General features: G+C 47.4%; 2 protein-coding genes and 2 long non-coding RNA genes across 12 annotated transcripts; 2 read left to right on the plus strand and 2 right to left on the minus strand.

Annotated features, from left to right (window-relative positions):
- Positions 1 to 21,401: 21,401 nt before the first annotated feature.
- TRIM62 (tripartite motif containing 62) lies at positions 21,402 to 59,248 on the plus strand. 3 transcript variants are annotated; one of them, XM_005202933.5, is made up of 6 exons: positions 21,402 to 21,462; positions 21,893 to 22,418; positions 37,000 to 37,095; positions 42,118 to 42,374; positions 43,486 to 43,601; positions 56,738 to 59,248. In XM_005202933.5, the coding sequence occupies exons 2-6, from the start codon at positions 22,011 to 22,013 to the stop codon at positions 57,286 to 57,288; spliced, it is 1,428 nt and encodes a 475-aa protein (XP_005202990.1). In that variant the 5' UTR covers positions 21,402 to 21,462; positions 21,893 to 22,010; the 3' UTR covers positions 57,289 to 59,248. The 3 variants fall into 3 exon arrangements, with proteins under 3 accessions (XP_005202990.1, NP_001192764.1, XP_024857305.1); NM_001205835.1 differs by lacking the exon at positions 21,402 to 21,462 and having other exon boundaries at positions 22,011 to 22,418; positions 56,738 to 57,288; XM_025001537.2 differs by lacking the exons at positions 21,402 to 21,462; positions 21,893 to 22,418 and adding an exon at positions 22,478 to 27,482.
- LOC112443186 (uncharacterized) lies at positions 58,612 to 69,199 on the minus strand. Its single transcript, XR_003031507.2, has 3 exons — positions 68,410 to 69,199; positions 59,484 to 59,533; positions 58,612 to 58,699 (listed from the first exon to the last, which is right to left on the minus strand). It is a non-coding gene; the product is annotated as an uncharacterized lncRNA (long non-coding RNA).
- A 2,519-nt stretch (positions 69,200 to 71,718) lies between these two features.
- On the minus strand, positions 71,719 to 121,376 carry AZIN2 (antizyme inhibitor 2). Of its 7 annotated transcripts, NM_001038510.3 has the most exon segments (13): positions 78,835 to 79,322; positions 82,472 to 82,686; positions 96,687 to 96,799; positions 98,250 to 98,412; positions 100,994 to 101,159; positions 101,939 to 102,073; positions 103,063 to 103,235; positions 115,481 to 115,654; positions 117,498 to 117,675; positions 117,801 to 117,891; positions 118,283 to 118,400; positions 119,405 to 119,582; positions 121,283 to 121,376. In NM_001038510.3, coding segments are annotated over 9 exon segments (1,383 nt in total). In that variant the 5' UTR covers positions 117,603 to 117,675; positions 117,801 to 117,891; positions 118,283 to 118,400; positions 119,405 to 119,582; positions 121,283 to 121,376; the 3' UTR covers positions 78,835 to 79,183.
- On the plus strand, positions 118,695 to 119,479 carry LOC112443187 (uncharacterized). Its single transcript, XR_003031508.2, has 2 exons — positions 118,695 to 119,009; positions 119,102 to 119,479. It is a non-coding gene; the product is annotated as an uncharacterized lncRNA (long non-coding RNA).
- Positions 121,377 to 143,119: the final 21,743 nt, after the last annotated feature.

Consider the following 143,119-nt stretch of genomic DNA (forward strand, 5'->3'; position numbering starts at 1 on the left):
TTTTTAGATTAGATTATAACATAATTACAACATAGTTAAAATACTATAATTTTATCACATCAAGTTGTGTGTGTGGATGTTTGAAGTGTATGTGTGCAGGTGTACATATGTGTGTGTGTGTGTGTGTGTGTGAACAGAGTGAATAGTCTAGAAGACTGTGGTCAAAATCTTAATAGTGACTACCTTTGCATATTAGGATTGCACTTGAATTTTATGTTCTCCCTTATACTTCTCTTATGGCTTAAACTTTTAACAATTAACTCATGAAAACAGTAATGCTATTTTCATTTTAGGAAAGGAAGAAATCAGAGAGTCTTGCTTCTCCAAGAGATGAAGCCCAGTGGTGGGGTTGGGACATGCTAATCCCCATGGATTGGGGCATGCTTGGGTTGCCCCCAATGCAACATGGTTGGGGCATGCTCACCCAGTGGGTTGGGATATTAAGGAGAGACAGAACTGGAGTCAGATCTGCAGGCTGATTGTGAAGGTCAAAGATGGGAAGGCTTGTCCAACACCCTCACTTTAAGGAGGGAGTTGACTGATTAGGTGGTGCTCAGAGAGGGCAAGGGACTTGGTGGAGGTTACACAGTGAGCCAGTGCTGACTCAGACACCAGAACCCAGACCTTCAGACCCAAGGCCAGGGCTCTTTGCTGGCTGCTCTCATGTCACAAGGCAGATCTGGAGGTCAGAAGTTAGGTCACTTTTAAATAGCATATTTCCACAGTTATGGTGCTGCCAGCGATTTGATGGGGAAACAATTCTCTCCAACTTAGTCTCATAAGATGCCTGGGGACATCTTCATAGCAAAAGGCCTGTCATTGATGGTGAGCAGGAAACTGAGTTGTAGGAGAATGAAAAATGGTTTCTTCCCTCTGTCTCCACAACCTCCCCTCCCTCTCACCACCTTCCCTGCCTCCAGTGTTGCCGCAATAATTCATTTTCTATACCACCCTCCAGGGAAGTGAAAGTCACTCAGTTGTGTCCGACTCTTTGTGACCCCATGGTCTGTAGTCTGCCAGACTCCTCTGTCGTTGGAACTCTCCAGGCCAGAAAACTGGAGTGGGTAGCCATTCCCTTCTGCAGATCACCCTCCAGGTATGTGTCAAAAACACCCTCCAACCACAACACCTCAGATTAGAAAATCTTTCTGGTGTTCCCCCTCTGTCATCACTTAGGGCCTTTAGTGAGAGGTCCCTCAGTTTGCAGCCTCCGGCCCCTCCCCAGGGGTCACATCCTATGTGCTGACTCTAGCATGTCTTTTTTTTTTTTTTTTTTGGCTACACTGTGTGGCATGACGGATCTTAGTTCTCTGACCAGGGATCAAACTGTGCCCCTTGCACCGCAAGCATGGAGTCTTAACCACTGGACTGACAAAGAAGTCCATCTAGCTTGCCTCTTTATCTCCCCGTGCATTTGCTAATGCAACCCCCTCTATGTATTATATTTCTGCTCATCCTTTAAAACCATCTTAAATAAATGTCCCCTTTTCCAGGAAGCCTTCCTAGTCTCCCACAAACATTTTTAAGGCGGTGCATTAAGCTATTCCTACCTCCTTTCCTGTGACTTGAGCTACTTCCTGCTTTTTCTTTACTTCCTTTTTCTTATTTCACATTTTTTAATTGATTTAAAAAAAATCCCCTTTCTTTGTTCTCTCAGGTACCATGGAAGTGAAGCATGCATAATACCCAGTTAAAATAGAGAGTTGAATAAAAACCCCTTGCCTGATTTCTACCATCCAATACAAAATCAGATGTTTTCAATCCGTTTTATAATTCTTATCATTATGGCTTATTTAGATTCACCAACACATTTGCCAGGTTCTTTGTTCATCATTACCTCTCGCCTCCCACACTTTTCTTCTGGGATTGTTTTTTAACAGTTTTATTGAAGTCTAATTGACATATGATAAATAGTGCAGAAAAATTGCACGTATTTTAAGTGAGCAATTTTGATAAGTTTTGACATATATACCACCTGTGAAATCATCACCACTGTCAAGATAATGAACATCGCCCCAAAAGTTTCCTGGTGCCTCTTTGTAATTTCTCCCTCCTTCCCTCCACTCCCTGCCCCACCCCATCCTCAGGCAACCACTGATCTGCTTTCTGTCACTATAGATTACTTTCATTTTCTAGAATTTTGTTTGAATGGAGTTATATAGTAAGTGGGCTTCCCTGATGGCTCAGTGGTAAAGAATCTGCTTGCCAATGCAGGAGATGTGAGTTCAATCGTTGGGTTGGGAAGATGCCCTGGAGAAGGAAATGGCAACCCACTCCAGTATTCTTGCCTGGGAAATCTCATAGACAGAGGAGCCTGGCAGGCTACAGTCAGTGGAGTTGTAAAAGAGTTGCACAGGACTTAGTGACTACACAAAACTCTTTTCTATCTTTTCACTCAGCACAATTATTTTGAGATTCAGCTGTGTTGCTACATATATAAACAATGTGTTCTTTGTATTGCTCAGTAGCATTCCATTTTATGGGTAGACCACAGTTTGTGTATCCATTTACTTGTTGATTTGAGACTTTTATTTCCAATTTGTTGTTGTTGTTTAGTTGCTAAGTCACGTCTGACTCTTGCTACTCCAAGGACTGTAACCCCCTAGGCTCCTGTCCATGGGATTTCCCAGGCTAGAATATTGGGTTGCTATTTCCTTCTCCAGGGGATCCTCCCAACCAAAGGGTTGAACCCACATCTCCTGCATTGGCAGGCAGTTTCTTTACCATTTGAGCCACCAAGGAAGCCCTACTTCCAATTTGGGCTATTATAAATAAAGCAGCAATGAACATTTGTGTACAAATCGTCATGCAACAATGGTTTTATTTCTCTTAAACACCTTGGAGTAGAATGGCTGAGTTATGTGGTTGGTGTATTTTTAACTTTTTAAGAAACTGCTTAACTGTTTTCCAAATTAGTTGTACATTGAACAGTTTCTCCAGCAATTTAAGAAAGATTTTGTTATTCCACACCCTCACCAGCACTTTGTATGGCCTTAGGTGTTACAGTAAGTGCATTGTAGTATCTCATTGTGGTTTTAATTTGCATTTTAATAATGACTAATGATGTCAAACACCCTTTTATATGCTTATTGGTCATCCACACATATTCTTCGGTGAAGCATTTGTACAAATCTTTTACCCATTTTGGGGGAAGCTGTGTGTTTTCTTTTTATTGAGTTTTTATAGTTCTTTATATTCTGCATAAAAGTCCTTTTTTAGATATGTGATTTGCAGTTATTTTCTCCCAGTCTGTGGCTTATCTTTTCATTATTGTAACAGTGTCTTTCAAAGAATAGATTTTTCTTAATTTTGATGAAGTCCAGTTTATCAATTTTTCCTTACGTGCTGTAACCAATGTTTTAAAATTTCAGTACTATATACAGGAAACCATTGCCTAACTCAAGACCAACAAAGAATTTCTTTTGTTTTCTTCCAGAAGTTTTATAGTTTTATGGCATACATTTAAGTCCATGATTCAAGTCTTATTTTTGTTTTCATTTTTTGCCTATGGATGTTTAGTTGTTCCAATACTATTTTTTGAAAAGATTATCCTTTCTCAATTGAATTGCCTTCACGTATTTTCAAAAATCACTTGACTAAGTGTGGCTCTCTTTCTGGAATCTCTATTTTGTCCTATAGATCTAAGTGTCTATCTTGAAGCCAATACCACACTGTCTTGCTTACTGTAGCTTTATAATAAGTCCTTCAACATTCACATTCTTTTTCAAAACTGTTTTTACTATTTTACATCCTCTGTATTTTTATATAAATTTTGGAGTTAGCTTGTCAGTTTGTACACACACACACACACAAAGTCTACTAGGGTTTTCATTAAGATTGTGTTGAATCTATAGATGAATTTTGGGAGAATTGATTTAATATTGAGTCCACTAATCTAAGACCATTGTATAGCATCCCATTTGTTTAGGTCTTCTTTAATTTTTCTTAGCAAAGCGCTGTTATTGTGTACAGGTCTTACACGTTGTTGTCAGAGTCATCCCCAAGTATTTAATATATTTTACTATAAATAATGTTTTAAAATTTAATTTCTGATTATTTGTTTCTAAGAAATAGAAATAAAATGGATTTTTTCATATTAATCTTGTGTCAAACCTAACTCACTCACTTATTTGTTCCAGTAGCACTGGCAAGAATCTCTAGTATAATGTGCAATAAAATGATGAGTGCTGACATCTTTACTTTGATTCTGATACTAGGGGAAAGCATTCAATCTTTTACCATGAAATATGATAGAAATTTAAGTTTTTCATAAATGTCCTTTATCAAGTTGAGGAACTTCCCTATTATTTCTAGAGCATTGAGGGTTTTAATCAAGAATGGACTTGACTTTTGTGAAATGTTTTTTCTGCTTATTAAGATGATCACATGGCTTTTCTTTCTCAGTCTGTTAATATGATGGATTATATTGACTATATTCCTGGGGCATATTATCCTTTTGACCATGATATGTTGATAGTATCCTGTTTATATATTGTTGAATTCAATTTGCTGGCCTCATAAAATAAATCAGGTAGTATTCCCTCCTCTTCGATTTTATGGAGATTTTCATAAAATTAGTATTATTTCTTCCTTATACATTTGGAAGAATTCCTCAGTGAAGCCATCTGGAGTTGGAGTTTTCTTTGTGGAAAGATTTCAACTATAAATTCAATTTATTTGTGTGTGTATATGTGCTCAGTTGGAGAGTCGTGTCCAACTCTTTGCGAGCCCATGGACTATAGCCCACCAGGCTCCTCTGTCCAAGCAGGAATACTGGAGTGGGTTGCCAATTCCTTCTCAAGGGGATCTTCCCAACCCAAGGAATCAAGGAAACCTCACCGCCTGCACTGGCAGGCAGATTCTTTACCACTGAGCCACCTAAGAAGCCCCAATTTATTTAATACTTATAAAATTATTCAGGTTATCTCTTTCTTCTTGAGTGAGCTTTGGTCATTTGTATTTTTCAAGGAATTTATCGTTTTTATCTAAATTATCAAACTTAGGTTGGCAGAGTACCTTCAGTATCTTTGAAGATCTGCCATCTTCTAGCTTGCATTGTTTCCAAATACAAAATCCGCTGTCATCACTCTTTGTTTTTCTGCATGTAGTGTGTCTTTTTTTAAAAAATATTTTATTTATTTATTATTTTTGGTTGTGCTGGGTCTTCGTTGCTGCACACAGGCTTTCTCTAGTCAGAGCAAATGGGGCTACTCTCTAGATGTCGTTCAGGGGCCTCTCATTGCAGGGGCTTCTTTTGTTGCTGGAGTACAGGCTCTTGGCAATCTTCCCAGGTAACACTAGTGATAAGAATCTGCCTGCCAAGGCAGGAGATGCAGCTCTGATTCCTGGGTCAGGAAGATCTCCTGGAGGAGGGCATGGCAACCCACTCCAGTATTCTTATCTGGAGAATTCCATGGACAGAGGAGCCTGGCGGGCTACTTCCAGTTCAGGTCCATCGCTCGTGAAGAGTCGAACACCACTGAAGCGACTTAGCATGCACACCTGTGCAGGCTCTAGGCACTCTGGCTTCAGTGGCTGCAGCTGGCAGGGTTTGTTGCCCCAAAGTCCTTCCGGAGCAAGGATCAAACCCGTGTCCCCTGCATTGGCAGGTGGAGTCTCAACCATCAGACCACCACGGAAGTCCCGGCAGTGTGTCTTCTTACTCTGACTGCCATGAAGATTTTCACTTTATCACTTGTCTTATGCAATTTGATATGCTGTGTCTTGTAATTTTCTTTATGTTTCTTGTGTTTGTGGTCTATTGAATTTCTTGGATCTGTGAATTTATAGTTTTCATCAGATTGGAAAATTTTCAGACATTTCTTCAAATTGCTTTTGGTCCCTCCCCTTCTCCTCTCCCTCCAAATACACATATGTTAGGCTGCTTTACAGTTATCCCACAGCTTGTTTATGCTCATTTCATTTGTTACATCTTTTTTTTTCTTTGTATGTTTTATTTTGGATAGTTTCTATAGCTATGTCTTTAGATTAACAAATCTTTTCTGCAGTATCAAAACTGTCATTAATTCCATTCAGTGTATTTTTCATTTTAAACATTGTAATTTTCATCTCTAGAAATTTGATTTGGGTCTTTTTTATATTTTCCATGACTCTACTTAACATACTTAATCTTTCTTCTAGCTTCTTGAACATATGGAATTCAGTTATAAATACGTGTTTTAATGTCTTGTCTCCTAATTCTATCATGTGTCACTTCTGGGTAGTTCTGATTGATTTTTCTCTTCCTGATAAGTTGTATTTTCCTCCTTCTTTGCATGCCTGGTGCTTTGTTTTTGGATGCCAGACATTGTGAGTTTTACCTTGTGGGTGCTGGATCATTTTTGTATTCTTATAAATATTCTTTAGCTTTGTTCTGGATATGGGTAGGCTCAGTTCAGTTCAGTTCAGTCACTCAGTCGTGTCCGACTCTTTGCGACCCCATGCACTGCAGCACGCCAGGCCTCCCTGTCCATCACCAACTCCCAGAGTTTACTCAAACTCATTTCCATTGAGTCGGTGATGCCATCCAACCATCTCATCCTCTATCATCCCCTTCTCCTCCTGCCTTCAATCTCTTCCAGGATCAGGGTCTTTTCCAATGAGTCAGTTCTTCACATCAGGTGGCCATAAGTATTGGAGTTTCAGCTTCAGCATCAGTCCTTCCAATGAACACCCAGGACTGATCTCCTTTAGGATGGAATGGTTGGATCTCCTTGCAGTCCAAGGGACTCTCAAGAGTCTTCTCCAACACCACAGTTCAAAAGCATCAATTCTTCGGCACTCAGCTTTCTTTATAGTTCAACTCTCACATCCATACATGACTACTGGAAAAACCATAGCCTTGACTAGACAGACCTTTGTTGGCAAAGTAGTGTCTCTGCTTTTTAATATGCTGGCTAGGTTGGTCATAACTTTTCTTCCAAGGAGCAAGCATCTTTTAATTTCACGGCTGCAGTCACCATCTGCAGTGATTTTGGAACCCCAAAAATAAAGTCCATCACAGTTTCCACTGTTTCCCCATCTATTTGACATGAAGTGATGGGACCAGATGCCATGATCTTAGTTTTCTGAATGTTGAGTTTTAAGCCAACTTTTTCACTCTCCTCTTTTACTTTCATTCAAGAGGCTTTTCAGTTCTTCTTTGCTTTCTGCCATAAGTGTGGTGTCATCTGCGTATCTGAGGTTATTGATATTTCTCCTGCCAATCTTGATTCCAGCTTGTGCTTCTTCCAGCCTAGCATTTCTTATGATGTACTCTGTGTAGAAGTTAAATAAGCAAGGTGACAATATACAGCCTTGACATACTCCTTTTCCTATTTGGAACCAGTCTGTTCTTCCATGTCCAGTTCTAACTGTTGCTTCTTGACCTGAATACAGATTTCTCAGGAGGCAGGTCAGGTAGTCTAATATTCCCATCTCTTTCAGAATTTTCCACAGTTTGTTTCTCTGTGATCCACACAGTCAAAGGCTTTGCGGTAGTCAATAAAGCAAAAGTAGATGTTTTTCTGGAATGCTCTTGCTTTTTTGATGATCTAGCAGATGTTAGCAATTTGATCTCTGGTTCCTCTGCCTTTTCTAAATCCAGCTTGAACATCTGGTTAGGCTACTTGGAAATAATTTGACCCTTTCAAAAGTCTTGCTTCTAAACTTTTTGGACAGGATCAGAGTAGTATTTAGCCGAGAGATAATTCTCCCCATTACTGAGGTAAAATTCTTTTGATTTCTCTACTCAGATTCCCAAGAACTATGATATTTTCCTCTCTAGTTGGTGGAAATGGCCTTTTTACTAGCTATATGTGAACTCTGAGAATTTTTTCCTCAAATCCTTCTGGGAGGTCCTTTCCCCTACCTTGGGTCCTGTCCTCATATGCGTACATTGATCAATACTCAGTATTGGGCTAGTACCCTAGCTGGTACTTTGTCCTGTAAACTCTAGCTTCCTTGGCCTCCCTGGACTCCCTGATCTCAGGGATCTGTCTCCTAATCTCAGGAAGACATCTGGAGTCTGTCTGAGGTCCCTCTCCCTACACTGTGGCCTGGAAACTTTGTCTAGGCAGTAAGCTGGGGCAACTACAGGGCTCAGTTTGTTAGTTTCCCGTCTCTCAGAGATCACTGGCCCTTAGAGCCTCATGTCTGACGCCTTGAGAACCACCACTTCATACATCTTTTCTAGCTTTTCTTAGTTGTTTCAAGCAGGAAGGTAAGTCTAGTTCTTGTTATTCTATCTTGACTGGAAGAGAAGTCTTTTCCACTGCATTTAATTTTCTTCTTTCTGAAGTTCATCCTTCATAAATTCTTGGAGCAACGTCTAAGATATGATTCTCTTATCTCCCAGTCTGTAAATCTCTGAAAATTTCTTTATTTTACACTCACATTTCAATGCTAGTTAGCTGAATGTAGGATCCTAATTGTTTTTCTGTTTACTCTGAAGTTTTATTCCATTGGCATCTATTGCTGCTGATGAGAAAATGGCTTCAGGCAGAAATCATTCATTTATAGATAACCTTCCTCTCTAGCGGTTTTTCAGATTTCTTTATCTTTATTATTTTCCAATTTCTTTACAACATCTCTAGGAATGACATTTTAAAAACTACTCAGAACTCAGTGTTTTCATTTTAGGGGCTCATTTTTCTTCATGTATAGAAAATTCTCATCATCATTTCTTGAAATGTTGCTTCTTTCCTATTGTCTCCATCTGGGACTGATTAGATAAGTGTTGGAACTTCTTGCTTTCTCCACCATGACTTTTAATTTATCTTTCATATTTTCCTTTTCTCTATTATACTAGATAATGTTTACTGAATACTTACTATGTGCTATAAGAACTATAACTCAGTGATAAGAACCATAAATTCAATTAATCCTAATGGCTCAGCAGTAAAGAATCTGCCTGCAGTGCAGGAGACCTGGGTTCAATGCCTGGGTCGGGAAGATCCCCTGGAGGAGGAAATGGCAACCCACTCCAGTATGCTTGCCTGGAGAATCCTGTGGACAGAGGAACCTGGTGGGCTACAGTCCATAGGGTCACAAAGAGTGACACGACTGAGTGCATACACAACAAACAGGTATAGTATATCTTCATTTTGCCTTTGAGAAAACTGAGACACAAGGAGGCTTAAAAATATGCCTAAGGCCTTACAACTGGGCTTCCCAGGTGGCTCTAGCGGTAAAGAACCCACCTGCAAATGCAGGAGGCATAAGAGACAAAGGTTCGGCCCCTAGGTTGGAAGAGGGCATGGCAACCCACTCTCGTCTTCTTGCTTGGAGAATCCCTTGGACAGAGGAGCCTGGCAGGCTATAGTCCACAGGGTCACACAGAGTCGGACACGACTGAAGCGACTTAGCACGCAAGGCCTCATAACTAGTAACAGAGTTGAAATTTAATCCCAGGTGTGTGGCTTCAGAGCCCCTGCACTCGGTTGATATTCTTTGCTAGCAGTCATAATTTCATTTCTTTGTGCTTCTTTGTGCTACAGCCTGGGTGATGTCTTCAGGCCAATCAAGTTTACTAATTCTCTCTCCAGCCTAATGTCTAGTCTACTTCTCAAAATACGAATGAGTTTTCAATAGTTCATTTCTATTATCTCTATTTGGTTCTTTCTTTATTTTAAAAAAGCTGTATGCCTTCTATTCCTAATTTTATCTCTTTAAACATACTTCTATTCTCATCTTTCGGACTCTTCTGTTTTGGGCATGTGCACCATTCAGATCTCCTGTCATTAAAAAGAAAAATTCACCCCATTCAACAAGGGGTGCAGTTAGCTGACAGCCTGGGACTATTAGTACCTTTACGACCTGCCTGGGCTTTTGAGTTGAGACCATGCTCTTCCTTGACAGTCTCCAAGCAATGACTGATTAGAAATAGGGAACTAGTGTCTCACCGTTTTTGTTCAACATGGGACTCCTCCAATGTGCAATATTTGCTCTGTAATTCCCCTTTGGGTTAGCAGCCAAGGCTTTGTCAAGTCTGCATCACATCCAAGGCTCTCACTGCCCAGTCTTGCTTCCTCCCCTCTTATCCTTCATAGGCAACACCCCAACTCCTAACTCTATCCCTGCCTTTATTTTCTGGAGGACACAACTAACACAGCATGCGAATTATCCAAGTTGTCTCATCTTCTAACTTTTATCTCCTAGAAGTCTTTCTCTTCTTATACTTTGTAATGGTTTCCTAGTGGGAGTTGATTCTAAAGAAATCCTATGTGCCCTGCATTGCAGAGGAGTACTTTGGGTAGTTTCACAAGAAACTTCATTCGCTTAACCTGCTCCGTGACAAATTTTCTTTCAATTTCTGGGTTTTCCCCTACCACCGACACCACCACCATTGTATTGTTAATACAAACTTAACCCTCTCCTGTGCTGCTGCTAAGTCGCTTCAGTCGTGTCCAACTCTGTGCGACCCCATAGACAGCAGCCCACCAGGCTTCCCCGTTCCTGGGATTCTCCTGGCAAAAACACTGGAGTGGGTTGCCATTTCCTTCTCCAATGCATGAAAGTGGAAAGTGAAAGTGAAGTCGCTCAGTCGTATCTGACTCCTAGCGACCCCATGGACTTCAGCCTACCAGGCTCCTCTGTCCATGGGATTTTCCAGGCAAGAGTACAAGAGTGGGGTGCCATTGCCTTCTCCGAACTTAACCCTCACACCCGCACTATAAGCAAGCTGTGATTGCGATTATTCCCAGGTGACTCTTTTCTGCCTACAGTTTTTTATCTCATTTTTAAATGTACATTTTTAAATACATTTTAAATGTATTTAAAAATACATTTATTATATTTTATCAATCATTTCTATTTATTTACAGTAGGAGGTGAAAGGGACTTCTTCACTGGAGTACCCCATACTTACTGAAATCCAACCCCAAAACACACAGTAAGTATATGTATTCAGTTAATTGCATGCAACTGGTTTCGCTGGTCATCTTGTTTTTTTAACTTTTAATTTTGAAATAATTATAGAGTCTCAGGAAGTTGTAGAGAAGTCTTACATGCTCTTCAGAGTTTCCCCCAATCAGGAATCTGCATTTTAACCAAATAATCAGATATGTAGATGCTGTCAGTTCCACATGTGTATCCCTTGGAGCTTTCCTATCAACTGCTAGCATCTGCCCATAACCAGTGATGCTCAGAGTTGGTACATAAAACACCTCGTGGGGCTTCCCTGGTGGTTCAGTGGCTAAGTCTCTGTGCTCCAAGTGCAGGGGGCCTGGGTTCCATCTCTCATCAGGAAACTAGATCCCACATGCCAGCTAAAGGTCCCACATGCTACTACTAAGACCTGGCAGAGTCAAATAAATAAATATATATTTTTTAACCCATCTGCTTTACCCCTCACATGGGTTATTTCTGAAGAACATGTCTTTTACCATTTCCCAGAGTTTCCCTGCTAGGTGAAGCTTTGATTACCAACTGTGGTAACTGGTTGTCTTCCTTTCCTTCATCACCTCCCACTTTTCTCCCAATGCAACCGACACTTCCCAAACAAGTGAACTGAACTCAAATCCTTGTCAAATCTGGACAGTCTGTACCAGAAGTGGTATTAGGAATCAGATCCTTAGGATGGAATTCTAGAGTTGGGTCACCTGCCAGTCAGCAGCGACAGGACCCCGTAGTTGGAAGTCCTTGACGAGCCTTGAAGTTGGTCACCTTCACTATAACAGGTGACCAACTGCTGTTATAAACACTCTTATCTGTGGTGAATGGGGGGCTCGGATACAAGTGTAAGGGGGTGTGATGGTTTCTATAGCCTCTCTAACATTTGAGAGATATGGAGGCAATGGTAATTAAAAGAAGTTGTGGAATTTGCTGGTTGTTGTTAAGAACCATTGATGTGATGAAAGAAGAAAATGATAGGCTGTAACTAACTAGCCAACTAACCATCTAGGGCACAGCTCGAGAACCAGAAGACTTCTATGACAGCATGTAATGATCTCCTAATCTCCTTCGCTGGAGGGAAAACCAGAACCAGGACCCAATTATTAGAGCGGCAGAAGTGTCCCACTCCCCTTTGTTGGAGGGTAAGAGGCTCCCCCTTCTTGCCTAGAGACCAGGAAGAGGCCTCACCTAAGGCAGGTATGTTGCAAGAAGGATACTTGCCCTCTCGGAGGCCTGCTACTACTCCCTCTTGTCACTTCTGGGCTAGTCACTAAGGTCAAGTCCTAGCATAGCACCACTGAGGAAGTATTACCTCTGCTTGGAGACTTTTACCAAAAACAAACAAACAAAAAATGCTAATAAGTAATTAGCATTGTAATCTGACTAATAAGTAGCAACAGCAATCTGGGAATGGATTTTGAGGGTGTTGAGTCGGGAGCAGAATGGAACGTGGAGTTGGATTACAGAAGTTTGTTGAGATGGAAGTACTTTCCTGGGTCTCTGGATCTGTCATCCTGGCAAAGGCACCTGGAGCTGGGATGGCTCCTTGAAACTTGAAAAAAATAATGATCTGGGTTCAATCAGGAGACAGAAACCCCAACTCTATTTTAATAAAATCTAGTATGGACAGAGGAACCTGGCAGGCCACAGCCCATAGGGTCACAGTCAGACACAACTGAAGTGACTTAGCATATTGGATACACATAAAGTATTAAGTAGGCAAGAAGGGGGAGCCTCTTACCCTCCAACAAAGGGGAGTGGGACACTTCTGCCCCTCTAATCATTGGGTCCTGGTTCTGGTTTTCCCTCCAGCGAAGGAGATTAGGAGATCATTAAATGCTGACATTAACTAGACAACTGGATAGGTAAAAAGAGCGATTGCTAAGTTATCACAAAGGCAGCAATTACAAGAGTAGATGCCATGTCCAAGGCTCATGAAATAAGGTAAGAGGGTGGAATTACAAAAATTGAAAAGCTTGGAGGAGGGATTCCAAGAAACTAAAACTGACCTCCAAGGAGAGGAACCAAAGTGTTGGAAACTGTTGCTACAGAGTGCTGGAAAAACTGCAAACTAGATTCAGTGGCGGCAAAGGCATTGCTGTGCTAGAAGGAAGAAGTAAGCATCTCCTTCATGCTTTAGCCTTGTCAACACCCTGCTGCACTCCTTATTGGCAGGGCATAATGGGGAGCAACTGGAGATGCTGACATGATTTTCTGAATCCTGGCTCCAGTACTAAACAACAGGGTATAGTATTTATGGTGTAGTGGTAAAGAATCTGCCTGCTAATGCAGGGGACGAAGGAGACGCAGGTTCAATCCCCGGGTCGGGAAGATCCCCTGGAGGAGGAAATGGCAAACCGCTCCAGTATTCTTGCCTGGAAAATTTCATGGACAGAGGAGCCTGGCGGGTTGCAGTCCATGGCGGGGTGCAAAGAGTCAGAGATGACTGAGCAATTATGCAAGCAAGCAGGTACATGTAGCATTTAGGCAATAGTTTAACAACTGACAGAAAGAATAGCTACAATCAGCGATAAAGCAACACATGAACTGCCAGGACTGGAGGAAGCAGTCAAAAGGTCGAGAGAAGTGGGCTCCCTGGAAGAACAGCATTACCTAAAATAAGAGGACCCCCTAGCTGAAATGTTCTCAGTAAGCTGCTTTCACTGATGCTCCCGGGAAATGAGCTTATGAAGGGGACACTGGCCCCGTGGAGCAGCTCAGTGGTGGCTGTCCTTTCTTAGCTGAGGACTGTAGGGGAGGATGCTATGCGCCTGGACTCTGTAGTGTTTATATTAATGGTGTGACAGTGGGATTCCAGAACTGCAGAGGCCAGGTGGCAGCACTTGAGCATCAGAGGTCAAAGTGGATAGAAGGTCTACCAAGGGGCCCTGACCCACAGGGATCTGAGGGATCACTGATAGACCTTGGAGTTCTAAGCTTGGTTCAAAAGGGGAGGTGGCCTGCACATAAAGGTCACTCCTGGGCAGTGGTGATGGCTTGGTTGGTTAATCAGGAACCTGCAAAGGGCAAGACTGAAAACTTGGAGTTACGGAAATCTGGAGAAGAAGCTTGTGGATTAAGCTCGGAGAGAAGTTACAGAATGTATGGATCTCAGGCTCCTTTCAGTGTCTACTGGACAGTGCCCATTGTAGAGGAGGCATGGAATAGGCAGGTAGAGAGCACAGTTCATCCCATAGAAATGAGCCATCCTCTAACCTCAAAGCATGCACAATCGGCCAGTGAACCAAGTAGCCATGGCAGCAAGGATGGAAGCCCTGCTTGGCCCAAAGGCATGGGCTCCCTCTCGCAAAGCCGATCTAGGTACTACCACTACTCAGTGCTCAGTCTGTCAGAGCAAAGACTGATCTACTTGATAGGGTACCACCCCTGAAGGAGGGCACAGGGTGCCAGGCTGATTACAAAGAACCCAACCATCCCAGAGGGGCCATGATTCATCCACGACTTCTTGGGATTGATGCAGGCTTGTCTTCTCAGTTCATAATCTCTTGGCTAGCATTACTATCTGAAGGCTCCCGGAGTGTCTAATTTATCATGATGGGATCCCCCAATAACATGACCATGGAGGAAGTGGGCATGACCATATTAACCACTGGTCCTACTATATACCATATCAACCAGAAGCTGCCATCTTGAGAAAATATTGGGATAATCACTTGAAAGAGTAACTAAGGCATCAGCTAGAAGATAGGGTCAAGATGCTGTCCTTAAGATATATACCTTCAGCCAGTAGCCATTACATAAATACATGCTATATTCCTGATCAGTAGACTATACAGCTCTGGGAACCATGGAAGTGGCCCTCCTCACCTTTATTCCTGGTGTCCCATTTGGTAAATTTATGCTTCCTATCCCCAAACCTTTAGGCTCTGCTAGACTAGAGATCCTATTTCCTAGAGGATAAGAGAACACTCCTACCAGAAGCCACCATAATGGTTTTTACTAAATCTAAAATTATGTATGCCTCCTGGCAACTCTGAGCTTCTCATGTCAGGAGAAGTGCAGGCAAAGAAAGGAGTTACTGAACTGGCAGGAGTAAGGGACCCCAGCTGACTCAGGTGAGAGGCATCTAGAGTGGGTGGTAGAGGGACTTCCCTGGAGGTCAGTGGTTAAGCATCCTTCTTGCAATGCAGGGGATGCAGGTTCAATCCCTGGTGGAGGAACTAAGATCCCACAAGCTATAAGATCCCACATGCCGTGGAGCAACTGAGCCCATGTGCCACACGAGAGAGTCTGTATGCCACAATGAAGATCCTGTGTACTACAGCTAAGACCTGATACAGCCAAATACAGTTTTTTTTTTAAAGGGTGGTAGAGAAGGAAGCTGACGAGCATCGCTTCATCTCAGGACCAACGACAGCAGTGGCATTTTGGCTTGTTCCACTGATCCTCCTGTTGTCTTCTTTTTTTTAAAAAAATGACTGGTTACCACCTTGAAGAAGCAGGGGCAGGACATGAAACTTGAAGTGGGGTGCTAGTTGATCTGAGGGTGTGTAAGGAGGGCCGTCACAGATACTATTGTGCCCTGTCCTTATCCTTCAGCCCCCTCAGTGGGCCAGCATGTGTACCATGGCTGTGGCTGAGGGATCTTCTCCCCAGAACTGCAGGAAGCTGACTACATACATCACAGGTCACAAGTACTGGGGAGCAGCCTCAACACTCTGAGATGGTGTATAAATGCCCACCTTCCTCATCCTTGGGGTGGGATCACTGTGAGGCATGTTTTTTCCCACTCCTAGAGGCTTCCCTGCAGGAGAAATTGTCACTTGCCCTCTGTGCTAGCTGGCTTGATAGTACAGCCATAGGGGGCTGCCTCCTGTTCCCTGTATCACTCTCCCACTTCTCTGTAGTGTTACTTAAAAACATCTCCCAAATAAACTATTTTCTCAAGGTCAGCTCCTGGAAGGCCCTATGCTAAAGACACATGTGGCTCAAGAAAAGAAATGATTTAGAGAGTGAACTCATTTCTATTTTTAAAAAACCTCTCTCTTAAGAATTACCTTAATTTTTAAAAATATCCCTCTCTCCCCCTCCCTCTTCCCTTCTTCCTCGTGTGTGCATGCATGTGTGTATGTGTGTGTGTGTGTGTGTGCGCGCGCATGATAAACGCCTATGAGGATATAAGCCAAGTATTAACAATAGGTCTTTCTGGGTGGTGTAATCATGAATATTTCAAAGTTTCTCTTAATTTGTCTCTGTGTTTTGTTTCTCTGCAGCAGCAGCTATGTATTAGCAGCTATCTTTAATTGGCAATTAGGAGGTTATTAGTGAGTTTGGTGGAATGGTGGGGAGCAGGGCCAGGCTGCCATGGCTGATGAATGGCAGAGGAGGGTGGGCAGACAATTCTTCCAAGAGGCTGGGCTAGAGAAAGGCAAGAAGAAATGAGATGGTCGCTCAAGACAGGGGAAGTGGAGAGAGGGCTGTTTTAAGAGAAACTCGAGCCTGTTTATCGGCTGAGTGTAAGTAGTCAATGCCAAGGCAAGAAATGAAAATACAGGGTGGAGAGGGAGAAAACTGAAGGAGTCAGATCCCAGAGGAGGCCTGAGAGGATCCAACTCGGGCCTAGGTGGAAGAATTAAGGCAACTTCATCCTCAGACTAGAGGAAAGGAGCTGAGGATGAATCAAGTTATAAATGCACTGCCTTCATTCCATTTGTTTATTTTACACTCAGCTTCACTGCACAAAGGATGGATCTAGGCTGAAGGGGAGTGGGTGCTAAGAAAGCCCCCTGGAGGGACATTTTTCCTACTATGGGATGCTTGGTCCCCCACTGAGAAAGAAGCAGGAGGTGTCTATGGAACTTGAGCAAACAGGCAAAGGTTTGGTGTGGTGGAGAAGGGAAGAGAAAGGGAGGCTAGCTGGATAGCTTATAAAGACCATCGGATAGAGCTATGGGCCCAGGTATGACCCAGCTCCAAGATGCACAACTGTGGAATTTTCTCTCCAGTATCTGGGGGTGAAAAAGTCTGTGCCTTTTACTTGCTCTGGTTTGAGGCAAGTCACGTCTCCCCTTTGAGCTGCAGTTTTCTCATCTGCAAAGGGGGAGAAAAAGGACAAGTCTGGAGGGCTGTTGCGAGGATTAAATAAAAGTCATGGACACCAAGCACCTAGTGCAGGGCCTGACACACAGAAGTGGCTCAACCCACGGTCATTCTCTTCCGCTCCCCCTTTGACAGACCTGAGCCAATGTTGCTTTGTATGCTACACATTCTCTGTGCCCCGGAGCTCAGTCATGTCCGACCCCGTGGACTACAGCCCACCAGGCTCCTCTGTCCCTGGGACTTTTCCAGCAAGAATACTGGAGTGTGTTGCCATTTCCTCCTCCAGAAGATCTTCTCAACCCAGGGATCAAACCTTCATCTGCCGCTTTGCAGGTGGATTCTTTACCGCTGAGCCACTGGGAAAGTCCTCAAGCCAATGTTACCTGGAGGGAAAGGGGCATGGGGTTTGGTACCTCCTACTGATGCGTGCTGCGATTCGTGGGGTCGCAAATAGTCAGACACGACTGAGCGACTGAACTGAACTGAACTGAACTGCTGTTAGACACAACGTTAAGTACAAGTGACTCTTGACATTCACACAGTTATGTTCCACTAAGTCGCTGCAGAGACTGAAATAGGGAATATTAAACCATTGCCCCTTGAGGAAATACAGAGGCAGGTTCCTGGGAGCCTCTGGCCGCATTTTTGTCAACCAATCAATACATAACCTTGTTTTAAGTGTGTTTCTGTTTAAAAACGCCTTATTTAATATATGTTGTTGATTCACTAACGTTGAACTCATGGCCAACAGCACTATAACTTATGCCTGAATGAAGTTTATCAAACACACTCCCCCAGCCGCCTCCAACCCCCAAGCCCGTCACAGCCCTGGTGCACTTGGGAACACAAGGCAGCACGTTAGTGCCCGGCTTCGGAGTAATTTTAAAACAGCAAAATCACCAACAAAAAGCCCCAAAAGTGAGGGAAAAAAGTGGTACTGAAAAGATCATGAAAAGTTGGTCGTAAGAGAGCTGAAACAAGAAGACTGGTTCCGCCTCTGTTGTGTATCAGACAGTCTAAATGTTTGCTACCCTGGACCTCTGTGTGTCCACAAATGACAGTGAAAACCCCTCAAGTGTTGATTGGGGGGCGGGGGTTACAAGTAAATGAGGGGTAGGCGAATTTGCAAACAAAAGCTATGAAGATGAGAATCAACTGTGTCTTTTTTTTTTTTTGAAGTATAGTTGATTTACAATGTTGTGCTGATCTTTATTGCAAATCTTTTTTGGGATTATAAAAGTAAACAATAAGCAAATAGAGCTATACAGTGTCATAAGTAAAGTCCCCCCACCCTAGCCTACATGTAAACACAGCTAGGATTGCTATAGTGGTCTACAGATTTTTGCTATACAAATAATACCTGTGAGCATGCATAGGACTGCATGTGCCCATGTCCATGTATCTGTGTGTATGGGGTCTCCTTCTCCCTTTTTTTTTAATCACTCAACAACATCTCTTGGATGCATAAAAAAAATTTTAACTCCTGATATTATTCTTTAGAGTATGAATAGATGTGGGTAGCATACCCTGCAGTCAGGATCACAAAGTCTTGGTTGACCTCTCAGCCACATCAGGTTGGAGAAACAGATCCAGAAGGAGCAATGACTTGCCAAACAAATATAACTAACAGTTTGCAGGAGTGTGGTGCTCAGTATCTTAGTGGAAATGGGGGTAAATTCAGAAGAACAACAACTCGAAGGGCAAAAAGATTGAAAGCTGGAAAGAATTGTCATGGGTCTAAGAGACTGCAACTTTCAGCCAGAGAAAACCATGTTCTATACTCTTTAGAAGAGATTGGTGCTAGATTAAGAGGAACTTAGCTATTGAAAAGATTTGGACAGTAGCATAAAATAGTACCAAAGCCTCTTCTAAAAACAGCTATGAGTAGCATGGGGTAGACTAAGCTGCTACAACAGAGTCCCACATACAAAGGCTTCTAGAAAGAGGAAGTTTATTTCTCACTCTCTACTCCACATTGGTGGGTGATCCACTCCATGCAGTCATTCAGGAACCCAGGTTCCTTCCTCATCTTTGCTCTGTCAGCTTCACTGAAGCATTACTGAAGCTGGGTTCCTTACACATCTGTGTTTCAACATGAAAAGTCAAAGTGTTAGTTGCTCAGTCATGTCTGACTGTTTGCAACCCCTGGAGCCCACCAGTCTCCTCTCTCCATGGGGTTCTCCAGACAAGAATACTGGAGTGGGTTGCCATTTCCTTCTCTGGGGGATCTTGCTGACCCAGGGATCAAACCCAGGTATCCTGCATTGCAGGCAGATTCTTTACCATCTGAGACACCATGAGGGAAGAGGAAATGGAACACAGAAGAGCACATACCTTAGGCCTATTTCTATTACATTTTATTACAAAGGATTTAGTCACAAAACCACACTCAGCTGCAAGAGCAGCTGGAAAATGTGGCACCTAGCAACTCATCCTTTCTCTAGCTACTATATTGCTATAGAAGAGGAGGATGGATTACATATTGAATAAATGAAGCCCACTGCTTCATCCATCATCAAGCCTTTTTTCATTTCAAGTGCTTCAATAATTTAGACTCTGCCCTCTTTGTAAAAAAAATGAAGGTGCATATCAGTGTATCATTTGGGATTCTTTTGTTTGCCAAGAGAAAGCACAGTGCTATTAAACCTGCTTAAGCAGTAAGACAGACCATCTCATATATCCAAAAGCCTAGACTCTCCGTCAGTGCACCAGTTCCTCTTCCCCAGGATTCTCCTTGCCTCTGTCATGTATTGGCTGCATCCTCAGACTGGGAGCAATTCCAAGTATCACCACCAAACACATACAAGTATATCCAGCAAAAAGGGCAGACTGGTTTTGATAGGGAAGAGACCCTTTGCAGAAGCTGTCTCCTTGCCACAAGATTCCCCTCTGGTATTTAAGGCCAGACCTGCATCATATGTCCAAACCTAAGCCATCACTGGTGAGAGGAATGTAACCATCATGATGGATTTGGACTGAACAGGACTTATTCCTAGAGCTGGACTGGGGTCAGCCAACCCTTGGTCACTTGGGGAAGGCGGGGGGCGCCACCTGAACAAAATCAGGGCCCTGACTGCAAGGAAAAATCCATGAATAGTTGTTACACGGGCTACCAACTTATTTTTGGCAATGATGGAGACAAGAAACCAGGTAACGATGTGATGGAAGACACATAAATAGCAGAGGGGTAAACGTCAAGCTTTTTCTTAAATTGTGCTTTGATAAAGTTTAACTCCAGTGAAGACGTTGCTGGAGGAGCCAGAAACTGGGGGGAGCCACCTTCATGCCTCCTTCTTTCTCACTCCATAGTCCATCCATTACAAAATTTCAGAGTGTCTATACTTTGAGTATCCTGTCTTTCTCTCCTTACCCACTGTCATGGTGCCAGCTCAGGTCTCATCATCTGCAGGCACTATGACAACATGAATCTACTGCTGCCTGGTCTCTCTTCTTGAAACCCACATCTTTGCTTCTGTTATTAAGCTACACACCTTCACTGTCCACAGAGCACTGCACATATGCGGACAAATCAGAAAGTCTGCTTTCATCTTGCCAATGGGCTAATAAGCATCACCTTGACTTCCTGAAACCCACATCAGACCAGGTCAGTCCCCTGCTTGAAAGCTCAATGCTTTCAGGAAATCTTTCAGCAAGACCCTCAACGCCCTCCACCCCACTCTAGCCCCTTTTCCACCCCAACCCCAACAATAGAGAACTGCTCACACTTCCCCAAAATTTTCCTCCCCTTTCACACCTCCATGCTCCTGCACATGCTGCCCCCTCTGCCTAGAAATCCCTTATCCCCTCTCCATCTGGCATGCAGACCAGGTCTCCTATTACTCTTTCACCCTCTCCATAATACAGCACTCATACTATAGCACTCCAGAAATGCTTGCTAAGTGGAGACAACTCCTCAGGTTAGATATAAGTCAGGGCCAGGACTTTCCAACTTCCGCCATTAGCACTGCTTAAGAAAGTGAAGAGGAAATGGGACCCCAGGGCTTAGAAGTGTGAGGCTCTTGAACTTGCTCTAAGCAAGCAGGGTATTTCTCGAGTTTTATCTTTACATTTTATGCAAAAGTTGTATTCTACGCAGATTAAACAACATACCTGTGTTTGTTTTAATACAAAATATTATTTTTCACCAATCTTCACATTGATGATCCAAAAAGATCCTGTACTCCTTACCCTCTCAAAATAGAGGCCCACTTCTCCCGCCTCCCCTCCCCCGCCCACCTCCGCTGCAGGGACGCCAAGCGAGACCTGGATGTTGTTCCAAGTACAGACCCTGAAGGAACAGCTGGCTTTCGCACCCCTGGGAGCTGGGGAATGGTGGGGGCGGGGAGGGGTTTCGCAGGCTTGAGTCCCGGCCCTGCCCCTCCTCTCCCCCGCCCGCCGCGGGGGCGGAGTCACTGGGTCCCCGCCCGCGGAGGCGGGGAGGGAGCCGAGGCCGCCGGCAGCTTTGGCTCGGCTGGTTCCGGGTTGAGAGGCTGCGCTGGGACCGAAGCTGTGGCCTCTGAGCCGGCGAGGGTAAGAGGCCGCGCGGGGACGGGTCTTGGGGCCGGGATCGAACAGCTGAGCTTGCTCACACCCCTCCTCTCCTCTGCCGGGAACAGCCGAGGGGTGGCTCTTCCCCCTCCCCGAGAATTCCCCATCCCCAGCTTCTCCCCCTCCCCCCACCGCACCCATCCTGGTATTACAGCCCCCCAAGGCCTCCGCCCCCCTCCCTGATCCTCTTCTCTCAGCACCCATACCTCGGGACTGCCCCTTTCCCTAGACTCTTCTTGCTGGGAGCACCCTCCCCCAGACACCCACGGCCCCCTCCCTCCAGCACCCATCGCTCCGGGTCACCCACTACCTCGAGACCACCTTCCTGGGCTCACTTCTCGGATAGTCTCTACCCCGGACCTCTTACTCGCATTACCCCGCTCCCGGACAACACCTCTTCCTTCTCTTGTAGCTCCTGCTTCTCCGGGCCTGCTCCTGGCACCCATTCCCAGGAGCTGCCCCCGACAGCGCCGCGCTCTCCCCGCCGCCCCCTGCATCTCGGGGGACCCTCTCCCACCGCCCCTGGCGCCATGGCATGCAGTCTCAAGGACGAGCTGCTTTGCTCCATCTGTCTGAGCATCTACCAGGACCCGGTGAGCCTGGGCTGCGAGCACTACTTCTGCCGCCGCTGCATCACCGAGCACTGGGTGAGGCAGGAAGCGCAGGGCGCCCGCGACTGCCCCGAGTGCCGGCGCACGTTTGCAGAGCCCGCGCTCGCGCCCAGCCTCAAGCTGGCCAACATCGTGGAGCGCTACAGCGCCTTCCCCCTGGACGCCATCCTCAACGCGCGCCGGGCCGCGCGACCGTGCCAGGCACACGACAAGGTCAAGCTCTTCTGCCTCACGGACCGCGCACTGCTCTGCTTCTTTTGCGATGAACCCGCACTACACGAGCAGCACCAGGTCACCGGCATCGATGATGCCTTCGAGGAGTTGCAGGTGAGCTGTTTGCTCGGCCTGGGGCGGGGGGCGGGGCGGGGCCGGGGGCGGGGTCAGGGCTGGACCGCGCGGGCAGGGCCCAGTCAGAATTGCCATAGGGCGGGGCCGCCGGCAGGGTCAGGGGCCTATCAGAATTAGGACGGGGCGGGGCCGCGGCGAGGAGGCGGTGTTGAGGGTGGGGCCTTGAGCCGAGTTCTCCAGGCTGGGTCTCAGAACTGAAGCCGGGGGTGGGTCCATGGCTGGGGAGAGAGCCCCAGTGGAGTGCGACGGCGGGGACAAATAGGATCAGAGCTGTACTGGCTGGGGCAAGGTTAGGGACGCGGCCGAATCTGAGCTGGGCAAGGGCAGGGCCACTGTGGGAGGTCCTAGAGTGGGACCTGGAGACAGGGCCCACATAAGAATGGTTCAGGATTGAGTTGGGGACAAAGACACAGGTGGGGAATGGGAACAAAGTCAGGACTGGACAGGGGTTGGGGCCGCCGTCCGAGGATGAGTCTGGACTAGACATTGTAGCTGAGCTGCAGGTTTTGGGGCATGATGTCCTTGGGGGTTCGATCAGGTGTGCATCAGGACCTGGGGATCAGTACCTGGGCTAGATCACTCTGAGCAGGTCAGGGTTAAATCTAAGAGAGGGTCTAAATGAGGGTCAGCAAACTGCTGAGAGAGTGGATTTGGGTGCCAGGGGCTAGGGCAAGGTGTGTGAGGGTCTAGGCTGGGATCAAGTTCAGATACTGTAAAAATCATTCTGAATTGAAATCACAGTAGAGGCTAATTGAGAGTGAGATAGGACCTATAGGCTCAAGATCTGGGTAATAAGACCCTGAGGTGAGGTGATTCAAGAAAAGAGAAAGAGTGGACCTCTAGGAGTTTCCAGGGACTTTTAGTGACCTCTTTAGCTCTGTCGCCCACATCAGGACCTTGAGGACTATGTGAAACAGTACATGCAGGGTAGCCTGATCATAGTCAGCCTAGGACTGTAATTGATCTCCCTGCAGCCTTCCCATCCTCACTGACCGACTCCTGTTCAACTCTCAAAGCCCTGCTCAAATGCCCTCTCTGTATAAGCCTTCTCTAAACTCCAAAACAATAGCATTAGCACTGCAGTCTTTGTTAATAAGTATAATATTTAAAAAAAAAATAGTGTTCCAGGAACTTCTCTGATGATCCAGTGGCTAAGCCTCCACACTTCCAAGGCAGGGGGCTGGGGTTGATCCCTGGTCTGCAACCAAGAGTTTGCATTGCTGCAACTAAAGATCCCGCATCCCATAACTAAGACCCGGCATAACCAAATAAATAAATAAAAATAAATATTAAAATAGTGTTCCAAGATTAGCTATAATTAGGAAATAAAGTACATTCTCTATACCCTCCTTGGAGAATTCTCAGTGTACATTTGCATATTAAAGGCTTAGAGAAATCTTGTAGCAAAGAAACCCATCTTGCTGTGTTTAATAAAATGATTCCCAAGCTTTTTGTGAGCCTGGAATCTCTTTCTCAAGCTAAACCATTTAAATCTAGCAAACCTTGTGTCTTTGGCCTCAGGATACCAGACTAGCACACAGTCACCAAGAGAAGGGACAGTCTCTTAGTCGTCATATCTGTGGACCTAAAGCCTGGCACAAGGCCTGGCCCGCAGCGCACATCAGTAAAGGTTGAATGAATGACCATCCCTGACCTAAGTTGGCCCAGACTGTAGAGCCTTTGGAAGCAGAAGGTTTTTGACTCCTTAAGCAGGAGCTAAATGACTATTTTCCCTGTTGTAGGGGGTCACCCCCCTTATACATAAGTCTCCGTGAGCCCGCCTGCATCAGCAGATACCCTGGCCCTAGGAGAAATGACCCTGTGTTCACCTCATCTGCTCCTTGTTCCTTTAATCCCCAAAACACCGCTGACTCCCTTTCAGTTTGGCTGTGTGGGGATGGAGAGCAAGAGCTGGGGGCTCTGGGAGCTGGCACAAGGATGGCATTGGCCCTCTACTCCCAGAGCCCCTTGTGCCAGGCTCTGGTGCTTCCATCTCCCCGTCTATGAAGTCACTTAAACAGGGAGAAGGAGAGAAGCTTGGACAGGACTCAGCACAGGTAGTAAGAGACTGGAGGGACTCTGAAACCATCTGTCCATCCTCTTCATTATGTAGACTCGGAGACAGGTCCAGAGAGGTGATGCAACATACCCAAAGTCACACTGCCAGATAGTGAGAGAGCCGGCCTAGAAAGCTCAGCCTGACCCCAGCCAGATCCCGTCCCTGCCACTCAGCCCCTCGTCTCTCTGTCTGACTTTCTAGCTAGGGAGAACTCTGCTTTCCAACATTTGAATCCCCTGTCTGCAAACCAGCAAATCCAAATCATGGTGTTGCGGGGTTTTGTCGTCTGTTCCATGACCTGGGGCAGGCAGGAGAAAATGAATATATATTTTCTCCAAATGTTTATTGAAACACTGTCATTCTTGGGTGAAAAGAAAAATAAGACTGCTACTCACTCATCCTCTAGTGTACTGTCCTGGGGTCAGTTACATTTAGGTTCCAAACCTTCCTTCAGCCCTGTCTGTCTAATCGGCACATTTCTTCATGGAAGCCTCCAGGCTCTCGCCTGTAAACTGGCATCAGAATGATTCTTTCCTACCAGGATTTTCACGAGGCTGACCTGAAATGAATCTGCTATTGAGATGCCTGGCACAGGTTAGGGGCTGGGTCAGCACGCTCTCCCATCCTTTCTCCTTCTACGTATGAGACCTCAAGTGCCCAGCTGGGCAATTGCCCAGACCTGCCTCTCACCTGAGAAGGAGGCCTTGTTTTGGTACCTCCTTTGGGCTTGGCAAGAAAGTGGCAGAGAAACATCCTCTCCTGTGGAGAAGTAAGCTGCTGGGTGAGGCTCAAGCCACTCCCCACCCCCATGACTCCCTCTCTGTTCATGGGGAAGTGGGGCTCATTAGCTATTTATGCACTGGAAATGAGACTGGGCTTGCCTGTCACACCCCCTCCTCTCCCAGCAGCTGGTGGCTTGTCCCCAGGGCTCCTGAGGCCTGGGCTGGGCCCCTCTCCTGGAAAATAACAGACTCCGAGCCAGCAGGGCCTTGGAGATCATCTGGTACAAACTTCCTTTGACAGATGGGGAAATGGCAGAGCAGGGAGGAGAGGATCCTCCCCTTTCCCAAGGCCCTGAGGCCAGAAGAGGCTACTCCTGGCTCATCAGGAGTCTCCTCACAGCTCCCCCCTCCCCCCACCTCTCCTAACAGTTAGCCTGGAGCTGTTTTCATTTATTATAAATCCTAGACGCAGCAGAGGAGAGAGGTAGACTCTGGCTTTGTACTCAAGCAACTCCAAGTCTGCAGTACCATTTCTGGCTCTGTGACCTTAGGAAAGCTCCTTATCATCTCTGAGCCTCAGGAACCTCCTTCACAGCATGGGAATAACGGGGTTGAATTCAATAAGATGACATTGGCCAGAAGTTGGTGCTGCACTTGATACATAGTAAGCACTCAATACATGACAGTTCTGGTTTGTTACATCGTACTTGGCACTATTAACATTTGGGGCCAGATAAGTCTATGTTATGCAGTGCTTCCCAGGTGGCACAGTGGTAAAGAATCCGCCTGCCGATGTAGGATGATGCAGGAGATGCAAGTTGGATTCCTGGGTCGGGAAGATCCCCTGAAGAAGGAAATGGCAACCCACCCCAGTATTCTTGCTGGGAGATCCCATGGACAGAGGAGCCTGGCAGACTACAGTCCATGGTATTGCAAAGAGCTGGACACAGCTGAGTGACTGAGCACGCACACACACAAGTCTATGTTATGCAAGGCAATCCTGTGCACTGTGGCCTGTTTAGTAGCATCCCTGGCCTCCACCCACTGGATGCTAGTAGCGTGACCCACCCCAAGCTCTGACAGTCAAAAATGCCTTCAGGCTTCATCAAATGTCCCCTACGGTAAAAATCACAACAGGCTGAGAACCCAGGCCTGGAGAAGTCCTACTCAGCTTTCCAGGCTCAGCTCAAATAGCCCCTCCTTCATGAAGCTTTCCCTGACCTGCAAGTAGAATGGCTTTGTACCCTAGATTCCAATACTGGGGTCAGATCCTGGCATCCTCACCGATAAGCTGTGTGTCCTTGATCCAATCACTTCATTCTCTAAGCCTCCACCTGCTAACATGGGGATAATACGACCATCATGGCAAGGATGTCGTAAGAGGGAGGTTGTATCAAATGTGCCTGACACTGTGCTTGGCATACAGTTAGTGGTAGCAATTTTTAAATATCTTTATTTTTTCTGAGTATAAAATTAACATAAGAAACAGAGCTATATAATGTAAAAGTTAAAACCGCCCCCATAGTCCCACCCCATGAAAAATAGGATTTTTTTCTTAAAGATTTGTTTACAGTTCTACAGAAATTTTGTCATGTAAACAGTGTGTGTGTGTGTGTGTGTATGCCTTCCCTTTTTTTCCACTGCTGAGCACTGGCCCACAGAGCAAAGTGGAGGGAAGGAACCACCATCTCAGAAGGGTTTGGGGCTTCTCAGTTAATATTACTGAGTCCTAAGTGCTAAGCACTTTTCGTGTACTGACTCATTTAATTTTTTTTTCATCTAATGTTTTTCATAACACCCTGTCAAATGGGTACTGTAATTTACTCTTTTTACAGATAAGGAAACAGAGGCTCAGAGGAATTCAGTGACTTGTTTGGTCACCCAGCTGGTAAACAGCAGGGACAGGATTTGAAGCCTGGCTGAGTGGACCATGCATAGCCTCTGAGCTACCTCTCAGGGCCGGGTGGCTGTCTCCCCCGCACCCTGCCTGTCTTTGTAGTTCAAGTGTACAGGGTCAGGCTCCGGACATCGTCTGCCTGTGCCAGCTGATGCTCCAAGGGCAGGTGCTGAATGTCATCTTACTTGGGCACAGCATCCGGCTCTCTGGCCATCTCAGCTTCCTAACCTCCAGGCAAGGGGTTGGATGCAGTCCCAGCCACCCCCTCCAGGTCTCATGTGACCGCTGGAGCCTTTCCCAAGGCCTCCTTCATGCCAAGGGAGACAGCAGTGGATCAGCCTTGGATGGGAGCCCTGAGGAGTTGGGCATGGGGCTCCAGAGACCCCCGAGACAGCCACACAGGGAAAGAACAGAGCTGAGGGACTGGATTCAAATCCTGACACTGGCTTCTTCCAGCTGAGCAGAAGGTGCTGCCTTCTCTGCACCCTCTCCCAACCTGGGAAGTGGAAATCAGAACAAAACATAAAGAAGGAGAGCGAGTTGCTGCCTATCCAGAGACAGCTGGTGTGAAGGTGCTTTATTTGCTACTGTGGACAGCTGGGCTGTCTGTGTCTGGGGGAAGTGGCCTCTGCTGTTACTTTTGCAGGAGAGGGCAGGACTTGTGTGCACAAAGCAGGCTCCACTGGGGCAAGGCTGCCAGTGAGTCAGACCCACGGCCGCAGTTGGCATCTCTACTTCCCTCTTCACAGGTGTGTGTGGGCAACCAGGAAAAGCCCAGTTCATCCAGAACACCTTGGCTGAGCACAGGTCATGGGGCTGAAACTCAGAATGGAAGCTGGGGACCCCAGGATGTTTATTTTCTAGAGAGGAAAGGATCGGGTAGGAAGTGACAACAGAAACAATAACAACCCCATAAAACGAGCCAGAGTGTATTGGACCATTGTTATGTGCCAGGTGCTGTTACGGGCCTCGAATCCTTACAGAAGCCCTTTTTCTTTTCCCCGCTCCCCGAGTGGGACTAGGATCAGCCCCATTTCACAGATGAAGATGATGAGGCTGAGAGGCTCAGTAACTTGCCCAAGATCACGCTGCAAGTAGGAGGCAAAGCTGGGTCAGACTCTGGTCTGACTCAGAATTCTTCCCCCCTCACCAACACCACCCTAACTGCCTCAGGGAACATCCAAATGAGACCTCAGAAATCCGCTTCCACCCTCTCCCCACTGTGCAAATGGGGAAACTGACTTGCCCAAGTTTGATCCAGAGCCCAGCTCCCTGGAATCTCAGTCCAGTGCTGTTTTTACAGCATCATTTACTTTCTGGACCTTGAATTCTGTTTGAACACAGAAGTGGTTGTCAAGGATGTGGAGATGGTGTCCTTCTTGGATTCAGAGATTTAGTCAGTAATTTACTCGGTTGACACTCCTCTGCTGGCTCACTGAGGGCCAAGGTCCTGGGCCCAGGAGAGAACAAGACAAGCTTGGCCCTGCTGTGGTTCTTGGGAGACAGGCCTATAAGCTGCCGCGTCATGTCCTAGGCTCCTGTGGGCACAACTGAGGGTTGGCCAGGTTCCCCAGCTGACAACTGGGTCTTGAGAGCAGAGAGAGGAGACGTTACACAGGGAGAAACAACACCCACGGTCCCATGTGCAGGGTGCCGGGGCAGATACCCGTTCTCGTTTCACCCTCACAGCCGCCCTAGGAGACAGGTCTCATTGCCCCATTTTTCACATGAGGAAACTGAGGCTCAGAAGTTGTGCCTAAGGCCACACAACCAGTACATGTTGCTGAAGCCAGAACTTGGACTCAGATGATGATCTGAGTCAGCCAGGGACAGGCATGAAGGTGAGCCGGCGGTTCATCGTGACTGGAGGGCGAAGGGTGGGAAAGGGGCTTGAATGCACCAGTCCTGCCCAAGGAGCTGGACACCAGTCCTGCCCAAGGAGCGTGGACTTGACTCTGGAGATGCGGGGGAACTAGAAACAGGCTGGAGCAGGCAAGGCTGGCCTGGTCAGTGTGCCTTAAGGGGCGGTGTGTGGGTGGGCCTGGTGGGCAGCCTGGAAGAGGGGGCACAATCACGCGGTGCTGCCCTGCCAGAGACCCTGAGGCTCAAAGTGGGCAGGGCAGGCTCAGAGGCCGAGAAGATGCATCAGGGTTCAGATCTGACAGAAGAAACAGAAACAGGAGCATCAGGGGTCTGCAAATAGAAGAGAGACCTGGGGGAAGGGAGAGAGGAGGCAAGTTCAGTGTGCCCTGTGAAGATCTGGGGCAGCTCTGGGCCAGAGGAGGGAAGAGAAGGCAGTACTGGGTGTGGAGGAGGGGAGGAGTCTTGAGCACCAAAGGGTCTTGAGTACCTATCGTGAGCCACGCCATGCTGGGCCCTTTCAAGGGTCTCGTCTCATTTTATCCTCATCACATCCCCTGCCAAGTGGCTCTGGTCCTCGTTTTATAGATAAGGCTCTGAGAGGGGAAGATGTGATCTACCCAGGGGCATGCAGCCAGGATTTGAAACCAGGTTTTTCTACACCCAAGTTCATGCTGTTACCACGGGGCAGAAGCGTGACACGGGTGTGAGGGTCCCTGAAGCTGGTGGAGATGGCTTCTGGCAGCACCTTTATCCTCTGGGCTGGAGGAGGAATGGCCTTGCAGGAAGGGAGGTCTGGCCTTGGGGGCCTGTGAGCCCTGGCTCTCTGTCCTCCCCCACAGCTGCTGCCCCAGGCCTGGCCTCTCTGTGCATGCGGGAGCCTCAGAGTCTCTCAACTGACATATTTGCATAATTGTGTGCTTAGGTCTGCACCAGCCCTAACTCTGCCCCCTCTCCAGCGGCTCTGCCCTCAGGAGGGCGTCCCCCCACCCCCCACCCCCATTCCTGTTCTGCCCCAGCATTGATGGGCCTGCAGAGTCCAGCTCCCCCAGGCTGACCTCCAAGGCCAACTCCACCCCACGCCCTGCTGTCCTCATCCCAGCCAGCCCCACTGGCCTTTCCAGCTTGAGACTCCACCCACATACCTGACTCCAGCCACCCCCAACTGCCCCTCACTTCCTGCACACACCTGTGCCCCTACCTGACCAGTTCTCTCCACCTGGAATGCTCTGGCCCCACCCTGGAGACTAGAAGGGACCCTGCCCAGCCATCCATCCATCTTCCCAGATCTTTCCGTCAGAAATAAACTCTCTCTAAGAAACTTCCTATTTCACATACAATTATAATTATTGTGATGATAATGACAACTACGAGTGGCTGAGCACTTCCTGGGCCTCCGGACAGGTCCTGTATTAAGTCACCTAATCCTCACAACAACCACAGAGCCGGTGGTGTCATTAGCTGTACTTTATAGATTTGGCAACTGAGGTGGGAGGGAGTCACAAACACAGCCGGGCTCCTGGGTGTTCCCTCCACGTTTATCCTGTTCTCCCTTTGCAGTCTACCTGTTTCTATTTCTGCCTCTCCTACTCACTGCAAACTCTCAAGGGCAAAGGCTGTCTGCAGCCCCCCAGCCCCCTGGAGTGACTGGCCTAGAGCCTGACTGTGGGTGCCCAGACGTGATTGCTGTATTGCTGACAGAAGGACCGAGTGGTTTCCAGCATGGATTTTGGAGTCACTCAGATCCCCACTCCTGATTCTTACAAGCTCTGTCCCCTTTGGCACACTGCCTGACCTCTCTGAGACTCTCTTTTCCCCTCTGAGAGACCGAGTGACAAAGGCACCAATCTCATGAGGTTGTTGTGCGAATTAAGTGACACGCTGACTGTGAAATTCAAACCTAGGCCACACTGCCTCCAGACCCGGTTCTGAGCCTCCAGGAGGGTCAGTGTCCCTCCGCACAGTTAGCTCTATCACTTAGGAGTTCGTCAACAGCTTCGTTTCCTGTCTGACATCTGCTGGGAGATTTCCCAGTTGGTTCTCTGTCAAGCCGTGTGGCCATGGGCCACTCAGTCCCTTTTTATTGGACCTCAGTCCCTGTTCTAGAAATCCAGATGGCTGGACTAGATGGTCCCTGGGGCCCCTTCCTATTCCGGCCGTCTGAGGAGGAAAGGAGGGGCCTGACACAGCAAACCATAGGGACGTGGAGAAGTGACCCAGGAACCTCACACGGGACATGGTGGCCCCCCGTCTCCCAAGCACCCAGTGTATGCCAGGCTCTCCACTGTAAGGCTAAACAACACTTCTTACCGTTATCTCATTTCACCCTCCAACCCTAGGAGATATTGTTATCCCCATTTCTCAGATGAGGGACTGGGGCCCAGAGAGGTTAGGTTACCTGCCCAAGATGACAAAGCCAGTCTCCTAACCCAGGGGGTCAGGTCTGATCCCAGGCCTGGAAGGAGGGAAGGCAGGGTGAGTAACAAAGCCCAGGCTGCTTCCTAGTCCTGCTCTGTGGGTTCTACGTTTTGTTTTTCCTAACTTAGCTGTTCCCTCAGGATCTGTAGCTCACCTGAGGAGAGCTGCCTGCCTGGGGACTCTGCCCACCCTTTCAGAGGTGAGCCCTGACCCAGCCTAGCCTCTCCCCAGGGCAGATTCATGATATAAACTCTGTGCCTGGCCCTCTCCTAGGTACTGAGGGTGTGAAAATCTCTCAGACACAGTCCCTGGCCTAAAAGCCTATACCTCAGAGGGAAGACTGACAGGTAACCTTGCTGTTAAGATGCAGCATGTGCCTGATAGTGTGAGGGAAGGCTCTGCACACAGGGATTGTCTGATGACAGAATGGAGTTGAGATATGGATTCTCAGTGGAGGTGATGTCTGTTCTAGGTCTTCCAAGATAAGCACTCACCCCACTCCAGCACTCTTGCCTGGAAAATCCCATGGACGGAGGAGCCTGGTGGGCTGCAGTCCATGGGGTGGCTAAGAGTCAGACACAACTGAAGCGAGTTAGCAGCAGCAGCAGCAACAAGTAGAGAAAACCATGTAGCTGAGCCTTCCAGACAGAGGGAACAGCATGTGTAAAGGCCTGGTGGAGGTCACTGCAAGTTGCTTCATGCATCTAGAGCAGCACTGTCCAGTAGAACTTTCTGGAATAATGGAAGTGTCCTGCATCTGCACCATCTGATACCATAGCCACCAGTCACCTGTGGCTGTTGAGCACTTGAAATGTTTACTCTAGTATAGCTGTTGTTTTTCTAGCTCTAGTATAACTGTTGCTCAGTTGTGTCCAACTCTTTGCAACCTCATGGACTGCAGCACACTAGGCTTCCCTGTCCTCCACCAACTCCCGGAGCTTGCTCAAACTCATGTGCATTGAGTTAGTGATGCCATCCAACCATCTCATCTTCTCCTGCCTTCTCCTCCTGCCTTCAATCTTGTCAAGCATCGGGGTCTTTTCCAATGAATTGGCACTTCACATCAGGTGGCCAAAGGATTGGAGCGTCAGCATCAGTCTTTCCAATGAATATTCAAGGTTGATTTCCTTTAGGATTTACTGATTTGATCTCCTTACTGTCCAAGGGACTCTCAAGAGTCTTCTCCAGAACCACAGTTCAAAAGCATCAATTCTTTGGCATTCAGCCTTATTTATGGTCCAACTCAGTACAGCTTAGGAACTGAATTTCAATTTTATTTTATTTCATTTGAATTTAAATAACCATGTGTGACTAGCAGCTACTGCATTGAATGTTAGGTCTGGATGAAGAGAAAAGGCTGGAAAAGAAATCTTGGGTCAATACTGAAGGGCCTTGAATGCCTCACTCAGGCTTGGTGCCCTTTTCCCCAGAGTACGTGTGTGCTCAGTCACTCAGCCGTGTCCAGCTCTTTACAACTCCATGGACTATAGCCAGGTTCCTCTGTCCATGGAATTTTGCAAGCAAGAATACTGGAGTGGGTTGCCATTTCCTACTCCAGGAGATCTTCCTGACCCAGGGATTGAACCAGTGTTTCCTATAGCTCCTGCACTGGCAGATGGATTCTTTACCACTGAGCCAACTGGGATGCCCTCTTCTCCCCAGACAATGTGGAAATCCTACAGAGGGCCCTGGGGAGGAGATGCAGGAACACATCCATTCTGGAGAACCATCATCCCAGCTGCTCTGTGGGGCAGGGAGGAGCCTGGAGCCATGGCCCAGAAAAGAAGTGATAAAAACTGAACCGGGGTGGTGGGTATAGAGAGGAGAGGACAGATTCCAGGGCAAGCCCGATGACCGATTGGATTGGTGACTGGGCCATGTCAAGGGTGACTCCTAGATTTCTGGCTTGGGTAGCAGCAGGGGTAGGGGGTGTGCCCTGCACAGAGATGGGGAACATGAGAGGAAGGGCAGTTTGGGGTGCCATATCACTATTCCAGCTTTCACTGTGATGTAAATGTCTCTGTCCCTGTCTCCCACCCTCCCACCCAGCCCATCTACACACCTCCTGAGGCTTCATAGATTGGGACTCGCCCCCATCCTTCTCCCTGTCACTGACACAGCAGCATGTGGGGCCCAAGGAGGCCTCATTCAGCACATGTTTGTGGATGGATGAAAGAGTGTTCCATTGCTCCTGGGATCCTGTTGTTCCCTGACCCTGAAAGCAGGGAGGAATTTGGCCATGTCCCTGGGGTGCCCTGAGCAATGTGAAGAACGTGGCCTCCAGGGCAGTTTTCTCAGACAATCTGAAGAAATGCCTGAGTGGTTGGGTCTATGAGGGCCACCAACCGAGAGAGTTGTAGCATTTGGTTCATCTCCTCAAACTCTGCATCTCAAGCAGACTGTCCCAAGCTGGACAGACCCAAGGCCATCAGGGAGGAGCAGTCATTTTGTATTCGTAGGTGAACGTGATCTGTCTATTCCAGTGGCTCAGATGCATGAGAATCTATTAGGAATAACTCCCAACTGTTAGTAATAGAGAGCTGCCCAAAGTAACTGAAATTAGGTGAGGGTGTATTTCTCTTCCACGTAAAACAGGTCTATAGGAAAATAGCCCAGGCAATGGTCTGCCAGGGCCAACTTGCCCCAGTTCCTGAGAACTAAATGTGCAAATCTTGTCTCAGCTCTGCGTCTGATGACCTCACTTGGAGAGCTTGAAATTGGCTTTGAGGGAGCCTTTACACCATGGAAATTGGCCAGCGCTATAAACTGAAGCTGTTTATCTTTTTTACAGAGGGCAAGCTTCCTAGCACATCCCTGAGTGCAGTGATGGTGTGGCTAACCCATCAGAGACCCAGGCTGCTTCTTCCTTCTGTTTCACTAGTTTCGGCCTGTCATATCCGCCTTTCTGGTTGCCTTATGGCCTGAGATGGTACTAGAGTTCCAGTCGTTAATGTCTGTGCAAGCTCTCTACTCCCATAAAACTAGCTATTCCGAGTTTTCTATCTAACTTGTATTTTCAAGGCTGGGTCTTCATCCTTCACCTGTCATCTGAGGTGTGCCCTCCATAGAGAAGCCTTCTCTGACACCCTACTAAATTCATCACCCATCCTACGCGGCTTTATTTTCACTAGAGCATAGACCATGTGTGCATGCTGTGCTGCTTCAGTTGTGTCTGACTCTTTGTGACCCTATGGACCATAGCCTGCCAGGCTCCTCTGTCCATGGCATAGACTATAATGGATAACTATCTGAAGGCTTCCCTGGTGGCTCAGTGGTAAAGAATCTGCCTACCAATGCAGGAGATGCAGGTTCAATTCCTGGGTCGGGAAGATCCCCTGGAGAAGAAAATGGCAACCCACTCCAGCATTCCTGCCTGGGAAAACCTATGGACAGAGGAGCTTGGAGAGCTACAGTCCATGGGGGTCACAAAAGAGTCAGACATGACTTAGTAACTAAACAACAATATTATCTGTCTTCCCCACTAGACTGGAAGATCCCTATCAGTAGGGACTATGTCTGTCTGGTTCTCTGCTCTGTTCCCAATGCCTCACACTGCCTGGTACATCATAATTGCTCAATAACTATTTGTTGAGTGAATAAGGGATAGTAAGCACAGATCATTTTGTTTTCTACATGCTTCCCTTAGCGTGTCATTGTGACCATTTTCTCACGTTGCTATCTAGCCTGTAAAATTAGTTGGATTAGATGTTTTCAAGGGCTCTCCCTGCTCTGACGAGACAAGTGATAAGGAGGTGGGGTGAACAGGTAAGTCAGCTCCCTGGCACCACTCACACCCCAGGCTGACTAGAGAGCCCAGGCCAGAAGCTATTTCCATGGAGATTCACTCCCAAAGAAAACTTCTTGGAGCCTGATTTCAATGCCAGGCCATTGATGGGTGCAGGGGAGATAGAAAATGGTAGGGTAAGCCCGCCCTGCATGGGGATGGATGAAGGACAGCCAGAACGACCAGCTGTGATAGCATGGACTAAATGTCCAGAAGTACTGGGAGCCAGGGCCTCCCAGGTGGTGCTAGTGGTAAAGAACCCACCTGCCAATGCAGGTAGACATAAGAGACACAAGTTTGATCCTTGGGTCGGGAAGATCCCCTGGAGGAGGGCGTGGCAACCCACTTCAGTATTCTTGCCTGGAGAATCCCATGGACAGAGGAGCCTGACAGGCTGCAGTCCATAGGGTCGCACAAGAGTAGGACATGACTGAAGCGACTTAGCATGCACACACTCACTGGGAACCATCCATCTCTATGCCCCATTCATTCATTTGACAAATAATTATTGAGGCCCTACTGTACGCTGGGCACTATCCTAAGTGCTGGGGATAGAACAGTGAACATGTCAGTCAAGACTCTTGCCCTCCTAAAACTCACATTCCAGTGGAGGAGAGGAACAGTAAACACACTGTCAGATAAATAAGCAAGATCGTGGAGACCATGGAACAGGATGCGATGGAGGGTGGAAGGGATGCCACTGTGCGGGGCTGGTGAGGCAAGACCTCTCAGAGGAGGCAGCATCTGAGTTGTTACGTTAATGCTATAGAGGAATGGGCGGGGAGGGGGCGGGTGGCTGTGGGGTTGTGGATCTGAGAGTGAAGTGCACCAGGCAAAGGAAGCAGCAAGTGCAGTCACAGGGCTGAAACAGCCCAGAGTGAGGAACAGGAAGATCGCTTTGGCTGGCTGGGATTGATGGGGGAAGGATGGTGGAGACAGCGGTGGGACGAGCATGAGGTCACTGAGACACTTGCTTCAGGCACAAAGCTGAAGCAAATGCCCCAAAACTCAGTAATCAAGATGAATAATTTTTAATGAAATTTTTAAAAATCACAATTAATGCCCAAAAAACTGCATGATGAACAAAATATCAGATTTGTAAATAGAAACAAGATGACTAGCCATGTCTTACTGAGCCATATTGGAACCAGAGGCAAAGGAAAAATTAGTCATAATGATCCTGTCCTTTAAAATTTTGACATGTTGTCTATCATGGATTTTTGTTGTTGTTCATTACTGAAGAAAATTCGTCACCTGGTGTCATGATCATGGTCTCCAGAACTAGACTTCCTGAGTTCCAATTCTGGCACTACCTTTCCGTGCTTAGCTGTAAGTTTGGGGTTATTGGGAGGATTAGATGACCCCATACAAGCTAAGGTCTGAGGACAGTGCCTAGCCCAGTGGAAGTGCTCAGAGGATGTGGGGAGTTTGTCACAGCCCTGGACAGTGGTACGGCCTTGGTTCCTGCCAGAGGATTCTAAGCAAGGAGTCTTGACCAGCACATCAGGGGGTCTGAAAGTATGTGGAGGTGGATTGGAGACTGGGGGGCCAGAAGCTCCTAGAATGGCCCTAGTGGAGGCTGTTACAAAACTCCGGATGAAAGATGGGCACAGACTCAGGAGATACTTGGGAGACAGACTCTACAGGACTTCGTGGTTGTTGAACTGTGACGGGAGGAGGGTGCTGGGGCAGGGGAGGCACGGGGTCAGGACAGCTTCCAGCGCCTGCAGCAGTTAGCCCTGGTCTCTGCATCACCGTCACCAGGAAATACCGGGCTGGCTCTGGCCTGCTCTGCCATTCCTGTCTTGTCTGTGTTCCAGAGGGAGCTGAAGGAGCAGCTTCAGGCCCTTCAGGACAGTGAGCGGGAGCACACAGAAGCGCTGCAGCTGCTCAAGCGACAGCTGGCAGAGACCAAGGTGAGCCTGGCCTGGAGGTGGGGGCGGGGCTGCCAGAGGTGGGGGTGGAGCTTCGTGGAGGCGGGGCCAGTTGGGCACTTGAAGGGCGGGGAATCGAGCCTGCTGCGGGGGAGGGGCTTCGAGGGTCCGAGCTCCAGGTGAGAAGGGTAGGGCATGCGAAACGTGGAGGCTGGGGCTTCTGCGAAGGTAAAGGGGCAGGGACCTTCTCCCAGATGACAGAAGGAAAGGATATGGGCTGGTGCCCGGGGTTAAGGATAGGATCCTCGCTCCCTGCTTTGGGTGAAATTTGAGGTGGGATCAGGGACCCTCTAGGAAAACCCTGACGTCCTACCGGACTGGAAGAAGGTACCTAGTCTCTTTTTCCTCTCCTGTTATTAAACACACCCATTTTCAGAGTTAGCAATCCCTCCAATCTCTTGGAGACAATGTTCCCTCCAAGCCCTCCTGATGATTTGTGGCTCAGCCCTGGTATAATCTCCTCTCCGAAACTCTGATGAAGATATAAACAGTAGGGGCAAACCCTGCAGGCTTTGGATACGATGGTCTCAAAAGAAAAGTCTTTTTCCTTGAGCCGAGAGGAAGGCTATGGGGTCTGATCCAGGCACTCCTTGCTGTGTGACTTTGGGTAAACTGCATACTTTTCTGCACTCTTAATCTTGCCATCTGTGCAGCAGGGACTCTGCCAGGCTCTGTCCAGCCATGCTGTTCTGGACCTTAGCACACTTCCAAGGGGCTCCTTCCAAGTCCTCCACAGATATCTCTCTAACTGAGCAAGGCTTGCTTTACTCTCTGCTGTCCTTCTGGGACCACGCACCAGGGACCTAGACCTGGCTGCTAAGCTCTTGGGTGATTTTATTGACCTGGTAGCTCAGTGGTAAAGAACCTGCCTGCCAGTGCAGGAGACAAAAGAGAAGTGGGTTCAATCCCAGTGGGTCGGGAAGATCCCCTGGAGGAGGGCGAGGCAACTCCCAGTGTCCTTGCCTGGAGAACCCCATGGACAGAGGAGTCTGGCAGGCTACAGTCCATGGAGTCGCACAGAGTCGGACACGACTGAAGTGACTTAGCACACACAGCACAGTGCTCCATTTGCAGAGATGCCGCTGCCAGCAGCAGCTGGAGGCGAGCCTTAGGAATGTTCTGGGCCTCCAGAGGTCACTGGAGAGGCCATTGGAGATTCAGACTTGTGCCCCAGCTTGGCTGCCAACCCACTGTGGGGTCTCAGGGAGGTCATGACAGACATTTCTTCAGAGAACATTCTGGAGTGCCTCCAGGCAGGCCCCTCAGTGGGCAACAGATGAGAAACAGACCCAGAACTCCGGCATCTTTGCTTCTCACAGCCTCAGTTTCCCACCTGCAGGGGAATCCGGTACCTCTCAGGTGAAGAGAAGCAAATGGAAGCCTCTGTCTGGGTGAGAGGGGAATATTATGGTCTGTTTTTCTCCCCAGCATTCTGTTCTTCTCTCCAACCACCCCCCCTCCATTGTTTTTCTCCACTGACCTCTTCTTCCCCTGCCTTCCTGTCCATCTGTCTACCTCTGGGGGGTCCTGTGGGGCCACCTTCCCCTCCAGTTCCCCCAGCCCTGCTTCCTGTCTGGACTGGGGTGTTTATACAAGAAATGCCTATGGATGCTTTGGAGGTCATATTTCACCTGGTGCCTGACTCGGCTCAGCTTTCTTGCGGCGCCTGCCCCTCCAGTGGCCCGGCTTGAGGGCCCGTCTGATCTCCCTCCCCGGGCCCAATGTTTTCCTTGGTCGGCCCTGACCGAGTGACGCATTCTTGGCAGGGTATTTTTCTGAAACGGCCCCAGCTCCTCCGAGCCCCAGTGTGTTCCCAGGGATATGGTGGGCTGAGGTGGGGGCTGCTTTCCCAGTCGAGGCACTGAAGGGATTGGGGGTGGGGCAGGCCTGGCTCTGTCCTAGAAAAAACTAGAGTAAATGGGGCACACCAGTTTAGCTGAATCTTTCTCTGTGCTGGGAATTGTGTTCCCCATCCATTGTCCTGCTGAACTGCACAGAACGCCACCTCCATGAGCACAGGATTCCCCAGAACCGATACACTGTCCGGCACACAGTAAATCAGTTCAGTTCAGTCACTCAGTCATGTCCGACTCTGCGACTCCATAGACTGCGACACACCAGGCTTCCCTGTCCATCACCAACTCCCAGAGCTTGCTCAAACTCATGTCCATTGAGTCAGTGATGCCATCCGATCATCTCATCCTCCGTCGTCCCCTTCTCCTGCCTTCAGTCGCCTCCTGCCACAATTGTGCCTTCAATTGTGCCTGCTGCCACAATGATAAATAGTTGTGGAACAAACGAGTGAGGAAAAAACACACCTTTTGAAGTAGGAATTGTTGTCTCCATTTTATTAGCAAGGAGACTGAGGCATAGAGAGATTGTGGGACATGCCTGAGGCCCCATGGCTAGTAAGTAGCTAATTGAGAGCTAGTTCTGTCAGATCATAGGACATATTCCAGCCTCACGCTGGGTTGTCCTCAGCAAGATCTCTGGCTCTGTGGTCTGCAAGCCGGGGAGGCCTAGAGAACCCATTAGGGACATACTTAGGGCTCCTAGGGTGGCTGTCACTCTGATGTTTCACTTCTGAGCTGCCCTCTCCCAGCTTCTTTCTCTCCTCTTGTGTTGGAGACACTGGGCCCCCACCAAGAAAGATGATGGAGTCTGCACCCACCTCTGCATATCAGTCTTGGGCGAGACCCTTCCCTCCTTCACCATTCAAGCAGGTTCTGACTATCAACCTTGTGCCAGGCCCTGGGATGGGCACAAGGAGTGCAGGGTTAAGAAAGATGTCATTCCCACCCAGGAGGGGTTCATTCATTAGCTGGGGAGCCACATAAAACGTGGGGCAGCATATTAAGAATATTTACAAAATATTGGGAACATTTAGCCTGTTTAACTGGCTTCAAAAGTTAGGGAAGGTATCACAGAGAAGGGAGCTTTTGGTCTGGGTCTCACAGGATGAGTAAGAGTTTGCCAGTTGAATAAAGCATTTGCTGGGGGAGGGGTCCACTCTAGGTGGGTAGACTTACAGTGCAATGGCACTAGAGTGGTAAGCTGGGATTAGAGTAAGGACTTTGAATTCCGGACTAAGGAATTTATCGCTGTACTAGTCATTAAGGCGCCAAGAGATGTTCCTGAACACAAGACTGACTGTGGCCCAGTTTGCACTTTAGAAGGATCACTCTGGTAGCAAGTTTGTTGGCAAAGATTAGGTGTAGTTGACACATTAAACCAGTGAGTTGGTGGAACCCAGGGGCATATGTGGAGGAGGCAGGTGGAAAGATGACTGTAGCGCTCAGGAGACATGTAAGGCCTTCAAGATGGATGGATCTGGAAAGCAGCCTCAGAGCAGCAGGAGTTGAAGACGAGGGAGGACATGTCATGTATGAACAAAAGGAGCAAGGACTGGATGAGTCCTCAGGAACAGGGATGGCAGGGAGGCAAACCAGAATTCTCGATTGGTAGAGGCTGGCTGTTGGGCCAAATGCTGCTGCAGACTGGCTGAGGAGGAGCCAGAAGGGCTGGCCATGAGATTTAGGGTTCTTTGGAGGCAGCAGCAGGTGGTCCAGGGCGGGCAGGCCCCATCTTCCCCACCATGACCTGCCGCTGCAGGAACCTCACCTTCCCTGGGTGAGGGGGCTCCAAGAGGCCACAGGCAGCCTGGCCCCTCATCCCCAGCCTCTCCCTTCATCACCCCCTTTGTCTGCCTGGCGAGCTGGGTGGGCATGCGCAAGGAGGCTGGCCCACTGCCAGCAGCTCTTCCTGCCGGCCCACAGCCACGACCAGGAGGGAACAGGCCCTAATTGAGCCTTTGTGGAGCTTCCCACAGAGCCCTGGGCACTGAACATAGCGGGGTCTCTGACTCTGTGAACTCCCAGTCAGAATCCCACAAAGTCAAATTGCAGAGGCAGGCCCCACATGCTGCTGCTGCTGAGCAGCGCTTTTGTGTCCTGTGTCATCCTGCCTCTTGCTGTCCCCTCAGCCCGCCCCCCCCTCCACCCCCAACTGACATCCTGCTCACCCTTCAGGCCCCAGCTCAGCAGCCATCTCTCCACGAAGACTTTACTCTCCACGAACAGGGATGTGCCTGTTCCAGTGTTTAAATAACCAGGCTCTGGGGCTGTACCTCAAACAACGTCATGTACGTTGTGAACCTCCCCTCACTTATCGTAGCCCTGCAATGTCATTGTGTTACCCTCTTCCCAGATAAGAAAACCAAGGTTTAGAGATACCAGGCGACTAAAGTTGCCACAGCGGGAGACCCAGTGCCCTTGGGCACTGAAGCTATCTATGCCTTTTACCACTCAACCCCCCCTTGGGCCTGGCAGTGCCCTTGGAGACAAAGAGAATCAATCAAGTCCATGCTTATCTTTCTGTGACAATGGCTTTAACCCCCAACTCTTGTTCCCTGGCAAGAGGGTCTGGGGGTAGTGGGACAGGTTGCGTGACCCCCAGACTTGCCCAGTGTGTTGCCATTTATAAAGCTCTCTGACATCTGTGACCTCCTTGGCATCTTTGCTTAGGCTGCATGAGTGATGTTTTTTAAAAAATAAAAATTTCCCTGTCTCCTAGACTGAGCTCAGCATCTGCTCCCTGCCCATCCCCCCATATCTCTGGCCCACTTCCTCATCCCTCCCGTCCCCAAGCCAGAAATCCAGATATCATCCTCACACCTGTCTCTCCTTTACCCTTACAGCCAGTCAGTTGGTCACCAGGGCCACCGAGGCTCCCCCTACAGATGTCTTTCAAGCCATGTCCGTCTGCTGCTCCTCTAGCTCAAGCCTCATTGTCTTGCCTGGACCACTTCATTTGTTTCCTAACGGAGACTTTGTTGTCCCTGATCAGGCCAGTTCTCTTCTGCCGCCATGCTTTTTGCCATTTCCTCACTGAACGTACCTTTCCCGCCCTTTTCTCTCTGCGTGCCAAGACCCTCAGTTTCCTCCTCTCACACAGGGATCACCCCGTCCGTTCTCCCTGACTAACCCCTGATGACCGTGTTCACAGTCTTCCACCAAAAGCCTGCGGACCACCATCGGGGAGGCGTTCGAGCGGCTGCACCGGCTGCTGCGGGAGCGGCAGAAGGCCATGCTGGAGGAGCTGGAGGCAGACACGGCTCGCACGCTGACCGACATCGAGCAGAAAGTCCAGCGCTACAGCCAGCAGCTGCGCAAGGTGCAGGAGGGGGCGCAGATCCTGCAAGAGCGGCTGGCCGAGACCGACCGGCACACCTTCCTGGCCGGCATGGCCTCGCTCTCCGAGCGGTGAGTGCCTGCCTGACCCAGAGTCTTCTCCACATGGGGCACCCCTCCCCGGCCCCTGTAGGATGCAGGGAATGGAGGCGGATGGGGGTGGTTAGTGGAGAAATCATTCATTCAGATCTCCATCAAACACACAGGACATCTGCTCTGTGCCATAGCCTGGGGTGAAGGCTTTGTGTACGCACGCTATTTTATACATCATATTTATAATCCTATAAGATAGTACTTGTTTTGCGTGATTTGTATTATAAATATACATTTTATAGTATTTATCATAACATCTTTACCCTACTAGCCCCTTGGAGGTCGTCACCGCTGTCATCCCTATTTCACACATGTAGAAACTGAGGCACAGAGGAACTGGAGCAACTGGCAAAAGCCCTTCATCTAGTACGTGGGGGAGCCAGGATTCAAGCCCAGGTCTCTGGTTCCATGGCTACCTTTAATAATAAAACTTGGGACTTCCCTTGTGGCCCAGTGGTGAAAACTCCTTGTGCCCACTGCAGGGGGCAGAGATTCCATCCCTGGCTGGGGAACTAAGATCCCGCATGCTGCATAGTGTGGCCCCCCCAAAACAACAAATAAATAAAACTTTAAAATAATAATAACACTTAATTATTGGTTTTCCCTTGTGGCTCAGCTGGTAAAGAATCTGCCTGTAATGTGAGAGACCTGGGTTCGATCCCTGGGTTGGGAAGATCCCCTACAGAAGGAAAAGGCTACCCACTGGAGAATTCCATGGACCATATAGTCTGTGGGGTTGCAAAGAGTCGGACATGACTGAATGACCTTGACTTTTACTTTCAATGACCAGTACTGATAGCTGATGTCATGTATTGTGTTGACCATGAGGCACACACTGTGCCAAGCGTTTTACATGCATTAAGCCTCACAGTGTTCACAAGCCTAGGAGGCAGGTGTTATCATAGTACCCATTTTAAAGATGAAGAAACTGAGGGTGATAGCTAGAGAGTTAGGAAGTGGTAGAAGCAAGCAGTTGAGTCTGGGTATGGCAGACTTCCCACGCATGGCCTCTCCCTATGCCAGCGACCCTGAAGGTGCTGGGACGGGAATCCAGCCCCCAATGTGGTCTTCTCTCTTGCTCTCTTTCCAGGCTCAAAGGGAAAATCCACGAGACCAACCTAACCTATGAAGACTTCCCAACCTCCAAGTACACAGGCCCCCTGCAGTACACCATCTGGAAGTCCCTGTTCCAAGACATCCACCCAGGTAAGGCCCTTCCTGCCACTCACCAGAGGGCCCAGGAAGAGGCAAGGATCATCACAGGTTGGAGCTGGATGGGCCACTGCCCAGTCCAGCCCCCTGCTCTACACACAGCATGGGGGCAGGGAAGAGGGATGGGAAGGGTGCCTTAATAAGCGCCTACTATGTTTCGGGGCCTGTGCTGGGCACCTGCAGTAGCTCAACCCAGGGAATCTTTATAATGATACAACTCCAGGAGGTTGGTTCTACTAGTGAGCCCATTCTCTAGATGAAGAGACTGAGGCTCTGGGCTGTTCACTCATTCACTCTATGAGTACAGAAGAGATCAAGCACCTGCCTCATACCAGGCACTATTCTAGGTACTGAAGATAAAGCAGTGAACGAAACAGGCAAAACTTCCTACCCTCGTGCATCTCAGTTACATCCTAGGGTGTGAGAGAGAAAGAAAACAAAATTAAATAAGATACATAGTTTATTAGATAGTGATAAAAGATGAGGAAGGAGGCTAACAGATGTTGAGGTAGGATAAAATGTTTAGTAGTGGATTCAGTCAGAAGACCTCCCGGAGAAGGAGGGAGTAAAGGCCTGAAGGAAGAAGGAGAAGAGTGAGCCACGTAGATACCCTGGCAAGAGTGCTCCTGGCAGTGGGAATGGCAAGTGCAAAGGCTCTGAGGCAGGAGCAGCTGGGCATGTTCAGGGAAGAGGAAGGAGACCAGTGTGGCTGGAGTGCAGTGAGTGAGAAGGAGAGTGGAGGTAGCAGTAGCCAGATCATGAGGGCCTGTGGGCCCAGGTGAAAACTTTCAATTTTGTGCTGAGTGAGATGGGAGCCAGTGGAGGGTCTGCGACAGTAACGTCAAGTAATGTGAGTTTTTAAGTTCTTGAAGTATTCCTCTGGCTGCTGAGTTGAGAATAGATGCGAGGAGTAAAGGGTAGAGATCAGGAGCCTCTTGCAGTAATCCAGGTGGGAGGTGGTGCTGGCCTGAAGCAGGGTGATACCAGTGCACATGGTGAGACGTGATTGGATTTAGGATCCATACTGAACAGAAAGCCAACAGGAGTTTCTAATGCACTGGATCTCAGATGTGAGAAAGAGGGAAAAAAAAAAAAGGAAGACTACAATGATTTTGGCTGAGGTGACCGGGAAGATGGAGTTGTAAGCATGCAAGGTTCGTGATGCCAATTAGATGTCTCAGTGCAGATGTGGAGAAGGCAGTGGAAATGACACGTATGCAGTTCAGGAGGAGGGTCTGGGCCAGTGGTGTCCGCATGTGGACGGTACCGAATGAGCCAGGAGGAGATCACCTAGGAGGTGAGTTGAGGGTAGAGAGAAAAGAGAGAGGACCATGCTAACAATTGGAGCCCTGGGGTCCTCCTAGAAGTCAAGGACAGGAAGGGGACCCAGTCAAGGAAACTGAGAAGGAACAGCCAGAGAATAGGAGGGAGACCTGGTCCATCCTGGAAGCCAAGTGGAGAAAGTGTTTCGAGGAGGGGAAGTGGCTGGTGGTGGCCAGGCTGCAACGCCAAGTGTGGGAGGATCAGCACTGACTGTTCTCTTGGTCCTGATGGCCTTGACAGGAGCCGCTCTGGTGGAGCAATGGAGGCAAATCCTGATTAGAGGCCATCCTAGAGAGAATGGGAGAGGAAGTGGGGACAGTGCTTTCAAAGAGTTTTATTTATGGGAAGGAGAGAGTGTGGTGGGAGCCATTTAAGATAGAAGAAATGATAGCATATTTGGGGGGAGGGGGGCTTTCCTGGTGGCTCAGCTGCTAAATAATCCACCTGCAAAGCAGCAGACCCTGGTTCGATTCCTAGGTTGGGAAGATCCCCTGGAGGAGAGCATGGCAACCCATTCCAGTATTCTTACCTGGAGAATCCCCATAGACAGAGGATCCTGGCAGACTACAGTCCATGGGGTCGAAAAGAGTCGGACATGACTGAGCAACTCAGCACAGCACGTGGGGGAAGTGGGGCACAGAAAAGATGCAATAGAAAAAGGTAGAATTGAGGATGAATGAGAGAGCATTGCTGGAGTGCTGTCAGGTGTGGGGTCCACCCCAGCCTCTGCTGGGAGCCCGCAGAAGGTAGAATACATGGGCACCGAAGCAGAGGGGCAGGTGGTGGGAGCTCGTGGGAATTGTGTTCTGATAGCTTTGCCTTTCGCAGTAAGGTAGGAAGCAAGATCATCCGGTGGGATGAAAATGGGAGGTTGGCTGAGAGGGGAGAAAGTCTGAAATGGATTTCTAGTAGAATCAGTAGACCCTGGGACTCTGAGATCAACACCTTCCCAACATTACACAACCCACCAGGGATCAGTCTAACCTACTGGCAGCAGGGAACCTTCTGTGTTGAGTCAGGCGCAATGTCCAATAGAGAGGAGACAAGGATGCAGAGGAGACTAGTCCCTAAGAGATAGACACTATTATTATTTTTTAGATGAGGAAACTGAGGCACAGAACTGTTAAGAATTGGTCATGGTCATAACCTGGTAAATGGTACAACCACGATTTGAACCAGATCCATCAGACCCAAAGGGTGTCCCCTTCCTTACTAAGCCTACCAGGCATTCTCTGGCCTCATACCACCAACCCAGGAAGGCTGCTGGGGAGGCTGAGGCTCAGAGAGGCTCACCGATTTTCCCAGGTCACACAGCAATCAGAGCTCTTTGCACCTGTCTGGATTCATTCTTTCAATCTACAAACATTGGAAGTCCTTTGAGGCACGTTCAGGAGAGACAGATGAGACAACAGACCCTGACAGTCCATGGGAAAAGGGCCATCATGAGGGACTTATACAGGGCCATGGGAGCCCAAGAGGCAACAGGAAGCTCTGGGTGGGTCAGGGAAGGAGCCAGGGGAACACTGAGCAGATGGTGTTTGCACTGAGCACTGAAAACTGAAGGTTTTCCCACTCAGGGAGGATTCGGCCTAGAGGTATCCCCAGACAGTCCCTGGCATTGAGAACAATATACGCAGAGAAGCATCCCAGGATGCTCACGATTGGCCTCCAGGTACAGATGGAGAAGGACTGAGGATGATCACTGAGGGTGTGTGTCGGACAGGGATGGGGCTCCCCTCTAGGTGATTGAAGGCCGCCTCTGATGCATCATGACCAATTTCACAAAGAGGAAGGGATACCTCCTAGTACCCTTTAGTCTGGATCTGTGCCCTCGTTGACAAAGGGGGCAGTAGTTGGGGGAAGGGCCCATTTTCCAGCCAACTGGGTAGGGCTCTGGACTATCCTCCTGGGGTGGGGGTGGGGGGGTCTCTGTGTGCTCCCAGCCTTGGAGGGACCTTCACAGTGGGACCCAGCAGGATGAGGGCCACGCATGGGTGAAGCGGCATAATTCAAAGAAGCAAGAAGCCCAGCCAAGGGTCCTGACCCCTCCCCTGACCCAGGGAAGCCCCTCAGGCAGATGGTCTCAGGAGCTGATTTATCTCAGCTGCCACCTGCCCCACCCCCGTCACAGCTCAGCAAGGCAATCCAGGCAGTTAAACCTTATATATCAAGGCACTGTGAGATTTGGGCCCTGCCAGTCTCTCCTTCTCCTTCTACATCACACCCAGACACACCGAGCCATCTTCATGTCTTACATGAGCCATATTCCCTCTCCTGCACACTTTTCTCACTTTTGCACAAGCAGTTCCCTTAACCTAAACCCTTGACACAAACCTCAGTCTTTGAGAACTAACTCCTACTCTCTTTCACATCGTAGTTTATAAACACCTCCTCTGAAACGCCTTCCTGGATTTCTCCAAGTAGCCCTGGGCTTTCCTGGTCTTGCTGTCTTATTAATGTCTGCATGGCTGTCTCTCTCACTAAGCTGTGAGCTCTAAGAGGTCAGGGGCTGAGTCTGATTCATCACTCTACATCCCCAGCAGCCAGCGCAGTAAATGTTTGTGGATGATTGAATAAAGAAATGAATGAGTCCTGGTCTCAGTTCTGTTACTAGAATAGCCTGGTATTAAGTAGGTGCTCAGTGATTATTTGTTAAATGAAGGAACTTGCTGCACATCCTTGGATAAGTCCCTTCCTCCCTCCAAGCCTCTGTTTCCTCCTCTATTATAGGGATACTAGTGTTCCCTGGATAAGGCGATGGCACCCCACTCCAGCACTCTTGCCTGGAAAATCCCATGGACGGAGGAGCCTGGCAGGCTGCAGTCCATGGGGTCGCTAGGAGTCGGACACAACTGAGTGACTTCACTTTCACTTTTCACTTTCATGCATTGGAGAAGGAAATGGTGACCCACTCCAGTGTTCTTGCCTGGAGAATCCCAGGGATGGGGGAGCCTGGTGGGCTGCCGTCTATGGGGTCGCACAGGGTCGGACATGACTGAAGCGACTTAGCAGCAGCAGCAGCAGTGTTCCCTTCTTGACTCCCCCACAAGAGAGCAAACGGATGTGGGAATTTGCATTGCCCCAGGGCAGGCTTTCTCAGCCTCAGAACTATTGACATTTGGGGCTGGATAATTCCTTGTCTTGGGAGCTGTCCTGTCCATGGTAGGATGTTTAACAGCATCCCTGGTCTCTACCCAACTAGATGCTACACACACATACACACCCAGATGTGACAACCAAATATATCTCATTCATTGTCCAATGTCCCCTATGAGGCAGATCCACCCCAGTTAAGAATGACTTCCCCAGAGAAAGCAGCCTGTAGCAGAGGGGCTGAGAGAGCCCCAGTGTGTGCTCTGAACATCCTGCCAAGGATAGCAGCCCCTGGGGGTTCAGAGAACAGTGGCCTGGTTAGCCGGGCCTCTTCCTTTGTCTGTAGGGCCTGTGAAGCCACTCTGGCTCTTCTGCCAAAACCAAGGCCCTTTATGTCTAGATGGGAGGGGCAGGCGCCCCCAGGGACCTAGCCCTGGATTCTAGCAGCTTCCTGCCTACCTGCCTTCCAGTTCAGGCTTCCTACTGAGTCACCAGAGAATTTTATCTAGCACCTGTTACTCCCCTGCTCTGGAACCTCGACTCTCTACCTCCCACCCACACCCCTGCCCCACCCCTCAGCTGACACTGGAAATCCTCCTCCAACTGCCTGGCCTGACTGCCCCATCTCCTGGGCACCAACTTCCTCCCCACCCAGGACAAGTGGCCATTGTCCAGAGGACACCAGACACTGCTTCCTTTGCTCCTGCCACCTCCCTCTCTGGGCTGCTTTCTCCTCCCCCTGCTTATCTGAATCCAATCATTTTGGGTTCCAGCATATTCACTGTCAAGCTGTGTGACCCAGGGCAGATCTCCACCCTGTCTGAGCTTGTTTCCTCATCTGTGAAACAGATGGTGGAAGGTGTGATTTATGCCCACGGTAGGTAGGAGAATTAAATAAGATTATTTATTTGTGATAATAATCCTGGAACTTAGTAAACGAATGATACCTATTTCTTATGATTATCATGAATCATCAGATGTTCCCTCAGTCTTGCTGAACAGGCTTTCTGGGGCCTAAAGGAAAGAACATGAGTGAAAAGATCTTAGCTCGAGTTCTGGTTCCACATCCACCCCAAGTGGCAAATTGAGCAAGCCACTTAATTCAGAGAAATCTCCTTGGAACCTCAGTTTCCTCTTCTCAAAAACGGGTACAATAATTTGTGCTGCTGGGGCTGCTGTGTTGGTCTTATGAACTAGAGGATGTGAAAGTGGTTTTTTTTTAATGCCCTACTGGGTCCAGCTGAGGGCCTGAGTAGGCAGGAGGAATCAGACTTTTTAAAGGCCTGACCAGAGGAAAGAACTGATGGTATTTCTTGCTCTGTCAGGCTTCAAAGTTGTCCTTGAGAACAAGGAGGCACAAATGACTTGCTGCCCAGTCGTTGGAGCTGCTGGACTTTGGAGTTTCTCTGTTGCTTGGGTCGCTGCAGTATGTGGTTGATGGTGACCAGGAGACAGATCCGGGCCCCCTGCAGTCCACGCTCCTTCCTGAATGCCTTTTGACCTTGAGGTCTCAGTTCACTCCCTCAGTCTTTGCAACCCCATGGACTGCAGCATGCCAGGCTTCCCTGTCCATCACCAGCTCCCAGAGCTTGCTCAGACTTCTGTCCATAGAGTCAGTGATGCCATCCAACCATCTCATCCTCTGTCATCCCCTTCTCCTCCTGCCTTCAATCTTTCCCAGAATCAGTGTCTTTTCAAATGAGTCAGTTCTTCGGATCAGGTAGCCAAAGTATTGGAGTTTCAGCTTTAGCATCAGTCCTTCCAATGAATATTCAGGACTGATTTCCTTTAGGAAGGGTTGGTTTGATCTCCTTGCAGTCCAAGGGACTCTCAACAGTCTTCTCCAACACCACAATTCAAAAGCATCAATTCTTCTGCACTCAGCTTTCTTTATAGTCCAACTCTCACATCCATACATGACTACTGGAAAAACCATATCCTTGACTAGATGGACCTTTGTTGGCAAAGTAATGTCTCTGCTTTTTAATATGCTGTCTAGGCTGGTCATAGCTTTTCTTCCAAGGAGTAAGCATCTTTTAATTTCATGACTGCAGTCACCATCTGCAGTGATCTTGGAGCCCAAGAAAATAAAGTCTGTCACTGTTTCCATTGTTTCCCCATTTATTTGCCATGAAGTGATGGGACTGGATGCCATGATCTTAGTTTTTTGAATGTTGAGTTTTAAGCCAACTTTTTCACTTTCATCAGGAGGCTCTTTAGTTCTTAGTTATTCTTCATTTTCTGCCATAAGGGTGGTGTTATCTGCATATCTGAGGTTATTGATATTTCTCCTGGCAATCTTGATTCCAGCTTGTGCTTCATCCAGCCTAGCGTTTCTCATGATGTACTCTGCATAGAAGTTAAATAAGCAGGATGACAATATACAGTCTTGACGAACTCCTTAACCAATTAGGAACCCGTCTGTTGTTTCTTGTCCAGTTCTAACTGTTGCTTCTTGACCTGAATACAGATTTCTCAGGAGGCAGATAAAGTGGTCTGGTATTCCCGTCTCTTGAAGAATTTTCCACAGTTTGTTAAGATCCACACAGTCAAAGGCGTTCACATAGTCAATAAAGCAGAAGTAGATGTTCTTCTGGCACTCTCTTGCTTTTTCGATGATCCAGCGGATGTTTGCAATTTGATCTCTGGTTCCTCTGCCTTTTCTAAATGAAGCTTGAACATCTGGAAGTTCTCGGTTCACGTACTATTGAAGCCTGGCTTGGAGAATTTTGAGCATTACTTTGCTAGTGTGTGAGATGAGTGCAATTGTGTGGTAGTTTGAACATTCTTTAGCATTGCTTTTCTCTGGGATTAGAATGAAAACTGACCTTTTCCAGTCCTGTGGCCACTGCTGAGTTTTCCAAATTTGCTGGCACGTTCAGTGCAGCACTTTAATAGCATCATCTTTTAGAATTTGAAACAGCTCAACTGGAATTCCATCACCTCCACTAGCTTTGTTCATAGTGATACTTCCTAAGACCCATTTGACTTTGCACTCCAGGATGTCTGGCTCTAGGGCAGTGATTACTGTGGTTATCTAGGTCATGAAGATCTTTTTTGTATAGTTCTTCTATGTGTTCTTGCCACCTCTTCTTAATACCTTCTGCTTCTGCTAGGTCCATACAGTTTCTGCCCTTTAGTATGCCCATCTTTGCCTGAAATATTCCCTTGGTATTTCTAATTTCCTTGAAGAGATCTCTAGTCTTTCCTATCCTATTGTTTTCTTCTATTTCTTTGCATTGATCACTTAGGAAGGCTTTCTTATCTCTCCCTGCTATTCTTTAGAACTCTGCATTGAGATGGGTATATCTTTCCTTTTCTCCTTTGCTTTTCATGTCTCTTCTTTTCTCAGCTATTTTAAGGCCTTGTCAGACATCCACTTTGCCTTTTTGCATTTCTTTTTCTTGGAGACGTTCTTGATCACTGCCTCCTGTACAGTGTCACAAACCTCGTCCATAGTTCTTCAGGCAGTCTGTCTATCAGATCTAATACCTTGAATCTATTTGTCACTTCCACTGTATAATAGTAAGGGATCTGATTTAGGTCATACCTGAATGGTGTAGTGGTTTTCCCTACTTTCTTCAATTTAAGTCTGAATTTTGCAGTAAGAAGTTCATGATCTGAGCCACAGTCAGTTCCGGGTCTTGTTTTTGCTGCCTGTGTAGAGTTCCTCCATCTTCAGCTGCAAATATAATCAGTCTGATTTTGGTATTGATCATCTGTGATATCCATGTATAGAGTCTTCTGTTGTGTTGCTGAAAGAGTGTGTTTGCTATGACTATCGCATTCTCTTGGCAAAACTCTGTTAGCCTTTGCCCTGCTTCATTTTGTACTCCAAGGCCAAACTTGCCTGTTACTCCAGGTATCTCTTGACTTCCTACTTTTGCATTCCAGTCCCCTATGATGAAAAGGACATCTTTTTGGGTGTTAGTTCTAGAAGGTCTTGTAGGTGCTCATAGAACCATTCAATTTCAGCTTCTTCAGCATTAGTGGTTGGGGCATAGACTGGGATTACTGTGATATTGAATGGTTTGCCTTGGAAACTAACAGAGATCATTCTCTCATTTTTGAGACTACATCCAAGTACTGCATTTCTGACTCTTTTGTTGACTATGAGGGCTACTCCTTTCTTCTAAGGGATTCTTGCCCACAGTAGTAGGTATAATGGTCATCTGAATCAAATTTGCCCATTCCAGTCCATTTTAGTTCATTGATTCCTAGGAAGTTGATGTTCACTCTTGCTGTCTCCTGTTTGACCACTTCCAATTTACCTTGATTCATGGATCTAACATTCCAGGTTCCTATGCAGCGTTCTTTACAACATCGGACTTTACTTCCATCACCAGTCACATCCACAACTTGGCATTGTTTTCACTTTGACTCCATCTCTTTATTCTCTCTGGAGTTATTTCTCCTCTCTTATCCAGTAGCATATTGGGCATCTACTGACCTGGGGAGTTCATCTTTCAGAGTCCTATCCTTTTGCCTTTTCATACTGTTCATGGGTTCTCAAGGCAAGAATACTGAAGTGGTTTGCCACTCCCTTCTCCAGTGGACCACATTTTGTCAGAACTCTCCACCATGACGCATCCGTATTGGGTGGCCCTACACATCATGGCTCATAGTTTCATTGAGTTAGACAAGGCTGTGGTCCATGTGATCAGTTTGGTTACTTTTCAGAGATGCTTAAATGGATAGAGAACACACCTGGAGACCAGATAGGCTGCCTTGGCTCCTTCTTTCTGTTTGTGTAAAACGGTGTCCCAGGACCTAGAAAAGAGCTCTGACCTTTAAAATGTTGAACCCCAGGGGTCAGGATTTGTTCATTCTCAGGAGAGTCTGGCACCTCTCCTGAAAATAAAGGATGGGTGGAAGGTTTGCCAGTCCCCATACGGGGACTGACTTCTCAGAGTTCAGTTTGGTTCAGTCCCTCAGTTGTGCCCAACTCTTTGTGACCCCATGGACCGCAGCACGCCAGGCCTCCCTGTCCATCACCAACTCCCAGAGTTCACCCAGACTCACGTCCATTGAGTCGATGATGCCACCCAACCATCTCATTCTCTGTCATCCCCTTCTCCTCCTGCCCTCAATCTTTCCCAGCATCAGGGTCTTTTCAAATGAGTCACCTCTTTGCATCAGGTGGCCAAAGTTTTAGAGTTTCAGCTTCAACATCAGTCCTTCCAATGAACACTCAGGACTGATCTCCTTTAGGATGGACTGGTTGGATCTCATTGCAGTCCAAGGGACTCTCAAGAGCCTTCTCCAACACCACAGTTCAAAAGCACAATTCTGTCCGGAAGTACAGAAGGGAGTACCGAAGACAGGACCTCTTTTTATGAGGGGTGGACCTCAGCCTAGGTTTTAGGGTGCAAGAGCCTCTTAAGAATCAGGTCACACCCTCTGCCTAATAAGGATGCCAGGCCCTGCCCCTAGCCTCGCCCTTTGGGCTGTTGGACCCTGCCTACTGTGGATCAGGTCCCGCCCCCAGCCTCGCCTCTACTGCCGGAAATGACCAATGAACAGCAGACCCCGCCCCTGCTGCTGCTCCTGCTGCTGCTAAGTCGCTTAAGTCGTGTCTGACTCTGTGCAACCCCATAGACGGCAGCCCACCAGGCTCCCCCATCCCTGGGATTCTCAAGGCAAGAACACTGGAGTGGGTTGCCATTTCCTTCTCCAATGCATGAGAGTGAAAAATGAAAGTGAAGTCGCTCAGTCGTGTCTGACTCTTAGCGACCCCATGGACTGTAGCCCACCAGGCTCCTCCATCCATGGGATTTTCCAGGCAAGAGTACTGGAGTGGGGTGCCATTGCCTTCTCCGGACCCCGCCCCTAGGCCCACCCAATGAGTGGCGGGTCCTGTCCCTTGCGGCTCCGCCCCCAGGAGTTAGCACTCAGTACGGATTTCCTCCATCCTACAGCTCATCCCTGTCGGTCCAATCTCAGAACCACTGAAAACCCACTTGGCTGCCTCCTAGAGTGCCCTCCGTACTCATCAGTGGCACTGTAAGCGCCCACGTTGCCCTACTTAGACGTAAGAGTACGGAGCTGAGCCCTCCAGCGTGCTAGTCTCTCGCCCCCTCCCCAGCCCCGTCCTTCTTCTCCCAGCCTGGGTTCTGCCTGTCGCTGGTCTCCTCAGATCATCCTGGCACCTCCAAGGCACTCACGACAGCTGCCCACACCTTGGCATTGTGCCCATCTCCTGTCTCTCTTGCTCCTCTGCCACGAACACCTGAGTATGACCCACATTCCACAGCCAGAGGAGTGGCCCCATGTGTATCTGATTAGATTTTTCTTCTCTCCCGAGCTCCCCACAACACACACATACCTCCAACACCCCCTTCACCTCCTACCTCTTGACCCCACGGTGGGAACGCCCACATTCCATGTGGCAGGAGCCTTCTGGTCTGACAGGCTGCGCTGTGACCAGAGGACAGGGTGAAACGTTCCTCTGCTGACTCGGTGTCCTCCTCCTCATGGCTCCCCTCGTCTGTGTCTCTGGATAGAGAATTATGTTTCCTTTGACCTCTCTATTCACAGGGCTAATTGTTTCCATACAGCCCTCTGGCTTCTAAGAATAGGAAAGGAGGGTGTAACACTCAAGACTAAATTTATTCCTGACAGAGCTCAGGAAAGGAGCTTGCTCTAAGTCAATGGTCAGCTTTGTTAGTCGACTGAGAACAGGAGCACAGTTCGAGGACTGGCTGTCACTCCCTGTTAGAGATGATGGCCATCACTGAGGCATTTTATTTCTCTGTATACACACAGCCAGGCGAGGTGGCTGAATTTGGAGGTGATGTTCAAGCCAAGCATCATCATGGCCCCTCTCCACCAGATAATGAAAGCACCAGGGAGTCAGATGGAGGAGTCCCTCCTTTGCTCCAAGGAACTAGTGACAGAATTTATTCTTCTTTTCTCCCCTCTGTCTTACTCTGCTGTGGCAATGCTCATCCAGGCTAACAGGAGCCAATTCTCAATTCCTTCTTCTGGCTAGGCATCAGCTCCTTCAGGGGGGCAAGAGTAAACAGAGTCTTTGACAAGAGTTCATGAGACTTTGAGAGCCAAGCCTGCGAAATCAGTGTGGCCACCTCAGAGCTGGGTGTCCCAGCCTGCCCAAAGACCAACACAAGCAGGGTCAGTTTAATTTGGTGAGCCTTTCTGGAAACCTTCCCCATGCCAGGCTGTGGGGAAGATTGTATATGTCAATAAGTAGATGCTGGGCACGGGGCACACCAGGGAGAACCTGGCTGGAAGAGTACGTGGTCCTTGACCTCCTGGTGTACATGATAAGTTATGGGCACAGAAGACTATACTAGGTGTCGGGAGAGAGGCACAAACAAAGTTGAGAAATTTCAGAGGAAGCAGCCAGGAAGGCTTCCCTGAGATGAGCGCTGGAATTGAGCCTCATGGGGATGATTACAACAAGCAGAGGTGAGGTGGAGGAGGGAAAAGTCTGCGTGAAGGCTTAGGCCTGACTGGAAGGGTGAGTGAGAGGTAGGCAGGAAGAGAAGGCTGGGGCTGGATTGCACCTGGTCTTGATTAGTCCTGGCTCTGCCAGTGTTTGCCTGTGACCTGAGACTAGTCAAGTCTCCTCTCTGGGTCTCAGTTTCCCCATCTGTCAAATGGGAGAACTGGCCTAGAATCAGTGGTTTTCAACTTTTTCAGACCCATCATATACATTTTTTTTTAGCATTTGGGTTTATTTTTTTTTTCATCATATACTTTTCATAACAAGTAATTTGTAATGACTCAAAATTAGTGTGACCTTCTCACAATTTCAAGTATATATGTACCTATATATATGTATATATTCGGAAAAAATAGAAGGAAAGTATTTATAATAAAATACTGTATATGTCAATATGTAGATGCTCACTCACAACCACCCCCAGAAAACATAATGAATGAGTCAGGTGCTCACACCATACATAGGTAAAACATCATTCTGCCTCAAATGCAGTCTGAAATAGGTAGGTTATCTTGGTCAATGGTGTTCTTCTTAGAGATGTACTTTCAAAAAAAAGCAAACAATTCTTAGTGAAGTTCCAGACAAAACAAATTCAGTGTTCCCCCAGTTTATAGGGTAGTTGCATTTCAAAATATTCAGTATATATTAAAACTGTACAAAAATTATTTCATATTTATGTATAAAATTGAGTTAAACTGTAGTTCTGGGTCATTGTAAAGATTTTTTCCATCCACATGAATATCTGGGGGAGCATCTGAAACTTATTGGTGGGGGGTATGGGACCACCCTGCACATTTCATTCAGGGCATTTAGCATCCCTGGATCCTACCTATGGAGACAACTCAAACACCCCCACAAGTTTCCAGATTACCCCATAGAGTGATTATCCAGCACCTGAAGAATCTTTAAACTCCCTCCCAGCTCTGAAATCTTCCAGTTCTGGACCTCATTCAGGTTTACTCAGCAAATTTTTGCAGAGTACCCACTGTGAGCCTTGCCCCCCAGGAAATCATCAGTGAACAAGCCACCATAGCTCTTGTCCCCTACCACCGAGTTTCAATCCAAAAAGCTCTTAACTGTCACCGTCCCATTTTACAAAGGAAGAAGCTGAGGCCCAGAGAGGGCAGGCTTGTATTCAGCATCACACAGCCTCCTGGGGGCCAGCCAGAACCTGGCCTCAGGGAAGCACCATAGAGTGGGTCCACAGCCTTCTCTCCACTCATCTTCTCTTCCTCCCCCATCCCCGCAGTGCCAGCCGCCCTGACCCTGGACCCGGGCACCGCCCACCAGCGCCTGATTCTGTCCGACGACTGCACCATCGTGGCCTATGGCAACCTCCACCCACAGCCGCTGCAGGACTCGCCTAAGCGCTTTGACGTGGAGGTGTCGGTGCTGGGTTCGGAGGCCTTCAGTAGCGGCGTCCACTACTGGGAGGTGGTGGTGGCGGAGAAGACCCAGTGGGTGATCGGGCTGGCGCACGAGGCCGCGAGCCGCAAGGGCAGCATCCAGATCCAGCCCAGCCGCGGCTTCTATTGCATCGTCATGCACGACGGCAACCAGTACAGCGCCTGCACGGAGCCCTGGACGCGGCTCAACGTCCGCGACAAGCTCGACAAGGTGGGCGTCTTCCTGGACTACGACCAAGGCCTGCTCATCTTCTACAACGCCGACGACATGTCTTGGCTCTACACCTTCCGCGAGAAGTTTCCGGGCAAGCTCTGCTCCTACTTCAGCCCCGGGCAGAGCCACGCCAATGGCAAAAATGTGCAGCCACTGCGGATCAACACCGTCCGCATTTAGTGCAGTGGAGGGCGACCATGGGCGCCTGGGCTTGGCCACCAGCAAGAGCCTTGCCCCCACAGACGGGAGGCCTGGACTCCAACCCAGCGAGGCCACCCCTGAGATCTCAGGCCTGTTGTTTACCCTTCAGCCTCATTTCCCCATCTGTGCAATGGAGGTCGTGCTCCGTGACTCGGGAAATGTCTTCCAGCACTGATGTTCTGTAGCTCTGACCTTGATGGGGATGCAGTTGTGGTCCAAGAACCAGACCTGGCTTCTCCTCATGGCAGCCCCTGCCTAACCCCTCATCCTCCTCTCGGGCAGGTGACTGCATCCCTGTCTCCTTCCTGCCCACATGCCCTGACCTCAGGATGTGTCAGAGTGTTGCGAGCAGTTGGCAACTGCAAAGAGAACCCTCTTATTCTCCCAGGCCTGAGACTTGCCCCTGACCAAGCTAGTGATGGGCTGTTTTGTCCTTGATCACAGCCCATGGTGGACACAGGTGGTAGCTAGCCCCTAAGTCGCCTGAGAACCACCCTCTCCTTCCACCCCTGTACCACAGGTTTTATAGTTCCTGATTTTCCCATTTATCTGTGGGTAAAAGTGATATTGGGCTTCCCTGGTGGCTCAGTGGTAAAGAATCCACCTGCAATGCAGGAGATGTGGGTTTGATCCCTGGGTTGGGAAGATTCCCTTGGAGAAGGAAATGGCAACCCACTCCAGTATTCTTGCCTGGAGAGTCCTATGAACAGAGGAGCCTGGTGGGCTGTAGTCGCAAAAGAGTCAGACATGACTTAGCGACTAAACAGCAACAGCAACAATACAAATGAGGCTGTGGCCTATGGAAGGCACCCAGTAGTTGAGCCCACGTGTTTCAGCCAGTAAGCCCACAGGCCTTAGGGCAACAGGATGGCACACCCCAAGGCTCATGTAGGACAAGCACCACTGGATGGTGGAGGTCCCCAGCAGCTCTGAACAAAGGTCCAGCCGGGCCTCTTGACTTGGTAAGGGTGTAGCAAGGCTGGGGAGAGCTGTTGTTTAGGCCTGAGCACTGGGGTGGGCTGTCGGTTAGGCCCCCCATCAATCTTGGCATCTGTCTCAGCTGGGATACCATTGCGGAAAACATGAGCTGCTTTAGCTTTTTTTAATTAGACAAGGATTTATTACCAGGTCCCTAGTGGCTTTGCAAAATCACTGCAAGGGCTAGAGGAGCCGACTCTGCTGAATTTCCAGGAACAGCTCCCAGCCGCCAAATTCATCACGTCTGCTATGACCAGGAACGCTGCTCCCATCGGCAGGCAGCCACTGCATCAGAAGCTGCTGGCTGCAGAACTGTGCAGTCTCTGCTACTGTCCATGCCAGTAAATGATGTCCTGAGGCCTGCCTCCCTCCAGGCAATTCGGTTTCCAGATCCAGATCTCTACAAGGGATTCTGTTTGGGGAAACATAAATCAGATCCAGAACCTTGGCTGCAAGGGAGTCTGGGAAATGTACTTTTCTTCTTTCCAGCCTCATCCATACAAAAGGCACAATAGAAGAAAGTGAGAATGGGTCTTGAACAAGCTCACTTTCAGTTTTTGCCTTTGGAATCCACTTCTAGGCCTTGGCTTTGAGGCAGCAGAGCCTCTAGGTGTCCTGCTCCAAGGCTGTGTCCCTGTCCAGGACAGGCACCCCTAGAGTGAGCCTGCAGAACCAAGCTGAAAGCCTCCCACCCTAGGCTTTCCATTCCAGTTCTGGGGCCTAGATTCTGAACTTGGGGTCTTTGGTCATACCCATCTCAAAGGAACCAGACTAGCTGAACCTGGGGAGCTCCCACCTCACAACTGCTGCCCATGGGGACCTCCCTTGGGCAGGAGGAATCCTCAGTCTCACCCCACCCATTCAGCTACCAGAATCTGGGCCACCCCCAGCAGTATTTTTATCTTAAATGTTACCCATTTTGTGAGTTATGATGAATTTGTATTAAATTAAAGTTACAGGCTGTGAGTGGTCAGTGCCATTCATTTTGACACACACAGAGGCCCACCCATCCTGGCCCAGGCAGCATACATAAATCGACATGGCTAATCCACAAAGCAACCCGGCTGAGTAGCAACATACCCATTTTACAGAGGGGGAAAATGAGGTTCATAGAGAGGATGTGACTTGCCTACAGTCCTATGTCCCACACTAAGCGAGTTCAGAATTGAGCCCAAGGCACTCTCATCACAACTTACCAGTCAAGGAAGACTGTCAGTCTTGGCCTGGAGGAAGGCATGGTGGTAGCCTTGGAAGCAGAGAGGAGCTCATGAGACAGTGGCAAGAGACTGGGCCCTAGAACCCCAGAGACCTAGGCTTAAATCCAGGCTCTGTCACTGTGTGCCTCTAGAAAAATGAATTAACTTCTCTGGACTTCAGTTTTCTCACATGGAAAATGGGGATAATCACACCAATCTCACATGATTTGTTACAAGCTGCAAAGTGCAGTGCATTTAGGGAGGACCTGCCTGTCACTAAGCTGCCTCCCATAATCCGTGCCTAGAACTGGGTGGGTTTTCTCAACCTCTGGGCTGGCTCTGCTCTTAAGGAGTCTATCTTCTTTCTTGTGCTTTGTGAGGGGGTGTGGGACCACCCAGGCCAGGCAGTTCCCCAGGTTCGCTATGTCAAAGGAGTCCATCCCACCTCCACCTGGCCAGGAGTCACAGCCCTGCATGTGGGCACACAGGTGTGTACACTAAGGAGAAAGGCCACTGGGACCCCCTGGAGTTGTGCAGTGCAGTGCAGCAGCCTTGGAAGCAGGACTCCTGGGCCTAGTCTTGCTTCTGTGCTGACTTGTTTTGTACCCTGAGGGTCCCTTCCTCCATCGCCTCACCTACAGAATGGGGGAGGTTAGACCGGGTGCTCTGTAAGGCGCCAGGTGGATCTTCACCTATACCTGGAGGCGGGGAGGAAAGAGAGAGGGAACTACCCAAGTCACTACTTGTTTGCGGTTCTTGGAAGATGGACATGAATGAGGAGGAGGAGGGGCTGTTGGCAAGGGCGGAGGGAACGGTGTCTGGATGGCTGATAGCGCCCCAGTTTGCAGAGAAGCTGTAGGGAGTGGGCCTGGGACCAGAGAACCCCATCACCCCCTCACCCCATGCTCTCAGATCCCTGTGACTCCTCCCAAGCCCACTCCTCTATTTTGCTCAGGGCATCTGTCCCCTGGAGGAGTACCCTGTCCATGGTCCTTCCTTCCCCTCCCCCCACTCAGGCTCAGCACCTGGTCCCAGAAAGGCTGCTTGCTGCCCCATCTTCACCCCTGGTTTCCAAGTGTCTGGGAGTGTAGGGATCTAATCTGAACACCCAACTGGGGACTCTGGGAAATCAGGGGACCTCCAAGAGGTATGAAGTGTCTGGAGACTTCCTGAATGAAAGAATCTGCGGTTGCCAGTATAACACCAGGAACCCACTTAATACAGGTAAGTGAAGAGGGCAGACAAAAGCAGTCCAGCCTTGGGGTGGAAGCAGGGATCAGCAAGGATCTTCCCCAGGGCAGGAAAGAATTGATAGAATGACAAAAAACCCCATTCACAACCATGTTCATGGCCAGCAAGCGAAGCAGTGGGACTTCCTGCACCTTATCTAACATCAAAATAAGTCCATGAAATCAGTATCATTATCTCAGTATTTGAGCAGGGAAACACTACTTCCCAGGGGACCCACAGCTGGTACTCAGTAAAGCTGGAAATCAGACTCAGGCCTGTCCAAAGCTAAAGCCCAACTCTTCACTGGCCTCCCTGGAAATGCTTCTCAACTTTGAGAACAGCTTCAGTGACAGGCAGCACCCACCAGAACTGTGATCCCCCTGGGATTCAAGGAGGGAACTTAACCCAGACTCCACACCATTGAATTATGCAACTGTGAGTTAAGTTTCACCTATAGACTCCACCTCATGTGCCTCCCAGATCAGAGGTGGACTCGTGAAGGCACTGTGACCCGGAGCGGGTCTCTCTCCCTTTCTGGACCTCTGTTTCCCCATTTCTATCAAGGAGGTTCAGATTCTAGCTAACTGATTGCCAAGGCAGTGGTTCTGATGGCCCAGGATCCTGTAAGTCTTATGTTGGTCCCAGGGCTTGGCCCGCTCAGCACCTAACAAGGCCATTAGCTCTGGGTCTTTCTCTCTGGGGTGGCAGCAGGAATAGAAAACAACAGAGATAAGGTCTCCTAGCAGCACAGTCTCAGCTCAGGGCTCTGGGGATGGGCCTCCCCTCCTGCCGGAGAGGCCATCCCAGGAGGCTGACTGCTCACACCTGGGCAGCATTCCTGGCTTCATCCCCTCCTGTCTGAGTCTTGGCTCTATTCACTCTCCCCAGATGCTCCACCAGAATGTAAGTTGCAAAGGACCCTGTCACAGGCTTAAATACAAACGGAAAGGCATGGGATGAGGTTGGGGGAGGGGCAGTGTGCTGACCGAGGTGCTGAATCTTCATTCCCACCAGGGAATGGTAATTTCTCCTTAGTCTGGGACATCTGCAATTCTAGCCAGTGTCTCTGGGGAAGAAGGAGTGCTGGGAAGCAGAGGAGAAATGAGAAGGAAAGGGAATGACAGAGGGAGGGAGGGAAGGAGAAGGAGAGAAAGAGAGAGAAAAGGAGAGACGCATTTAGGAGGCGTAACCTCTAAAAAATAGAAAGAGATGGGGACTTTTATTTTGAAATATGCTCATTTTCCTTTGTTTTTCTTTTCTATCGGGTTTAAATTATGTGGATTTTTGTTTACCCTAGATAGAGTATAGAACAGTCTTCCATCTTCTTTCAAAATGTTGACAGTTCTATCATATTTCTGACTGTTACAAAATGCTCCCTATTCACCCTAGGAATTCAGTGAAGTAGGGGAAGAGTGGCCACTTTGGACCCGAGGACCAGGGGGCTTGCTACTCTGATGTCGTGTCAAGGGAGGGCCTTTCAGGAAGCTAGAGCCAGAGGCACAAAGCCTCGGCCCTGGTGAGCTCCCCAAAACCATGGGCTGCAAGATGATCAAGTCTGAATGCTCAAGGCACCTAAGGGCTCCTCCAGCCCAATCTGGAGGCCCAGAGAGGGTTGGTTTCTAGTTCAAGGTCATATAGCACATGACAGAGCCAAGCCAGGGAACCCAGGTGAGGAAGAGGAATAAGCAGAGTCAGGAAGTCCTCTCTGGGTGGAGATAGCCCAGTTGAGCATGCTAGTCAGGATCATAGACTCCAGGATGGCTGCTAAGAGACCATGGCCTCAACTCCATCATTTCACAGGTAAGAATACTGAGACCCCGACGGGAAGTCCATGAGGCAGAGCAGGCCCAGACCCAGGTCTCCAGACTCACAGCCATCAGTTTCTCATGCAACCTTTAATCTCCCCCCTGTGGATTCTGATGCCTCCTCCTACCCCATGGGAACTTGGAGTCAGAGCCAAAGGAGAAGGGGAGTGGCCAGGGTCCCTGCAGCTCCAGGCACTAAGAGCTGGTTACCTTTCTCCATCCTCCTCCCGGAAGAGAACAGAGAATTGGCCTGGACCCCAATGGCCCCTCCTCCAGGGCAGAGTCAGTCGGTGCCTACCCACACCTGGTACCTCCCTTACTGGCAACAGAGTCCAGAGCTAGTAACAGCCACAGCAGGGACAAAGCCACCTGGGCAGCTGCTGGAGCCACTGGGAGTCACAGGTAAGAGAGGGCACTGTGGGTGATGGCCCAAGAAGGTCCCCTGATTCCACAGGGATTTGGGATTTTTTTTCCCTAAAGAATGGGCTTTTGCCCCTTCTCTCCCTGTAGGCTGAGCCCCTGGGCCTGCTTCCTGTGCTCACTGCAAACCCCAGGTGAAGCCCCTCGATGACTAAGCTGCCAGATCTACAAATCAGGAATGGGGTCCCAGGCTCAGCAGCTCTTCTCCTGCCCCTGGGAGGAAGGAGAAGCAGATAAGGGCCCCAGGAAGTCCCAGGAAAAAACAGAGACCAGCTGGAGGTGTGTGCTTCTCACAGGTGTGGGCTGTGCGCCGAGATCTAGACAAACCTGCTAAGTCTGGAGTGGACCCCCACTCAGTCTCACTGACTCACCAGTGACCCTGGACAACTCCCGGCATAGCCACCTTACTGATGTCCATTTCTTGTTGGTTCAATGGAAAAGATGGGTGGCCCTGGGCTAGGGGACAAGTTTAGAACCTCCAGTTCTAAGGTTCTAGCTTGAGGCAGCCTCATGGAATTTGTCCAACAGTCTCCATCCACCCACTCCACCTTCCCTCTTCTTTGGGGGTCTCCCTCTATCACACTTCTGGAATGCCCTCCTCCACCCCTTTCATTCCTCCATCAATACTTACCCTCCTGCGTTCCTTAGAGTAACTGACTTGTGGTTTTCGATGCCTCCTTCCCCAACCCATGCACATGTATAAAGAAACCTCTTTTAAAGAACAGCTAGTGGTCAGATTTCAGACACCATACCAAGCAGGTGGGAGAAAGATAATAGTGGGACTAGGAAGGCAGAAGAGACCTCCATATAGGCAGCAATACAGCAGCAGTTACTGTGTGGACACAGATCTGGCCAGAAACAACCATGGCTCTCATGTACTGAACCGATCCAAGTCCTACTCTTGACCCAGCCTTCAGCCCTCACTCCCCCTCGCCAGCCACCAACAGGCTAATGGTGACACAATACTGCCTTTCTGGTTTGAGGATCTCCTGGTGGAGGAAAAAAATGATGATGTGTATAAGATTAGCATCAGAGAACTCAGAATATTAAAATCAGGACTTCCCTTGTGATTCAGTGGCTAAGACTCTGTGTTCAAATGTAGGAGGCCTGGGTTCAATCCCTGATCAGGGAACTGGATCCCAGATGTTGCAATTAAAGATCCCGAATGCTGCAATGAAGATCGAAGATTCCAAGAGCTACAACTAAAACCCAGGGCACCCAAATAAATAAATAAATATTTTTTAAAAAAGAACATTGGGATCTCAAGTGGAGAGTGTGGAGCAGATCTCGGTCCTTAACACTTCCACTTGTGTAATACCCGTCTACCTCCTAGAATATCCTTGCCCTCCTTTTTCTTCCTGTTGAAATCTTACTCATCCTTCACGTCCCATTCAAGGTGAAGCTGTCCTGGTCATTCAGGTCCAGTGGAACCCAATGCTCTGCACCCTTGAAGCACTTTGGGTCTCCCACTACTACTAGATCATGAGCATCGTGAAGCAGGGATCATGTTCCCTGGGGTCATGGGTACAGAGAGGGTCACAGAAAATGTTTGCTGGGGAATTCCCTGCTGGTCCAGGGGTTAAGACTTTGCCTTCCAATGCAGCGGGTGTAGGTTCAATTCCTGCTCTGGGAGCTAAGATCCCATATGCCTCGAGGCCAGAAAATGAAACAACATAAAACAGAAGCAATATTGTGAGAAGTTCAGTAAAAAGACTTTAAAAGTGATCCACATCCAAAAAAAGAACTTATGAAAAAAAGAAAGAAAGAAAGAAAGAAAATCTTTGCTGGCTGGAGCTGGTTAGTGTCCAAGCTGGAACCGTGGTTCGTGTGTCCAAGTTGGGAGGGAGCGCAGAGACCAGGAATGGCTCCTCCCTAAAGATGCCCAGGAGAGAGCACCAACACACCCCCGGCCAGGCTCTGCGCAGAGAGACCAGGAAGAGCTGGCAAAGACTAGGAACATTGCTTGATTGTTTTTTTTTTCTGCCCATTATAAAATTTCTGCTTTTTGCAAAAAGATTACTATAGACATAAACCTATAAAACAGAAAGTCCCCTCCTTCTGCTCCCAGGAGTCAACACCTGTTTACAGTTTGTTGCAGGCCCTTCCAGCCATTCTTGTTTATACATAAACAAAGATAGCCTTTTCCTTTATAAAAATATGTTCGTTTTTAATTTCCTACGAGTTCTATGCGTGTGCGCATCGTGTCCGACTCTTTGCGACCCTGAGTTCTGTAAATTCCTACAATTTCCTGGTCAAAAGGTTTCCTCATTTTATTCTATTTTTAAATTTTACCTATTTATTTATCTCTGGCTGTGCTGGGTCTTCATTGCTGTGCTCGGGCTTTCTCTAGTTGCGACCAGGGCTGCTCCCTAGTTGCACCAGCTTCTCATCGTGGTGAATTTTCTTGTGGCGCACAGACTTAGTTGCCCTGAAGCCATGTGGGATCTCCCCGGCGCAGGGATCAAACCCAGGGCCCCTGCATTGGCAGGCAGACTGTTCACCGCTGGACCATGAGGGAAGTTCCTTGCTCATTTTAAATGTCTTGCTTTCCTAAGTAAACTTTTTTTCTTATAACATGTTCATTGTAAAAAAATTGTGACATACAGTCAAGACACACAGAGTACATATTTCCCATCAGCCACTGTTCAGAGATAACCACTGCTTGTGTCTAGGTGATTAGGTTTACAGGTTTTTCTCCATGTGAGTACATATGCTTGTTTACAAAAATTGGAACACACTCTCCTGTTGTTCGCTAGTTTATTTTTTTTCTCCACTTAATAATAGATTGTGTGCATTTTCCCGTATTGATGAATAGTCTTCTACAGCATCAATTTAATACAATAAGGTTGCTTGACCTTGAGGTCCCCCTAGTAGCCTGTTTTTCCTGACTCCCTTTCTGAGTACGGAGCCTGCTGCAACAGTGAGCCAGAGCCTGTTGCACCAGGGTTTAACCTTGGCCTGCTCCCTGCTTTCAGGAAGGGAAGGCCCTGGAAGGCCTTGAACCCTGCCACCTCCGCCCCTCCTGGGATAAGGTTCCAACACCCCACGGATGGGCCCAGGGCCCCCCTGCAACTTCTCCACCGCCGCCCACCGGTGCAGTAAGTAGACACCTGCCGCTTTCCCCTGCTGCTCTCTTAGACCCTGGGCTCCTTGAGTCCTGGAGCGGGGGGGGACTTGGGCGATCTTGACCTTGAAGTGGAGTAGGGAGGCTGGAATCAAGTGGAAAGGGAGGGGCGGAGTGCCACTTGCCCTTGTACTTCAGCCAGCTCTTCAGCCAGCCATTTCCTCATGTTGCTGGGACTGGGGGAGTAACAGGGGCAGCTGGGGGTGGGGGGAGGTTGGGGGAAGGAGCTGAGCCACTTGAAAGTTTTCTGGTTCCCAAAGTAAACACCCAGCTTCCCAGCCCAAGCCCATGCTCTGCCCCAGGAATTTACCAGCCAAATAGTAAGGAATTAAGTGTGATCCTGGACCAGACTCTTATCCACTCTTTGGGCCGGGGGGCAGTGGTTGGGGGGCCTCAGTCTCCCCTCCAATGTACGTGGTTCTTAAGGCAAATTCCCTGCTCTGGAATTCTGTAACCCAATTCAAACCCATGTTTTCCCAAATGCTCTCTTTTCTCTCCAAGCCCCTGAAGACCTTATGATTGGTTAAATCTAATTGTGCACCAGGGCTTGTTTGAGGGATCATTAACATAATGTGTATGATTAGCTGTCAACTTGTTTAATCCTCACAACAAGCCTAAGAGGAGGTACCCACTTTTATCCCCATTTCACAGATGAGAACACTAAGCCCAAAGAGTTAAAATGATTTTCCACATTAAATGGTAAAGCTCAGATATGAACCCAGGGCTGTGGGACCCCCAAACCCACGTTCCTTATTATCATCCCATCCACATACCACTGTGCTGTATGTGCTGAGATCATTCTTCCCTTGCTACAGTTGAGGAAACTGAGACCAGAGAGGGGAGGTGGATTCCTCAAGGTCATACAGCATGTTCATGGCAGAGCTAGGTGAAGCCAGGCTTTCTGCCTCCCAGCCCACCCTCACCTCCTGTGCTGCCCTGGATAGCTTTCAAAGAGGGAAGCTGCTGAGCTAGAAACAGTCCTTGGACTGGAGTCAAATGCCCAGAACTGATTGGGGCAGTCAGGTAGAAAAGGTTATGTTTGTTCAGCCCAGCTTGGTTCTACCCTCCTCTGGCTCAGTTCCGGGAAGTGTTGACTTTGGGCAGGTCCCAAAGGAGAAAAGGTGACATTACTTGTGGGTGGGGGAGGGCTGGGCCTGAGGAGCCCCTTCCCCACTCTCCTCTTAGCCCCACTGTGCTCTCCACTCCTCACTCTGCCATTCAACCTCTTACCTGACAAACCCTTATTGAGCAGCTACTATGTGCTAGCACTGAGATGAGCAAGGACAGGTTTATCTCAGGTCTCCATCAAAGAGGCGACAGTGACCAGACAGTCACAGCACACGTGCAGAGGGCTGGGCTTGGACAGAGAAGAGAAAATCAGAGGGGCCACTGGAGGAGGTACCATGGAAGTTGAGACCTGCAGCATGAGTGAGAGTTGGGGACAGGGTTCCAGGCAACGGGAACAGCATGTGCCAGGGATAGGAGGCCAGAAATGAGATCATGTGGTTAGAGCATTGAATGTGAGCCAAAGAGGCAGCCTCTGCATCTCAGCTTCTTCATCTGGTAAATGGAGACAGCAGCTTGCTAGTGGGCTAAGACACGGTATGTAAAGCGCCTTGGGTTATAGCATCACTGCTCTCCCTTTTAGGCCACAAACATGTGCCTAGCAGCAAGTGCCAAACACTGGGGGAAATGAACCATTGCCTGCTTGTCCAAGGTCACTCAGTCTTTGCCTCCAAGCCTGTGACTGCTCTGTACCAGTCTTCCTTCAGACTTGCAGCCCCAATATGGGGCCCCAGCTACTGAGGCCCAGGGAACAGCCCGCCCTTGGGGAGCACTCCACTACCCCTGCCCTGATGCCTCTGTCCCTTCGTCCCCAGACGTGGGTGGCCTACCGGCTGCAGTGATCATCATCCCAACCCTGCTCTCCTCGTCGTCTCTCCTGATCATCAGCTTCATCTTATGGAAAACTTGCCGCCGGTTGTCCCGGGTCACCCAGCCCCGCCTGCCATCCACATGAGGGGCCCAGGTAAGCCACTTAAGCACCTTCAGCCCGGGGGGGGGGGGGGGCGGGGAGGTTCTAGATCAGTTTTATTCTTTGTCTCTCATAAGAGAAGAAATTCTCCTTATTGTCTTGCGGCAACAAGGGATGATGTACTGAGTTGGATAAAGCCTCACAGAGGCCACAGCCACATGTGTGGCCTCACAGTCTCCTGTACCTCTGTCCAGGTGCTGCTGGATGTAATCATCAACTCCGCAGGTCAAGGAAGCCCATTCAGCAGCCCCCGTAACTGTGGCTCTGGGTGACTATGAGACCAACGCTGCCCTTACCACACTGCCCCCTTACCTTCCAGGGATGCTCCCTGCCTGGTGGGGCCTCCACAGGGAACCTGACCAAGGAGCAGGAAGTCCTCCTCCGGGGACTGAATGAGAATGCTCCGAGTTTCACCCCAGCTGTGGCATGGCTTAGCACAGTATCCAAGGCTTGCAGTCCTTCAACCTTTCCACTTCTCATATCTCTAAACACTAGCACTGCCAGTGCTTTCCTGAGGTCATGGTGTTTCAGCTTTTTCTATGGTTCTTAGAGGAGAACATAGCCCTTTAGCCCCTGGCAGGCAAGGCTTGGATGGCACAGAAATTTCCAGGAGACTCCTCGTCTACCACCTGAGACCTGGGATTCAGAGGAGCAACAAAGTGAGGAAATTGGGTCTCACACAGCTTAATACAAAAGCCCAGAATTCTCACCACTGCCCTAAGATGTCAGGATGTCTGCTCTGATTGTCTGCCAGCCACAGGTTCACGGCATTTTACATTCATCCAGTGGTACCCAGGTGTGTAACATGTGCCGGGCACGCCAGGTGCTGGATTTATAACGACAAATGAGACCCAGACTAGAATCTAGTGGCTGTTACAGAGCAGTGATAACAGGGTGTGAGAAGTGCTTGGATAGAGTACAGGAGTCTAGCAGGGCGTAAAGAAGAGATCAACTACAAGCTAGAGGAGGAGGGTTGGGGAAAGTTTCCAAGAAGTGGCATCTAAACTGGGACCTGCAGGATGATGGGAAGTTGCCAGAAGGAAGGTGGGAGAGGATAGTAGAGGCAGAGAGAAAAGAAAGTACAGTGTAAGGTGATGGCACACTATGGCCCACTTTTTAGTTTTATAAATACAGTTTTTCTGAGACATAGTCACATCCATTCATTTATGTATTGTCTCTGCTTTTGCTTTACACAGCAGAGTGGCATAGTTGTCACAGAGACTCTGGCTCACAAAGCTTAAAACATTTATTATCTTGTCCTTGAAAGAAAAATATTGCTGGCTCCTAGAAGTTAGAGAGCTTATACTGCCCCTTAGGAACACAGTGGCTGTAGGGTTGAGGGTGAGAACTCTACAATAAGCATCTCACAGCGAGTGCCTCTCCTCTTAGTCATTGTGGATTGATCCAGAAGTAGACACACCTGATTTAAACTGACCTAATCAAATTCTCTCTTCCCAGGAATCTGAATTGTGGAATGTGACACCCAGAAATGGAGCTGAGTTATATTAATGCCTGGGAACCTCTGCTGCTGAGGCCCCTGGAGCTACCCTGCTCCTTTCAAAGACCCATTCATCAATAATCCTTTTGATTCTGAAAGTCCTTGCAATCAATTCCCCAAACTTTTAATTTTCATTTCTTTCAGAATCAGTTTGTTACTTTTAAAGAAAAAACTTTGAAATTAACAGTGAAGACAGATGAAGCTGGTGGGGTATACAGTCAGCATGGTCCAGTGTATGTATAATAGGACCCACATATGTAATTTTGCATTTTCTAGTAGCCACATTTTAAAAATTGAAGTTAATGAAATTAATATTAACAATGTTTCATTTCACCCAATATAGATAAGTATTATATTTCAGTATCTAGTCAAAATGTTTAAATTGCTAATGAGATGTTTTACATTCTTCTCTTTGAACCATGTCTTTGAAATGTGGGGTGTATTTTACACATATAGCATATCTCAAATAAGACTGGCCACACTTTGAGTGCTCCATAGCCACATGAGGCTGGTCGCTTGCATAATGGATAGCACAGATTAAGATATTCAAGGTGATGAAGGATCTGCTAAGAAGTCCTGGCCTCATTCTAAAGAGATTCATCCCCAGAAGAGATTCAAATCTAGAAGTAACATGATAAAATATATATATAACTTTAGGAAGATCACTCTGACTTCCACTTATAGAATGGACAGGAAAGGAACTGAAGCTTGAGTTAGGGAGATCAGTTAGGAGGAGCTGAAGAGAGAATGAGAGGTAAAGATGTTGATGATAGACTTTGGTGGCAGCAGCTGAAATATTAAGATGCAGTCCTTCCCATCACTCCATCTCACATATCTTCCCCTATTCTCTCTGGCAACCAAAGAGGCAAATCTATGATCTTTAAGGCATAGTCCCTGGCAGTTATGCCCACAAAGCGGTCCACAATAGGAGATCAATCAACAGATGTGTCTTTCCTCCCTCAATGAAATGTCCTCTGAATGCTCCTGCCCGCACCTAACTGCTGATACTGAAATTTGAAAGACAGGAATATTGGCCCAATCTATGGTAAACTGGAGATCCTGTCCTAGGAATTTTCCAGCAACTCTAAGAAGAGCTTTCTGCTGCATGGGTGAAGGTGGAAAGTTATATTTAACCAGAGTTGTGGTTTTGCTTAGAGAGTATACATACAACAAATTAAAAAGAGGCAAGGAAGTAGTGGGTGAATACAAGGGAATGATAATAAAAATAACTATGGAATTTAAGCCAGCATGGGAATATTTAAGAGATATTCATAAAAATTCCAGTTCTCCAACCCCACCCCCTGCTTCTGGACCCTGGGAAGAAATGCACTTTTCTGTCCATTTGAGGCTAGGTGTGGCCATGTGACTAGTTCTGGCCAATTAGATTACAGACTCTAGATGGAGCATTTAATTGCCAAGACCCTCCAGTTTCTCTTTTCCCTCTCATATACTGACCAATGTTATTTGAAATGGTGGCTTTTCCATCAGCCTGGGTTTCTCACTATGAAAAGCAGAGTCCTCTGTTTGTTGACCGACAATGTTCAAGTTGTGTGAGCAGGAAATAAATCTTTCTTCACTATATTAAAGCTTAAAATGCAAGCCTTAAATATAAACCTGAAATATTGGGATTGTTTTTTACTACAGCACCACATAGCCTAGCCTGACTGATATAACCAGAAGAGAGGACATTAATAGGGAGGGAGAAAATGAAAAATGTAAGATTAATAGATTTCAGTTCCTGGCACTGAAGATTGATGAAGTCCCAATAGGAGAGAGAATAACTGGAGAGACACTTGGTATTATTAGAGCGGTAAATTCATGGCAAGGTCTAGGACAAGATCTCTGAAGCAAGAATCTGAGAGAACAATGTCAGGAGGATCATCTCTGTGTGTATTGAAATTGTCAAAGATTAAGACAGAAATAATGTCGAAGAGGGTTAACAGGCAGAAGCCAAAATTCTTATTGTTTCTCTTCCCACAAGGAAGACATGAATGCCATGAAGGTAAGACTTCTGTGCTCACATTTATGTCCCCAGTGCCTGGGACGGCACCTGCCACAGGGAAGACACTTAATATACACTTGCTGAATGCATGAGCAGAAGAAGGGGAGGATAGTACACCATACATTTTGACAAATAAATTTAATTCAGGCAACAGAGTACTTTCCAGTTCTTACTCCTTTGCTTCTGTTTTTTTCTGCAATACTTTCCCCCCAGACCACAGTGGCTGTTCTCTTTGTCCACGAGTCTGCTTGTTGATCTATCTTCTTGTTGCCAGAAATCTCAAGGAGCTACTTTTTAAACTTATCCCCAGAGGCTTGCATGCTGGCAACTCTAGCTAATACCATCCCCCATGTTACAAAACACCAGTGTTATTTTCTCCTCCACCTTCTCCCTCATTCCCACATCCAACTTCATTGCCAAATATCTTTTGTTTATTTCCAGACCTATCTCAGATTCATCCACCCCTACAGCCAATGCCCCACTCCAGATTCTCATTATCTCTTCCCTGGCCTAGAACAAGTGTCCCCTCCTAATCAGCCTGCTTTCTCTTTGCTTCTAATCCCTGTCTATTATCTAGTTAACTACTGCTGCATTAAAATTACCTTAAATTTTTGTTAAAGCTTAAAGCCACAAATATTTATTATCTCGAAGTTTCTGTGGGTCAGGAATCTGGGCACGGCATAGGGGGTGCCTCTGGCTCAGGGTCTCTCACTTGACTGCCAGCAAGTGTTGACCAGGGCTCCAGTCATGCCAATGTTCACCTGGAGGAGGATCCAATTTCAAGCCCCACTCATGGCTATTATAAGCCCTCAAGTCTTTGTTATTGGACAGAGACATCCATTTCTGGACACCTAAACCTCTCCATAGGACAGCTTGTAACATGGAAGATGTCTTCCCCAAGAGCAAGTGAGCAAGAGAGGGTGCCAAAGACAGAAGCTACAGGGTTTTTTTGTAATTTAATCTCAGAAGTGGTAACCCATCACTTCTAACATAGTCTATTCATTAGAATGGAATCAACAAGCCCAGTCCATACTCAAGGAGAGAGAATCATAGCAGGGTGTGAATACTGAAGTTTGAGGTCACTGGAGACATCTTTAAGACTGCATACCACAACCTCTTCACTGCCTCTAGTGAGCCACCTAAAGTGCAAAGCTGATTTCTTCTCTCCTTTTCTCAGAAACTTCTGTTAACTTGCCAGCACTACCACATTTCCCTTCATAATATGCCTCAATTGCTATTGCATTATCATCTTCCATCCTGTGCTCCAGTTCTTAAGAAAGTGCACCGAATTATTGCACCACTATCCCTTTACACACCATTTCCCTGGTTTGGAAAACTTCCCTCAGCCTTCTCAGGCTTTTCTACCTGGTCAGCTCCTACTTTTCCACCAAGGTTTCTGCTTCCATCCACTGCTTCTGCCAGGTCCACCCTAACTCTAGCAGGCAGTTTCATCTATCACTAATCAGACCCCACTTGCAACCCTCTGTTTTCCACTAACACACAACTTACCACACCAAGTTATAATTATTTCCATTTGGATCTCTCACAGGATCTCAGATTCAACACATTCAGAAGTTCATTTCTGCTGACTTTTATATCAATGAGATTTAGCAGGAGTGGACCTTACAGACTCACCATCTTCAATGGAGATGTATGACAGTGAAAAGTGTTAGTTGCTCAGTCGTGTCCAACTCTTTGCGACCACATGGTCTGTCCATGGAATTCTCCAGACAAGAATACTGGAGTGGGTTCCCATTCCCTTCTCCAAGGAATCTTCCCGACTTGGGGATCAAACCCACGTCTCCTGCATTGTGGGTAGATTCTTTGCCATCTGAACTACCAGGGAAGCCCATCTTCAATGGAGATGTATAGAACAAGTTATAGAACCTCACTATCTCGACTGGTGTTATTTAAATGCCCAGAGAGCAATCATTTGGTAATAGGGTCTTACTAAATAAATACGTGTGGGGCTCTAAAGACAATCATGGTCCCCACAGGATTCCGCAGGAAGAGGGCTGGGTGAGTATGATTGAAAAGTTTCCTCCAGAGTGGGCAGAGCTGCTTCCCTACCTACCTCCAATAGTAATTAACACTATCAGTTCTAGAGAAGTTACTTCATTTCAAAGTCTCCGTTTCCTATTTTATAAGTGGAGGTCACCTAAGTGGTTCCTATGGTGACCACGAATCAGCTGCTGTTCTGAGTATTTTAAACATGCTAACTTATTTAATCCTCAGAATTAGGGTATGAGATAGGTGTATTATTTCATTTTACAGATGCACAGGAAACGCAGATAATAGCTGCTTAGGATTCCAGGATTCCAACACAGGCACTGAGGAATCGGCGTTCCTGTTATAATATCCACTTCACAGGCTTGCGAGGGTTAAATGAAAAAGATGAGAGTGAGGGGGTAGGGCAGAGCATGGCACAGTGAGTATCGTTTTCAAAGGTAAAACACATTGGCCTGCAAGTCAGGAATTCATTCAAAGCCCGTGATTTTCTGCGTGAATTCATGAGGCGTCTCCTCTAGGGAGTGAAATGGATGAGTGGGGAGGACACTGAGGACAAGCCTCCCAAGATCGATAAAGCTCTCACGTCCCGTTACTCATGGATACTCCTATTTTGCAAGGCGAAGTGGAAGTAGCTGGTGGGCAGAAGCCCACTTCCGGTGTTATGGCGGGCCTTTCTAGCCGAGCAGGGGCCCGGCTGCACCTTCGCCTGCTTCCTGCGTCCCGGGAGGACCCCTTGCCGGTGGGGGCCCTCCGTAGGCAAAGGTTCTATTTTCCATTCGTGGAGGCTGCGAGCTCCGTCTGTCTAGTCCTTCAACCAATGGACTCGGCTGTCTCTTCTCGCTGTTTGGTAAAGTCTTCCTCCGCTCAGGAAGGGGGCGCCAGAGCGCGGGGGCTCGAAACCTGGGAGGCACTCTGACGCGAAAGTGACGTCACGACGCCGGAAATCCGCGTTCCCGGGGACTTGGGATGAGACGTGAGCCGAGCAAGCGAGGCTAGTTTAGAAGGTGTTTAAAGGCATCGTTTCCACTCCGGATAGACTCGGAGACTCAAATGAGAAAAGTGAGCTTCTAGAGGCAGGGATATGTTCATATTCCAGCGAGAACCTCTCCGAGGACTAGCGCGCTTCCCACGCGACTCCTCGGAGCGGGGAGGGACGTCCTCGGGGTGGTTTGCTCCACCTGAGAAGTCCCTGAAGCAAGTGTCTCTGGAATACACCTATTGCACAGATGGGGAAAACAAACGGAGAGACAGACAGTGACTTGCAGGGTCGGGTTGCCGGATTGAGCAGCTAAAATGCAGGACGCCCAGTTAAAGGTGAAGTTCAGATAAACAGCAGTGTTAATACATGGGTCATATGTTTACTGAAAAAGTAGCCGTCTTTTTTCTGAATTCAGCTTTAACTGGGAGTCCTATATTTTACATGGTAATCCTACTCCAAGGTCACCCAGCTGAGTGGAAGAGCAGAAAGAGCTATTGAGGTATCTTGTATCCCTCCCCACCTAAGATTCACTAGTATGTGGACCCGGGCTCCTCCTGGGTTGGAATCCTGGAAGCCTGCCGGGCCCCTAGTCTTTTCTAGTTAGTGGTCTGCCCTTAGCGGGATCTAGGCTGCTGTTCAGGAGCTGAGGAGAAGGGCCTAGATATTTCTGCCTCGAGGTTCAGGGATAAACCCCCGCCATCCCATTCTCCAAGATTCGGTTCAGTCGCTCAGTCGTGTCTGACTCTTTGTGACCCCATGAATCGCAGGATGCAAGGCCTCCCTGTCCATCACCAACTCCTGGAGTTTACCCAAACTCATGTCCATCGAGTCGGTAATGCCATCCAGCCATCTCATCCTCTGTCGTCCCCTTCTCTTCCTGCCCCCAATCCCTCCCAGCATCAGGGTCTTTTCCAATGAGTTAACTCTTTACATGAGGTGGCCAAAGTATTGGAGTTTCAGCTTCAGCATCAGTCCTTCCAATGAACACCCAGGACTGATCTCCTTTAGGATGGACTGGTTGGATCTCCTTGCAGTCCAAGGGATTCTCAAGAGTCTTCTCCAACACCACAGTTCAAAAGCATCAATTCTTCAGCGTTCAGCTTTCTTTATAGCTGGAAAGACTATACGTGACTCACATGTATACATGACCACTGGAAAAACCATAGCCTTGACTAGACAGACCTTTGTTGGCAAAGTAATGTCTCTGCTTTTTATATACTGTCTAGGTTGGTCATAATTTTTCTTCCAAGGCCACAGTCACCATCTGCAGTGATTTTGGAGCCCCTCAAAATAAAGTCTGTTACTGTTTCCATTGTTTCCCCATCTATTTGCCATGAAGTGATAGGACCAGATGCCATGATCTTAGTTTTCTGAATGTTGAGTTTTAAGCCAGTTTTTTCACTCTCCTCTTTCACTTTCATCAAAAGGCTCTTTAGTTCTTTGCTTTCTGCCCTAACTGTGGTGTCATCTGCATATCAGGTTATTGATTATTTCTCCCCACAAGCTTGATTTTCCAGCTTGTGCTTCATCCAGCATTTCTCTTTTTGTACTCTGCATATAAGTTAAATACACAGGGTGACAATATACAACCTTGACGTACTCCTTTCCTGATTTGAAACCAGTCTGTTGTTCCATGTCCAGTTCTAACTTGTTTCTTGACCTGCATACAGATTTCTCAGGAGGCAGGTCAGGTGATCTGGTATTCCCATCTCTTGAAGAATTTCCCACAGTTTGTTGTGATCCACACAGTCAAAGGCTTTGGTGTAGTCAATAAAGCAGAAGTAGAAGTTTTTCTGGCACTCTCTTGCTTTTTTTGATGATCCAAAAGATGTTGGCAATTTGATTTCTGGCTCCTCAGCCTTTTCAAAATTTTAGAATTAAGAGCTTAATTGTAATTAAATGTATGTCAGGTGATGAGTTATGGGGAGTGGGAGGAGGAACGACTATGGAGGGGATCATGGGATAGTAGGGTGGGAGTGTTACAGTTTTAACAATGGTCAGGAAGGCCTCACTGAGAAGGTAGCATCTGAGCAAAGATCTGAAAGTGTGAGGGAGAGAGATCAGAGAGCTATTGGGGTTATAAGGAAATGCACCTGTCATGTCAGAGGAAGACAGAAATAATGAACTGCTTCCAATGGGATAGCTTTCTCAGGGATTTTCAGTGGAACTGTGACTGTGTTCCTTGCCTTAAATGTTACCTTTAGAATCTACCTTCTGTAAAATGTGATCACCCCCCACACACACACACACACACACAATTAGATGGGAGGGGCACTTTGAACAGGGTGTACAGAAAAGGCCTTCCTGATGTGCTCTTTAAGATGGGAATGAGTCAGCCCTGGAGAGCTCGAAGAAATGCAGTTTAGGCAGAGGGGACAGCAAGGGCAAAGGCCTGGAAGCAGAAAATAATTCCGATAAACATGGGGAACTGAAAAGAGGCCAAACAGGCCAGTGCTTGGTGAGAAAAGAGCGGCAGGAGATGAGGTTGGAAAGTGGTAGGAAATCTCAGGCAATTTAACTTCTATTGGGGCATCACAGTGGGAAGCCACCGAAGAGTTTTCAGCAGTGGATTGACAAGATTGGGTTCATATTGCAAAAAGATCCCTCTGACTGTTAGAAGCCTACGTCGAATAATTTTGCAGGTTAAGTTTACACAGGCTTAGCTACTCATCCGCTAGGTGCCAGGAAGAGGGTTTAAAATGGAACAAAGGGTTGACTGGAAACTCCCATCCTGTTGCCTTCCCTATGGCCCCTTTGCAGCTGGAATGAGCTGGCTTGGGCAGGTGGGTTTCCTAAAGGGGGAGGGGGGGAGGGGGTGGGTGACACCCAGAGAGTCACCATCTTCCTCTTGTCACCTCACCAGGGATGGACAGAGGTGACAACTTGTGTCTTTTGGACCCCCTGGCTGGACCTGCCTTAAACAGGCTCGGGGTGAAGGAAGTGGATGCTACCTCCAGGTCTCCCTCTGCCCCTTGTGAATAAGCTTTCATTTATCCTCTCAAAGGTCTTACCATGCTTCTGCTCCAGAGGCATATAGGGTTCCCTGCTGCCTGCAGAATTAAGTTCAGACTCCTTGCTTTGTTGTTCAGATTTGTAGGACTGAGCCCTTAACCTGTGGGATCTGATTCTATCTCTACTCTAGGTAGGTAGTATCAGAATTGAGTGGAGTTGTAGGACATCCAGCTGTTGTCAGAGAATTGTTTGGTGGTGTAGCGGGGAAAACGCACACATTGTACCAGGCTTACCCAGGAAGAAGCTCAAGTGAGACAACTTGAGCTTCTTGAACAACTTGAACAACAAGCTCAAGTAAAAACAACTGCAATTCAGAATATCTAGACCAGGCAAATCCACAGAGGTGGAAAATAATTAAGTGGGTACCAGGGGCTGGGGGAAAGGGAGAATGGGGAGTGAGTGCAAATATGCAGTTTCTTTTTGAGGTAATGGACATGTTCTAGAATTAGATAGTGGTGATGGTTGCACAGACTCTGCAAATATACTAAAAACCACTGAATTCTACACTTTGAAAGGGTGAGTTTTAGGGAATATGAATTATATCTTTTTTAATTGCAAAAGAAAAATCTCTAGGATCACCCGTTAAAGCTGGGGGAACTCTAAAATCTAAACTCCTTTGCTAAGCAGCTCACACACTCCACATGCATAGTTTTGTGACCCTAACAATGTGAAGTCCTAACGAGAACTGCCAAACTGAGGAGCCGTGGGCCTCAGGGCCCTTGACACTGTATGCGGCAGTAGTCTATGGCCAACCATGTGCTAACGGTCACTGCCTGAATAAGCAAAACCAGCCATGTATTTGTATTGCTCCGATTGCCTTGCTGACCTGCAAGGAGAGGATGGGTAGGGGATCTCCTTAGAACCTCCCAGGTACCCACCTCTTCGCTCTTCATCTTTGTTAGGAACACCCAAAAGCTGTGTCAAATATTCGATTGCCCCCACTTTAGGCCAGGACTTAAGCTGGGTACGGGGGACACCCAGAGACACCTCTTCAGCCATGAGCTGCAGCTCCAGTGCTACAGGGAGGCAACCCTGACCGCCACCCCAACCCCTGACAGCTATGCCTTCCTCATGCTGCCAGCGTGGAAGCTTGGGGAGACAAGAGAGGTGAATCAGAGAAGCTGGAAGCCAGTAGGGGAGGCCCACACTGCAGCGTGAGGTTATCACTGTAGGATGGGGAAGTCTCAGCCCTGGCCTAACCCAGGCTGCTTTGTGAACTGAACTGCCGATTCCACTAGAGTATTAAAAAACCTAAATATTTTATTTGCTTCATATTTACAAAGGTGAGAAGGAGACCAAGGGAGACCCCCAAGAACACCCCCACACCTGGCTGACCAGGCCCCTTGCGCTGCAGAGGAGGCAGACACAGCTGGAAGGGACAGGATTTATGTTGCATACTTGAACTACAGTGAGTGTAAGACTGGTCCTATTTACAGGGCAGAAACACTACAGGTGGAGCGTGGGGGGTGGCAGAGCGAGCACCAGAGTCCTGGCCAGAGGGTGCCTCTGCTTGCCACTTTCCCCACCTCTCCCAGAGGCATCTCTGGGGCCCCGCTGGGGTTCTCCGGGGGGGAACGGGGCCCGCTCACATGATGCTCGCCGGGGTGAAGACGGGGCCCATGCACAAGGTGTCCGTGATCTCCCAGCCACAGGACAGAGGCTTGCACATGCCCTCGGCGTCCTCGTCCTGTTCTGCAGGCAGCAGCTGCCCTTGCAGGGCTTCCCTGCAAGGGAGAGGGCGTCTCTGAAGGCAGCTGGCACATGGCCCATGGGCCAAGAACTCCCCATGGCTCCTGCACTGGAAGACCTGGTGCCCAGCACCCAGGGGCAAGGGCAGGGGGAGGCCTGCTGCCCTCTCTTCCCCCAGTGCTGTCTTCTCCCCAGAGCCTAACCCACAGGGAAAGGAACCCACTTTCACTGATGTGCCCATTATTGTGCCAGGCACTTGGCTTACAGTATAAGTGTATCCTCCCAAAACCCTGTAAGGGTGACTTTATCGTCCCCATTTTACTCCAAGCAAACTGACTTAGAAGTTACCTGCCCAAGGTCACAATCCTAGAAGGAGGCAGAACTAGGACTCAACCCAACACTCACTTCAAAGCCCACATTCTTCATACCCCAAGCTTGGTACTTAAAAAAAAAACATCTGCCCTTCCCTCAAAAATCCTACAAACTGTTTCTCCTACATCCTCACATTAATAAACAGCTCCTGTTCTTACCATGAGTTGGGGATCTTGTTCCCACATCCAGTGGATCCCTGCTGAGCCCCATTCCTGAGCATCCCCAAAGGCACCCGCTTCTCTCCATTCCCACTGACACCACCATGTCTAGCCAGGAAAGCACAGTCTCCCAGAAAAGTCCAACCCATGTTCATCTTTCCAAAAAGCAAATCTCTTCTGAGTTGCCGGCAGTTTCCCTCCACACTCAGGCCACACAAGGTCTGGCCCCGGCCCGCCTCTCCCACCACGCACAACGGTGCAGCTGTCTTCGGGCTCATATCCCATCCCAGGCACATCCTGTGCACATCCAGTCTCTGCCTGTATCAGCAACCCTTAGCTGAGTCCCACAGCAGTGTAGTCCTTGATAACAATGAGCATTCAAAACATGCTTCCCTGACAATCCTTTAGCTACAGCGGGGCAGGGGATGTACCTGAGTTACTCACTGCCTAGTGCCCCTGACAGCAAGTAAATATACCCTTGGTGCAGAGAGGTGGACGCTGGGTGGAGGAAGGGGTAAGAGCACTGCGTTCAGTATCAAGAGGCCCAGTCGGGGCAGCATGACAGCCTGTTCCCTACTTCTACCAGGATCTGCTTCCCGGGACCCTCCCTCTTCCATCTACATCTTCCCTCCCCTCCTTTCATACTTCCAGCCTATTCTGGTCCCCCACCTGCAGGAAGGCCTCCCCCTTTGCCAATGTGTACAATTCAGCAGCAAATCAGTAGTCAGTCCAGTCAGGCCATTCCCTTCCAGGTGGGAGGTACTCTGGGCAAGTGCCCTCTGTCTGAACCTCTGTTTCCTTATCTAAATGGGCTTTGAAAGATAAGTTTCTTAGAATCCCTCACTGGCTCCCCACTGCCTTCAAGATCAAGGCCAACGTGGGCCTCCGAGGTCCTTCTTGACTGAGTTGTCCCTTCATGCCACTGCAGCTAGACAGAACCACTTAAAACTCTGGATGAAGTGGACTCTGAAGCCCCCCTCCACCCCGGCCCAGGCCACCCTCCCGTCAGCTTGCCTGGCCCTCCAGTGCCTGGCTAACTCCTCCCTCACCCATCAGGTGGTGCCTCCTCCCCAGCTCACTGGCCACCCTCCCTCCTTAGTGACCTCTGCAGTCTGCTGGTGTGTGTCTATGTGTCTCTGTGTGTGTGTGTCTATCTGTGTATATCTGTGTGTGTGTGTGTGCGCGTGCAGGTCTGACCCTTGGCTCTCCATATTCTCAGATGTTCTTTTACCCTCCAGGATCCAGCACAGAGCCAGATTCTAAAGTAGGATGTGCCCACGAGGCCCCTTCGATATGGAGGATTTTTGGACGTGGCCATTGCAATACATCAGAATTTTATGTTCCTAGTAACGTGTGCATCTGACTCCGTGCAACTTCATCCACCTGTGTTTGCTGACGATGGAGCCGGGATAGATAAGGAAGCCTGTGTGATTATTGGTTTCTTACGTTTGGTGTTTTGTGGGGTTTTTTTGGCCTTGTCAAAACACTCGTGATTTCAAAATGGCAGCATCAGCCTGTCCCGTGCAGGGAGTAGAAGCGGCAGGTTTGTTGACTGGATGAACTACAGGTGGCTCTGATCCCGAGCCCGTCAGGCCTGCCGTTTGGGACCATTGTTCCTGGGGTGGGGGGAGCTCAAGCCCCCAGCATGTCCCTGGGGGCACAGGCTTCACTCATTCCCCAGGACCCGGCATAAAAGCCCCTCCCAATGGCTCCTGCCCTCTGCACCCGTCTCCCCAGCCCCATATGGGGGGAACTCTTCACTGCTGACCAGCTGTGTGACCTCAAGCAAGTGACCTCTGTTTGTGTCAACACTGATCCCATAGTGTTGTGTGTTTGAGTAAAAGAAAATCATCATACGATGCCTAGTGTAGAGCCTGACAGAAAGGCCCGGGACTTTCAGGCTTGTCTCGCTGGATCCCAGTGCCGGCCTGGTGAGGGCATGCTCAGTGAGTAGCCACCCGACTGGTCAGCTCTGTCTACACCTGCCCTTGTCTTCCCTTCATCCACCTAGTAGCTACAGTGGTCTTTCTAAAATCCAAATCAGACCATGTCACCCCCAGACTTCCAATCAGTCCCCACCAGCACTGCTGGAAGCTCTAAGCGACCCTTCGTGGCCCTTCCCACGTCCAGCCCTGCTCCCTCTCCAGCCCCGACCAACCTCATGTTTTTCGAAGGCATGTTTGCCCCCAATTCCTTCTAAAATCCAAATCGGACCATGTCCCCCCTCATGGAAGGTCCCTCTTCTGGGGGACCTTGGAACAGAACCCCCTTCCTGCCCTTCCAGCCATTTAACTCCCGCCAGGCTTTGACTTCATCCTTCTTTCCTCAGGGAGGTAGATCTGGGCCTCGGGGAGGTGGGGGTGGGGATCTAAGCCTCCAAAACCCGGCCCCTCCCCGCAGCACTGTATTCTCAGGTGCGCCTGTCTGCTTCTGTGTCCCTCCAGGGCTCTGAGCTCCCCAGGGGAAACTCGGTCTCATTAAAGACCACAGCCAGGTGCCCGGCACAGGCCTCACTTGAAATCAGTAGCCCAGGATTACTTGTCCCATTGGGTTACACAGGGGCAGGGCCCCAAACCGGAGGCTCCCCATGTGGCTTCAGTCCAGCCTGCCCCCCTCTCCAATCCCCATTCCATTTCCCAGCAGGGCCCCCTTACCAGGCCACCCGGGACATGGCATAGGTGATGCGGCAGGTCTGGGCACCCCTGAGGAGGGAACCCACGCCCACGGTGTAGGCGCCCATGTTCTCAAAGACCAGCCAGTCCCCTACGTGTAGTTGCGGCAGCCACAAGCCCTCAGCTACGCAGTCACAGCCACTGGCCACCGGGCCCCACAGGCTGCTGCTGTACAGGGGCTGTTCCGTGGATGGTTTCTGCAGGAGAGACGGACAGTCAGCTTTCCCGGGCATACGTGCACAGTCTGAGCACTCCCTCCCTCCAAAGCCTGCACGGCTCCCAGAGCAAACAGGATCAAGACCAGCCGGGCCTCCTAGCCTGCATTTAAGGCCCCCCCACTTCTCTGCATTCATTGCCTCCTATACTCAGAAGCCACAGTGCCTGGTCTTAAATGCAGGCTCCAACACTTGCTAACTGTGTGACCTTGGGCAAGATACTTAATCCGTCAGTTTGCTCATTTGTAAAACGGGAATAGTAGCAGTTACCTACCTGCCAGGGTTAGTGAAAAGATACATGAGTATAGGATGAGTGTGTGAACCAGCGTCTGACACATGGCAGGGGCCCAGTAAGTTAGCACCATCTTTATTAATCGCTGGCATTGCCGTTAGCCTCTGGCTTCAGTCTTCACTGGAGCATCTGCTGCTTTGCAGACCCTGGGTGTTTCCCCACCTCTGCAGCCCTTCCCCCTCCCTCAAATCGAGACTGTCCTCTGGGCCCAGCCCTGAGGCTCCTTCTACGCAGGCTGTCACGACCCCCTCCTTCCAGGCCTGGCCCAGTAACAGGAGCCAGAAGGACACCAGTGAGTTAGACCCTCCCTCAGGCTCGCACGGCACTCAGTCTGGTGAGGAGGACTGGCCTCCTATGGACAGTCACAGGGTGGCCTGGCAGAGGTCACAGAGGACCTCACAGACTCAATAGAATTACTTCCATTTCAGAGAAACTGAGGAATTCTGAGAGGTTAAGTGACTTACCCAAAGACACAACTAACAATGACGTAAAATTTTTACTTTTTCCTTAAGTGACTTCCAAATCCAGAAAAAAATCTGTAGCACAGACCATCTGAAGACAACCAAGATATCAGTGCCATTTGTCACAGTGTAGGGATGCTGCTAGGCAGGTTGTGACTGGAGCTGTGACTCCCCGGGTAAACCCTGCTTCTGTCCCCTCCCTCCCCTCACCCCTGGCTCTCCAAGCCATCCCCATGCTATTCCCTGAGGTCCCAAACCTACCAACTCCTAATTTTCCTTTAGATCTCAGTTTTCTCCTGGAAGCCTTTACTAAGGCTCTGCAAGCTTTGCCTTCATAGCATTTCCTATTTATAATTCGATATTTAAGAAGTGTATCTCCTCAGGCCCGTCTTCCCGTCAGACTATAAATTTGGTTGAGTCTCGTTTACCCCCATCTCCTCCAAGCCTAGCGGTCTGGCATACAGTAAGTGCTTTTGTGAAGACTGCTTAAGGGAATGAATGAATAAATAAATGAATAGGGAATACCTGAGTGATGGGAAAGAACAAAAAAGAAAAAGAAGGTACAAATAGAAGCTATCCAAGAGCCTTAGGAGGAGGCAGCAGAGGAGACCAATGGAAGGAGGAGGAAAGGTGTTTTGGTACCTCAGCCAGGAGCAGGAAGAGCCACAGGCGCCATGAGCAGAAATAATACTCATTTGTTACTGCATAAGTCATTAGTCTCATTAATAAAGACACGCACATATTATTAAAATCAAACGTGAGAACTATCCTATACTCATTCATTCATTCAACAGAAACTTATTAAGCACCTACTATGTGCCAGGCTCTGATCTAAGAGCCTGGGATGCAACAGTGAACACACAAGAAAACAAAGTTCCTGTGCTCATGAACCTCACATGCTAGAAAAATACAAATCAATACATCCTTGTTCATACAACTTAACACTCTTGTTCATAAGCTTATTAATGAGTAAAATTCATCTCAGTTGCTCTGAATTAATTACCTTAGCTCCAATTGTTAAAAAACAATTTGGACTTTTACAGACGTGTGAGGGGAAATGCTATATAAATGTGTCCATGAGGATCCTTAAGAAATCCTTAAGAAAATAGGTTTCAAAGCTTCTTCCACAATAAAATGAAAAGAAAAGGCACCCTTGAGTTATAATCAGATTTCTCTCACTTATTAGTGGTATAAATTTAAAATGGGTAGAAAGGAAAGATTTTAAAATTCCACAGGAAATAAGGCAATTACCATTTAAAACCTTTTTTTTAAAAAGGAAATAAAAAAGGAAATAGCAAAATAAATGTTCCAAAAGCATGTGGGAGCAGGCTTTTAAGTCTCAGTTCTGTTTTTGAGTCGGAAAACTGAGCGGAAATGGACAAGCCCCTGTAAAAATACAAGAAGCCCGATCAGCTACTAAGGCCCCCCTCTGAGAGCAGGCAGAGGGTCCCACTTCACAAAGCACACCCGCCACTGCTTCACACTTCATCTGGGAGGCAGCTGCATTCCCATCTTACAGATGAGAAAACTCAGAAGAAGTGACCTGCTCCGGGTTCTGGAGGGAGTGGCACAGCTCCTGGGGGTCCCAGACAAGGGCCCTCCCAGCTGCACCTGGATGGCAGCTTTCCTCAAAGAGGCCCAACAGGAGACCAGATCCACAGAAGAAACATAATGAAACATTTAAAATGGCACATGGCCCTGAGGGAATCCCTAAATAATTCTCCAACTTTTAAAGTATACATAAGTTAGCTCCTATACTGCATAAAGTATACAAAAATATTTTAAAAGGAAAAAAAAAATGGGATGAACAAGGGCGGCACACAAAAAGGAAGAAACATAACAAAAGCCTGTGATCAAAATCTCACTTGTGAACATACAGGCAAAAATCCAAAATGAAACCCTAGCTAATCAAATCCATACTCTTTTTCAAAAAATCACTTTCAATGGTCAGATGATTTAAATGGAAGGCAGGGACAATGAGCAAGGTGATCACTGGCTTCATCGTAACACGGAAAATATAGATCTACAATTCAAATTTAATTTTCCCAATCATGGCATTCAATAGCCTATAGCACCCCTTCTTGATTAAAACTACAGACAAAATTAAACTCCACAATAAAGAGAAACTATTTAAAATAAGGAGCCAACTCTAACTTAATGGAGATATACTAGAATGGCTTCATTTCAGAACTAGAAGCAACCTTAACTGCTACAGTTAAGCCCCCTCATTTTCCAGATGAAGAGACTATAGAAACAGGGCCCAGAGAGGTTAAGTAACTTGCCTAATGTTACTCAGCTACTAGATGGCAGAGCCAAGAACCAGACCCATGTCTTCTGACTCCAAGTCTGAACCTTTCTGTCATTTCTATTTTACATAGCATGAGAAATGCTGACAATAGCTATTATCTGGAAAAAAATAAACAAAAAGGTATAATATAGAAAAATAAATAAAATATTATACTGCAGACAAAGCTTGCCCACCTAGAAAATTCAGAGGGGAGAGGAGTAGTTACTAGAGATTAGTGAGTTTTTACATGTAAGCCGATGTCTCAGCTTAAACACAAAAGGGACCATCTCCACTCACACAATGATGAAAGCATTAAGTCACTAAACTCAGGGATGTACTTGGGCCACAATAATACTTAACCCATGAAAATAATAAAACCTTGAAAGGAGAGATGAAATACAAGGACTCTACCTTCTCCTAGCTGGAAAAACTTAATAAAGCCAAAAAGAGAATTTCCTCCAATTTCAGAAATAAATAAGCTACTACTAATTAAAAGCCCCAGAGATCGGGATCCAATTTCATTTTTTGCATACGGGCAATCAGGTGACCTAGCATCATATATTAGGCAATTCCCAATGATGTGCTTTGCAAGCCTTGTCAAAATCAAGTTTCCAGATATATGTGGATTTTTTGTGTGTGTGCTCTAATCTATGTTTTGCTGGTCTATGTTTTTATGGCCACTCTCCAAACCAAACTGTTTTAATAAACTCCTACTATTTTAGTGGTTACTCCAGATACTTACTTTGTAATATGTATACTTGCTGCTGCTGCTGCTAAGTCGCTTCAGTCGTGTCCGACTCTGTGCGACCCCATAATCGGCAGCCCACCAGGCTCCCTCGTCCCTGGGATTCTCCAGGCAAGAATACTGGAGTGGGTTGCCATTTCCTTCTCCAATGCATGAAAGTGAAAAGTGAAAGTGAAGTCTCTCAGTTGTGTCCAATTCCTAGCGACCCCATGGACTACAGGCTCCTCTTTCCATGGGATTTTCCAGGCAAGAGTACTGGAGTGGGGTGCCATTGCCTTCTCCGAATATGTATGCTTAAGGTAGTCTAAAATCACTCAACATCTTTACCCTCTGCTCAAGCAACTGAAGGGCTTCCCAGGTGGTGCTAGTGATAAAGAACCCGCCTTCCAAGGCAGGAGACTTAAGAGATGTGGGTTTGATCCCTGGGTTGGGAAGATCTTTTGGAGGACGGCACAGCAACCCACTCTAGTATTCTTGCCTGAAGAATCCCATGGACAGAGGAGCCTGGCAGGCTACAGTCCATAGCGCCGTACAGAGTGGGACATGACTAAAGCGACTTAGCACACACACAAGAAATTCAAAACCTTAGAATGCCAACTCAGTCACTCCACCTCCCAACTTACATTCTACTGCTATCCAGTGAAGGTTGATAGATCGAAGTTGCTATTTCACTATCTTCTGCCTTCCATTGTTATGGGGGGAAATAAGCTGTAAGTCTAATAAATATTCCTCTACAGGTATTCTTTTATCTGTCTCATTTCTCTCACTAGTTTTATGATCTTCTGTCTCTGGTGTTCAGTTTCACTAATATGTTGTCTACGTATGGATTCATTTTTAGGTAATATACTTGGAATTTGTTGGATTTCCTGAATCTGAGAATAAACGTTCCTCTCGTTTACTCTCTGCCAGCAATTCATTTTTAATTTATTTATTTAGCCTCAGCTCCAAATCTACCCTTCTTCGCCCTGCTTTGTGATACTAGAGTGAGACATTTCTTCCTGACTAGGCAGCTCTATGCTCTTGATGATGTGGTTTAGTTGCTATGTCTGACTCTTTTGCAACCCCATGGACTATAGCTCACCCCTCTCTCCATGGAATTTCTCAGGCAAGAATACTGGAATGGGTTGCCATTTCCTTCTCCAGGGGATCTTCCTGACCCAGGGATCAAACCCATGTCTCCTGAATTGGCAGGCAGATTCTTTATCACTGAGCAACCAGGGAAGCCCAGCTAGCTCTATGTTAGGCTTTGTCTATATAAGTTGCTTGAAAAACACTGCAAGGGCAGATCAGGAAGAAGGAACTCTCTCCCTTTCGGCTTGCTGTTTTCCGTGTGACCACCTTTGGTTCAGGGTATGAGGGTGTGGTTGCGTTCACCTCAATGGCCTTCAGTTCAACTTTGGCCTGCACAGTCCAACAAGCTTCTCTCCACTCCACAGCAGGCTACTTCTGCAATTCAGTTGTGTTGGCAACCCTCTGAAAGGCTGCACACCATGGCCTTTCCTCAAAGGTTTCAATCTCAGACTTGCAGGGAGGAGCTCTCCTCTAAGCTGCTTCATTTTTCACTCTCCCAATAGCACCCCATTCCAGTACTGTTGCCCGGAAAATCCCATGGATGGAGGAGCCTGGTGGGCGGCAGTCCATGGGGTGCTAAGGGTCGGACACGACTGAGCGGCTTCACTTTCACTTTCCACTTTCATGCATTGGAGAAGCAAATGGTAACCCACTCCAGTGTTCTTGCCTGGAGAATCCCATGGACTGAGAAGCCTGGTAGGCTGCAGTCCATGGGGTCGCACAGAGTCGGACACGACTGAAGCGACTTAGTAGTAGTAGTAGTACCAGATATAGTAACTGCTTTTATCCTTTTTAGTAATTAGCCATCTTTAAAGTTAGCAATTCTTTATGTTAAAATTTCCCTGTTCAAACTACCTGTCTTGTTTCTGTATCCTGATACAATCTCTTCCTGAAACTATGATTAGACATTACACCCTCTGGCTCTACCACTTCCTTTGCCTTTATTTTCTTTCTGTCTCTTTGTGCTACATTTGCAAAGTTCCTTCAGCTCTATGTTCCAATTCCTTCTTTATCTTCTCATATCTTCTCTCTTCAACTGTCTCTAATATCTCGCTTTGTTGTTGTTTAGTCGTTAAGTCGTGTCTGACTTTTTTGCTACTGCGTGGACTGTAGCCTGCCAGGCTCCTCTGTCCATGGACAGGCTGCTCTGTCCTCTGTCCCAGGCAAGAATACTGGAGTAGGTTGCCATTTTCTTCTCCAGGGGATCTTCTTGACCCAGGGATCAAACCCACATCTCTTGCATTGGCAGGTGCATTCTTTACCACTGAGCTACCTGGGAAGCCCCAATATCTTGCTTACCCTGTGTATAATTTCAATGTTCATATATTTCACTTCTACAAATTCTATTTAGTCCTTTTAAAAATCTGTTAAGTCAAATTTTTATATTTGCTTACTCTTTGGTAAGCAATTTTCAATTTACTTATTTTCAATTTTTTATTTCTTTAAACACAGTAAATATTTTTGTTTTATTTTTCAGTTCAGTTCCAACTCTTTGTGACCCCATGGACTGCAGCACGCCAAGTTTACCTGTCCATCACCAACTCCCAGAGCTCACTCAGACTCATGTCCATCAAGTCAGTGATGTCATCCAACCATCTCATCCTCTGTCGTCCCCTTCACCTTCTGCCTTTAATCTTTCCCAGCATCAGGGACTTTTCAAACGAGTCAGTTCCTTGCATCAGGTGGCCATAAGTATTGGAGTTTCAGCTTCATCATCAGTCCTTCCAATGAATATTCAGGACTGATTTCCTTTAGGATGGACTGGTTGGATCTCCTTGCAGTCCAAGGGACTCTCAAGAGTCTTCTCCAACACCACAGTTCAAGAGCATCAATTCTTTGGTGCTCAGCTTTCTTCACAGTCCAACTCTCACATCCATACATGACTACTGGAAAAACCATAGCTTTGACTAGAAGGACCTTTTTGGCAAAGTAATGTCTCTCTGCTTTTTAATATGCTGTCTAGGTTGGTCATTCTTTAGGAGGAAGCATCTTTTAATTTCATGACTGCAGTCACCATCTGCAGTGGTTTGGGAGCCCCCCAAAATAAAGTCTGTTACTGCTTCCATTGTTTCCCCATCTATTTGCCATTAAGTGATGGGACCAGATGCTGTGATCTTAGTTTCCTGAATGCTGAATTTTAAGCCAACTTTTTGACTCTCCTCTTTCACTTTCATCAACAGGCTCTTTAGTTCTTCTTTGCTTTCTGCCATAAGGGTGGTGTCATCTGCATAGCTGAGGTTATTGAGATTTGTCCCAACAATCTTGATTCCAGCTTGTGCTTCATCCAGCCCAGTGTTTCTCATGATGTACTTACTCTGCATATAAGTTAAATAAACAGGGTGACAATATACAGTTTTGATGTACTCCTTTACTGATTTGGAACCAGTCTGTTGTTCCATGTCCAGTCCTAACTGTTGCTCCCTGACCTGCATATAAGTTTCTCAAGAGGCAGGTCAGGTGGTCTGGTATTCCCACCTCCTGAAGAACTTTCCATAGTTTGTTGTGATCCACACAGTCAAAGCCTTTGGTGTAGTCAATAAAGCAGAAGTAGATGTTATTCTGGAACTCTCTTGCTTTTCCAATGATCCAGCAGATGTTGGCAATTTGATCTCTGGTTCCTCTGCCTTTTCTAAATCCAGCTTTAACATCTGGAAGTTCACAGTTCATGAACTGTTGAAGCCTGGCTTGGAGAATTTTGAGCATTACTTTACTAGCGTGTGAAATGAGTGCAATTGCGCGTTAGTCTGAGCATTCTTTGGCATTGCCTTTCTTTGGGATTGGAATGAAAACTGACCTTTTCTAGTCCTGTGGCCACTGCTGAGTGCATACTGAGTGCTGTAGCATATTGAGTGCAGTACTTTCACAGCATCATCTTTCAGGATTTGAAATAGCTCAACTGGAATTCCATCACCTCCACTAGCTTTGTTTGTAGTGATTCTTCCTAAGGCCCACTTGACTTTGCACTCCAGGATGTCTGGCTCTAGGTCAGTGATCACACCATCGTGATTATCTGGGTCATGAAGATCTTTTTTGTGTAGTTCTTCTGTGTATTCTTGCCACCTCTTCTTAATATCTTCTGCTTCTGTTAGGTCTATATTGTTTCTGTCCTTTATTGTGCCCATCTTTGCATGAAAAGTTCCCTTGGTATCTCTAATTTCCTTGAAGAGATCTCTAGTGTTTCCCATTCCGTTGTTTTCCTCTATTTCTTTGCATTGATCACTTAGAAAGGCTTTCTTATCTCTCCTTGCTATTCTTTGGAACTCTGCATTCAAATGGATATATCTTTTCTTTTCTCCTTTGCCTTTTACTTCTCTTCTTTTCTCAGCTATTTGTAAGGCCTCATCAAACAACCATTTTGCCTTTTTGCATTTCTTTTTCTTGGGGATGATCTTGATCACTGCCTCCTGTACAATGTCATGAACCTTGTCCATAGTTCTTTAGGCACTCGGTCTACCAGATCAAATCCCTTGAATCTATTTGTCACTTCCACTATATAATCCTAAGGGATATAAATTTAGGTCATACCTGAATGGTCTAGTGGTTTTCCCTACTTTCTTCAATTTTTAGTGTCTGATAATTCCAGTACATGAAGTAATTACAGGTTTAAATCTGCTGTCTATTGCTTATGCTGGCTCCCCATCATGGTGACTTGTTTCTTTGTGTTTGTGATTTTTTATTGTGAGCTCATGTGCTTGAAACTTTATCTGTGATAATTATTAAAAGCCTAGTTGGAAGATTCCTCAAGAGAGAGTTTGTGTTTGCTTCTGCAAGATAAAATAAATTCTAGGCTTCAGGCTTCCAGTGAAAATAAAAGTGAAAGTGAAAGTCACTCGTCGAGTCCGACTCTTTGCGACCCCATGGACTTTACAGCCCATGGAATTCTCCAGGCCAGAATACTGGAGTGGGTAGCCTTTTCCTTTTCCAGAGGATCTTCCCAACCCAGGGATCGAACCCAGGTCTCTCACATTGCAGGCGGATTCTTTACCAGCTGAACCGCAAGCAAAGGCCAAGAATACTGGAGTGGGTAGCCTATCCCTTCTCCAGGGGATCTTCCTGACCCAGGAATTGAATCCGGGTCTCCTGCATTGCAGGTGGATTCTTTTCCAACTGAGCTATGAGGGGAGCTTCTAGATCACATAGTTAATATGAATTTGGGCAATGAACCCAAGAAAAGACTGGCTTGTGGCTTCAAATTCTCAATTTTTTGCTCTCTTCCAACCACTAACAAGATCAAAACAGACACATTTTCTTGCTGTCCTCCTCTATGGGGGGGGGTTCCTAATATTCTCTTATACTAATGATGATGTACTTTGTTTCGGGTTCCCAGCTTTATATGAGGGATCTTATCAGATTCTCTATCTTGGCTAGTCCCTAGGAACACTCATAGCTATCAAAACTGAAGATCAGTGCTAAAAGGATTCAGCATACATCCCCAGAGAGAAGGCCAATTTCAGAGTTAGGTTTTCTCTCTGGATTAATTCACTTAACATATTTGAATAGTCACTATTGTACATGCTTGGGACACGCTAGTGAACAAAATAGACAAAGATCCTTGTCCTCACAGGGTTTATAGTCTAGCAGGAGGGAGGAAGACAAAGAAGTAAATTCTATACTATGCTATAAAGTAATTTAAAAAACAGATTAGGTGAGGGGTACAGGTGTAACATTAAATACGGTATAAGGTGTCAGGGTGTAAGGAGATGACTTTTCAGCAAAGACCTAAAGGAGGTGAGGAGCAAACCAGGGTGGTACCTGGAAGAGAAGTGATCCGGTCAGAGGGGAAAGCTGGTGCAAAAGTGCTGAGGCAGGAATATGCCTGGTGAGTTCAGGGAGCTGCAAGGAGGCTGGAGTGATTAGAGTAGGATGAGCAAGGGGATGTGGGTGAGGGAGGTGGTGTGAGAGGTAACAGGGTCAGATCTCAAAGGGCCTTGGGAGCTACTGGAAGGGCTCTGGCTTTAATGCAGAGTGAGACAGGAGCCCAAGCAGAGTTTCAGGTAGAAAAGAGACATGATTTGACTTACACTTGAAAAGGATCCCTCAGACTGGTGGGTTGACTGACTTTTACACTAAGTGAAACGGAGATGCCTGCTTTTGTTTGTGTATTGACCTCTGAAGAGTCCCTGCTATCCTGTAAGTCAGGACACAGTCTTCTTTGTCAGTGGGGAGGCTGTTCAGAGTATCTCGTCTACCACATTAGAAACTCCCAGGTTTCTAAACATAGCACAAAGCTGTTGTCCAAAGAACAGGATAAAAACTAGAGATCATTGAAAAATAAAAGTAATGGATAGTATGGCAAAGCAGAAATGAAATAGGATTAGAAATCATTACTTAAGAATTTTTAAGACAAGAACTAACCAGATCCAGACCTGAAAAAGTACTACTGCAATGTACTCCAGATGGAACCCTACTTTTTAAACCATAAAATAATTAGAATAAAATATAATGACAAATGAAAGAACCCGGTCTTGGCAACAAAGGTGTCTCTGTACAGAGCGGGGTGATCAGAGCTTGTACCCTGAATTGTGCTTCTGAAAAGTCTCGTAAAACTCCCATGGTACTTGCCCCCTCTGGGACCCTCCCCACACCTAACTATACCTTGCATTCATGAAGTACTAATACACATTTATTGAACTGCATTTTAGACCACTCAGTGAATATTTAAAATGTTTATAAATAAAAAGTCTACCTAACATATCAGTAAAGAAAATCATGTCTTGGAGAAGATGATGGCAAACCACTCCAGTATTCTTGCCTGGAGAAGCCCATGGACAGAGGAGCCTGGTGGGCTATGTCTGTGGGGTCGAAAAACAGTCAGACACAACTTAGTGACTAAACAAGGCCATGCCAAAAATATTTTCAAGAGTAAAGGATATTTTCTTACCTCAATTGTTGCTTTTAAAATAGCATTTTAAAAAGATAAAATTAATATGCCCAAACATTGTTAATAAAAGACAAAGTTACTAAGTTATTATATATCCAGGGCATCTCTGGGAGGCAGAGGTTATATATTGGCTTCTAATTTAGAAGTGTTCACTTTATGAAACATGATTTGGCTTTGGTTGGCCTTTTATAATTTACATAAAACAAAGTTGATTTTCCTCAATTCTGTGATTCAGATATTTCCCACACTGAGCAAATAATGAAATTTGAATTAATACAAAAAAGAAAACCACGTCTCATAATATGTTTTTTTAAGTTAAAACAATGTGCACTATGACACTTAAAGAAATGAAAGTAAAATTTAACAATAGTCATATCTGAATGGTGGGATTAGTGGATTATTACTTTTTGTGCTAAATTTTCCCCAGTAAATGTTCTATGTATTATACACACACACACACCATAAATATATGGTAAATCTATAACCTGCAGAGCAGGTAGAAAGAGATAAATATCATTACTATTAATTGCAGAAGACTTAGTTAAGACATATGAGAGCATGTTGAAATATCTATTAAAGAAGGCTTTATACTTGTCAAAGAAACAAAAATGAAAGACTGAGGTATACCATTTCAGATAAATTAGCCAGCAAGAAAAAGGTCACAGTGTGGAATGCTGGTGAGCTTATTGTGAAATAGCACTGCTGGTAATAATACATATTAGTCCAAGCGTGGACGAAAACAGTCTAACAATACGTATCAAGAGGAATAAAAACGCTCAAATCCTCTTACTCAGTAACCCTATTCCAGAGACTCACCATAAGAAAATGGTTTTTAAAAGGGAATATACTTTAAGCATGTACATTGAGCCACCTATACAAAGAGACTAACAAAGAACAATTTTTTGACAGAGGATACTCAAAGAAACATGAACAAGAATAATAAAAAATTACAATGCCCAAATGCTAATGAAGACATTTTATAAGGAGGCAGCGATTTTACAGGGAGATAATCATTTTATAGGAAAGTAGTTCAGAGTTTGGTCTTTAGCAACAGACAGATAATCAAAGATGAATAAGACATGAACCCTACCCCAAGGGTCTACAGTTTAAAACACTGCCATTTATCAACTGTGTGACTTTGAGTAAGTTCCTTCACCTCCCTACCCCTCAGTTTTCTCACCTGTAAAATCAACTATAAAAACCATTTATAAGGGAATATCTGAACACTCACTAGGTGACAAGGGATACTATGGAATTGCTTCGTTTTTAGTCTGATGATGATACTGTGTTTCTTAAGTCCTTATCTTTTAGTTGTTAAGTACTAAAATATTTTTGAAGAAAATGCAGTAACATTTGTCTGTACTTTTCGTACTTTTCTTATGACATTGCTGTAGTCTGTGTACTTCTCTGTGTGTGTGTGTGTCGCACACACACGTTTCTACTCAGCAAGACTATATTTCCAAGGCACAAGCAATCCTTCCGTACCTACTACCTTCTGCAGACCTCAGTGCATGCGGAAGGTGCTCAAATATTTGTTAAATTAAACAAGCAAACAAAAAAAGGCCACACATATTCCAATGATGAGAAAAATACCCTGAAGCAAGGATTACGTTTAATACACCTTTTTCTACCTGAGGTCCAAAATCAAAGTCCATGGGCACGAAGAGCAGGGTAGAAAGCTGCCCTCCTGGCTGGTGAGGGGCTCCTTCCTTGGGGAGGGAAGTGCAGATACCGTGGCCAGGCTGGGCCCTCCCGACACACTCCTAGCACAGCCGTAGCTCATTTACTAGGCGTGCTCCATCTACACAGTCTCCATGGCCACACTGTGGGCCCACCCTGGGTATGGTCTCCTAAGTGGTGGGCAGCCCGAAGAAGAAGCCCGGGCACCCCCCAGAGGAGCAGCAGCATAGACCACTGAAAGACTTAGGAACATCCTGGTGCCCAAGCCAGGAATACCAGCTGGAGACTGAGCCACCAGGCTCCTGGGGCAGGTGTGGTGCTGGGCTGGGACCACAGCTCCGCTCCTCAGAGGAGCTGATGAAGGGAACGTGGAGTGGGTCAGGGATGGCCTGCAACAGGAAGAAGGGACTGGGACCCGGAAGGGACTAGGAAGCAACTGCTGCCTGCTGTGTAACCTGGGGCTTGGCTGGCCTAGGCCGGTCCTTCCCCTGTGCGGTAGGATGTGGGAGACCACAGGAATGCCAGCAACGCTAGTACATCACTGTAGAAAACTGAATTCCTGAGCACTTCACTATCGGGGAGGCTTACTCAGACAAAGACACAGCTATGGAATGAGGACTCATCCAGTTGTGGGGGGTGGTGGGGGGCGCCTGGAGGAGGGAAGCTCCCTCTGCCTGCAGTAGAGGACGGGCAGGAAGAGCTACAAAGAGGAGCCCACATCTGGTTGACTCTGGGGGGGAGAAAAAGACGGAAAGAAAAACAACAGCACGTATTGAAAGCTCACGGTGGTCTAGGTGCTGGTTAGGCACTTAAGCTTCCTTCCTGAAGCAGGACCACACAAAGGCCTGTGAAAATACAAGTGTGTCTGATTTCTTTCCCCTCCTAACGAAGCCCACTAAAGCTGCCAGAGGCCCTGGGCTGGATTCAGCAGGCTAGGAGGAACCTTCTATCTATTCCTCTTCCCTTGTTAACATGGAAAAACTCAATAAAATGAATTTTTAGACTTCCCTGGTGATCCAGTGGTTAAGAATCTGCCTTGCAATGCAGGGGATGAAGTTTCGATCCCTGGTCAGGGAACTAAGATCCCACATGCTCTGGGGAAACGAAGCCCACGCAGCACAGTGAAGACCCAGCCCACGAGCAGTGATCAGAGATGGATGTCAAGATAGACTCAGGAAGCTCAAAAACAGGAAACCAAATGGATAATTGCTAGAGTTAGATTGCCTAAAATATTATATGGTCATCAAGAAGCATGTTGTTAAAGATTTGTGAATGGCATGCACACCCCATATGAAGTGAAAAAGAATCAGGTTACAAATGAATATGATCCCAACTTTATGGGGGAAAAGTATAACACGTTTTTTAAAAGACTGAAATCTAAATATTCAAGGGGTCTATCTCCATGTGGTGGAATTAGGGGTGATAAGCTTCTTCCTTCTTAGTGTCTGTTTTCTCCAACAAATATGTTTTACTTTTTTAAAATTAGATAACAACACACACCAAAAAAAAAATGTTCTTTAAATGCACCCACACAATTGAAAACAGGCCCAGCAGGGCAGGCTCACCTTCTGCAGGATGGGGGCGGGGCAGGCGCTGTCAAACAGGACTGAGTTGAAGACTCCATACACGCCCTCGCCAAGGTGGTACACAACGCTCTTGGGGGAGGAACTGGTTTCCTCTGCAGGGAGGGGAGGGGTCGGGGGGCACAAGCAGCATGTGAGGGGGTGGGACAACGGCGGGCTCAGCAAGCAGACAGGAGGGCTGCCCCTCCTCAGCTATGGGGCTGCTCCTGCCTCCTCCTGTGTTCATGGCTGGGTTGGAAACACCTGGCAGCTGAGCAACCCTGCCTAGAACACCCTCCAGGCTTGCACCTGAGCCCCTCGATGCCCCAGCAAAGGCTGAAAAGCAGCCCACCAGAACTCAAGACCCCAAGAGACTGAGTCAGCGGCTCAGAAGTATGCACAGTGGGGCAACGCATGAGCTGGAATGAGAAGTCGGGTCTCCAGGCTGGGCTAGAAAGTATAATCCCAGATCTGGAAAGGAGGCCAGAAGAATTCCATCGCTATGCACACATACACACAAAGAAGACCTTCCACCTGGAGCCTACCACCCATCTCTGGGAAAAACACCCAGACCTTCAGGCTGGGGGTCCCAGAGCAGAGAAAAAAGCTCCAAGATCAGAGTCAGACCTCTCACTCAAGAGTCTGCTGAGAGGACTGATCTATCGGAAGGCCAGTGAGGAGCACTGATGTTGGCAGTGTGGACAGAAAAGCCTTGAGTCAGCCTGAAAGTGTTAGTCGCTTCAGTCGTGTCCAACTCTTTGTGACCCCACGGACTGTAGCCCGCCAAGCTCCTCTGTCCATGAGTCAGCCTAGCCTGGACTTGAACCCTGGCGCTGCCCCCTTCTCAGCTGTGTGACCTTGGGTGAGTGACTCATCCTCTTCATGCCTATGTTCTGTAGTCTGCAAAATGGGCTTAGACCAGTATAAGTTGTTGTCAATTATTTTCATTATGTTATGAGAAGCAGTAGGATGAGTAAGAGCTTGGACTCTGGAAAGGAGACAAACATGGGGTCAAATGCAGGGTTTACCACTTACTAGCTCTTAAGCAACTCACTTGTATTCTGTCTGGCTCTCAATTTCCTCATCTGTACTATAAAATGTGTGCTCAGTCATGTCCAACTCTTTGCAACCCCGTGCACTGTAGCCGGCCAGGCTCCTCTGTCCATGGGATTTTCCAGGCAAGAATACTACAGTGGGTTGCCATTTCCTTCTCCAGGGAATCTTTCTGACCCAGGGATCGAACCTGTGTCTCTTGCGTCTCCTGCATTGGCAGGCAGATTCTTTACCACTGCACCACATAGGAAACCCATATACAATAGGTTTAATAAAGTATCTGTTCTCCCCAAGGTTGCTTTGATCTCAATCTTCATAAAATATAAACATGCACAGGGGGAAAAAAAAGATGCTAAAAGAGTGTCTTGGGGGTGAGGAGACATGACTGTCAATTTCCCTAAAGAAGGAGCCAGTCTTCAGATTTCCCCACCCCCTAAAATCAGACCCAGCCTAGCCAACAACCGTCCTTGGCTTTAGGGAAGAACAGGCCTCCACTGCCCACCTGGAACCTACCCTCCCTGCCTGGCTGATCCAGAAGAACCTCCTTCTTGGCAATGATGCTGACTGCCAAGGTGAAGGCCGAGGTCACGTAGTAGCGCCCCAGCTTGGCAAGGATGTCCACACCGCAGCCCTCCGGGAAGTATAGGTCCAAGGCTGAGTTGATCACAGAAGCAATCTGAGGGTAGAGAGACAATTACATGTTTGAAATGTGGGGTTTATGCTGGAGACTAGCTACAGCTCCAAGTCTTACTTCTTGAAAGCAGCTTTGATTTCAGGAAGAAGAACTTGGCAGCTGCTAAGACCCCAGCTGGTAACCACAGACAGCTGGCCAAGGCAGGCAGGCAAAGATGGAGCAGGGTCAAGACCCTTACCCTTGAAAATCACCCTTCAATGCCCCCCACAATGGAAAAAGGAACTTTTAATCTGACAGTTGGTACTCAGATGGCAGAATCTGTGATGCAGATCTTTCTTTGCTGAGTAACCAGTATGCTAAACAACATATTTTTATAGACAAGATAGAGAAGGAAAAAGAAGACCAAAGTCACCCCTAATTCTAACCCCAGATTAACCTATTCAATGCTAACTTATTGGAATCACTCCTTTAATTTCTTTTTATACAAACCTGAAAATCTGATTTTTTATTATAAACATAATAGGGCTATAAGTATACAGGTTTTTATAACCTGCTTTACTCAATAAATTGAATGATCTCTCCATGTATGTAAATCTATGTAAATTCTTTTTACATAAGAATATACCATAATTTACTCAGGGACCTCAAACAGAGCCTCTGTGACAATCTAGAGAGGTGGGAGGTTCAAGAGGGAGGGAACATATGTATACCTATGGCTGATTCATGTGGATGTTTGGCAGAAAACAAACTTCTGTAAAACAATTATCCTTCAGTTAAAATAACTTTTTTTAAGTAATTAAAGAGAAAGATTTAAAAATAAAAATATTTTAATAAATCTTATTTGCATTTACCCATAAAATATACTGGTATCATTTCCATATGATAAATATTTTTATAAAAACATTTTTATAAAAAATTATATCTTTATAAAAGTAAAAATATTTTACATAAAAAGAATGTACTGTAATTTAGCCAATCCCTGAGCGACTTCACTTTCACTTTTCACTTTTCACTTTCATGCATTGGAGAAGGAAATGGCAACCCACTCCAGTGTTCTTGCCTGGAGAATCCCAGGGACAGGGGAGCCTGGTGGGCTGCTGTCTATGGCGTCGCACAGAGTTGGACACAACTGAAGCGACCTAGCAGCAGCAGCAGCAGCAGCAGCAGAGTGTTAGTTGGACCAGGGAAGTCCACTGAACTTCTGTTACGAAGAATGTTGCAATGCTCATCTTTGAAGCTAATTCTTAGTGTCCGTCACAGATTATTTTCTTAAATTCAGTTCCAAGATGTTAATATTCCAGAATGAGGCACTTACTAAGGAAAAGCGACCCCTAGTGGTTCCAGTGGGGATTGCAATGACACATTTTTCCTGATTTAATTGAGGGCAGGAGGAGAAGGGGAGGACAGAGGATGAGATGGCTGGATGGCATCACTGACTCGATGGACGTGAGTCTGAGTAAACTCCAGGAGTTGGTGATGGACAGGGAGGCCTGGCGTGCTGCGATTCATGGGGTCGCAAAGAGTCGGACACGACTGAGCGACTGAACTGAACTGAATCTTGGCATCCAGTCCCGTCACTTCATGGCAAATAGATGGGGAAACAGTGGAAACAGTGACAGACTTTGTTTTTTGGGGCTCCAAAATCACTGCAGATGGTTACCGCAGCCATGAAATTAAAAGACGCTTACTTCCTGGAAGGAAAGTTATGACCAAAAGAGTAGAGACATTACTTTGCCAACAAAGGTCCATCTAGTCAAGGCTATGATTTTTCCAGTAGTCATGTATGGATGTGAGAGTTGGACTATAAAGAAAGCTGAGTGCCGAAGAATTGACGCTTTTGAACTGTGGTGTTGGAGAAGACTCTTGAGAGTCCCTTGGACTGCAAGGAGATCCAACCAGTCCATCCTAAAGGAAATCAGTCCTGAATATTCATTGGAAGGACTGATGATGAAGTTGAAACTCCAATACTTTGGCCACCTGATGGGAAGAGCTGACTCATTTGAAAAGACCCTGATGCTGGGAAAGATTGAAGGCAGGAGGAGAAAGGGACGACAGAGGATGAGATGGTTGGATGGCATCACTGACTCAATGGACATGAGTTTGGATAAACTCCGGGAGTTGGTGATGGACAGGGAGGCCTGGTGTGCTGCAGTCCATGAGGTCGCAAAGAGTCGGGCACAACTGAGCGACTGAACTGAACTGAAACTTGCAGGTGGGAAGGAGACAGATGGACTAGAAGTGGATAGAAGGTTGGCTTTTCCTTCCCCTGCCCAACTTGATTTCTCATCATCCCATAGGAGGGTGAACAGGGCACACCCAGGCCCTCAGAAAGCCTTATGACTTATGCAGATATGGCCCGATTAAGCCTCAAATATGTGCATGTTCAGAGTCCGGGCAGAGCTGGGTGCGCAGCCGGCCCTGCCATGGACTCAGGAAATGAAGTAGCTTCTGTGAGCCTCAGTTTGCTCAGCTGTAACACAGGGTTAATAATGAGATAATCCAGGCAAACCACCGAGCGCAGTACATAGTACAGAGGACCCACTCGCAGTGGGCTTCCCAGGATCACTGTAGCCCTCCCTCCAACCCTCGCCCAGCCCAGCGCAACACCTGTGACCCCACTTACCTCCTCGAATCTCACTTTGGCGTCCTCCACTCCGGGGAAGCCGCCACCAAGGTCCAGGATGTGCATCCTGTGGCCCAGCTCAGCACCCATTTCGAACACAACCCGGGCGTCCGCAATGGACTGAGCGTAGGCCTGAGGGTCAGGACAGCCACTGCCAATGTGAAAACTGGGGAGGAAGAGTCTTGGCTTACACACAGGACCCCGGGTATCACCACTTCAGCCTCAGCCAGCAGCAGCCTTGCCCAAGCATACTGGGCGCTGTGCCCATTTTCCAGATGCAGTGACTGTGGGCCTAAAAGGTTGAGGGGGTTGCCAAGGGCCATGTGGCAAATGAAGGTGGACAGGAGACTAGATCCAAGGACCTTTGGCACTTGGTGCCCCTCTCCTCCCTCCACGCTGCCTCTGGAGGCTGAGCCTTCCTAGGATGAGGGCTAGGGCCCCAAAGTCAGCCAGAACTAATGTATATCTCACTGAGCAGTGTGGCCAGCCATGCTTCAGTTTCTCCATCTATAAAGTGGGGATAAGGTCCCACAATTGCGGGACGTGTATTTAGCACAGTGCCTGGCCATGCGAAATGCATAGCATAGGAAAGTTATATCATCAGGTCATAGTTCTGGCTCCTTCCACATCCCCACCAGAAAAGCGGCAGAGCCAAGGTGGGCCAGGGACTTCCCTTTGGCTTCAGGCCAGGGACACTTCCTGCAAAGCCAGGTCCCTCCTGGAACCTCCTGGGACAGGACGTTCTGCAGACTATGGGGTTGGGGCGGTGGGACACTCCAAACCTTCTTTCCAAAAGGAGGAAACTCTCAAATAGCAGAATTCCAGACCCAGGGACAGGCCTGCCTTGGGGGCCCTGGGGGAGGTTCCACACAGAATTGAGTAAGTCCTGGGAAAGAAGCAGGAGGCAGCGGGTATGGTGGGGGATGGCGGGGTTCCAGCACTCACCTCACACCTACCACCTCTACATGGTCCCTCTTGGCATTCTCAAGCAGGTGTCGGCAAGATTTCAGCGAGGCTCCGAACTTGAGGCTCAGGCGGCTCAGAGAGTGGGAGTCCTCCGTGGCAACGCACAGAACCATCCTGAGGGGGGAGACAGGGCGCAGCACCTCGGCGGGGGTGGGACCCCGCTTCCCCTACACCAACCACGTCTTCTCTAGTCAAGGGGGATGAACCCTCATGGCTCAGAGCTATGTCCAACCCCATAAGCCCCGGCCCCCTTCCTCCCCCTGCACAGCCAGTCAACCTCTGAGTACTGTCCAATCCACTCCCTAAATGTCCCCGGACCCTTCCATGGGACCCCTGCCCTGGTCCCAACTTCACCAGTTTCCCCCTGGGCAGCCCTACTTCCTCCCAATCAGCCAGGCTTTTCCAACTTCTCTTGTATGGTGGGGTGGAGGGGACCTTTTTTTTTTTTTTAAACAGTCTTATTGAAAACACCTATATCCTCAGTATGTGAAACAGTCAAAACGGAAGCTGCTTTGGGTGAACCCGAGTGGTGCCCCTCTTGGCCCCTCCAGCGTGTCCAGTGACCAGGTGAGGGGGACACCCTGAAAAAGATGTCCAGCCCTGACCCCTTCCAAAGCCCACGTGCATCGGGGTCCTTGCCCTGTGACCAGCATCACTGACTTCTTCACCCCCGGCCGCACATGGTATGATCCAGCAACATCAATTTCTGCTTATCCTGCAAATGCCCTGTGCTGCTTCCGGCCTCCATGTGCTTGCTCCTGCAGCTCCCTCTGATGCACTGTTTATGCCCACTCCAGATGGCAGTCACCCCTGAAGGCCCACCTCAAATGCCGCCTCCTCCGTGTAACTTTCCTGACCACTGCTCCCTCTGCCACGGCTTTGACCTCTGCAGTACCCTGGGCTTTGCCTGGACTGTAATCCATCATTTCTATCTCCACCCTAGTCAGGCTCTGGCATCCTGGGTCCAGCCCAGGAGTGCCCGCCCCAACCTCCTGTGGCTATGGCCGGCTCCAGGGCAGGATCCTCAGCCCCAACCCTATTTCACCTACTCCCCCCACCCTCACCCGCAGCCCAGCCTCCCACCTGAGTGGTTCTCAGCTTACTTGGCACTGGGGTGGCTTTTCACCACCTTTGCCAGCTCCATCTCGTTGTCAAAGCTCAGCAGCCGGACCCCGTGCTTGGCAGCATACTTGATGTGTGCAATTTGCTTACAGGGATTGGCATAGATGATCTTACTGGCAGGGACACCAATATGCTGGACCAACTCCATCTCTGCCTGTGGGGTCCCAAAGGTGGTGGTGAGGAAGCGCCAGAGCCTGCTGGGCCCATGGAGGCCAAGGAAGCACAGATGAGGGGCAAAGTCATAGCTATGCCTAAGGAGGTCCATAAGAAGTGGGCCTCACTTTTAGACAACAGATACACAACAATCAGAACTCACACTGATTCCCGGTTGACAAGAAGGGCTGCCACGTACAGCTGTGCAGAGGGTGAACCGCTCAATCCTAGGGAGGGTGGGGTCCCATTCAGAGAATCATGCATGCGTATTCAGTCGCTCAGTTGTATCCGACTGTTTGCAACCCCATGGACTATAGCCCACCAGGCTCTGCTGTCCATGGAATTTTCCCAGCAAGAATACTGGAGTGGGTTGCCATTTCCTATTCCAGGGGATCTTCCCAACCCAGGGATCGAACCCAGGTCTCCTGTGTCTCCTGCATTAGTAGGCATATTCTTAAACACTGCACCACCTGGGAAGCTCCATTCAGAGACTACATAGTATACTGGTATGTTTACTACAACTTCCTAATCGCAAAGAGTTGGACACGACTGAGCGACTGAACTGAACTGAACTGAATGCTGAGCATCTTACTCTAACAAAATCTATGTATTTGTAACAGTGTCTTCAAGATACATTTTTTAATTCCCACAAAGGCACTGTACAGATTCATGGTGGCCCTGAAAACAGACTTCTGACATATTTTCCTGGCAGATTTAAATGGATAGAGAATATCATTTGATGTATTAGAAAGTTTGCCAGCTCAAGAGTCTTCTTGGCACAGGTCATCCACATCCAAAGGCCGGCCCTGTGTGTGGCACTGTGCCGGGTGCTCCAGCAAGGCCTCTTCCTCCTCATCTTTCCAGAACAGTGCTTCACTTGATTGCTGCACTAATGATACAGACAACGATGATGGTGTTGGTGAAGAAAGCGACCATGGGCATGGAGCACCTACCACAAGGAGGCACCGAATGAGAGGCTTTACATGGGCCTTGACAAACTTTTCCCATGAAAGGCCAGAGAGTAAATATTTTACGTTTTCTGAGCCAGTAGTTTCTGCATAGCTAAACTGCCTTTGTAACACCAAGCAGCCACAGATAAAGCATAAGTGAGTGAACGTGGCGGTGGGCCAGTAAAACCCTGCAAAACCCACCATCCATAATTTGTCAACCCTTGTTTTAGATTCGCTCTTATTTCCTCCTTATAATACCCCGCCAGAGGGTTATTAGCTCCATTCTACAGAGAAAAAAACATGCTCAGAGAGGCCACACAGCAAGTAGAAGGCAGAACCAACTTTCAAACTCAAACCTGACTCTCTATGATTAACAAAGAAGCAGTTTTGAAACATGGTAGAGACACGCAGGGCCATCGTTAGCCATCCTGAGTTTGTAACAAGACTATGTAATTTTAATGTAGCAACTTTTCAGCATGAGGTATTTATGTGCATTATCTCATGTGATGTCTGTAACTATCCCATGAAATATTTATGGCCACATCCTACAGAGGACGAAATTGAGTTCAAAGGAGCCGACCTGTCTGGGTGACACAGCCGGTGACACAGCCAGAGGGAGAAACAAAGGTCCCCCTCCAGAGCTGAAACTGCCGTCATCAGAGCTTGCTTCCAAAGACCCTGCCTCTCTGCAGATATTAAAATGTGGTTCCGCTCATGGCTTCACCCATGAGGTGAGAGGAAGCGGTAAGGGTAGCACTTTGGGGACCTGTGGTTGAGCGTGGATTATAGTTATTTAAATAATAACCATTGTCACTCATTGACGGATTACCATATGCCAGTCATTGCATTAAATATTTTATAGACATTCTCATCATCCTCATAATAATCTTATGAGACAGGGAACAGAGGCCCCGAGAGGCCTTAGGTGACTTGTTCAAAGTCACACGGCTTGCAGGTGGCACAGCTGGAATTCTAACCCAGGACTGTGCGACTTTAGCACACTGGCTCTCAACCACAGCACTTCGGCGGAGAAGACACCTCAATGCTGCCCTGGCAAGTGTCTCTTGAGCATCTATCGAGTCGCCCGGCTCTGTGACAGATGCAAATGAAAGCAAAGCGCTGAGTAAAGCAGATAGGGTCTGACTGTGGAGCTTTCAGACAGATGGGAAAGAAGGGGAGGAACGAATGAACACTGAATAGTGATAGAGTTACAAATGGATAGGAGCCATAGAGAAAAAGTATGGGATACTAGAGAATGTGGGATGCAGAGACCTGGGTGAGAGGTGTGGCAGGCAGCTTTCTGAGGGTCAGAAATTTAAGCTGAGGAGAAAGTGTGGGGAAAAGGGAACCCTCCTAGCCTGCTGGTGGGAATGTAAATTGGTATAGTCACTAAGGAAAATAGAAGGGAGGTTCCTTAAAAAAACTAAAAATAGAGCTGCCATATATATGATCCAGTAACCCCACTCCTGGGCATATACCCAGAAAAGATGAAAGCTGCAATTTGAAAAGATGCATGTACCACAGTGTTCATTGCAGCACTGTTTATAATAGTCAAGGCATGGAAGCAACCTAAGTGTCCAATTACAGATCAGGAGATGAGGAAGATGTGGTAGATACACACAATGGAATATTACGCAGCTATAAAAAATGAAACCCTGCCATTTGCAGTAATGTGGACGGAACTAGAGATTATCACAGTAAGTGAATAAGTTAGAGAAAGAAAAACACCACATGATATCACTTATATGTGGAGTCTAAAATGTGACACAAATGTACTTATTTACAAAACAGACTCAGACATAGAATGTAAACACATGGCTACCAAAGGGGAAGGCAGGGGAGGGATAAACTGGGAGTATGTGATTGACAGATGCACTCATCCATATGCAGAATAGGTCAAGTATTTACCATATAGCACAGGGAACTATGTTCAATGTTATAATAATGGAAAAGAATTTTAAATATATATACACACACACACATATATATAACAGAACCACTTTGCTGTACACCCCAAACTAACACAATATTGTAAATCAACTGTACTTCAATGAAAAAAATAGATTTGAGCTGAGCCCTGCAGGAGGAGTCAGCCAGGCTGGAAGGGAAGCAAAGAATATTTCTGGTACAGGAAGCGGCCTGTGCAGAGGTTCTGAGATAAGACTGTGCTCAGCCTGATGGAGGAGCAGAGAATGCTGGTGTGGTCTGGGCAGGGTGACCAGTGTGGGAGGACGAGGTTGGAGGGAGGCAGGCAGAGCCAACGGGGAGAACAAGAAGGCCGATGTGGATTTATATTCAACGCTGCAGGTTGTGGGAGATGGTTTGATGGAATCGCAAGAGGGAAAAGGACATGGTCAGATGTGCATCTTGAAGGCAAGGCCTAAGTGCTTGTCACTCCAGACATCATGTGGAAACGGACCAAGGGAGGGCCCGGAAGGACCTCCCCGGGGACACGACAGGCTGTGCTAGGAAGGGGGCAGGGTGTGGTCTGGAGGCAGGGCTGGCAAGCTTGCTGATGGATGGCACGTGGGGATGTGGGGTAAGAGGGGGACTTCACACCCAGCAGACCTAGGGGCCCCTCTTGAAGGGAAGATTGTGAATGCATTTGAACACGCTGGGCTCCAGGCATCCTGTAGTATCAACTAGGAGTCTGCCTGCCAATGCAGGGGACACGGGTTTGATCCCTGGTCTGGGAGGATCCCACAGGCTGCAGCACAACTGGGCCCATGCACCACAACTATTGAGCCCATGGTCTGCAACGAGAGGTCACCGCAGAGGAGCACCGCAACAAAGAGCAGCACCTGCTCCCCATAACTAGAAAAAGCCTGCAAAAGCAACAAAGACCCAGGGCAGCCAAAAAGTTAATTAAAAAAAACAAAAACTGGGGAGGTGGTGGCATCTTGGGGATATTTGAAGCCATGGGAGGAGATGAAATCCCCTAGGAAGATGGAGAGTTTATAAAAGAAGGGAGCCTGAGCTGGAATCCAGAGGAACACTTCCAGCTAGAGAGAGGGGCAAGCTGGCATAGGACTGGCAGAGGGGAAGAGACAGCGTCTCCAGAAGAGGCAGGACAATGCAGAGGTTACTATGCCATTCCTGCCGAGGTAACCCTGTCTTACAGTTCACATCTGGGCAGGAGACGCCTGCACTGTCAGAGGCCTCAGACTTCACTGTCAGACTTCACTTTGCTGTGCTTCACAGATATTGGGGTTTTTCTTTAAAATTGATAGTTTGTGGCAACCTTGAGTGAAGCGAGTCTACTGGCACCATTTTTCCAACAGCGTTTGCTCACTTCACCTGTGTCACATTTTAGTAATTCTCTGGATATTTCAGACATTTTCAGTGTAATTGTATCTGTTATGGTGATCTGTGATCAATGATCCTTGATTTGACTATTGCCATTGTTTTGGGGTGCCACGAACTGCGCCCATATGAGATGATGAACTTAATGGATAAATGTTGTGTGTTCTGATGGCTCCACCCACTAGCTATTCCCCAAATCTCTTCCCCTCTTTTTGGGCCTCCCTATTCCCTGAGACATAACAACCCAACCATACTGAAATTAGGCCAATTAATAATCGTACAACAACCTCTAGCTGTTCAAGTGAAAAGTAGAGCTATCCGTTAAGAAACAGCCACCCCAAACTTCAGCAACCACCACCCTGATCAACGACCAGCCATCAACATCGAAGCAAGACTGTCCACCAGCAAAAAGATCACAACTCACTGAAGCCTCAGATGATAGTTAGCATTTTTTAGAAATAAAATACTTTTGACTTAAGGTATGTACATTTTACTTAAGGTATGTTTTTTTAAGACATAATGCTACTTACTGCACATTTAATAGACTACAATATAGTATAAGCATAGCTTTTATATGCACTGGGAAACCAAAATATTTATGTGACTCATTTTATTGTGACCTTTACTGTAGTTGTCTGGAACCTAACCCACAATATCTCTAAGTTATGCCTGTGTTTTTAAAAAGACTATATTTCAATGGCTGCAACTAGAAATTATTATTCTAAGTGAAGTAAGTCAGAAAGAGAAAGACAAATACTCTAAGATGTTATTATATGTGGAATCCAAACTATGACACAATTGAACCTATCTAAGAAACAGAAACAGAATCAGGGGCCTAGAGAGGAAACTGGCGGTTGCCAAGGGGATGGGCTGTGGGAGAGGGTTGAATTGGGAATTTGGGATTAGCAGACGCAAACTGGTATACAGAAAAAGGATAAACAAAAAGTCCTGCGGTACAGCACAGGGAACTATATTCAATACCCTGTGATAAACTGTAACGGAAAAGAATATGAAAAAGAATATATATATATGTATAACTGAGTTACTTTATTGTATATCAGTAATTAATACAGTATTGCAATTTAAATATACTTCAATTATAAATAAATTCTAAAAACTAAAAACAAAAAAAGAACGTGTTTCAAATGGGGAGTTACTATTCAATGGGTATAGTGTCAGTACCGCAAGGTGAATAAGTTCTAGAGATCTGCCGTACGACACAGTGCATATTGTCAACAACTGCTTGTTGTTCAGTCGCTCAGTTGTGTCCGCCTCTTTGCGATCCCATGGACTGCAGCACGCCAGGCTTCCCTGTCCTTCACCATCTGAGTTACTTATATACATAAAAAATTGTGAGGAAAGATCTCACGTTAAATGTTCGCTCCACACACACACACATGCACACACTCCAAAAAACAGTACAAAACAAACAAAACATTTTTTCGTGGTAAGAGCAAAAAAACATAGGAGGATCAAGGAATGTCCCCTACAAGGTCTAAATGCATCAACACAGACAGATCTCCAGCCTGGTGAGTTTTAAACCCACTGAGGCACGGTGCGTACCAGATGAATATTTTATATTTTGTTACAAAATCACAGCATACTTTATATATTTTCTATGGATCATATTTGTAAGTATTTTTAGAATATAGCCACCAAACTCAAACTCAGAATGTTGATTATCTCTGGAGATATAAAGCTGATGTTCTACTTCTCTTCTGCAGATGAATCAATGTATTATTTGAATAATTCAAGATGAGTGTTTAGTATAAAGTGCTCACTGGATCCTGCAGATCACTGGGGACATTGGTAAGAGGAAATTCCTCGAAATGATGAGTGGAGGTCAGGAAGCAGTGGCTTAAGGAGTGGGTGCTAAGGGAAAGAGACAAGTGAGTATAGATAAGTGAGTGTAGACAACTCAGTTTGGTTTTCAAGAGGGAGCAAGGGATTGGACCGGGGGGAAATGTGGTGTCCAGAGAAGGCTTTTTAAGATGGGAGGATGCTGAGGGAGACAACAAGAGAGGGCAAGGGATGGGGCAGGAGAGATGACAGAAGGTCCTTGGGAAGGTGGGTGGGTGGACCAAAGCCCCACATAAGGAATGGTTGGTGCCCTTGACCCTGGAGCCTGCCTGGGGCATATCTGTACACAAAGCCCCAGCTCACGCCTGTCCCCTGGCCATGCATGTGCGTGCGTGCTTAGTCGCATCCAATTCTTTGCGACCCCATGGACTGTAACCCGCCAGGCTCCTCTGTCTGTGGGACTTCGCAGACAAGAATACTGGAGTAGGTTGCCATTTCCTTCTCCAAACTGTCTTCCCAACCCAGAGACTGAACTCATGTCTCCTGCGATTGGCAGGTGGATTCTTTACCACTGAGCCACTCGTGAAGCACCAAAGCATGATGCTGTACAGGGTGGCCACCAGCTCTAGCCTACCAGAAGAGGGCAGCCTCGGGCTTCCAAGAAAAGCTGTACCACCTCGGAGTAAAAGCACCCAAGGGCTAGGTGATCCCACCTACCCAGGAGGGGTCCCATCTCTGCCATCCCCTCCAGAAGACCTTCATGAAGACAGCAGCCATAAAGTCAGAGAGGCCCTCGCCATACTCAAGTGGCCCTTCCCTGTGCATCCCTCAAACCTCTGGGCCTCCTTCCCTTATATGCTAACTGCTTCCTCATGGGACTGTTGTCAGAATCACCGTGATAATAATTACTTTACAGAGTTGTTTCGAGAATCAAATGAGATCATGTACAGAAAGCTCTTGGCAGAGAGCCTGGCACAACAGATGCCCTCAGCAAACAGTAGATGCTTTTAACATTCCCCACTGACTTCTAAGCCCTAACACCACAGTTTTGCTCTTTGAAGGCCAGTCCTGAAGCTTGAGGGCCAGCACAGGGCCCACCTCTAGGTTTCCAGAAGCAGAGGAGTCTAGTCAGTAAGGTTTGGTCTTGTTCTTCACTCCTACACTAAGCAGGCTGGAAAAGGGTCCCCTTCCACCTCGATCAGAGCAGAGACTCTGAGAGCTGCAAGGGGCAAGTCCTGGCTCTGCCATCAGCAAGTTTGGCGCAGCTGGTCCCCAATTTCAACTGCAAAATGGCGATCTCCCCCTCAGATACCTCACCGGGTCTTATGTAGGCCATGCATGAAACTTGGTGTGCAAAACAAGAGCTGATGCAAAGGGGCTTCATGGGTGACAAAAGAGAGACTTATCTGCAAAGGACACTAATGTGTATCTCTGATGAAGGTGAACCTGCTCATTCCAACCCCCACCATTGGTGCATACCTTTCTTCCACTTGGAATCCCTCCATCCCTGCACGCCGCCCAGGCAAACTCTCCTTCTGTCTCCTTCAGGATCTCTTTCTAGAATCCTTACAACACCCAGCCATATTGCTGATCAGGATTTAAAAGGGGTTCCCTCTCAAAACAATCATTGCTGCTGCTGCTGCTAAGTCGCTTCAGTTGTATCCGACTCTGTGCGACCCCATAGACGGCAGCCCACCGGGCTCTCCGTCGCTGGGATTCTCCAGGCAAGAACACTGGATTGGGTTGCCATTTCCTTCTCAAATGCATGAAAGTGAAAAGTGAAAGTGAAGTCGCTCAGTCATGTCCGACTCCTAGCGACCCCATGGACTGCAGCCTACCAGGCCCCTCCGTCCATGGGATTTTCCAGGCAAGAGTACTGGAGTGGGTTGCCATTGCCTTCTCCAAAACAATCATTACTAACCATTTAAAAAAATAACAGTAATAACAATATCACAAACCAATGCCCATCAGGCTTTCTCCCACCTCAGGGCCTTGGCGCTTGCTGGTCCTTTTGCCTGGAATGCTCTTCCCCTAGTTATCCACCGGGATTGATCCTTTGTTTTCTGCAGAACACTGTTCAGATCTCAGTGAAGCCTTCCTTGGCCAAACTTTCTAAAAGTACAACCCTCTCTCCCAACAACCATGTCTCTTCCCTACTTCCCTTTCCCACCGTAATTTTCTCCACAGCATTTACCATCTAAAGTACCATAGATTTTCATTGTTTGCTTGTTCTTTAGAAAGCAAGTTCCATGAAGGAAGAATCTTTTTTTTGTTTTGGTCACTTGCTAAGTCCCACTAAGAAAAGAACCTGACCCCACAGTAGGTGCTCAATAAGCACTTGCTGAATGCATAACTATGTCAAACCTGTCTATGTCTCGGAGGAAACTATGTCTCATAGGAAACTCTATAGCTAAAAGACTTAATCAAGTGAGAACAGAATGAAGATAGATAAGCTGTACATTCAATTCAATGACAACAGAGTCTGTTTTACTCAATACTATATTGCCAGCTGAGGAAGGCTTTCTAATCTCTCCTTGCTATTCTTTGGAACTCTGCATTCAGATGCTTATATCTTTCCTTTTCTTTGCTTTTTGCTTCTCTTCTTTTCACAGCTATTTGCAAGGCCTCCTCAGACAGCCATTTTGCTTTTTTGCATTTCTTTTTCTTGGGGATGGTCTTGATCCCTGTCTCCTGTACAATGTCACGAACCTCCGTCCATAGTTCATCAGGCACTCTATCAGATCTAGTCCCTTAAATCTATTTCTCATTTCAACTGTATAATTATAAGGGATTTGATTTAGGTCATACCTGAATGGTCTAGTGGTTTTCCCCACTTTTTTCAATTTAAGTCTGAATTAGGCAATAAGGAGTTCACAATCTGAGCCACAGTCAGCTCCCGGTCTTGTTTTTGCTGACTACATAGAGCTTTTCCATATTTGACTGCAAAGAATATAATCAATCTGATTTCGGTGTTAGCCATCTGATGATGTCCATGGGTGGAGTCGTCTCTTTGTTGTTGGAAGAGGGTATTTGCTATGACCAGTGCATTCTCTTGGCAAAACTCTATTAGACTTTGCCTTGCTTCATTCTATACTCCAAGGCCAAATTTGCCTGTTACTCCAGGTGTTTCTTGACTTCCTACTTTTGCATTCCAGTCCCCTATAATGAAAAGGACATCTTTTTTGGGTGTTAGTTCTAGAAGGTCTTGTAGGTCTTCATAGAACTGTTCAATTTCAACTTCTTCAGCATTACTGGTTAGGGCATAGATTTGGATTACCGTGATACTAAATGGTTTGCCTTGGAAATGAACAGAGATCATTCTGTCATTTTTGAGATTGCATCCAAGTACTGAATTTCAGACTCTTTTGTTGACTATGATGGCTACTCCATTTCTTCTAAGGGATTCCTGCCCACAGCAGTAGACATAATGGTCATCTGAGTTAAATTCACCCATTCCAGTCCACTTTAGTTTGCTGATTCCTAGAATGTCGACGTTCACTCTTGCCATCTCCTGTTTGACCACTTCCAATTTGCTTGATTCATGAACCTAACATTCCAGGTTCCTATGCAATATTGCTCTTTAAGAGCATTGGACCTTGCTTCTATCGGACCTTGCTTCTATGCTTAATAAAGGACAGAAATGATATAGACCTAACAGAAGCAGAAGATATTAAGAAGAGGTGGCAAGAATATGCAGAAGAACTGTACAAAAAAGATTTTCACGACCCAGATAATCATGATGGGATGATCACTCACCTAGAGCCAGACATCCTGGAATGTGAAGTCAAGTGGGCCTTAGGAAGCATCACTACAAACAAAACCAGTGGAAGTGACGGAATTCCAGTTGAGCTATTTCAAATCCTAAAAGATGATGCTGTGAAACTGCTGCACTCAATATGTCAGCAAATTTGAAAAAGTCAACAGTGGCCACAGGACTGGAAAAGGTCAGTTTTCATTCCAATCCCAAAGAAAGGCAATGCCAAAGAATGCTCCAGCTACTACACAATTACACTCATCTCACACGCTAGTAAAGTAATGCTCAAAATTCTCCAAGCCAGGCTTCAGCAATACGTGAACCGTGAACTTCCAGATGTTCAAGCTGGTTTTAGAAAAAGCAGAGCAACCAGAGATCAAATTGCCAACATCAGCTGGATCATCGAAAAAGCAAGAGAGTTTCAGAAAAACATCTATTTCTGCCTTATTGACTATGCCAAAGCCTTTGACTGTGTGGATCACAACAAATTGTGGAAAATTCTAAAAGAGATGGGAATACCAGACCACCTGATCTGCCTCCCGAGAAACCTGTATGCAGGTCAGGAAGCAACAGTTAGAACTGGACATGGAACAGCAGACTGGTTCCAAATTGGGAAAGGAGTACGTCAAGGCTGTATATTGTCACCCTGCTTATTTAACTTATATGCAGAGTACATCATGAGAAATGCTGGGCTGGAGGAAGCACAAGCTGGAATCAAGACTGCCAGGAGAAATATCAATAACCTCAGATATGCAGATGACACCACCCTTATGGCAGAAAGTGAAGAACTAAAGAGCCTCTTGATGAAAGTGAAAAGAGGAGAGTGAAAAAGTTGGCTTAAAGCTCAACATTCTGAAAATTAAGATCATGGCATCTGGTCCCATCAATTCATGGCAAATAGATGAGGAAACAGTGGAAACAGTGGCTGACTTTATTTTGGGGGGTTCCAAAATCACTGCAGATGGTGATTGCAGCCATGAAATTAAAAGACCCTTACTCCTTGGAAGGAAAGTTATGAGCAACCTGGACAGCATATTAAGAAGCAGAGACATTATTTGTCAACAAAGATCCGTCTAGTCAAGGCTATGGTTTTTCCAGTGTTCATGTATGGATGTGAGAGTTGGACTATAAAGAAAGCTGAGCACCAAAGAATTGATGCTTTTGAATTGTGGTGTTGGAGAAGACTCTTGAGAGTTCCTTGGACTGCAAGGAGATTAAACCAGTCAATCCTAAAGAAAATCAATTCTGAATATTCACTGGAAGGACTGATGCTGAAGCTGAAGCTCCAATACTTTGGCCACCTGATGCGAAGAGCTGACTCATTTGAAAAGACCCTGCTGCTGGGAAAGATTGAGGGCAAGAGGAGAAGGGGACAACAGAGGATGAGATGGTTGGATGGCATCACCAACTCAATGGAGTTGAGTCTTGGTAAACTCCGGGAGTTGATGATGGACAGGGAGGCCTGGCGTGCTGCGGTTCATGGGGTCACAAAATGTCAGACACAAATGAGTGACTGAACTGAACTGAACTGCATTGCCAGCCCTACCTAGCAGAGTGTCTAGCATACTGCAGGAGTAAAATGAATAGAGATAGTAAATAAACAAATCTAAAGAGAACAGTCCATTCTAAAGGAGATCAGTCCTGGGTATTCATTGGAAGGACTGATGCTAAAGCTGAAACTCCAATACTTTGGCCACCTCATGCAAAGAGTTGACTCATTGGAAAAGACCCTGATGTTGGGAGGGATTGGGGGCAGGAGGAGAAGGGGACGACAGAGGATGAGATGGCTGGATGGCATCACCAACTCGATGCACATGAATCTGTGTGAACTCCAGGAGTTGGTGATGGACAGGGAGGCCTGGTGTGCTGCAATTCATGGGGTTGCAAAGAGTTGGACACGACTGAGCGAATGAACTAACTAAAGAGAGCAGGAGGGAATTAAGACAATCAGATCAGATCAGATCAGTCGCCCAGTCATGTCTGACTCTTTTCGACCCTATGAATCGCAGCAAGCCAGGCCTCCCTGGCAGCAGAACTGGCAACAATAACAAAATTCTAAGAGTATTAGTTAAAAAAAAAAAATACAGTCACACATTAATATTATAAAAGAAAAAAATAAAACCAATGATAGAAAGATGTTTTTGTTATGTCTTAATTAGAAGAATATCACATATAGCTCTATGCCAAGAAGTTTTAAAATCTCCATTAAAAAGGTGACCCACCTGCCCAGGGACACATGTGGTTCCAATGCGGAACTTCAAGGCTGGCAAATTCCTCCCTCATCCCTTAAACTCCTCCCAAGTGGGTGGCCCCTCCCAGAGGACAGGGGCCACCACAGGTCACTCCTGCCTCCCCTGGTCCACCCGATTGCAGCAGCTGCAATCGGGCCAGGTGTGAGCATTCAGTAAGTCAGTTTGCAGGTAGGGGATAGGGGCTCACCTTGTTGGCACAGCTGAAGCCCAGCCCCAGCTCGGCCAGGACCTTCAGCACGCCCGGGCTGCTGTTGCACTTGACAGCGTAAAAGGATCGGACTCGAGGCAGGCACTTCAGAAAGCAGAAGTGCTTCCTCACCACGGCACCCAGGTCGGCCACGAAGAAGGCAGCAACCTCTTCCTGTCCAAGAAGAGGGGTGAAGATGAGACCCCACTCAGCTCCCTGCTAGTGCATGCCACCCACGTTCCCCCCAAGTACCCTGCTCTAAAATTCTCTGGGGCTCCCCAAGCCTACAGGGTGTGCAAGGTTCTGTGATCCAGCTCCAGTCCCTCCCCTCACGGCAGCTCAAACTCCAGCTCTGTCTTCCATCATTTTCCACCTCCCAGCCTTTACTGTCACCACGCCTCCATGTAGAATACCCTGCCCCCGTAGGAGTCTGGCAAATTCTTAATCTACCTTCAAGTTTCAGCTCAAATGCCACCTGCCCCAAACCAATAAGGCAATTCTGCCTTTAATGCTCGCACTGCATTTTGCACATGTTGCCAAAGTATCAGAACTGGGTTATATATACATCTTTCTCCTCCAGATCAATTCCTTGAAGACCAAAGCTATGGCCTTCAGCCACTGGCTTTCACGTTTAGGAACTCAATGAAGCCTTGAGGTAGTCCCATTGTAGAACTGCAGCCCAAACCTGTGGACAACTGTCTGCTGATGGCTGGATGTGTATGAGGCCATGGGTGAGACTACATTATTTAAACCTTTCCTGCGCCTCAGTTTCCCTTTTATGCAACACCTTTTTACTGATGCCCACTTGGCATCTGATCAAGCATATTTATGCAAGTATGCTAAATAAGGTACAAAGATGAACAGACAGGGCTCTAGCCGTAAAGGGCCTTGAGTCTGGACAAGAACTAACCCTGCAAGCAATTACAAGCCCATTCAGGAAATGCTAAGCAGGAGTTTCTACAAAATGCAGCCGGAGAAGTACAAAACCTGCCTGGGGCAATCAGGAAGAGGTGACACAGATGAGTGATAAGTAAAGAGTAGAAACGGGTATTGGAGAAGGAAATGGCAACCCACTCCAGTGTTCTTGCCTGGAGAATCCCAGGGATGGGGGAGCTTCGTGGGCTTCCGTCTACGGGGTCGCACAGAGTCAGACATGACTAAAGCGACTTAGCAGTAGCAGCAGAAACAGGTAAGAGGCAAAGAGGCTGGGAGAAGGGTGTTCCATGCTGAAGGAACAGCCTGGACAACAGAGTGATAATGGAGCACATGGAATCATTGGGGAATATGAGCAGAGTAGTTCAGTTCAGATGGAGCACGATACATACCCTGGGAAAAGCCAGAAATGGGGCTATGAAGGCAGAGGGGTTCTGACTTGGATCCTGTAGGCAGTGGGAAACTGCCAAAGAATTTAGATTTTGAGCAGGGCTGTGATAAAGTTGGAGGGGGTGGGATGAGGCAGGGAAAAGTTTAGGGGGGTTATCAAGAGATGAGGCCTAAACTACAAAGTGAGGTTCCAGAAGAGCACGTGTGTGCGTGCTAAGTCCCTTCAGTTGTGTCTGGCTCTGCGACCCTATGGACTGTAGCCCTCCAGACTCCTCTGTCCATGGGGATTCTCCAGGCAAGAATACTGAAGTGGGTTGCCATGCCCTCCTCCAGAGGATCTTCCTGACCCAGGGATTTAACCCTTATCTCTTATGTCTCCTGCACCCTGAAGGATAATTTAAGGAGGCTGAATTTACAGAACTTGTGGTGCCCAGGTGTGGGAGAGAAAGTGAGGATTCCCAGGTTTCTGACTTAGAGGGCTGGGTAGATGATGGTAGTGTTGTTCATGAAAGTGGAGGACACAGGAGGGGCAGGATTGGGGCAAGGACCAGGAATTTGCAGATGAAATGAGCCGTTCTCTTGCATACAGCAAGGATAGAATACCAAATGAGTGAAAACAACCAGATGAGGGCCCTAGGGGGCAGCTGAGCCTGCTGTGAGAATAGAGGTCCCACCCCCACCCCCAGACCCTCACCGTGGTGGCCTGTGAGGCCCCCAGAGTGAGCTCCTCCAGCAGGTCTCGGGTGCTGAAACCCTCCTCCACCATCACAAAGTCCGTTTCTCTCAGGTAGCCAGCCATGCCGAGGGGGAGGACCCGATGGGCTGGATGGAGTTGCCGCTGCCTCCGGCCGCCTTAGAAAGTATGCAATACACTGCGGGAGGAGAGTGAGGGACGGCTGGGGGACTGGCCTCAGCTGCGCCCCTCCCCTCCCCAAGCCAGGGCACCCAGTCCTGTCACACCCTGCCCCCAGCACAAGCCTGGGGAGCTTAGGCTCACTGAGGAAAGTGAGGACGATCAGGACTTCTGGCCTGGGACAAGGTATTATATGCCTAGATGTCATTGCCTCTCCGAGCCTCAGTTTCCCCATCTGTAAAATGGATAAATTGCTTTGGTGATCCTTTCCAGTTCTGAAATTAGGGTTTTGGTTAAAAGGGAAAGAATGAGAGGGAAAGGGCAGAACAATCGAGGGGAGAAGTTTCCAGGTGCCCCCCCCTATCGTGACCACGCCCAGTTAAAGTGGCCGCAGGTGGCTCCACCAAGGAGTCTCAGCTCTCTCTCTGACCCTGGATATGCCCGACCCCCTCTCAGAGTCTACTTTCACCGTTTGTAAAGTCGGGGGCGGGCTGGTCCTGATGTGCTAGGATTCTAAGCATGCATAGGAGCTCCACATGGTGGGTGGGGGCCGCGGACTGAGATTCTGTCCTGGTGAGCCCTCCTGAGTGCACAGCCGAGGTCCCGCCCCCACAAAACCCCCTTACCAAGCCCCGTGCTCCTTCGCGGGGGCCAGAGCCAGGCGCGCTGCTAGGGGGGGTCGCCGGTGACCTCGAAACCTGTGCAACACCCCGAGGAGTGGCAGTTGCGGAGCCGAGGCCCCTGCTGAGAGGAGGCAAGAGTAGCCAGAGAGCAGGTCAGCATCGGAGCCGAGAGCGCCCGCTCCCGAGGCTCCCCGAGGGTCTCCCCGCACTCGCCTTAAAACGCATTTACACGGCTTCGGCCCATAGGTCTCCCCAGCGAGTGAATCGGATCCTCCGCGCCTCCGCTCGCTCGCTCCCCCCGGCTCGGGCCCCGCGGCCTGCGCCCCGCCCGCCCAGCAGCTACCGACCCCCCACGCCCCGCCTTCCACCCGCCACCCACTTATATAAGCCCCGCCCAGACCCCGCCCCTGGCACACAAGCCCCGCCTCCACTCGGCGGCCCCTCCGTAGCCCTGGCAACTGGGTGCCGCCATCCCATTGGTCGATTCCGACATAAAGCCTTCAACTCTGCTAGCCAGCTCCGCAAACCTGAGCCTCAGTCCCAGGGAGACCCCTGCGCGACTCGCCTACGCTGGTAAATCGGTATTGCAGGACCGCCAACTCAGAATCCTGAGTGCCTACGCCATGGGACCCTTAGCTCCTGGATCTTGGGTCTTAGAGAATGTGCAGAAAGCCAGGAGATTTACTATTCGCTGAGAAGCCTTTGCTGACGGTGTCTCTCCTCTGATCTGGTGAACTGCCCACTCGTCCCTGGAAGCCCAGGCCAAATGTCATCTCCTTGTATTACTTTTCTCATCAAGTCCTTTTCATTTGTCTCTTCCAGCATCCTCCAACTCAAAACCCAGATGAAATGTCTTCAACGATGCTTCTTGTCATATTCTCAGCTCAGGGCAATACCTCCCTGCATCCCATCTTCTGAATCGGGCAAACTTCTACTCACTTCTCAAGTAAAATGTGTCCCCCCCTCTCCAAGAAGCGTTCTCTGACTTTCTCAAAAGAGCTTCTTCTTTTATATCTAATGAACTCCTGCTCCTGCGCATCCATCAAAGCCCAGTATGTCACCTCCCCCATTGAGCCTACCAAGACTTTCCTAGCTTGGAGAAGCAACGGAACTCACAGTACTTACCTCTGGGTGGACTCCTTCCTTTTTCCGCTTTTGTTTCCTCATCTCATAACATGATATTCCTGTTGTTGTTTTACACTTCTTGTTTGGTTACACTTCCCGGTTGGTTTGAGAGCTCCCAAGGGCAGGAACTGAGTGCCTGCCTCCTCAGAGTGCCCAGCACTGGGCATAAACAAGAGTGCTGAGGAAGATTCAATATCTCTGCTATTCAAAATCGAACTGAAACGTTCATCTGAAACTGTAATTGTACTAGAACAGCCAAGACATTCTTGAAAAAAGAAGAGGATGTCTTCTACAAGATAGCAAAGTATTTTATAAAGGAAATGGCAACCCACTCCAGTATTCTTGCCTGGAGAATCCCATGGACAGAGGAGCCTGGTGGGCTACAGTCCACGGGGTCGCAAAGAGTCGGACACGACTGAGCGACTTCACACACACACATGGTCTTTAAAACAGCATGGTGCTGGTGCAGGAAAAGGCAGTGGTAGAACAGAATAGAGTTTAGAACAGTCTTGTGCATGTTGGAGAATTTGGTACACAGTGAAGGCAGCATGTCAAATAAATCAGTGTGGCCAAAGAGCTTTTGGTCTGACATATGTGTTCACATCCCGTTGTCAGGCTATAGGCTTCTTGAAAGTCAGAGGCAATTCTTTTTTTATATACATGAACTTTTTTTGTATTGGGATATATTCAATTAACAAACCATGTTGTGATAATTCCAGGTGAATAGTACAGGGACTCAGCCTTACCTATACATGTATCCATTCTCTCCCAAACTCCCTTCCCATCCAGGCTGCCACATAACATTGAGCAAGGGTTCCATGTGCTACCCAGTAGGTCCTTGTTGGTTATCCATTTTAAATATAGCAGTTTGTACATGTCCATCCCAAACTCTCTAACTACCCCTTCCCCATTTTTTTCACCCTGGCAACCATAAGTTTGTTCTCTAAGTCTGTGAGTCTCTTTCTGGTTTATAACTAAGTTCATTTGTATCATTTCTTTTTAGATCCCACATATAAGGGATGCCCTTTGACATTTCTCCTTCTCTGATTTACTTCACTCAGTATAACGATCTCCCAATCCATGCGTGTTGCTGCAAATGGTATTATTTCATTCTTTTTAATGGTTGAGTAATACTCTATTGTGTATATCTTCTTTATCTATTCCTCCATCAGTGGACTTTTAGGTTGCTTCCTTGTCTGAAAGTCAGAGGCACTTCTTGTTCTGCATCAGTATCTCCCTAGGGCACCCTGCACAACCTAATCAAAGCATCCTTAGCACACAGATGGTATAGAACCTTGAAGTCTGGAAGAACCATTTTCTGCTCCCCACCTAGCGTAGCTGCATAACTGATGGATGTCCTTGGTTGGACCATCCTGCTGAGACCAGGGTCACGTCTGCCTGGTTTGATTTCCCCCTGTGAACTGAGAGCATCCAGATTAATGATTTCTGTGTGCCTTTCTGCCTGGAACACTCGTGCTTTCTATACTAGGAACAGCCTTTCAGAAAGCAGTCACTTTTACCAGAGGGGTCATTTGGCAGATCCATTCTGAGACATCTGTAGCCATTTGCACCGTAGTATGAATTAGTGACTGAAATCCTCCTAAGAATAAGCATCTACTGACTCGGAAGGAGTAGACCAAGATGGCCATGGCAGAAACCTCAAAGGGAGCCCTCAAGAAAAGATGACAGTAAGAGGAGGGAGGGGCACCCAAACGAACTGTCTTTACTTTTTAAAAAATCATTGTTGAGCTGGCTTTATGATGCCATAGTCTAAGTTTGCCTCACTAGCTCTTTTCATCACCTGATATAGTGTAGGCATGTAACAGACATATTCAATGTGCTAACTGAATGAACCAATAAAGATAAAAAGAAACAAACCATAATCCAGTCTGTCCATTTGAAAACTGTTAAGGGTTGGTAGTCAGAGCAGAAAAACCATCTCCTGAACTGGATACAAATACACTGTGGATTTATCTTTTACCCTACTGGGTATATGATGTCACTGAATCACCATGACAACCCTATGTCATAAGGCTATAATTGTCCCCATTTTACAGATAAAGAATCTGAGATTCAGAGAAGTCAGTAACTTACTCGGGGTCACACAGCAAGTCAGGGTGGACCCTAGGCTTAAACCCATCTGACCTGACCCTTCACCTTCATGCTTAACTGCCAACCAGTGGCTGAGCATTCAGGCCCCAGCTCAAAAAATGTCAGCCAGTCATGCTGCTGGCATCCAGGCTGAGATCTGGTGGCTCTTCTCCTGCTAGTCTCTATGCACTGTTATCAATGCGCACTGTTATCAATGCACTCTGTGCAGAGCCCTCAAAAACATATTGCCGAAGCAGGACAAAGAGACTTTGATCATTGTATAAGTCAATTTCAGCCTGTTCTGCTTAAATCAGTCATAATTGTATTCACAAACACTCAATAATAAAAATGCCTTATGTGTGCCTATGGAACAACAGACTGGTTCCAAATAGGAAAAGGAGTACATCAAGGCTGTTTATTGTCACCCTGCTTATTTAACTTATATGCAGAGTACATCATGAGAAATGCTGGGCTGGAAGAAGCACAAGCTGGAATCAAGATTGCCAGGAGAAATCTCAATAACCTCAGATATGCAGATACCACCACCCTGTGGCAGAAAGTGAAGAGGAACTAAAGAGCCTCTTGATGAAAGTGGAAGAGAAGAGTGAAAAAGTTGGCTTAAAGCTCAACATTCAGAAAACTAAGATCATGGCATCTGGTCCCATCACTTCATGGCAAATAGGTGGGGAAACAGTGGAAACAGTGTCAGACTTTATTTCTTTGGGCTCCAAAATCACTGCAGACAGTGATTGCAGCCATGAAATTAAAAGACGCTTACTCCTTGGAAGGAAAGTTATGAGCAACCTAGACAGCATACTAAAAAGCAGAGACATTACTTTGCCAACAAAGGTCCGTCTAGTCAAGGCTATGGTTTTTCCAGTAGTCATGCATGGATGTGAGAGTTGGACTGTGAAGAAGGCTGAGTGCCAAAGAATTGATGCTTTTGAACTGTGATGCTGGAGAAGACTCTTGCGAGTCCCTTGGACTGCAAGGAGATCCAACCAGTCTATTCTAAAGGAGGTCAGTCCTGGGTGTTCTTTGGAAGGACTGATGCTGAAGCTGAAACTCCAATACTTTGGCCACCTCATAAGAAGAGCTGACTCATTGGAAAAGACCCTGATGCTGGGAGAGATTGGGGCAGGAGGAGAAGGGGACAACAGAGTTGGTGATGGACAGAGAGGCCTGGCGTGCTGCGATTCATGGGGTCGCAAAGAATCTTACACGACTGAGAGACTGAACTGATGTATGCCTAGAACTGAAGAGTTTGTAAAATACTTTCCTGTTCATCATTTTATTTGGGCTTCCCAGTATTTTATGGGATTTGATATCAGATAAATTTAGGTTTGGCTGAGGAAAACAGAAATGTCAAATGCAATAGAACCATGAACAAACAGGTTTACTCTACTATGCATGAAGTACTGCCTATGAAGTAGGCAGTCCAAATCTGGTATGGAAGCTCCACAAGGTCATCAGGAATGAAAGTGCCTCCTTTCTTTCAGTTCTACCTGGCTTCTAACCTCATGGTTCAAAATGGCTGCAAGAGCTCCAGCCACATTTGTAGGACTCCTATTTAACCAGTATACATGAATGTAACCAAATCATTCATGGCCAGTGTCCTTTCTGGTTGATCAGTGCCCATCTTTATATTGATTGTTAAATATTTTAAACACCAACCCTGCACATTCCAGGCAGGAGGAAGCAGCCACCCCCAAATTCTACACATGCTAATTTTCCAAGGGTTGCCATAACAAAGTACCAAACTCTGGGTGGCTTAAAACAACAGATATTTATTGTCTCACAGTTCTGGAGGCTAGAATTCCAAAATCAAACTATTGGCAGCACCACGCTCTGTCTGCTAATTCTAAGGAAGAATCCTTCCTGCCCCTTCTGTTAATAGCTTCTGCTGTCCACAGTCAATCCTTAGTGTTTATTGGCTTATAGATGCATCGCTCAGGTCACATGGCTATCTTCTTCTCCCTGTGTCTTCATATCATTCTCCCTGTGAACATGTCGGTCTCTGTGACCAAATTACCCCTTTTAATAAGGACTCCAGTCATATTAGATTGCAGCCCACCCAAACGACCTCATTAATACTAGATCACCTGTGTAAAGACCTTATTTCTTTTTTTTTTTAAAGACCTTATTTCAAAATAGAATATGAAATAAGAAATTTCATAATATGAATATGTAAAGACCTTATTTCAAAACAGAATATGGTATCATATTCTGTGATCCTGAGGATTAGAACTTTAACTTATCTTTTGTGGGGACACAATTCAAACCATACCAGCACTCCAATATTTCTTGTAATATTGTTGGCAAAATATAGATACAGGGTGCCACCTAGCTGCAAAGGAGGCGGGAAGGTCTAGTTTTTAGTTGGGTACATTGTTGCTTTCTCCCACTCCCATTAAAGTCAAGATACTAAAGAAGAAAGGGAGACTGGATATTGGATGGAGCCTGGCAATCTCTGCCACAAGTAGGAAAGGTTATTTTCTCCTTTTACAGATACACCAGCTCAGAATAACTATGGGATTTGCAGGGAAGTAAATAAACATATATTGAGCACCAATTGTGTGACAGACACCCTGCTGAATACATGTCACATTTAATCTTTAGACAACCCTGCAAGACAGGCATTGTTAGTCCCATATTACAGATGAGAAAAGTGTGATTAAATCCATTGTCTGGTGAGTACAGAGCTGAGACTTAATTCTGCCCTGACTGATATTATGTCTGTGAGACGGACCCCAGGAATGGGGCATGAATGCTGAAAACAAAGGATTCTGAGACCAAGCCAAGGGCAAACAGCAGGAGCCTCAGAGAGGCTGGAACTCAGAGTCAGACACAAGGTGAATTGGCAGAAAAGGCACCAACCCCAAGTTAGCACTGCAAACTCCCCAAAGGCATTAGTGAGATGGAGACCCTTAAGAAACTAGAAGCGAAAAGCTCAAAGCAGCCATAGGCATTGTTAGGTCAAAGATGTATTCACATTAAGATGGAAAGTAACAGGACTTCCCTGGTGGTCCAGTGGTTAAGAACCCACCTTCCAAATGTAGGGGGATATAGGTTTGAGGAACTAAGACCCTAAAGCCCATAGGGCAACTAAGCCCTTGCACTACAGCTAAGACCTGACACTGCCAAGTAAATAAATAAAGAAAATGCTATTTTGAAAAGACAGAAACTAACAGTAACCACCATTTATTGACCATCTTCTGTGCTCCAATAATAACGATAGTAGCTTTATTATCAGTTCAGTTCAGTTCAGTTCAGTCACTCAGTCGTGTCCGACTCTTTGTGACCCCATGAATTGCAGCACGCCAGGCCTCCCTGTCCATCACAAACTCCTGGAGTTCACCCAAACTCATGTGCATCGAGTCGGTGATGCATTCCAGGCATCTCATCCTCTGTTGTCCCCTTCTCCTCCTGCCCCCAATCCCTCCCAGCATCAGTCTTTTCCAATGAGTCAACTCTTCACATGAGGTGGCCAAAGTATTGGAGTTTCAGCTTCAGCATCAGTCCTTCCAATGAACACCCAGGACCAATCTCCTTTAGAATGGACTGGCTGGATCTCCTTGCAGTCCAAGGGACTCGCAAGAGTCTTCTCCAACACCACAGTTCAAAAGCATCAATTCTTTGTCACTCAGCTTTCTTCACGGTCCAACTCTCATATCCATACATGACTACTGGAAAAACCATAGCCTTGACTAGACGGACCTTTGTTGGCAAAGTAATGTCTCTGCCTTTGAATATGCTATCTAGGTTGGTCATAACTTTCCTTCCAAGGAGTAAGTGTCTTTTAATTTCATGGCTGCAATCACTATCTACAGTGATTTTGGAGCCCAAAGAAATAAAGTCTGACACTGTTTCCACTGTTTCCCCACCTATTTGCCATGAAGTGATGGGACCAGATGCCATGATCTTAGTTTTCTGAATGTTGAGCTTTAAGCCAACTTTTTCACTCTCCTCTTTCACTTTCATCAAGAGGCTCTTTAGTTCCTCTTCACTTTCTGCCACAGGGTGGTGGTATCTGCATATCTGAGGATATTGAGATTTCTCCTGGCAACCTTGATTCCAGCTTGTGCTTCTTCCAGCCCAGCATTTCTCATGATGTACTCTGCATATAAGTTAAATAAGCAGGGTGACAATATACAGCCTTGACGTACTCCTTTTCCTATTTGGAACCAGTCTGTTGTTCCATGTCCAGTTCTAACTGTTGCTTCCTGACCTGCATATAGGTTTCTCAAGAGGCAGGTCAGGTGGTCTGGTATTCCTATCTCTTTCAGAATTTTCCACAGTTTGTTGAGGAGCTCCACCTGTGGCAAAGGTCATGAGGGAGGAGGCTCGGCATACGCAAAGGCGGGATCAAGCCTCAGGAGTCCCCCTGGAAATTCTCGAGCATCTACCCCCAAAACCAGAGTCTGCCTACTTTCTGCTCTCACCTACACCTCTGACTTTATGGGGGGCTGTCCCCCACTACCTCTCTCTGAAAAAAGAGTTAGCTTACAGCTCCAGTTAATAATTCCTGGGTGTGACAGTGTTTCAACCTACAAACTCCTTTGGAAGTCCTCTAGCCTGCCTGAATAGGTTTTTCCGGCCACATGTGGTTGTTCAGAGCCTCCCAACTGTGAGAGGCAGGAGATGTTCTAAACTGTCTAAATACAGATTCCTTTGAGCAGCTAAAAGATTGATTAGAAATTGTATTGGTGAAGGGTTTTTCACTTGTTGGACCAATGTTTGCTGCTAAGTTTCCATATCCCTTACCTGCTGTGTCCCTGGCAGTGTATTGATTAATATGATTGGTGTAAGTAGTAGCTCTAATGTTTGTAACCTTGGACCCTTGAGTTAATTCTTTTTCTTGTTATAGCCCACCACACCTTTGCCCTATAGGAATGCAACTTTATCTAATGCTTTTGGAGGGTGGCGCCTGACTAATCACCTTTAGAGAAAAATAAGTTTTCTGAAGAAAGGGTCTTAAAATGTTAACAGGCCTCCAGGCCAGAAGATGATGCAAATCACCTAAACTTTTGCATATGATAAGTTTGCAGGAAGAAAGCCTGGCTTGCTGCCTGACTCTACCCCTTCCCCCATTATCCTCTATGCATAACTTAAGGTATAAAAACTACTTTGGAAAATAAAGTACGTCCTTTTGTTCACCGAAATTTGGTCTCCCCATGTTGTTCTTCCTTTCGCCTTCTGGCTGAATTTTTCCTCTGAGGTGGGGAAGCTCGTCAAGCCTACTAATTTTGCCTGGGCTTCTAAGATCTGACTGGGGAGGCCTTAGTGTCTCCTCTCCTTCGGGAGAACGGGAGGACGCCTGCGGCCTTCGTAGGTGACGTAAATTCCCTGCTTTGGAATTTTGTTCAGCCTCTTTTCTTCACTGAATTTCTTCGCTGAGCTATCCTTATTTCACCACTCTTTATATCCTTAATTAACGTTTAATTAAGCAGTTGTTTCCTGATCCTCGCCAACGCCGTCCCCGCTTCGAATTCCCTGAATCCACCGGGGCTGGACCCCAGCAATCCACACAGTCAAAGGCTTTGGCATAGTCAATAAAGCAGAAATAGATGTTTTTCTGGAACTCTCTTGCTTTTTGATGATCCAGCAGATTTTGGGAATTTGATCTGGTTCCTCTGCCATTTCTAAAACCAGCTTGAACATCTGGAAGTTCACGGTTCACATATTGCTGAAGCCTGGCTTGGAGAATTTTGAGCATTACTTTACTAGTGTGTGAGATGAGTGCAATTGTGCGGTAGTTTGAGCATTCTTTGGCATTGCCTTTCTTTGGGATTGGAATGAAAACTGACCTTTTCCAGTCCTGTGGCCACTGCTGAGTATTCCAAATTTGCTGGCATATTGAGTGCAGCACTTTCACAGCATCATCTTAAAGGATTTGAAATAGCTCAACTGGGATTCCATCACTTCCACTAGCTTTGTTCGTAGTGATGCTTTCTAAGGCCCACTTGACTTCACATTCCAGGATGTCTGGCTCTAGGTGAGTGATCACACCATCATGATTATCTTGGTCATGAAGATCTTTTTTGTACAGTTCTTCCGTGTATTCTTGCCACCTCTTCTTAATATCTTCTGCTTCTGTTAGGTCTATACCATTTCTGTCCTTTCTCGAGCCCATCTTTGCATGAAGTATTCCTTTGGTATCTCTAATTTTCTTGAAGAGATCTCTAGTCTTTCCCATTCTGTTGTTTTCCTCTATTTCTTTGCATTGACCACTGAGGAAGGCTTTCTTATCTCTCCTTGCTATTCTCTGGAACTCTACATTCAGATGCTTATATCTTTCCTTTTCTCCTTTGCTTTTTGCTTCTCTTCTTTTCACAGCTATTTGTAAGGCCTCCCCAGACAGCCATTTTGCTTTTTTGCATTTCTTTTTCTTGGGGATGGTCTTCATCCCTGTCTTCTGTACAATGTCACGAACCTCCCTCCATAGTTCATCAGGCACTCTATCAGATCTAGTCCCTTAAATCTATTTCTCACTTCTACTGTACAATCATAAGGAATTTGATTTAGGTCATACCTGAATGGTCTAGTGGTTTTCCATACTTTTTTCAATTTAAGTCTGAATTTGGCAATAAGGAGTTCATGATCTGAGCCACAGTCAGCTCCCGGTCTTGTTTTTGCTGACTTTATAGAACTTCTCCATCTTTGGCTGCAAGAATATAATCAATGTGATTTCAGTGTTGATCATCTGGTGATGTCCATGTGTAGAGTCTTCTTTTGTGTTGTTGGAAGAGGGTGTTTGCTATGACCAGTGCATTTTCTTGGCAAAACTCTATTAGTCTTTGCGCTGCTTCATTCCATATTCCAAGGCCAAATTTGCCTGTTACCCCAGGTGTTTCTTGACTTCCTACTTTTGCATTCCAGTCCCCTATAATGAAAAGGACATCTTTTTTGGGTGTTAGTTCTAACAGGTCTTGGAGGTCTTCATAGAACCGTTCAACTTCAGCTTCTTCAGCATTAGTGGTTGGGGCATAGACTTGGATTACTGTGATATTGAATGGTTTGCCTTGGAAACGAACAGAGATCATTCTGTCGTTTTTGAGATTGCATCCAAGTACTGCATTTCGGACTCTTTTGTTGACCATGATGGCTACTCCATTTCTTCTAAGGGATTCCTGCCTGCAGTAGTAGATATAATGGTCATCTGAGTTAAATTCACCCCTTCCAGTCCATTTTAGTTCACTGATTCCTAGAATGTCGACGTTCACTCTTGCCATCTCCTGTTTGCCTGCTTGCCACTTCCAATTTGCCTTGATTCATGGACCTAACATTCCAGGTTCCTATGCAATATTGCTCTTTACAGCATCGGAACTTGCCTCTATCTATCACCAGTCACATCCACAACTGGGTATTGTTTTTGCTTTGGCTCCATCCCTTCATTCTTTCTGGAGTTATTTCTCCACTGATCTCCAGTAGCATGTTGGGCACCTACCGACCCGGGGAGTTCCTCTTTCAGTATCCTATCATTTTGCCTTTTCATACTGTTCATGGGATTCTCAAGGCAAGAATACTGAAGCGGTTTGCCATTCCCTTCTCCAGTGGACCACATTCTGTCAGACCTCTCCACCATGACCCGCCCATCTTGGGTGGCCCCACACGGCATGGCTTAGTTTCACTGAGTTAGACAAGGCTGTGGCCCATGTGATTAGATTGACTTGTTTTCTATGATTATGGTTTGTGTGTCTGCCCTCTGATGTCACTTGCAACACCTACCATCTTACTTGGGTTTATCTTACCTTGGACGTGGGGTATCTCTTCACGGCTGCTCCTATTATAGGGGACTGGAATGCAAAAGTAGGAAGTCAAGAGCTACCTTGAGTAACAGGCAAATTTGACCTTTGAGTACAAAACAAAGCAGGTCAAAGGCTAACAGAGTTTCACCAAGAGAATGCACTGGTCATAGCAAACACCCTCTTACAACAAAACAAGAGAAGATTGTACACATGGACATCACCAGATGATCAATACCAAAATCAGATTGATTATATTCTTTGTAGCCAGAGATGGAGAAGCTCTATGCAGTTGGCAAAAACAAGACTGGGAGCTGACTGTGGCTCAGATAATGAGCTCCTTATTGCCAAATTCAGACTTAAATTGAAGTAGGGAAGACCACTAAATCATTCAGGTACTACCTAAATCAAATCCCTTATGATTATACAGTGGAAGTGACAAATAGATTCAAGGGATTAGATCTGATAGACAGAATGCCTGAAGAATGATGGATGGAGGTTCATGACATTGTACAGAAGGCAGGGATCAAGACCATCCCCAAGAAAAGGAAATGCAAAAAGGCAAAATGGTTTCTGAGGAGGCCTTACAAATAGCTGTGAAAAGAAGAGAAGCAAAAGGCAAAGGAGAAAAGGAAAGATATAAGCATCTGAATGCAGAGTTCCAAAGAATAGCAAGGAGAGATAAGAAAGCCTTCCTCAGTGATCAATGCAAAGAAATAGAGGAAAACAATAGAATGGGAAAGACTAGAGATCTTTTCAAGAAAATTGGAGATACCAACGGAATATTTCATGCAAAGATGGGCATAATAAAGGACAGAAATGGTATGGGCCTAACAGAAGCAGAAGATATTAAGAAGAGGTGGCAAGAATACACAGAAGAACTATATAAAAAAGATCTTCATGACCCAGATAACCACGATGATGTGATCACTCACCTAGAGCCAGACATCCTGGAATGAGAAGTCAAGTGGGCCTTAGGAAGCATCATTATGAACAAAGCTAGTGGAAGTGACGGAATTTCAGTTGAGCTATTTCAAATCCTTTAAGATGATGCTGTGAAAGTGCTGCACTCAATATGCCAGCAAATTTGGAAAACTCAGCATTGGCCACAGGATCAGAAAAGGTCGGTTTTCATTCCAATCCCAAAGAAAGGCAATGCCAAAGAATGCTCAAAGTACCGCACAGTTGCATTCATCTCACACACTAGCAAAGTAATGCTCAAAATTCTCCAAGCTAGGCTTCAACAGTACATGAACTGTGAACTTCCAGATGTTCAAGGTGGATTTAGAAAAGGCAGAGGAACCAGAGATCAAATTGTCAACATCCGTTGGATCATTGAAAAAGCAAAAGAATTCCAGAAAAACATCTGCTTTACTGACTACACCAAAGTCTTTGACTGTGTGGATCACAACAAACAGTGGAAAATTCTTCAAGAGATGGGAACACCAGACCACCTGACCTCCCTCCTAAGAAATCTGTATGCAGGTCAGGAAGCAACAGTTAGAACTGGACATGGAACAACAGACTGGTTCCAAATCAGGAATGGAGTATGTCAAGGCTGTATATTGTCATCCTATTTATTTAACTTATATGCAGAGTACATCATGTGAAATGCCAGGCTGGATGAATCACAAACTGGAATCAAGGTTGCCAGGAGAAATCTCAATAACCTCAGATATGCAGATGACACCACCCTTATGGCAGAAAGTGAAGAGGAACTAAAAAGCCTCTTGATGAAAGTGAAAGAGGAGAGTCAAAAAGTTGGCTTAAAACTCAAGATTCAGAAAACTAATATCATGGCATCCAGTCCTATCATTTCATGGCAAATAGATGGGGAAACTGTGGAAACAGAGAGACTTTACTTTTTGGAGCTCCAAAATCACTGCAGATGGTGACTGCAGCCATGAAATTAAAAGATGCTTGCTCCTAGGAAGGAAAGTTATGATCAACCTAGACAGCATATTAAAAAGCAGAGACATTACTTTGCCAACAAAGGTCCGTCTAGTCAAAGCTATGGTTTTTCCAGTAGTCATGTATGCATGTGAGAGTTGGACTATAAAGAAAACTGAGTGCCGAAGAATTTATGCTTTTGAACTGTGGTGTTGGAGAAGACTCCTGAGAGTCCCTTGGACTGCAAGGAGATCCAACCAGTCAATCCTAGAGGAAATCAGTGCTGAATATTTATTGGAAGGACTGATGCTCCAATACTTTGGCTACCTGATGTAAAGTACCGACTCATTGGAAAAGACCCTGATGCTGAGAAAGATTGAAGGCAGGAGGAGAAGGGGACGACAGAGGATGAGATGGTTGGATGGTATTGCCGACACTGCGGACTTGAGTTTGAGCAAGCTCCAGGAGTTGATGATGGACAGGGAAGCCTGGTGTGCTGCAGTCCACGGGGTCACAAGGAGTCGGACATGACTGAGTGACTGAACTGAACTGAACTGAGCTAACATTCTACTAACATTTTACTACTAGTAATTACTATCCTGCAGTTTTGTTGTAAATTCATGCTATGGGTATGGCAGGGCAGAAAACAAGCTTGAGAGACTAACAAACCTGCTCTAGGTCATGCAGCTAATGAATGGCATCACTATGCTACATACATTTCCTCCATCCTCACAACAAGCCAGCAAGGTGGAAATTATTTCTCTCATTTGTCAGTGGAGGAACCTGAAGCCCGGAGAGGCCAGGTGATTTGCCCAAAATCACACAACTGGTAAGTGGCAGAACCTGACCCAAACTCAGGGCTATGTTCTGGTAATGCAAAGTCATGCTAAGTCGCTTCAGTTGTGTCCGACTCTGTGCGACCCCATAGACTGCAACCCACCAGGCTCCGCCGTCCCTGGGATTCTCCAGGCAAGAATACTGGAGTGGGTTGCCATTTCCTTCTCCAATGCATGAAAGAGAAAAGTGAAAGTGAAGTCCCTCAGTCGTGTCCAACTCTTAGTGACCCCATGGACTGCAGCCTACCAGGCTCCTCTGTACTCTTTCCAGGCAAGAGTACTGGAGTGGGGTGCCATTGCCTTCTCTGATGTTCTGGTAAGGAACTTGAAATGGTGCAGCCCAGAGTTATATTGGAGCAGACTCTGAACCCCAAGTCTTGGAACCCCCAAATTCTAGTTAGTGAGTTGTCTGTGCCCCTGACACAGAGTCAGGCAGGAAAGAGACCCAATGTGTGCCTCAGAGCCCAGCCTGGGACTGGGCACCAAGGAGGCAAAGCTTGAGTGTGTGGGCTGAATGTGGGATTATAGTCATAGACCTTCCCTAGACAGACAGGATTCTAAGATGCTGAATTTGGTCCTTTGGATTTCTTTACGTTTATTTTCACTCTTTTAGGCTGAACACAAATGTGAAAAATAATAATAATAGTATGCAACAGTTAAGGATTCACACACTATCTCTCAAGCCAGCCCTGAGTCATTTCTAACAAATGTGATGAGAAAGCAACAACAACAACCAAATTAAACATAAAAAATACTCAGATGAAAGGTTTTGCTTTGGCCAGAGTCCCCTGGGAGTAGAATGGAAAGGGTGTTGATTCTTCTGCATTCTTCAACGGTTCGCAAATGAGTGTGTATCAGAAGCACCTGGAAGTCTTGCTAAATAACAGATTTCTGGGGCCCGCCCTCGAGTTTCTGATTCAGTAAGCCTGAGGTGGGCCTGAGAATATGCATTCTGACAATTTCCTGATCATTTCCCAGGTGATGCGGATGCTGCCAGCCCAGGAACCAGACTTTGAGAACCCCTGCCCTAAATGAAGAGAAGGCAATGGCACCCCACTCCAGTACTCTTGCCTGGAAAATCCCATGGACGGAGGGGCATGGTAGGCTGCAGTCCATGGGGTCGCAAAGAGTCAGACACGACTGAGCGACTTCACTTTCACTTTTCACTTTCATGCATTGTAGAAGGAAATGGCAACCCACTCCAACATTCTTGCCTGGAGAATCCCAGGGGTGGTGGAGCCTGGTGGGCTGCCGTCTATGGGGTCGCACAGAGTCTGACATGATTGAAGCGACTTAGCAGCAGCAGCAGCAGACCTAAATGAACTTGAAGTACAGCAGGCAAAGGGGTCAAAACTACGTACCCTTGAAAAATCTCATCAGGCTCTTAACTCTATCCCTTCTCTGGTAGGGAAGTAGAGTGAGCCCAAAACCTACCTGGGCTAGCCGAACAACTGTACAGTTTCTAAGTAACAAGAGAATACACTGCATGTGTATATAAGCTTTGCTCTGTTTCCTGGGGCCACACTCACTGGCTGTGTGACCTTGGAAAATTTATTTATTTTGTGTGAGCCTCACTTTGAAGGTTAAAGTGTTAGTTGCTCAGTCATGTCCAATTCTGTAGCCTGCCAGGATCCTCTGTCCATGGAATTCTCCAGGCAAGAATACTGGAGTGGATTGCCATTCCCTTCTCCAGGGGATCTTCCTGACCCAGGGATTGAACCCAGGTCTCCTGCAGTGCGGGCAGATTCTTTACCATCTGAGCCACCAGCCAAGGTCATACAGCCAGTGAGTGTGCACCCAGGAAATGGAGCAAAATTTATATACTCACGAATTTTGTTCTCTTGTTACTTAGAAACTGTATAGCTGTTTGGCTAGCCCAGGTAGGTTTTTGCCCCACCCTACTTTATACATCTGTAAAATGGGCATAATAGTAACTACTTCCTAGCATTGATGTCAGAAATTCATAAACTTATAAAAACTCTTGCCTAGAGCTCTGCTGGTGGTGCAGTGGATAAGAATCTGCCTGCCAGTGCAGGGGACACAGGTTCAGTCCCTGGTCTGGGAAGTTTCCACATGCCGAGGAGCAACTAAGCCCATGAGTCACAACTACTGAGCCCAAGTGCTGCAACTACCGAAGCCTGTGAGCCTAGGGCCTGTGCTCCGCAACAAGAGAAGCCACTACAGCGAGAATCCCGCACACCGAAAAGAAGAGTAACCGCTGCTCGCCAAAACTCGAGAAAGTCCTCTTGTAGCAATGAAGACCCAGTGCAACCTAAATAAATAAAATTATTTTTAATAAAGCTCTTGTGTAGTATCTGGCACACACATTCGTATATGCATTCTACATAGTAGCTGTTAGTATTATTACCCTGAGCCGGGGTGTGCAGGGGACCAGAGGAGAAAACCTAAACTGTGTCAAAAACTAAAATTGTCAGAGCGACACTGCTGAGACAGGATGGGAGAAGCAGCTCCACAGGAATGCTCTGGGACCCAAGTCGAGGAACACCCAGCAGCGGTCAAGGGCTCAGTGTGAGGGGATGGGTGGATGGGTAACGGAATTCCATTCCAACCCCATGGGATTGCACAGGGGCAGCACCAGTGTGCTGGCTACTGAGTCATGGAAGCCTGACCCAAGTTGGGCTTCTTCCTAAATTGCTGTAGTGTCATGGTCTCCCCTTGAAAACTGCTCCCTCGCCCCCAGAGTGGCCAGGTAGCCATGTCTGTACCTCAGGGTTCCTGCTCCCCTGCCCCACGGCCAGTAGAATCACAGAGCATCCATATACCTCCAGTTAATTGGCCAACCAGAGACGGAGACTGTGGTCAAGTAATAGGTCAAAGCCAGGGTCAGTGAAATCCTCTCCAGAGGGAGCCAGAGAGTAAGTACTTGCCTCTGTCTCTGAGGCTTCCCTTGTAGCTCAGTTGGTAAAGAATCCACCTACAATACAGGAGACCCAGCTTCAGTTCCTGGGTTGGGAAGATCCCCTGGAGAAGGAAATGGCAACCCACTCCAGTATTCTTGCCTGGAGAATCCCATGGACTGTAGCCTGCCAGGCTCCTCTGTCCATGGGGTCGCAAGAGTTGGACACGACTTAGTGACTAAACCACCATTGAGGCTTCCAGCCCTGCCTGATATCTATGAGAGGGCCTGCATCCTTTGGGCAAACCCCTTCACAGATGCCATGTGGCTATATAGGGCCTTCCCAGGTGGTGTAAGCGGTAAAGAACACACTTGCCAATGCAGGACACCGGGTTCGACCCCTGTGTCAGGAATATCCCCTGGAGAAGGGCATGGCAGCCCACTTTCCAGAATCTTAGAATTTATATATTAAGTCTATGTACTTTATGCTTCATAAAGGCAAGTCTCTTGTGTTCACTGAAATATCCTAAGCTCCTAAAACAGTACTTCACACAAAGCAGATAGTCAATAAATATTTATTGAATGAATGAATGAGCCAACTCGGAGTCACAGCAATGACGGCACAGTGCTTTTCAGCAGGTGGTGCCACGGGCCTGGCTCTGTTCTTGGAGCTTTTCTGTGATGTCCTCTGAGGTGCCCAGGCTCTCCATGGGTCAATCTATGATGCTGGTTTATGTATTCCCTAGCCAAGGTGGGGATGACCCAAGACAAAACCAAGATGTCCATTTTGCTATTACCTTGGCTCCTCTTTTTCTCTCCATCCACCCCAAAGCTACCCTGTACCCCAGTATTATTTCCCCACATGGCAACCATTCCCCTCTTGTGTGTCAGGGACAGGGCAGTTCTGTGCAAAGAGCACCAGGCAGGAACCCTTGGAAAAGTCACTTTCCTCTGTGGGTCCACACTCCCTCCTTCATGACTCCATCTCTGAGACTCTCGGTGGCTCAGATATCATGCACAATCTCTTTACATCTCTGCCCTGGGAAATCTAGGTTGACATGGTACCCTTTTCTCTGATGGAAGCCTGTGTGTCTTCTTCTTACAGGGAATGGATGATGAAAGTATTTTCAGGTCAGAAGCTTCTATTTCCTAGTCTCCCAGTTTGGGACCTAAACACAGCGGAATTTAAATCTAAAGCTGCCACACCGAAGTAACTCTATGACCCGGCAATTTGCTTGAGTGTTCTGAACCTCAGCTCTCTCCACTGTGAAACAGGTTTAGTAATATCTCCTGCAGAAGGTTGTTGAGAAGAGTAAATTAAAAGATGCACACAGCTCTGCACATCACCTGACACACAGAAAGTGTTCTAAAAATAGTAGCTGCTGTTAGCTTCTGAGCCCCAAGTGGATCCCTGCAGGTGCACATGGCTGAGGTTGGGTGGGGCGCGTTTCTGGAGTCCTCTCTGCTCTGCAGGTGTGGGCCTGGGCACTGTGTGCAGCTGGCTCCTGCGGTGGACATGGGTGGAGGCTGTGGCTGTTCTGGAGACACCAGTTCCTGATGCTCAGGCCTCTCATTTCCCCACTGCGGAGATGGAGCCCAGAAGTCTGAGTCACAGAAAACACTTGAAAAAGTCTCTGGGAAAGCTCTCTGGGCCAGGAGCCCTTAGAAGATGTTCTTCCCACATGTTTAGTTTGTTGAAATATTGTATTTGTCATTTACATCTGCAAAACAAAATAACTCTGAAAATATAATGGCTTCAAACAGCAAACATATATTCTTTCACACCGTTTCTGAGGCTTAGCAATCAGGAGGCAGCTTAGCTGGGTGGCCTGGCTCAGGGTCTTTCATGAGTTTGTGGTCAACCAAGGTTGCAAACAAATGAGAGCTTTAACTGAGGCTGAAGGATCCTCTTACTGGAAGCTCAGTCACATAGCCAGGAAGCTTGGGTTCTTCGCCTTGTGCATTTCTCCCAGGGGATGCCTAACACTGGGCAGAATAAGCAAAATAAAAGAGAGAAAGTACAGGACAGAACCTCAGCATCTTTTATAACCTAATCTCAAAAGTGACATGCCATCATTTCTGCCACGTTCTAGTCACCAACAGACCAGCCTGATACAAGGTGCACACAGGGATCACACGAGGAGGCAGGGCTCCCTGGGAGCTATTTTGAAAGCTGCCCATCACAGGTATAATTTCCATATAATGAAATCCATAGATCTTAGCTATACAGCTTGATCAGATTTTTAATATATATTTGACCCTCCATGTGATTGATTGATTGATTGATTGACTGATGTTTGGCTGCACTGGGTCTTCACTGGGCTTACTCTTGTTGCAGGGAAGCGGGGCTACTCTTCAGTGTGGCGTGAGGGCTTCTCTCGCGGTAGCGCTAGAGCTCGGGCTCAGTAGCTGTGGGGAATGGGCTTAGTTGCCCCATAGCATGTGCGATCTTCCTGGACCGGGGGTCGAACCCGTGTCCCCTGTATTGGCAGGTAAATTAACCACTGGACCACCAAGGAAGCCCAAGCCCAGGTTGATGAGTTTTAGCAATCAAATATTCTCCTGAAGCTCACACTCCTGTCGAGGTTTAGAATGTGTCCATCCCCTCACAATGCCCCGCATCCTCAGAACGTTCCTCAGAACAGCCGTCACCTCACGCCTCGTCAGGGTGGGTCCTCTCTCCCCCAAGCAACCGCTGATCTTACTTCTATCTATACCCGACCCACACTTGTGCCTGATCTAGAACTTCATAAACGCGGATTTGGACCGCCTGTACTCCTTTGTGTCTGGCTTCTTGCGTTCTGAATGATGATTGTGAGATTCATCCCCGTGGTTGCGTGTGTCAGTGGTTCGTTCCTTTTTACTGCTGAGTGAGGCACTCTCGCCTCAGTGTGAGTCTTACCCTTCTTCAGTGTGCCCTGGGACGTGTGAGGACAAAGAATGTCACCTGCCATTTCAGTAAACAAAGGCTGTTGAGGCCATCGTGCCATCGGCCACTGCAGCCGCCCCAACTGTGTACCCTGAGGGGATTCAGGCTGGAGATAAAGAGGATGCTGGCCCTAGATATTTAAGATGCATATCAAAAGAGTGATTTCAAGGAGCCCAGACTCTTGCATCTTCCCATGTACAAGAAAGTGCTAAATTTATTAGCTTTTTCTTTAATTAACATTAATCATTTGATATTCTGACTACCTGGGGGATTTTTTTTTTTGCAACCCTATATGTCCTGTCTCCTTCCTTAGCTCTTCAGAAGAGTCCCTCAGAGCTATCTGAGAGGCTTTAGTCCTCAATATGTCCACTGAATAAATCATAATTCTCAGCTTTTAGGTTGTGCTTTTCTTCAGTTGATTCCTGACAGCTGGCAGTGAATTCTGCATGTTTCTCCTCCTGTTGAACTGTGACCTGCTTGAGGACAGAGGCTGTCTCTCTCTTTTTTTTTTTTTTAGCAGCACTATGTGGCATGCAAGATCTTAGTTCCCTGACCAGGGAATGAACCCTCACCCCTTGCAGTGGAAGCAGAATCTTAACCACTGGACCACCAGGGAAGTCCCTGTATCTCATTTATTTAAGGGTCCCCAATATAAGCTCGGGGCTTCCCTGGTGGCTCCATGGCAAAGAATCTGCCTCCTAGGCAGGAGCCACTGGAGATGTGTGTTTGATCCCTGGGTTGGGAAGATCCCCTGGAGGTGGGCATGGCAGCCCACTCCAGTATTCTTGACTGAAGAATCCCCAGGGACGAAGGACCTGGCCAGCTACAGTCCACAGGGTTACATAGAGTTGGACACAAATGAAGTGACTTAGCACAGCACACAATATGAGCTCAGTGCTTGACTAGACAGTGAGTGCTGGGAACTTGAAAGTGGGACATGATAGGAAGTAGGGGTCAACAGGGAGCCAAGTGGTGGGGCAGGCAGGCTGGACACTGGTGGGAGACCTGGCCCCTGGAGCCAGAAATCACTCCAAGATCCAGAATCCCCAGGCCTCGGGGAGCTCAAAGAGATCTCCACCCAGAGGTTCTAGGACAGAGAGGGGCCTCCAGGCCAACAAACACAGAAGGGCCCGAGTCCAGGGCTGTTACCTTGGGCCACTGAAAATCTCACTGGTTGAGGACTGACTCAATAAGATGGTAAATCCTGATTATCCTTCTCTTGTTTCCTCCCTTTTCACCCAAACAGCATACCTGCTAACTAGCCCCAACACTCAGGCAAAGGTTGGAAGCCAGGCCTCTCTGAGAACTTCTGTTCAGCCCCTCCCTCTCACACTGCACACTGGCCTCACCCTTGGCAGAGCCTTGAGAAAGACCAGGGCTAAGCTTCCAACATCCAGTGGGCTTTTTGGAATCTCAGGGCCCCTGGAGCATGGACCTAGGGGTCAGGGTGCTAAGCCCTCCTCTACCACCTTCCGGCTATGTGACTTTGGCTAGAGAGCTCCCTTGTCCGTAAAATGGGTGCTAGCTAGTAGAGTGAGTGTAGGACCGATTAAGATAAAGTGCTAAGTGCAGTAGCTGGCAGAGAAAAGGTAATGCGACTTGGTGGGACAAGATACCACGCAGGACCGTCTCTGTTTATCCAGAAAGGTAGGATTAACACCAGAAGCCAGGACTGAGATCAAAAGGCAAAAAGTATTCCACCTTCCAAGCTTGGAGGACTGCTGGCTCCCCACAGGGCCTGGCAGGAAACGCCTTTTAAGCAGACCCAGAACTATTCACAGGGTGGAGGTGTGTCCCTCTCTCCCTGGGCAGAGCAGGGAGCAATGGATTGGTTCCGCTCCCTGCATCTGGGCAGCTATGTCCAACTATGCCCCCCATAGTATGTCTCTTCCCACTGGGCCTTCTGCAATGTGACCTGATCACTCCTGCATCAAGAGGACAAGTCACATCCCCTCCCCTTGAATCTGGGCTGACCTTGGAGATAGAATACAAGTGTCCCAGGTGATTTTTGAGACAAGGCCAAAAGGAACCTTGCAACTTCTTCCTTAGTCTCTTGGAAAGCTCACTCCGTAGACAGTCCCTCTTGAGACAGTCCTTCTCCAAGAACCCAGTGACTTTGCTGTGAGAAGCCAAGCCATGTGAACCGGCCGTGTGTTGTCCCTCTGGGTTAATTTTGGACATGTACAGAAGTAAGCAGCAGCTTGCAGCAAGCAGCAGTGAGTGGTAACTGGAAGCAGGGTCTCAATTTCCCAGGCCAGGAGTCCTAACCACTGGACCACAGGAGCCAGCAGTTAGGGCTAAGGTCCCTAGTCTTGCTTGCCTAGTCAAGAACAAATTCAGGTGAGGAGGCAGAAGGTAAAGTAAAAAGTTTATTGAAAAGAAAAGTATATGTAGAAAGGCACATGGGCGAGTTCACAGAGAGAGAGTCTGTCTTTGGAAAGTTTAACTCCTTTATACAGGGGCAGTTTTTTGGATTTTTCTCTCCCCTCAGGCCAATCACCTTGCTGTGTCCCCCATCCCCCGGTTAATTTGTCTCAGGACCCTTCCCTGGGGTGCGCCCCCACACCTTAGCCAAGATGGATCTCAAAGTGAAGGCTTCTGGAAGGAGCAAGACTCATTATGGTCTGGAATTATCACCTGACTTTTGACTCCAAGAAGGCTTTCTGCACCTGTGTAATGTCTTCCATATCCTTTACTCAGACAGGGTTTTGGTCTCTCTCCATAAACAAGACAGTTTGTGGAAAATTCTTAAAGAGATGGGAATACCAGACCACATGACCTGCCTCTTGAGAAATATGTATGCAGGTCAGGAATCAATCGTTAGAACTGGACATGGAACAACAGACTGGTTCCAAACAGGAAAAGGAGTACGTCAAGGCTGTATATTGTCACCCTGCTTATTTAACTTATATGCAGGGTACATCATGAGAAATGCTGGCCTGGATGAAGCACAAGCTGGAATCAAGATTGCCAGGAGAAATATCAATAACCTCAGATATGCAGATGATATCATCCTTATGGCAGAAAGTGAAGAGGAACTAAAGAGCCTCTTGATGAAAGTGAAAAGAGGAGAGTGAAAAAGTTGGCTTAAAGCTCAATATTCAGAAAACTAAGATCATGGCATCCAGTCCCACCAGATCAGTCACTCAGTCGTGTCCGACTCTTTGCGACCCCATGAATCGCAGCATGCCAGGCCTCCCTGTCCATCACCAACTCCCGGAGTTCACTCAGACTCAGGTCCATCGAGTCAGTGATGCCATCCAGCCATCTCATCCTCTGTCGTCCCCTTCTCCTCCTGCCCCCAGTCCCTCCCAGCATCAGAGTCTTTTCCAATGAGTCAACTCTTCGCATGAGGTGGCCAAAGTACTGAAGTTTCAGCTTTAGCATCATTCCTTCCAAAGAAATCCCAGGGCTGATCTCCTTCAGAATGGACTGGTTGGATCTCCTTGCAGTCCAAGGGACTCTCAAGAGTTTTCTCCAACACCACAGTTCAAAAGCATCAATTCTTTGGCGCTCAGCCCTCTTCACAGTCCAACTCTCACATGGCAAATAGATGGGGAAACAATGGAAACAGTGACAGACTTTATTTTCTTGGGCTCCAAAATCACTGCAGATGGTGACTGCAGCCATGAAATTAAAAGACGCTTACTCCTTGGAAGAAAAGTTATGAGCAACCTAGACAGCATATTAAAAAGCAGAGACATTACTTTGTCCACAAAGGTCCGTCTAGTCAAGGCTATGGTTTTTCCAGTGGTCATGTATGGATGTGAGAGCTGGACTATTAAGAAAGCTGAGTGCCAAAGAATTGATGCTTTTGAACTGTGGTATTGGAGAAGACTCTTGAGAGTCCCTTGGACTACAAGGAGATCCAACCAGTCCATCCTAAAGGAAATCAATTCTGAATATTCATTGGAAGGACTGATGTTGAAGCTGAAACTCCAATACTTTGGCCACCTGATGCAAAGAACTGACTCATTTGGAAAGACCCTGATGGTGGGAAAGATTGAAGGCAGGAGGAGAAGGGGACGACAGAGGATGAGATGGTTGTATGGCATCACCAACTCAGAGGACATGAGTTTGGGTAAACTCCAGGAGTTGGTGATGGACAGAGAGACCTGGCGTGCTGCAGTGCCTGGGGTCGCAAAGAGTTGGACACGATTGAGTGACTGAACTGAACTGAACTGTCCTTCTGTGATTATTCCCTTGAGGTGTTTACAAGAGGTAAAGACTGGCTATTTACCTGTTTCTGTTGTTACTTCCATTTCTGAGAGCAAACAGGAGGCTTGTTATAAATTCCTCAACTGGAGCCCACGTATCTCTTATCTCAGGAAATGCAAACAGAAGGGTGGCTGATTGTAAATGTTCAACCTGGAGCCGGTCTATCTCCTACCTCAAGGTGACAGAGTCCGCTGAGCCTTCAAGCCATCCCAGCTCAGGCACCTGTCCCAAGAATTAAGCTGCCTCCAGGTAATTCCAGCCCCACCCATTTGAATATTGCCAGCAAAGGGTCCAGACATCATGGAGCAATGTATTAGTTATCTATCGCTGTATAACAAATTATCCCCTAAATGCTATAGCTTAAAACAACAAACATTTGTGATCTCACAGTTTCTGACAGTTAGGAATCCGAGAGGAGCACCTCTAGATGGTTCTGACTCAGGGTCTCTCGTGAAGTTGCAGTCAAGCTGTTGGCCTAGGGCTGCAGTCATCTCTCTCTGGGGTCAGCAGGAGGCCTCAGTTCTTCCCTAGAAGGGTCTTTCCATATATGAGTGTCCTCACTCATGGTAGCTGGCTTCTTGCTGGAAAAGAGAGGCACAGCCTCTGAGTGTATTCAACACAATTACCAGGTTTCCTCAGGGAAAAAATTCTGCCGAATTCAAAGTCATTTCTATTAGCCTTATTGGGATATGCTGGGAAATTCTCTGTGTTATATTTCATTGGGAGAAATAGCAGGTTTTTGATTTGAGAGTATTAAATCTGGAAAAGTAAATCAAAAAGAGGGAGAGAGGCAAAAACCACAGTATCTTTTAGAACCTAGACTCCAAAGTGACATCCTATCTCTTCTGCCATGTACTGTTGGTTACACAAACCAAGCTGATGGAAAGTGGGATGGGACTACACAAGGAAGGGGTCATCGGGAACCATCTTGGAGGCTACCTAAGGCAAGCAGAGCCTAGGCATCTCCCCTGTGCCCTGTAACATTCTTGACCCACAGAATCCTTGAGCATGATCAAATGCTGATTGCTTGCCCCCATGAAGCTCAGGGTGCTCTATTACACAGTCGTAGGCTTCCCCAGTGGCTCAGCAATAAAGAATCTGCCTGCAATGCAGCAGATACAGGTTCAATCTTCCTGGGTTGGGAAGATT

This window comes from Bos taurus, chromosome 2, assembly GCF_002263795.3.
Source record: "Bos taurus isolate L1 Dominette 01449 registration number 42190680 breed Hereford chromosome 2, ARS-UCD2.0, whole genome shotgun sequence".
Taxonomy (NCBI): domain Eukaryota; kingdom Metazoa; phylum Chordata; class Mammalia; order Artiodactyla; family Bovidae; genus Bos; species Bos taurus.

What these genes read in the sequence shown, in the direction of transcription:
- TRIM62 (XM_005202933.5), top strand. Translation starts at nt 22,011, where the DNA reads ATGGCATGCAGTCTCAAGGACGAGCTGCTTTGCTCCATCTGTCTGAGC. An exon ending in GACAGCTGGCAGAGACCAAG is followed by an intron (nt 37,096 to 42,117) that starts GTGAGCCTGGCC and finishes CCGTGTTCACAG; the next exon opens with TCTTCCACCAAAAGCCTGCG. An exon ending in ATGGCCTCGCTCTCCGAGCG is followed by an intron (nt 42,375 to 43,485) that starts GTGAGTGCCTGC and finishes CTCTCTTTCCAG; the next exon opens with GCTCAAAGGGAAAATCCACG.
- AZIN2 (XM_059892364.1), bottom strand. Translation starts at nt 117,602, where the DNA reads ATGGCTGGCTACCTGAGAGAAACGGACTTTGTGATGGTGGAGGAGGGT. An exon ending in CCAAAGTGAGATTCGAGGAG is followed by an intron (nt 98,413 to 100,993) that starts GTAAGTGGGGTC and finishes CTCTACCCTCAG; the next exon opens with ATTGCTTCTGTGATCAACTC. An exon ending in TTCACCCCGGCGAGCATCAT is followed by an intron (nt 74,823 to 79,187) that starts GTGAGCGGGCCC and finishes TCTGTGCAATAG; the next exon opens with GTGTATTCCAGAGACACTTG.